Source organism: Wyeomyia smithii, chromosome 3 (assembly GCF_029784165.1).
Source record: "Wyeomyia smithii strain HCP4-BCI-WySm-NY-G18 chromosome 3, ASM2978416v1, whole genome shotgun sequence".
Lineage (NCBI taxonomy): Eukaryota > Metazoa > Arthropoda > Insecta > Diptera > Culicidae > Wyeomyia > Wyeomyia smithii.
Genome location: NC_073696.1, coordinates 5,640,467 through 5,784,645, shown reverse-complemented (window position 1 = coordinate 5,784,645; position 144,179 = coordinate 5,640,467). Strand labels below are relative to the sequence as shown.

The following is a 144,179-nucleotide window of genomic DNA, read 5'->3' as shown; positions in this document are numbered from 1 at the left end:
TTAGATTCCGACGTAGGGATTGGCTTTAGGTATTACCAAATTCAGAACGCGCAGTCCGATGTCCGCAGTGCAATGGCACTACCGCTCGTCCCGGGGCCACGAGTTATTGAAGCTGCGAACGTAGCGTACGAACTTGTTTTCATTTTTTTCAATAGGTGCCGTTTCACGAGTATTGATTTGCTTCGCTACGCTGATAACAGAAATCAGGCGATATTCATAATTGTCTCGATTTGATTGCTGATACCTAGAAATAACTTGAACGGTCTTTCGGTGTGCGTTTCTGTGATATTACACAGTCGTAATTTCTTTGACGTAGCTACAAATTGATAACCGGATTGAGGAATTAAAAATTAATTCAATGTTCTGTAACCTTCTCATTTTTATTTGAAAATTAATGAATCTTCAAAGAATCATTTATTACAAAGACACTCCCAGAAGGTTTTTATCAACCAAAACAAGTGAATTAAAGATAAATTGACGTAGAAGATATATATGGTGTATTTTCAGTTTCACATTTATACATTTACCGACTATCTCACAAAAGCAACATAAACAAGCGAATCCGAAGCAGCAACAAATTGCTCTAGCACGGAGTACATTCATTGCCACAATTACTATTTCTATGCTCAACCAGTCCCTTATTACAGCCGCCTCCGGTGACTACCGACCGCGCCTGCCCCTCCCACCAGCTAGTAGACGATCGCGATTTTTCTATGCCCAACATTCCAACATAATCAGCGGCGTGGTTTTAGAAAGGTTTGCAATTCACCCAACCGAACCGGAGAAAACCAAGGTAGATACCGACATGCTGGCGATGTTGCGAGTTACGACTCGACTTAATGGTTTCAGCTCGAGAGCGTGAAAGACGCTCGGAGGAGGCAAAGGAAGCTGAAAATCGTATGATCATTTTTCATTATTCGTTTCTAAAATAGAAGCCCCTGCTTTGCGTATTGTTTCGCTAAGCTGATGGGGTGCGTTTAGTGCCGCTTGTGAAAAACCGTCTACGAATTTTGTCACTTCCAGTTTCGAAGAACAGATGTTTATGCGACACTGTTGGGACATCAAATTTGATGTTTGACTCGAATTTACGGTTTCAATCACGTTAAATTTTAATGAAGCAGTTTCTAAAACTATTTTCATAGTTTTTTTAGAAATTGAAAGATAATTAAACACTGAAAAAACAAATCAGATTGTGAGACTACTAAGCTCACCACCTGTGCTTCCACTGATCATGATACATGGGGTCAGCAGTCAGCATGTAAAAGTGAAAGAGAAACGGTAGATCGTTGAATAGCCGGGTTTATACACAAAAGAGAGTCTACTTTCACGCTAAATTTTTACAACAGATTGTATCTTAACTGCATGCTAAACTGCACACTCTTAGCCTTTGAATAACCTTTATAAGAACCACCTTTTATTCCATGTTTTCATATTTCACTCTGAAGTCTACTCCAACCAAGGTCATGAACTGTCCTAACGAGCAATATAAATCGAACAAGTTTTTTTTGACATTAACACAAATTTACCTTGAAGTCAACAGCTAACTTTCTTGTGTTTTCAATCGTTTCACTTACTAAAAGCGTCTAGGACTGGAAGTTCGGCACAATCGACGCTCCGCACTACACAGGTTCTCCAGTGACAAACTAAAACAACAACTTGCAAGGGCAATAAATAAGAATGCATCTAAACAAACTACGAAAACCTCGCTACAATAAACCACGCCACACTGAGCGACACAAACAACCGACCGACAGTAGCAAAGGGCTAAGATGAATTTTATCGCACAAACGTTAAATGTGACCGCGAGCAATAACAGCAGAAGCGCAGAGAGAAAGAGCGGCAAAACGTGTCGCGCCACTTGAGCAAAGAATATAGAGGCGCGTTTCTATGGCCGGCAAACGCTGGATTGATCGCTTATGAGAGCAGATGATGGATTTACGCTCAGTGCTTTGAAGTGGAGATCCCCCACTCGATTCGTCATGCGAAATCAGTCAATTAGAACTAAAACATCTAAATCTCCATACATTTCGCTTTATTTTTCCACTGCTTGTAAAATCAGTCAAACAACTTAAATCAAACATAAAAAATCACAGAAATAAAAATCGCTGTCGCCTTCACGAAGAGAGGCACCATTTAATGCAGCGTAGTGTACGATCGCTGCAATTCCGCCGGTGCTGCACCGGAACTATTGGAGGATGAGCTTCTCGCTTGCGACATCATGTGCTCCACCCGGTTGGTAGTTTCACGAACCACACCGGAAATGTCCGGTAAATCCGGTAGGTCCAGCGTTATGTGCGCTGAAAGTCGCTTATACACGGAGCTATTAGAGTCCTTTTTCGGTCGTCGTGACTCGACATACTTCAGCTGCTGCTTTAGAAAAATGGCATTCTTCAGTGATTCCTGGATGTTTTTCAACGACTGGTCCGCTGCTTCAATCTCTTTGATGGCACTAAAAATAATTGATTGTTGATAAGTTCATCCTCGCTAATCACAAACAAACTTTACCTGATGGCGTACTCCATATCGTAACATTTTCCCTGCAGATCCTGCTGCAGCTGGTACACTTCTCCCCGACGGTCAACAATCAGCGGAATCACCTTTCGTACATGCTCCTGTATACGGTAGAATGCCAAACTCGGTTCGTTTGCTATGATATGCATATTCTCCGATATCTTTTCGGATGCTGTAAAATAAACCAGATAACTGTCTAATACAAAAATGGTTTCAAAAAATAAATTAAAACTTACTCTTTTTCACTTTAACTTGCAACTCCGGGTCGTTAACGATTGGCATTTTGTAAAAAATAATTTACTTTCGCACCACATCCAATAAGAAACGAACCAAACGATTTGTTTACAACACGGTGGGTTCAAGAAATTAATGAATACTACAGGAATGCCAAGCAATGTCACTTTATTGTACACTCTGTCTGAAAACATTCCTTTTTCACTATATAAATACTTCAACTGTAATGGAGCTACACCACACTCAAAACAAAAATCGCGAAGATTTCATGTGCAAAAACAAATAGATTTTATCCATAAAGGTTTGCACGCAAACTTCATGTGAACCGCACGTAATTTTTTTTTATTAACTCACGTAATTCTTGCGTGTATTGCATTTGAACGTTAAGTGAAACTCACACACATTTCATCCGCATCTCCCACTGTTTTCATTAGATAATAATGTGATTTTGATATTGAGTAAATATGATTGTTAGAGTCATTCGTAGTAAAATTAAAATGTTTCTCATGTTTGTTTTATATGTTGAAAAGATTGAATTTCGTTATATGGTTTCTTCATATATTGAGGTAAACAATTAAATTTCATTAAAAGTGTAAAAAAAAAAACAATTTATTCACCACTTACTACTATGTAGTTTGCACAACTAAATGTATGATGATTGTTATTGTAGTGAGGAAATTTGGATAGCAGTTTCAAGACTGAATTCTGCTTTTGCAAGAATTGTTTGCGAAAACTGAAGCTTGCTGTCCATAGCTCGATAACAATTGCTCATGGCTCATGGTTGAGTAATAACCATTCGGATGCTGCGTCTCCAACGGCAATTGCAGCGTTATTTCCATCAGCTGGATCGTCTGAAGTGATGCTTATATCTTCTAGAATATCTAGTTTTGATAATATTGAATTAGTCAAATACTGTAAAAAAAAAGCATTGCATCGAATTTTACCTTCCCCTGCTGCTGTTGTTTCCTCTTTTGCTTTCGAGCTTCCTTCCGCTGCTCCGGCTTGCAGAGTTTGTAGAATATCAAACTTCTTAAAAATATTTCCAAAAATTAAAATGTATCAGTATCAAAACATGAAAAGGTACATTGCGTACTCGCCATGCAGCAATCAAGCCAAATAGTCGTAACAGTCGTATTTCCATAGGGTTTCTGTTGGCTCCAAAAGTGCTTTGAGTTGACCTATACCACATTCTGAAATCAAAACTTCTAATTTATTCCATTGAAGCGACGAATTTTGAAAAACAACGCGTGTACTTACGTCCAAAAACCTCGAACAAACTGTCTGGAAATCTCAAATATGCAAGAAGTTCACTCGTTGTGCTGTTTGTCGCCATCTTGATTGTTGTGTATCTTTTTTTTCACACCATTGATTCACGTGACGTTTACGTGATTTTGCACATGATATTTGAAAGTACGTGAAAATGACATACATTGTATATGCAACTCACATAAATGTTACTGTCTTTCCACTTGATAAGATTTATTCCAAAATACTTGTGTGGCACGTAATATTCATGTTCATTATCACGTAAATATAAAATGCTGCGCGAATAGAAGGCATTAAATTTTCATCTGACACACATCTCTGCACATATAAATTGCAAATGCTGCATGTAAGATAGACGTGAATGATTTTTTTAGCATTTACGTGCATTTTCACTTAAAAAGGATGTGGTGTTTAGGTTCAGTGCAGATCTCGATAAATATTACTGACTTGGTCGTGTAACCGTATAAAATCGATTTGTTTCCAACCAAAAAATTAGTTGATAATCGGTTTAGAATATAATTTCGCTTGTGAATTCTATTTCTTTCGTGTTACTTACATTAACAAACTTTATCTAAGTGAAAAAACAAATGAAATAAAACAAAAAATCAGCTTACAACTTAAATAAAAATTCGAGGAAGGTAGAAGTTTTGTGCCCTCCACCAGCTTGTTAGAGAAAGAGTCTATGCTAATTCACTGCATTTTCGTATGAATTTGAAAATCGTGTAGAAATTTGAATCCAAATACGTTAATACACTAACGACATCCGTCCTGGGTGCCTTAGTTGCACTGCATAAATATCGATATTTTATCGAAATTAGTGCTTGGTTTGTCAGTAACGCGAGCGCCACATAGCGAAAGCATTACCACTTACGGTTCAATGACGGTTGCAAGTTTTTACACATCTTTTGAAAATAAGATGAACGTCTGTTCTTTGTGAGATTTCTACTGCAAACCTATACACTAAAATCTATATTTACGCGGGGGATACGTAGGGCGAAAAAAACGCGTAAATTCTGAAAGCCATGTAAACAAAAGTTTATTTGCCAAAGGCTTCCAATTATTTCTGCTAAATACTTTCAAAAAAGACTCAATAGCAATGTTATTTTCATCTACGTAAATAAACGGTTTAAAAAAAACCATTAAAAAAGCACTACTTAAAAAACTATTTTTCTGGGAAATAAAATAGAAGAAAAAACCACGTTAACTCTAAAATTTGCATAAAAAAGCTGCGTAAATTCCGAAATCCGGATAAAAACTTTAATTGATTGGCCGGAATAAATTCAATTTTATTTTTAGGAACATTCGTATATCACGCAATGAGGTCAAAAAGCGAAGGGGGGGGGGGGGTGCCACTATGCAGAATTCCGTTGCGCAGTGGTGTGGCGGTATAGAAAATTGCCAAATTTCGCATTATGCAATATACGAATAGACGAATATTTCCCCATGTCACCCCCTCCCCTTCTGAATTATTAAAGCGTATATGCTCAATTCAGCTACAAACAAGTCCAGTGACAGTGAGAGTGCCGTTTAAAGGTAAGCCACATAGTTAATATTAATGTTAATGCGTTGTTTTTTTAATTGCTTTATTAAATTGGCTTTCAGCCACCGTATGTGTTGTTTTTCAACATTCATTTGCATGCAAGTTATCAACGTCAAAACTTGCATAAACAATTTTATTGAAAATATTCTTTTTATTTCTTCTCGGTGCTAGTTATTTTTCGCATAAAATTAAATTAGTGGGTAACCTTCAGGCTTGTCATTTCGCCTCAGTGAATCACTAGCGTGTGTGAGCATTTCTTTTACTGCGAAAACACACTGGTGGGCAACCCGAAAAAAATGACATCAAAAAACCTTAAAAGTTGCTGTATTTGTACATAGCTTTAGGCCTGTAGTACACTCTTTGTCTAATGGTCAAATATTTGACCTTCTGACATAATGGTCAAATTTTTTTTTTTTTTCTTCACATAACATTTATTTGACACGGCAAAAATACAATTTAATGTTTAACGGCGCCAATTATATCTGATGACTTAAAAACTAAAGCAAATTTTTTATCCTCGCTGCCGACTACGAGCTGAAATTAAGTCTAACTTAAAACTAGCATGGGATTTCCAATCAGTGTTTTGTTGTTCAATGGTCGTCTGATAATCGTCGAATGGCATGTATGGATTCGTTCTGCTGAGCCACGATGTCGTGAGTTGGGACAGAGGCTCGTAGTCCTTGGGTCCTGGTTCTATTGTGCGGGGTCTGGTTGCTGGTTTTGTGCTTAAGGTTCAAACGTGTTCTTGTCGTTTTGTTGGGTGTAGACGGAGGGGAACGGGACTAGACTGGGGCGTGGATGGATTTCAGGAAAACGTATATAAGGGACATGTAGGATAGGTCACGGCTCGCCAAGACATCACGAACAGGAACAGCCGGCTGTCTACCCTCGGCCTGCAGGGAAGCTATTAATTTAGACCTGGCGTCACGGTGTACAGGGCATGACCAAACCACATGCTCTATGTCGTGATAACCTTCACCACAGGCACAGATACCACTTTCCCCGAGCCCAACACGACGGAGGAGCGCGTCAAATCTATAGTGATTGGACATAAGCCGGGACATCACGCAAATGAAATCCCGACCTACATCCAACCCCTTGAACCACGGGTTCGTCGATACTTTGGGGATTATGGAATGTAACCACCTTCCCAATTCCCCTCTGGTCCAAGCATTTTGCCAACTGATGATCGTATTCTGACGTACAAGTGCGAAAAATTCATTAAAGGCAATTGGTCTTTCATAAATATCACCGTTTGTTGCGCCCACCTTAGCCAAAGAGTCCGCTTTCTCATTACCCGGTATCGAGCAGTGAGAAGGGACCCACGCTAAGGTAATCTGAGTAGATTTTTCGGATAAAGCACTCAGATGTTCCCGTATTTTCCCCAGGAAATACGGAGAGTGCTTAACATCTTTCATCGATCGGAGAGCCTCAATGGAACTGAGACTGTCCGTAAAGATGAAATAATGGTCCGTGGGCATTTTTTCGATAATCCCTAGGGTGTACTGAATTGCAGCTAATTCTGCGACGTAAACAGAAGCAGGATTATCGAGCTTATGGGAGACGGGTAAATTGTTATTGAAGATACCGAAGCCAGTGGACCCATCAAGAAGTGATCCGTCAGTGTAGTACATATTGTCGCAGTTGATGTTTCGATATTTATTGGAAAAAATTTTAGGGATCTGCTGCACGCGTAAATGATCCGGGATTCCACGAGTTTCTTCTATCATGGATGTATCGAAAAACACAGTAGAATCAGAAGTATTTGATAAGTCGACACGATTTGGAATATTCGAAGAAGGGTTCATATTTTGGGACATGTGATTGAAATACAATGTCATAAAACGGGTTTGAGAATTAAGTTCGATTAACCTTTCAAAATTTTCAATCACGGGACGGTTCAAGACCTCACATTTGATTAGAATACGAGAAGACAGGCTCCAGAAGCGGTTTTTCAATGGTAGTACTCCAGCTAAAACCTCCAAACTCATCGTATGGGTCGACTGCATGCAACCTAAGGCGATACGCAAACAACGATATTGTATTCGCTCCAGTTTGATCAAATGTGTGTTTGCTGCGGAGCGGAAGCAGAAACACCCGTATTCAATAACAGACAATATCGTTGTTTGGTAAAGCCTTATAAGGTCTCCTGGATGGGCTCCCCACCATTGTCCGGTTATTGTACGAAGAAAATTCACTCTTTGTTGACATTTTTTCATCAGATACCTCACGTGACAACCCCAGGTGCCTTTAGAGTCGAACCAGACACCAAGAAATTTGTGTACCAAAACCTGAGAAATCGTTTTACCCATTAATTGTGTTTGGAGCTGAGCAGGTTCATGCTTCCTAGAAAAAACTACTATCTCAGTCTTCTCCGGAGAGAATTCGATACCTAGCTGTAAAGCCCAAGCAGACAAATTGTCCAAGGTATCTTGCAATGGTCCTTGCAAATCGGCAGCTTTGGCTCCTGTAACAGAGATTACACTGTCGTCTGCAAGTTGTCTTATCGTGCATGAATTTGCCAGACATTCGTCGATGTCATTTACATAAAAGTTGTAAAGAAGGGGGCTTAAACATGAGCCCTGGGGAAGACCCATGTAGCTAATGCGAAAAGTTGCCAAATCGCCATGCGTAAAATGCATGTGCTTTTCGGACAACAAATTGTGCAAAAAATTGTTCAAAATTGGAGAAAATCCTTGTCGGTGAAGTTTACCCGAAAGAATGTCAATAGAAACGGAATCAAAAGCCCCCTAAATGTCCAAGAACGCAGACGCCATTTGTTCTTTACGAGCATACGCCAGCTGAATATCTGTTGAAAGCAACGCAAGACAATCATTCGTCCCTTTGGCACGGCGGAAGCCAAATTGAGTTTCTGATAGTAGACCATTTGATTCGACCCAGTGGTCTAAACGACGGAGTATCATTTTTTCCATCAATTTCCGGATACAGGATAGCATTGCAATCGGCCTATAAGAGTTGTGATTAGAAGCTGGTTTCCCTGGTTTTTGGATGGCGATCACCTTCACTTGCCTCCAATCCTGCGGTACAATGTTTTGCTCCAGGAACTTATTGAACAAGTTCAACAAGCGCCTCTTGGCATTGCCGGGTAGATTCTTCAACAAGTTGAATTTGATTCTATCTAATCGAGGCGCGTTATTGTTACAGGACAGGAGGGCAACTGAAAATTCTGCCATCGTAAAAGGTGATTCTATCGCGTCGTGGCCCGGAGACGCATCGCGAACAATATTTTGCTCAGGAACAGAGTCCGGACATACTTTCCTGGCAAAATCAAATATCCACCTACTTGAAGACTCCTCGCTTTCGTTGACCGTTACGCGATTCCGCATTCTTCGGGCTGTGTTCCAAAGAGTGCTCATCGATGTCTCCCTCGACGTCTCGTTCACGAACCGACGCCAATATCCACGTTTCTTTGCTTTAGCCAAGCTTTTAAGCTTGGTATCAAGCTCCGAATACCGTAAATAGTCGCCAGGTATACCTCCCGTCTGGTAGGCCTTAAACGCGTCGGATCTTTGCGTGTAGACATCGGAGCACTCTTGGTCCCACCACGGAGTGGGAGGCCGTTCTTTGATCGTTACGCCGGGATATTTCTTCGTTTGGGCTTGCAACGCGGCGTCGAGAATCAAGCCCGCGAGGAGGTTGTATTCTTCAAGTGGTGAATGATGTTGAATCGACTCGACCGCTTTTGAAATCATTTCCTCGTATAACTTCCAATCGACATTTCGTGTGAGGTCATACGGAATGTCAATTGGTCGCATGCGAGTTGACCCGTTAGTAATTGAAATAAGAATAGGCAGATGGTCGCTACCGTGAGGATCGAGGATTACCTTCCATGTGCAATCCAACCGTAGCGACGTCGAACATAAGGATAGATCCAAAGCGCTTGGGCGCGCTGGAGGTTTCGGGATACGTGTCATTTCACCGTTGTTTAAAATAGTCATGTCGAAGTCATCGCAAAGGTTATAGATTAAAGAGGAGCGGTTATCATTGTATGGGGAACCCCAAGCCACGCCATGAGAGTTGAAGTCTCCCAAAATCAAACGTGGCGAGGGAAGAAGTTCTATTAAATCAAAGAGCAGCCGTTGCCCAACCTGTGCTCTGGGGGGAATATATATTGAGGCAAAACAAAGCTCTTTACCTTGTATTGTCATTTGACATGCGACAACTTCGATGCCTGGAATCGAGGGGAGGTTAATACGATAGAAAGAATAGCACTTTTTAATCCCTAAAAGTACTCCTCCATATGGGGTGTCTCGATCAAGGCGAATAATATTAAAATCATGGAAGTTGAGATCAATATTTGAAGTAAGCCAAGTTTCACAAAGGGAAAATGCATCGCATTTGTTTTTATTTATCAAAACTTTTAAACGAATCAATTTTTGGCAAAATACTTCTACAATTCCACTGTAAGACAGAGATAGAATCCTTCATATACGCAGTTGAATTAGGCATCGAAGGATACAATCGCTGCAAGGAGAGGCCATTGGGCAGTCAACTGCTTCAAAAATGATCTAACTGTTGGGAGGAATGCTGTAAGAAAAATTTTAATTGGATCGGGTACATTGAAAGTTTCAAAAATCCAGTCCACAATGTCAGAAAATTTCACTAATCCAGAGTTTGTTTCATCAACTGGGAGTGTAAAAGGAGCAACTGGGGTTTTAGATGTTCCTGGCAGTGCTGGGAACTCCTTCTGGGACTTTAAATTTGCAAGCCCAGGAGGGGTTTGCTTCGGTTTTTCCGCTGCACTTTTAGGTTTGTTTGTACCATTCATTTCACTTTGGGAAATCTTAGGACCTTTTCGGGGAAGTTTAGGAGAGGAAATATTTTTCCTCTTTCTAGACTCCCCAGGATTGGCAAAAGATGTTCCCGCTGGTGAATCGTCAGAATCGGTTTCATCAGAGGACAACAGATCAAAGGGGTTCGAAGTAACGGGAGAAGTGGTAACGGTCTTCTTCAGCATGTCAGCGTAGGAACGCTTTGAACGCTCTTTGAGAGACCGTTTTATTTTATCCCTGCGCTGCATGTACACCGCACATGTCGAGAGCTCATGCAGATTTTCTCCGCAGTGAATACACTTTTCAGCGTTAACACTGCAAGAATCTTCCGCATGAGACTCCCCACACTTGCCACAACGTGCCTTATTGCAGCAGTAGGCGGCTGTATGGCCTAACTGCTTGCAATTCAGGCAGTTCATGACGCGGGGCACGTAGAGCCTCACAGGGAGACGAACCCGGTGGATCGAGACGTGGCTTGGTAGTGCAGACCCGGCGAACGTAACTCGAAACGAGTCTGACGGGGTGTATACTGTTTTGCCACCGATGATCGATGCTGACCGCAATTGCTTGCAGTCGAGCACCTTTACATCGGGACAGGTTTTGTTTTTAAAGCACCCTTTGGCACTTGCCAGTCGACGGACAGACTCGAATCGGTTATGACACCGTCGATCTCCACGTCTCGTGCGGGTATGTAAACGCGATACTCGCGTGTGAAGAGCTCAGAGCAAGCTATATCGTTGGCCTCTTTCAGGTTACCGACCACGACACGGAGCTTGTTAGGCCGGACCTTGGAAATTTCGGTCACGCCCTTGTACTCCTTCGTCAGGTCTTTAGAAATCTGCAAGAGGTTCAACTTTTTCGATTTCGGTCCTGCCTTTGGCCGAAAATAAACAGTATAGCTGCCCTGGGCTCCGTCTGGGTAAAGCCTGGGGCGAGGGGGGACTGAAGAATGAACAGGGGAGGGGGTAACAGAAGGGTCAGGGTCAGAGGGGTTCGGGGATGGTGGCGCGGGAGGCGAGGGATCTACATCCATCGCGCTAAGTCTAGCGCACTAGCGCTGACAAGAACACGTACCTTTTTATTTCTCCCTTCCAGTAAGGTTGGTTGTCCGATCGTTGGAAGTAGCAGCCGTTACAGCCAGCAGCACCAATACAGCAGCACCAAACAGCCACCAGCAGCGAGCCAGGTGTGAGATCACTCCACACAGCGATACAACTCGCTGACACTGATGGCTTCTTCTTTTTCCTCGTTTGTGTCTCGTCCACTGCTGTAGCACAATCCAGCCAGCAGCCAAATCGGCTTACGCACCAGCTGGCAGTCACGATGCGAAACAGTTGCACAAAGGCACGACCTTGAACCCGGATTTATATCACTCGACCAGGCAAACAATGCCAACACTTGTTCACACGTCTTTTGTTTTATACTCTATCGGACCGATCACCAAACACGTCCAGTACTGATGCGTGTTCGGCACAGAATGAATGGTCAAATTTATTTGGCATCATGGTTGTTGTTTGCCCGTGTTTGCCCCATGTTAAAATTAGAGTGTGACAAACAATTATTTTTGACCAAATTTTTATCTGTCAAAAAGTGCCAAATATTTGACCCTTGGTCAAAGAGTGTAATACAGGCTTTACCATGATATAACTATGTTTTTTCTTGTAAATACATCAGTTGTACATTAAACATCATTGTTCAGAACAATAAAAACATTGTTATTGCCATTTTTACCATGAAAAAGAGGGGTCATTTTTCATATTTGAAAATCTGCTTTTAATTGATATTTTTTTAATATTTTAATATGAAGTGCGCAGAATTAAGAACCGCGCAGAAATAGGGCTCTTTACGGTAGCTAAGCTACTTAATTATGATTATGGTAGCCGTTAAGAGACAGACCAACCAATCAAATATTGTAAATTTTTTTTAGACTCTTTGGCCTACACACTTAGATAATATCACCGAGTACGGTAAAATGAATTACCGAGATTTCAACAGCTGAGATCTCGGTAAAAATCTCGGTAATACATCAGAATACCGAGATTCTGTAAAATCAACAATTCACAACTTGTCAAACTTTAACGGAATTCTCGGTAATATTTTACCGGGACTCGGAAATTTCAACTGTCGAATTATTACGAAAATTTCGGTAAAATTTACTGAAGTACGCATTTTGCGATTTCTCAGATAAATCCAGGAAATGATGAAAACGATTAATTAACCGTATAATTTTATTAATAATTTTGTCAAATGATTCAACTTATTACAGCATTGGTAGAAACAGGAGAGTTGTGTTGCTTCCTGGAAATAAAACAACATCCATCACTGCAACTTCCATCCTGCGAAGTGAGTCGTTAACCTACAAAATCGAGTAAGGAAGGAATCAATTGTTTTCTTCTAGTATTATATTTGCAATTAACACAAACAAGATTAGAGAAATAATATTGTATACTTACTCAACATTTAAGGTTATTCTGAATATTACAGATTTCTCCGGAATGATGATCAACCGCGAAACCTGTTCCTTTTACATCTAAACCGAAACACGAACAAAATTGATAGTGAAACTTTCGTTATTTTGACAGTTCTATTTTTCGGAATCTCGGTAAGAGCTTTTTTGGTTCAACGAGATCTCGGTTAAATGATGTCAAGCTTCCGAGATTCGGTGTTTTAGTTTACTGAACTCGGAAATTTGCTGTTTTACGGAATTTTTCGGCAAAACAAATTTACGTTATTCGGGTAAACACTTTCGGTTTCCAATTTCTCAGTAATTTTGTTACGGAACAACGGTAAACGAAAATGTTTTCAAGTAGTTCGGTATTTTACTTTACCGAGAAAACATTATGCAGTTAAGTGTGTAGTATATCGAAGATAGGGTTAGCAACGGAAGGCTGAAAAGTATGTATTATATACGAAAGGCTGAATGCACAAAAGGCTGAAACCCTAGAAGACTGAATGTATGGAAGGCTGAAACTTTTGTAACTTAAATCATATCGCTGAAAAATTTGGACACATGAATAGCAAATCTTCATAAGGTGACAGAGTTAATGTTTGAGTATTATTGCTGATTTCATCTGAAACGCGAATCACAGACAACTTGCAAGTAAAATGCAGACAACGTGCACGTCAGATTGATCGTATACCAGTCAGCCAGAGTGAACGCGACAGAATGCCTTTGATTTTTTTTCGATTCTCTAACTCTTGTAAAGTGCGCACCTGAGCTCGCACTGACAAAAAATTTAAAAGAAGTTTCACTTGCTGTCCATTTTTTAACCTATCTATTTACTTATTATTTTGCAAGTGGATACCTTTAGCGTGCACATTATTGATTGGTGCATACCGTTCTGTGTAGTTGTCAAAAAGCATAAACATCACGCGAATTTAATTTTCACTGTCAGAGGCACTCACCGAAGCTTGCGGATTAGGTAAAAATTGTAAAAATATCGGTTTTGTTTGGACGGGAGCGGTAAAAAATAGTGTTATTTTGCATAATTTGATTTTAAATTTTCACTTTTCGAATAAAAAAAACACATCCAAGGCTCGTCACCATGTCCGACATCGACGACGATTTTATGTGTGAAGACGAGGAGGACTACGGTTTAGTAAGTTTTGATTTTTTTCTACTGCTGTATTTTTTTTTCTCGGATTGTATGCCGGGATAGACCGAATTCCATAGGTTTTAGGTTATGCTCGTCTTTGTGATTATTTATATTCGTGATTTTATGCTTTTTATTTTTTTAAAAGGAATATTCCGAGGACAGTAATTCCGAACCGGACGTGGATTTGGAAAATCAGTACTATAATAGTAAGGCGCTGAAAGAGGAAGCCCCGCTGGAAGCACTGAAATCTTTCCAAAAAGTGCTGGATCTGGAAAATGGGGAAAAAGGAGAATGGGGATTCAAGGCTTTGAAGCAAATGATAAAAATTAATTTTAAATTAGTAAGTTGTGTAACATGTTTTAAAGTAAATCATTTAAATGGTATTTAATTTTGTTTGTAGCAAAATTACCAGGAAATGATGACTCGGTATAAACAATTGCTTACTTACATTAAAAGTGCGGTTACCAGGAACCACTCAGAGAAATCTATCAACTCTATTTTAGATTACATTTCAACTTCGAAAAACGTAAGATTAAACAAGATAGTTGCAACCATTAGATTACTCATACTTTCAATTTTAGATGGAGTTACTGCAAAACTTTTATGAAACAACTCTGGAAGCCTTGAAAGACGCAAAAAATGACAGGTTGTGGTTTAAGACCAATACCAAATTGGGCAAACTATACTTCGACCGTAACGACTTTGGTAAGCTTCAAAAGATTCTGAAGCAGCTGCACCAATCCTGCCAGACAGATGATGGCGAAGATGATCTAAAGAAAGGTACTCAACTGCTGGAAATCTACGCCCTTGAGATCCAAATGTACACAGTTCAGAAGAACAACAAGAAACTAAAAGCTCTCTACGAGCAGTCATTGCACATTAAGTCGGCGATTCCACATCCCCTGATAATGGGTGTGATTCGGGAGTGTGGCGGTAAAATGCACCTTCGAGAGGGTGAATTCGAAAAGGCCCATACGGATTTCTTCGAGGCGTTCAAAAATTACGACGAATCGGGTTCGTCGCGACGCACAACCTGCCTGAAGTACTTGGTACTGGCCAACATGCTGATGAAGTCTGGCATTAATCCCTTCGACTCGCAGGAAGCCAAACCGTACAAAAATGACCCGGAGATTCTGGCGATGACGAATCTGGTTGTGAGTTATCAAAACAATGACATCATGGAGTTCGAGTCGATCCTGCGCAACAATCGCAACAACATAATGGCCGATCCGTTCATTCGGGAGCACATCGAAGACTTGCTACGAAACATCCGAACTCAGGTCCTGATCAAGCTGATTCGTCCGTACACCAAAATCACGATCCCGTTCATTTCCAACGAGCTAAACATTGAGCCGGTGGAAGTCGAGAGTTTGCTGGTTTCCTGTATTCTGGACAAGTGAGTGAGAGTTTGTTGTGTTTCTTTTCAATCAATGAAAACCGAATTTTATTTCAGCACTATCCAAGGTCGCATCGATCAGGTGAACCAGGTGCTAGAGCTGAACAAGGAAGCACGCTGTGGAGCTCGTGACAGCGCTATTGAGAAGTGGTCCAACCAGATCAATTCGGTTCAAACGGCCATCATTAACAAGATGGCGTAAGGTAAGTCTGTTGGGTCGCGTCTGTTTGTCTGTGAACGTTCGAAATTGAAACCAACCAGGCGGGGTGACGTTCCTTCTCTATACAGCCACAACTAGAGGCGCAGAAAGCTGACTATCCGCGCAACAAGCATGAATCCCCAGGAAGTACGAGATTTTTTTCGAAGCTTAGCGATAGAAAAATACAGGCAATCGTTCGTTATTATCTATTATATATGTAAATGTAGACTTGTTTGAAAGAATATTCCTTACAGGTTCTTAGTTTACCTTATACTAATTAAAACCTATATTGTGGCATTAGTAACGCACCTTCCTTCGACATATTTCTCCGTTCGTTTCTCCTTCGAACGAGAATGAAAACCAGCATTACCAGTGACAGAATTGATGTGATTACTACCATGCTTATAAATATTATCAATCCCGTTCCTTCATGCGCGTGCAGGCAATCCTCATCGTACTGGGTACAAAATATACTTCCGAAGCCGGCTTGTACCACGTTGTCCTCGCCTGGACTGTTACGCAACCGTTCCATTTTTACAGCTCCACAAAATGCGCCTCTATGGCCAAGGTGTTTTACCAATCGCTGGCCTTTTCGCTCAGGAGGAGTAGCGCAGCGTAAATTATCCAGCAAATATTGCAGGTCCCTCTTCTCGTAGAGCAGCGACAGGAGCTCATCAACCAACCACTGTTGCGAGCAGCTACAATCCAATGGATTTCCTTGTAGATTCACTCCACCGTACAAGCTTTTCCAATCAATCAGCTCTTCAGGAATGGTTGTGAGCTGATTGTTACTCAGATCCAGCTGCGGAGGAAACGAAATTAGCATTTAAAATATGATTATGATTCTCTAGTTTAGTTACCTTGCAAACGGTAGTTCCTTCAAATGCCTTTGGGTCTATGTGACGTAAGTTTAGACACCCAGCGATTCGAATCTCAACACAGTCAAGTTCCTTGGATTCATCCGCGCCAACTGTTGGTTTTGGAATAACGCTTCATGTAAGCGATAAAAAATAACTGATAACATACCTAGTTCCTTGAAAGCCGACGCCTCCAACTCAACCACATTGGGCATTCTGTTCAGTGAAAGTACCTTCAGCACCATAGGATTATCAATGAATATCCGATTTATAGGATTACCGTCCAAAGTTAACATAGTTAGTTGCTGCCCCAAACCACCGGGAATAGCCTCCAGCAAGTTATCCGACAAATCCAGCTCGATGAGGGCAGGAAACGATTCAGAAGAAAACTTCCGTATTTGATTGTGGCTTGCGTTAAGTCTCACAACATTCACCGTCTGATCAGGATTTATTTCCGACAACTCGTTATACTGTATGTCTATCACTCGCAAGTTTTCAGAAAGCTTATGGAAGGGCCACCGTTCCGCACTATTGTTGGCGAAATTGATCATCTCCACAGTGCTGGGAACTATCAAGCTATATGCCAAATTGAAAATATCATTGTGAGACAGATCCAGCCGTACCAACTGTTGTAAATTTTCGAACGCTTGCGGATAGACGATGCGGATGTCATTGTGCGAAAGATACAGTTCTTCCCTGGAAAGAAAGATTCGTTTCAAACTATGATATTTTGTCATCATTAACCTGCACTTACAGCTGCTCTAAATCGTTGAAGGTTTTAGTCGTAATATCGGTGAGGTGATTCCAGCTCAAATCGAGAACCTTCCAGCGTGTGTTGGCGGGACAATCCCAGCTGTAGATGTCACAATTTTCCAAACGAACCCTGCTAGCGTTCTGCAGTACGTACAGCAGCTGCCGCGAAACCGTCCCCAGTTTGTTGCGCGAAAGGTCAATAAATTCCAGCTTTTCGAACCGCGATTGCTCCAGGGCGCTCAGCGACACCAGCGAGTTGTTCGACAGATCCAAGCGCAGCAGATTGTTTTCGATGGCAAAGAAGTCTACCGTGAAGGAAACATATAATAATTAAGGGTCCTATTTCTAGGAGTTCTTTCGCTCAAGTACCGTGCTCTATGGTTTGGAGATTATTGCCGGTTATTGTAAGGATTTCCAAATTTCTGACATTGCGGAAGGGCTCGGTTGGTAGTGTTTCGAGAGACACGCTTTTGAAGCTCAATTCTATCACTTGAGGGCTTGCTGATATGCTAGAAATATAAGCAACTTAATTAATTACAGGATTATATGAACACAACAATATGAAACCAGCCATTTGACATTATAAATTAGATCTTAAGTGTACATGCTCCACAGGGACAGATAAATAATTGAGTGAGGTGCAACACCACATCCAAAATTAAAGTACTGAGACGCAATTCCATGTAAACTGTGTTAAGCGATCAGTCGCGTCGTCCCCCGAGCAGAAGTTTACCCTATGTAAGCAATCAGACTTCATTGATTAATACGGTGCGGGGGAGAGCCGCTCTCCCGGTGCAGCAGTGCGGCGCCCTTACGCGCGTCTTTCGTGTATACCAAAAAATTGCGTCTTGCTTTCCTGGCCGGATTGCGCACACGCGGGGCGCGGAAATGCCTACCTGAGAAGCGGGTAGGAAAGAATTTATCGCTCATTCTGGGCTGCATCTCTTTCTTGTGGAGAGAAGAAACATGTAAACGTAAATATACTGATTCAGGAGAAAAGCCTCGGGTGATCCGGGGTAAAATCAACCTCGCCGCCGCTTGGGTTCCTAGAATGGATTACACTCTGCTCCGGCGAGCATTCCGCCCGACACCAAATCCCTCCTGGAGCTTGTTATAAAGTAAACACGCGCAGAGCGCAGAGGTCCGGTTGTTTATACCCTCTCGTTTCGATACTCAAACAAGTTTCCTCCAGTTGGCAGAGATGGCTTAAGATTTAACGCACACTCTCTCACGGCTTAAGCACCTGCATACATCGCTTAATTCACCAGAAAGAGAAGAACGTGTGTGGTATCGCAATTCATACTAGATATTCGATTGGTGAATTTAGTCTGCCCTAGAGTTTCATTACATTCAGCAATAATCCTCCCAATTACTTATCCGAGTGCTTAATTCCGAACTGTGCAGCCATATTGAATAATTAGTAATCCTGGATCAGAACCAGTGATGAAGTGCACTTGAGGTGGTGCGACGAGATTCGAGTTCAAATCTGGCTTACGTGAAATATACTGTGTAATGCGATGAAGCTTGCAATTTTTGCTACTATCCTACTGTCCAGTGTTTGCTCTACCCTCGGGGGACTGTCGGGAATTTACGTCGACAATGGAGCTGGACAGACCGTCCTGGATACGATGATGACCAACGACGATCAGCACGAAATCGAGCACGAGATCTTGGAACTGTTGGGACTTCCCGAGAGGCCACACAAGCGCCATTTGCATTCTTCGATCAGCAAATCGGCTCCGCAGTTCCTGCTAAACGTGTACGACAAACTGACCCACGAAGGAAGTTTGAGTGCTCACGCTCGACACGCCAGAAGTGCCGATGATGAGGATATACTCTTCACAGAGGCAGACAACAAAGCCATCGATCAGAGTGATTTAATTATGACGTTTTTGAACAAAAATCACCATGTTGCCGAGGTACGGCACGAGAAAGGACGAAGACTTTGGTTCGACGTGAATGAGATGAACGACGATGCTGAGCTAATATTGGCTGAACTAAGACTTCACAAAAGCAGTGACTTTGTGAAGCACAAATACAACGCTGAAAATGTGACTATCGTCGTTTATTCGATAACCAACCTTGACGGCGAAAAAGAACTGTTGAAGATATCGGAAGCAGATGTATCGACGGATTACGATGGTTGGGTCGAGCTGAACGTAACTTCCGTGGTTTCGGAGTGGATCAACAATAGGCAACTGAACAGAGGATTTTACATTGGTGCCTATTCGAAAAATCGCTCCGACAAAGAGATCAAATTGGACGACATTGGATTGGTCAGTGCCAAAGGTGAGGAGAAGTATCAACCGTTTTTGGTCGCGTACTGCCGAGGACCACAAATCGTGAAACCTGTGCTGCATGTCCATCCAAGGAGCAAACGTAACGCGCAGAGGAAGCGAAAAAATAAAACCGAAAACAAAAATCCACTCAGCGATCCGTCGATCGATCATCACAAGAGCTGTCAGATCAAAACTCTCTACGTTAGCTTCAAAGACCTCAACTGGCAGGATTGGATCATTGCGCCAGAAGGTTATGGGGCATTTTTCTGCTATGGGGAGTGCAATTTTCCACTGAATGCCCACATGAACGCAACAAATCATGCGATCGTCCAAACACTGGTTCACCTGATGCACCCCAGCAAGGTGCCAAAGCCATGCTGTGCCCCCACTAAGCTGAGCCCGATCTCGGTTCTGTATCACATAGACGAATCGAATGTGAATCTGAAGAAGTATAAAAATATGGTGGTGAAAAGTTGTGGTTGCCATTGAGCAAGGCGTAACTCCTCAGTGGTGTAGTGTCGGTGTTGAAAAAGAATAACTTAAAATGCAAGTTTTTTATTAAAAAGAGAAAACTTAATAGAACGTGCCCAAATAGTTTCAAAATTGAAGTGGTTGAATTATTTTTTGATAGCATTTGCGTTGCGACTCTTGCCAAACTATTTTTTAAATAAAATGCTGACTTAAATCATCCCTCTAGTACGTGTTGTTTTTTTTCTGCTTTTTATCACAATACTTTCAACACGACATTTTTGTGTGCTTTCTCTTATAAAACAAACAGTGCAAAAAAGTACTTTATGCGTTTTAATTTAAATAATTTAGGTTTACCTTTCGATATAACTGTATCTACGATCTCAATCGGTAAAACTTCTCTAATTCTTTAGAATTATCCTCCGAATCAATCTTCAAACGATTTCTTCACCCAATCAAAATCTCCATCAAACTCGAAGAGATCTTTATTATTCTTCTCTTAAAATATATATTGGTTAAACTACTATTACGAAGTAGGCGTATTGATTCATGCACTATTCTGCACGTTAAAAATTTATTTGTCCTGAATATTGCAGGTGACACGAGTAACGTTGTAGCTACTCTCGTATAATCTGTTACTTGTTGTGTTTCACCGAGTCCTACGCCGCTTTAAAGTCTATGAACAAATTATGGGTCTACAAGTTGTGTTCTCGAAACTTGTCGAGGCTCTGTCTCAAGGTGAATATCTGGTCCGTTTTACATCTTCCCACACGAAAACCGCACTTCACCAACAAAAGCTTCCTGCAACGGCCTCAGTTTATGAGGAGGGCTATACCTCGAAAGTTACTTCAGTCGAGTCTGTGTCCCTTCTTATAGATAGGGCATATTTCGATCGTGTCTTTGCACACAACCCATCTATTTTTTTTTATGTAATAACAATCATTCAATTTATGAGTTCTTCGAACCAGTCCGTAGGTAATTTTTCAGGGAAATCTAGTTAATTGCACTACAGCCGTACGCTCCCGGTTGTATGCAGCCGTTCGCTCCCGATTTTGAAAAGTTCGGTCGGAAGACCGTCCTTCCCAGCGGCTTTGTGGTTCTCTGCGTGATTTCGCTCAATCAAAATTATAAGTTTCGTCCAACATTATCAGACCATAAAGGACAAGCATTGGCTTTCCTTTTTGTGTAATATTTTCAAACTCCCCTAAAATCATTGGATTCTATTTGTTTTATTTTCTACCCACACACTCTTTACATTTTATTTAGATCGTAAATGATCAGATAAAGAATTGAAGTAAATAAATAAATAAATAAACATATTTTGTTTCCGTTTGTTTTCTGCTATACATAAATGTAAATGTCTGCTATACATAAATGTAAAAGAAGCATTCAGACCCGGATTAAAGGGGGGTGGAATGACCCGGGCCTTTCGACACGAGGGGCCTCCCTAGTCTTTAAATGTTGGGAAATTTTGTAATACATTAGTTCTCACTATTATTGCCTGTATCTTTTGAAACAAAACGCGCCGAAATTCTTTTCGTTTCTAAAGAAACAGATAATATTTCATTGATAAGCGGTAGAAATAAATAAAAAAAATCAAGGACAAATTTACGTGAACAATGAACCAATCACATGCGAGCATTCTTAGCACAGACAATACTAATAGACACACACCATTCCCTGTGATATTCTCTGTATCAATATCAAAAAAAAAATGATATAGTCTTCCCGTCCCAATAGGTCAATTTATGTTTGCTTCCATGAACTTAGACTAATTTTATGTCTCGAAGTTAAAGATTTTTCAAAAAGTTTGAAACAACTTTTTTTCTTGAACAAGGTCTAAAGCTGCCGTTAGAGCGTGATAAAAACTGATGTCTTGGAAAAAAACATCAGAAAACATGGAGCAGAGTGCCGCTGGTTTCTCGTCGTCTATTCGGTATAACTACATCGATACATGACTTCTATGCGTGTGCAATCAGGAAAAAACTGCAATCCTGCTGCTGATCAAAAGATTATCTCATGAATATGGTTACCATAAAAAACGTAAACTAAAAGCAAAGCAAAGCCTTGGTGCTACATTCCGATTTGGAACTTGACCTTCTGTTTGTTTTACACAGACTTCGCGCCCATCTGTTTAGTGTACAGGACAATAGCGGGGCTGGAGCTACGATCCTACTGACACTCGGGACTCCCGAGCTGATACTCGAACCTACGACGATTGGCTTGTTAAGTTTCCCTATTAGTGAGTCAAATAATAAATTGTATTAAATCAGAGTTAAATAGGACAAAACCATTGGTTATGTAGTATTGTTGGATTTGAGAGATTTGGTTTTCATAGAAATAGAATTAATTCCTAATTTGGTTGCATTACGAGAAATGATTTCACGAAGAAACGGAAGTTTAAAAATCGATTGATATGTGATCTAGTGATAATGTATATGGAATTTATTTTCCACGAATCTTTTTTTTCTTGAAAAAAATCGATTTCTGGGACTTACAATTTTTTGAGCTGCGGCTAATGGAATATAAGGAAAAAATTGACCTTCGAATTTCGTTTAGCGGTAGGGCTTAGAAGGTAGAAGTTTCCCCTTCTCGAAAAATGTCCTCATAAAAAAATTTCAGCTCAATCGACTTTCCGGAACTTAGAAATATTTGAGCTAGGAATCTCACTAATTTCACTTGTCCTATTCTCATTTTCACTTCACTATCAATCTCACTTCACGGAGGCATGGGTGTAGCCAGAATGTCAAATAAGGGGGGGAGACTCTTCAAAATTTTAGAAGAAAAAAATGGTACACTAAGGTCGCTTTTTACGCAGTTGTTTTTACGTGGGTTTTTTACGCGGCTTTTTTTTACGTAGATTCCGGAATTTACGCGTTCTTTACGCGGATTTCGGAATTTATGCGTTTTTTTACGCGGGGCACGTATCCCCCGCGTAAAAAGCGACTTTAGTGTGTTTTGAAAAATAGAAATAAATACTAGTCTTCAGGGGCCGTTCAATAATTACCTAAGCAAATAGTGGGGGAGGGGGTGTGTGCAATTTTCTTACGCTATCTTACAAAGTAGGGAGGGGGGTGAATTGATTATCTTACGTAAGAAAAACATTGTTAATGCAGCTGTTCAAATAACCATGTTCATGAAAGCGTGGACGGTAAAATTCATGAAAAGGAAATTAGGGAATCATTCGAATAAAGGACAGAAGAGGAAACGTAGTAATGTGCTTGCTTCATAATGATGAAACTAAAATAAAAATCTATATATGCTGGCAGTAACTAGGGGAAAGGGGGGGGGGGGGTATCAAAAAATCTTACGATGTCTTACAAAAGTAGAAAAATATGCTTACGTAATTATTGAACGGCCCCTTAGTGATTGTTACATCAAGGCAACCAGTGAAAAGTTGTCCTTGACATCAGAGTGGAAAATTTGATTATTCTTTGTCGAACCTCGAATATAAATAGATGTTCTTTACTAAAAACTCTTAAGTTCATGTAAACCTTTGGACATATTATTTTGGCGACGAGGATCTCAAGAATCCACGAACATGGCAGAAGATAAAGTTGATCAGCAGCCGCAACCGGGAATTCAAGATATGATTCACAAGATGGCCCAAATTTTACAGCGGATAGCGGTCCAGCAGCAGCAGCGTCAGTATCAAACCCCGGGGCAGATTTTTGAGTCGCTCTCATCGAACATCATCGAGTTTGTCTTCGACGAAGAAAACGGAGTTACGCTCGGACGTTGTTGTTTAACCGCTACCAGGACCTCTTCGAGAACGCTGCAGGCCAGCTGAATGATGCAACTAAGGTACGTTTACTTCTCCGGAAGCTGGACCGACGGAAGCTCACCCGACGTAATGTGCTGAACGAGCGTTCAATTGTGCATGTTTCCATGGTAGAGCAAGTGCAATTTTAACTGCTTTCTCAGTCTCAGAAAAGAAAGAACGGGCTTTAGCTAGCAGGTCTATAAGATCCAACTCTTCCAAGTTCTTACGATCTGCTCTCATACTGCTGCAATGTTAATATAAAACTTCCACCTCTCCAACAAAATTGTCAACTTCATAAAAAATTACGAAATTTTCGGTTTTGCGCTTGAACTCTTCCAACGACATGCGTATTACGTTAACGGGATGCAGCAAGGACAACGCGTAGGCAGGTGCACTATCTTCATCGAACCGTGTTTCCAGTGAGGTTACAAGAGAATCAAGGTAAGGAATCGTCACAGCTCGGTTCCAATACTCCAAGCTAGTTGATGCAGGCGGATTTGCCCAGTACTTTTGCCGTTGCAATATCCTTGGTGGATCAACCGAAAAACCTGTGCAATTCCACGCAACATAGCGCAAGCTTTTCAATCAATTATTTTTGATCTGGCTGTTACTTTACACAGATGTTTCTATTGGCTAAAGATGTCGTTTTGTGCTATTAGAATTATTGAAAACAAAATTCTGCACCAATGTCAACATTAGGGGGGGGGTGCAACGCCCCCCTCTGGCTACGCCTATGCACGGAGGTGATTTTTGTCACCTCACTTGAGGTGGGAATAGGTCTCAAAAAGTGACGTGAGCGTTAAAGTGAAATATATTCCACCGTGAAGTGACTCCCGTAATAAGCACCATTCTTGGTGCTTTTTCAACAACAACGATGCGCTTGTGCCGTGTCAAATAAATAATGTTTGAACAAAAACAAACTACAGACACAATATCGCCAAGTATAAATAAGATTCTTTCGAGTGTTGTTAAACATACTTCAGGGTGGCGAAACTCTGGAAAATCAGGGAATGTGGGAGTTCATTTTTTGATCAGGGATATCATGGAATATCAAGGAAATCCGGAAAAAAAATATCAGGGTCCTAATTCTGCGCGGCTCCTAACTCTGCGCACTTCGTACCAAAATGTTGATGCCGTTTAGTGAGAAAGGAAACATAAGCGGAAAGGAAACATAAGCGGTTTTTTTTAACATTTTAATACGAAGTGCGCAGAATTAAGAACCGCGCAGAGTTAGGGCGCCTAACGGTAATTCTGTCTGCGGACTCTGTAACTATTCTTACTAAAAATCCCTCTATTTTATTTTTTTTTTTTTTAAAGGGGGCGATTTGTTAGTAACTTAAGTATTTCTGATAAATATTAGTAAATAATGAGTATGTGTGTCTAATCACGAATGGTGACCTCTCAACACTGTTAGAAATTTGTAATTTTAATTGTTGGGATTTGCTTGCTTTCGCAATTAGGACTTCTCATTCGTAGGGATTTAAACCTATTTGTCAAGAAAGGAAAGTAAACTTACAACTAACTTAAGTGCTAACTTATTGGCTATAAAGAGAGCTTATCGTAGCAATTGAGGATTGCAACGATTTTTGTCGAAAATTGTTAATAATTTTATTTGACATAGCTTCTAATGGTTCAACACCAGTAAGTCTATGTAATTCAAGTGTACCAAACCAAGGAGGACGCTTCAAAATCATTTTCAGAATTTGATTCTGAATCCGTTGGAGCGTTTTCTTCCTTGTTGAACAGCAACTTGACCAGATCGGTACAGCATAAAGCATTGCTGGTCTAAAAATTTGTTTGTAAATCAGAAGTTTGTTCTTTAAACAAAGTTTAGAATTCCTGCTAATGAGAGGATATAAACATCTCGAATATTTGATGCACTTGGCTTGTATGTTCTCAATGTGCTCTTTGAAAATAAGTTTTTTATCATAAATTAGTCCCAAGTACTTAACCTTGTCAGACCAACTTAAAATAACCCCATTCATCTTGACAACGTGATTATTGTTTGGCTTGAGAAAAGAAGCCCTAGGCTTATGCGGAAAAATTATCATTTGAGTTTTAGGAGCATTGGGAGAGATTTTCCACTTTTGCAAGTAGGAAGAAAAAATATCTAAACTTTTCTGCAATCGACTGCATATGATACGAAGACTTTTTCCTTTTGCGGAAATGCTTGTGTCATCGCATAACAATGACTTTGTGCATCCTGGAGGCAAATCAGGAAGATCTGAAGTAAATATGTTGTACAGGACTGGACCCAAGACTGAACCTTGAGGTACACCTGCTCTGACAGGAAATCTATCAGATTTTGAATTTTGATAGACAACCTGCAGAGTTCGATCAGTAAGATAATTTTTTGAAATTTTGATTAGGAAAATTGGAAAATTAAAAGTTTGCAATTTCGCAATCAAACCTTTATGCCAAACACTGTCGAATGCTTTTTCTATGTCTAAAAGAGCAGCAGTGGAATAACCTTCAGATTTGTTAGCTCGTATCGTATCAGTAACTCTGAGCAATTGACGAGTTGTGGAATGCCCATGGCGAAATCCAAACTGTTCATTTGCAAAAATTGAATTTTCGTTGATGTGTGACATCATTCGGTTAAGAATAATTCTCTCAAACAGTTTACTTATTGAAGAAAGCAAACTGATTGGTCGGTAACTTGAAACTTCAGCTGGATTCTTATCCGGCTTTAAAATTGAGGTAATTTTTGCATTTTTCCATAATTTGGGAAAATATGCAATTTTGAAGCAGCAATTGAAAATTTTCACTAAAAATTCCATTGTGCTCTCAGGGAGATGTTTGATTAGTATATTAAAGATTCCATCGTCACCAGGTGCTTTCATATTTTTGAAATTTTTAATAATTGATTTAATCTCATTCAAGTTAGTTTCAATTATTTCTGCAGGTAAAAAATTCTGGGAAGAAATTAAATCAAATTGACGTGTGAATTGAAAATGAACAATTGGACTCACAAAATTCAAATTTGAGTTATGAACACTCTCAAACTGCTGAGCAAGTCTTTGAGCCTTTTGTTCATTGGATACAAGAAAACGTTCACCATCTTTTAACACTGGAATAGGCTTTGAAGGTTTCTTAAGAATCTTCGACAGCTTCCAAAAAGGTTTTAAATATGGTTTCAATTTTTCAACTTTAGTCTCAAAATTTTGATTTCTCAGAAGAGTAAATCTATGTTTAATCTCTTTCTGTAAATCTTTATAAATAGTTTTAAAAACAGGGTCACGAAAACGTTGATATTGACGTCTGCGGACATTTTTCAAACGAATTAGAAGTTGAAGATTTTCGTCAATTATTGGTGAATCGAATTTCACTTGAGCCTTTGGAACAGAATAATTCCTGGCATCAACAATTGCACACTTTAATGCTTCCAAAGCGGAATCAATATTCACTTCGTTTTGCAAATCAAGCTCATTATTGAAATTTCTCTCAATATGAGTTTTGTAACTTTCCCAATTAGCCTTGTTATAATTAAAAACAGAGCTCATAGGGTGTAAAACTGATTCATGTGATAAAGAAAAAGTGATTGGAAGATGGTCAGAATCAAAGTCAGCATGTGTGATCAAATCACTACATACATGACTTTGATCTGTTAGCACCAAATCAATTGTTGAAGGGTTTCTTACAGAAGAAAAGCATGTAGGACTATTCGGAGACAAAATAGAATAGTATCCTAAAGAACAATCATTGAATAAAATTTTGCCATTGGAATTACTTTGAGAATTATTCCATGAACGATGTTTAGCGTTAAAATCGCCGATTATAAAAAATTTCGAACGATTTCTGGTGAGTTTTTGTAAATCACCTTTCAAATAATTTTTGTGCTTGCGTGTGCATTGAAGTGGTAAATATGCTGCGGCATTAAATAAAATCCCAAGTTCAGTTTGAACTTCAATTCTCAAAGTTTCAATAACTTTCGTCTCAAGATGGGGAAGAGCACGATGTTTGATTCGGCGATGAATAACAATTGCAACTCCACCGCCGGAACCCTGAATCCTATAATATCTATGAACCACGTAATTGGGATCATATTTTAATTTTATGTTAGGTTTCAAAAATGTTTCAGTAATAATTGCAATATGCACATTATTTACTGTTAAAAAATTAAAAAGCTCATTCTCATTGGCCTTCAATGAGCGAGCATTCCAATTTAATATTTTAATTGTTTTATTTAAAATCATTGCTAAATTTTAAATTAGAAACAATTTTAATTGTAAAATTTGTGCCTATTTGAATGGCTTCAAACATTGATTTTGCCTGCAATCGAACATTGCCTGTTGCAAAAAAGAAAGTTTACCTGCCGTAATAGGCCCCAGGCAGTTGACATAAGAAAAAATATTTTCGGCAGCAATATTAGCTGGAGTAATAGGTGTACAATTATTTTCTAGCGTGTTTTGCTTACCCATATTAACGGTCATTTTCGAACTACCAACACTAGGCGGTATAATGTTCGAACTACCTGTAACCTGTGCATAAGTTAAACGGGTATGCAAAGAAGTAGGTAAACTATGCGTCACTGGTACGCTTGGAGAATTTTGTTTTGAAGTTGGTTTAAATTGAGAAATTGAATTTTGTTTACCTTGCCTTGCCTTAACAATTGCTAAACGGACTGGGCATTGATAAAAATTTGACATATGGTTGCCGTTACAATTCGCACAGCGAAAATTTTTACTCTCTTTCACAGGACATGTGTCCTTTTTGTGAGAAGAGTCTCCACAATTAAGACATTTTTGGTCCATGTTACAGAATTTGGAACCATGGCCATAACGTTGGCAAGTATGGCATTGGGTGATATGCTTTTCACTTCCGCCATACTTCCTATAAATTCCCCACTTTACACGCACATTATACAAAGCATGTGCTTTTTCAAAAAAATTTAAGTTGTTAACCTCATTGCGGTTAAAATGAATTAAATAATTAACAAGGGAAATTCCAGTTCTCTGACTGTTATCGCCTCGTGATTTTTGTTTCATTAGAATTACTTGGGTAGGGGCTATGCAAAGTAATTCTGTTAAAGTAGATTTGATCTCATCAACGGTTTGATCGTTGGTGAGACCTTTCAATACGACCTTGAACGGCTTGGCGCTCTTCGTGTCATACGTAAAAAATTTATACATCTTTTCAGTTAAATACTGAATAAGACGATTACGACCCTTTACTGAGTCGGCTAATAAGCGGCATTCACCTCTACGGCCAATCTGATAGGTAACTTTAACGTCAGAAACAAACGTTGAAAGTTCCTTTTTGAATATATTAAATTCAGAAGAAATAGTTACCACAATAGGTGGAACTTTTTCCTTTTTTAAAGAATTGACATTTTGTATAGTTTCATTACTCATAACTTCCATTTCACCAGCTTCTTGCTCAGGCAAAATATCAAAAGGATTGTCACTACAGACACTCGAAGTGTCAGAAAGAGATGCCTCTCTCTTCCTCCCCGCAGCGATGCGAGGTTTCTTTTTCCGTCCAGCCATTTCAGGTGATACGAAAAAAGTTAAAACAAATGTTAAATTCAAAAGTAGGTAGTCTTGAGAAAGACTGATGGGAAATAACTTTCAGGTAGTCTTTAAAAGATACACTGACAAAACACAAACTTTGAAGGCAGTCAAAGACCAGTCCACAAGCAACCGAAAAAACGTCTGATATGCAGGACAGTTCAAGACGCACTGACTAAAAATCCCTCTTATTACAGTGTTTAGCCCTACGTCACCATTCCATACACCCCTGTAGTATTTCAATTGTAGAAGAAGAAAAATTCTCATAAAACAATAAGTATATATTTCGCAAATCGCTGTTTTAGGTACAAACAACTATGTCCAAGTTGGCACAAAAAAGATCCCAGCGACAACGTCATAGGCGTCATTTGCCAGTAGATCCGGGCGGTGATGATGTGATCGATGAAAATTTCACAAAAACTTTCGATGGTCGGGAATTTTTGGTAATGTTCAGATTGGAGAAGGTCGTTTAATGATATTCACGACTCCCTGGCAAAGCTGAATCAACATACAGAAAAGCTTTAAAGTCAACGAAGACTGTCACTGTCAATAACGGCATTGAACTAAGAGCCTTAATTGTGTTAACGGATGTTGAGGCTGCCGAAATAAAAGCCGTCTAGAATTGGTGATGCGTAGGTAAAAAATGTGGACTTTATGCCGTAAGGATAACGTTTCAACAAGCCAAACCGTTAGCCTTCTTGGAACCGCAAGATGTGTCTGAAGACGTTGGCATCGTCCGAGTATCAGCACCAGAATCAATGCCACCGTTTTTCGATTTTATAGCGAAAAACTATGTGTCTGGTAAGAACAGAAGCGGAAAGCTCGGCACACAGCCCAGATTCCCTCCGGAATTCTGGTCTACGAAATCGAATACGTTGAATGATGTACCAAGAACATCCAGTAACATTGAGGGATATCACAACAAATTCAATTCGCTCTTGAGAAGCGTCGGTGATATGAAATTTTACGCTGTGCGTTCAAAGAGGAGAAGCAATCGACATCTGCTGAATATCCACGATATCTGCAAGGAGAAGCCACTATTAGGCGTCGTTGCAAAAAGTTTGTCAGTAGAGAGACCAAATTAAAAGAAATTTTGACAGCAGCAGATGAGCACAATACGCCGTTCACAATTAAAATTTTCAAATAATTTAGAATGTGCACAATATAGTAGCTGAATACAAATATTTGTTTTTTTTTTTTTGACGTTGGACTAACGTCTATATCGAAGTTAGGCACCTGAATTTGAAAATCTAGTAATTCAACCGGGGAAAACCAGGGAAAGTGGTCAGGTTTTGAGCGCTTATATATCAGTCATTTCTTTTCAGAATTTCGAGGTTTTGGCATCAACCGATCAGAAATTGTTTTACGGTTGAATTTATGTAACAAAAATAACCTATTGTTCGAGATACACTATTGAAAAATTGATAAATCACATCGATTGTCTAAATCATACCGAGCAACCAATCACCACCTCTCTTCACAAGCACAGTCGACACTAACGGATACAACCGATCTGACTTTGTAAACAGTCTCACAGCTTTCAACCAATAACGAGCTCGCTTTCGGTAGCTGCAACAGGTGTTTCAACACCGTTTTAAAATGCTTCTTTTATCATTACCACTGAACAGATTCTAAACACCAATGGCTTGATTGATAGGGGAAATATTGCGCAAGATTGTCATATAATAATTTAAAAATGTTTTCGATACTAAACTAGTTAAAAGTTGTGTTAAAATTCGTGCACATTCAACCAATCACAAGCTCGCTTCTTGTTTGCTCGCGGATGGATTTTTGCTTTGGGCTATATAATCGTCTCATAGCAGTCATCAGTTAACAAGTGAAAGGCCACCAGGCCGGTCTTGTATAATCAGCAGCGGTGGCTGATTCCAGCGGCCAAACTGAGCTGCAGCAGAACCAGAGCGGTGGTATCAGGCAGCAGCGGCGGAGGTAGTGGGAAGCTGCATTTCTTCATTCAGTTCGGTGCTCCTTCGATCTGAGTTGGACCCCACCAGCGGTAATCCAATTCAGATATCGTTGGGTGAAAACGTTGGGTGTGTGTGCAGTGTGCACATATAGCGTATGTGCATCTGTATTGCTATGACATTTGCGATGATAGGGATGGTGCTGTTGCGTGTGTATGGCTAGCTATAGCGTGTGTAAGACACTAGCAGCTGTAGCATATTATGGCTATTGCGTGTATATGTTAAGCGTGTGTACGGATAGTTATAGCTTGTGTGTGGATAGCTGCTGCGTGTGTAATGATTAGTTATAGCGTATGTATGGATAGTAATAGCACATGGTTGGATAGCTTATGCGTGTGTATAGATAGTTGTATCGGATGTATGGGAAGGAATAGCGTGTGTATGGATAGCTATAGCTACAGCGTGTGTATGAATAGTTTTGACACGTGTTTAGATAGTTATAGCATGTGTGTGAATAACTATAGCGGGTGTTTATCGAAGATTATTATTGTCATTGAAAATATTAAAACGTCTTAACGAACACAGTTGTGAATTTGATTTTACAGCAGCGATTTTAATTTCTTCAGCCAGTCTTTATTCATCGAGGAAAAATTACTACCTATGAATGATCAACACTTATTTACTAGAAATTTGATTTAGATCAAAACGGGTTCTTTTGAGTATCATAAGTTATTGGTAAAAAGAGTTGCAAGTTTTCTCAATGAGCATTCATTAAATTTTCGTTTTTGTTTCTCGGTGCGCGGTTTTGATTTTGTTTCTCGCACACAGAGAAAGAAACAAACTTGTCGCTATCGTGAAAAATAACAAAACAATTAGAAATGCTCTAAATCACAACTGAAGAAGTTAAGATATTTTCCTGTCACTCGCCCAAACCTTGATAACAACTACCGAAAAACGTGTGATTGAGCTCTTGCTATATTGAGTTATTGAACCAAACGTTTTTTTTTTTTCAAATACATGAAGTTATATGCTGGGCTGGAACTAACCTAGCATGAGTTTTATCGATTAAATGTCAAACAATTTTCAAATTTAAAATTTTCGGTTGAATCGTTCTTGGCTCCAATTTCAGATAGTTTCGTAAAGTTTGCTTTTTGCTTAGATAGGAAAATTTTACCAATTCGCTCAATTAAATGATTGTCTTGGTAGTGCAGCAAACAAAAGGTTGATTCGAATATGTATGAAATGACAGCGATTAAATAAAAAATATCCATTCTTTTAGTATATATTATTATTTATAACGTTTTAACGTCTCAGCATCCAGAAATGCACTGTTAGATAAAATTGCAGCAAATACTAGAGTTGCAATTCTCTCTATTATTTGTTTTAATGGAATATAAGAATACCGTAGTCCAACGTCATGCGGTCGTGTCTTGAATACTACCCTCCTACTTTTTCTAGTTACGGTGATTCTGAGAATAGTTTCCTGAGCACTAGTGCATTCTAGGGAACGGTTTGCTGGTAACTATTACTTTCGGGGGTTTAGAATTCTGGTGACTAGTGAATTCTAATTCTGGGAAAAATCCTTCGGCACTTTATTTTCTGGGAATGGTTTTCTAGGAAAAGTCGCATTTTCACTCCAATACTGAATAACTGGGGTTTCGATACGAGAAAATCATCGTCCTGGTGTCAAAAACAATAGTTGGGATCTGGGAGACATTGAAAGTTGGCCAATCCAAAGATTTTCATAGCGCTCATGATAGAATATGATAATGAAACCCAAAAAGGAAATTTGATAAATTTGTTATTACAATCAAAAACTTTATAATGCTAAAGAACTGAAAATTCCGTCATATTTTTTGCTCTACTCACAACATTACGTCGAATTTTCCTAAACTGTAGTGATTAGGCGTAATCCGAGACATCATGTGAAAGAATCCTAGATTTAGTAGATACCTTGTAGATAATGGAATGTAGCTACCTTCCCAGTTCTTTATTACCCTACAAGAATTACCAGTTGACAAGCATACTCTGAAGTAGATATTTTGAATTAGTCAAAATGAGATTTTTTTCATTCTAATTAATAGTAATAAGAATGAAGGCTTAATCGCAGAGAGCATAACGGGACCGAAATAACTGTTGGAGTAGGCAAAAGCCTAGCTGAGTAAAATCAATAAATATTTGTCCTCAAACAGGCATAAAAACCCTCTCTTCTTTTTATATATAAGAATACAATTATAAATAAATTACAAATCACAAAACTTAAAACTAGAAGATCTTGAGAAAAAAATGAGATTTATTAGAATTTTTAAAACTCTTTTGGTAAAAAAAAAAACAAAACAAAATGGAGACATTCAGGATCAAAGTAATGAAAACCCGAAAGGCTTACCTTTTCTTAATTTGTAATTACGTGTTTAAAATTCAGTTATTGAACAATTCTTAGATTTCCAAAGAACCACATCCCTTCTTCAATAGTAGGTCATCACATTCTCATTCGACTAACTAAACTGAACTTTCTTCTTGACTATTGTTACTTCCGGGATAGGGTAATATTATTCCAATCATCACATCAACGCAATGCATAAAAGTAGGTATCGTTACGTATTGCAGAGGCTTTTTTGGGAAAATCACTTATTGTTTTTTTCAGGACTGATCTACTTAATTGCTGAACGTTTTAAAGCAGTTTTATGTTATTTTATCATGTAAACAACGCACTGATACAAATGTTCGTTACGATAAATCATTAACTTCCTGTCAAATTAAATATTTTTCTCTTCCTTACTGCACAAAATTTTGCAATAATAAGCAATGACACCTCATCACGATTTTATTAAATTCTGCGAATGAATGTGACACATTGTAATTTTCTACGAAGTAAACACACTAGAGCAAATGAAGAAATTGCCTCTCCTGGCTGTGAAGCACTATGACATCAAAACTCGTTATCTTCCCCTCTTTCATTGGCTTACTACACAGGCACATGATAACACTCAATATCAATAATTACCACGGGGTTCGCAGTCATAATACGATATATTATGATAAGGCCTCTGCACTCCACAGATTACACATAGGACACAAATGCGATGCGATTTTATTCGCACGAATTTCGTTAAATTCACTGTTTTACTCACATTGGTAAATCCGGCAAATGAAGATTTCTGAAAAACGCCCGTACTCGTGGCGGTTGGCTGCCCGAAACCTCCGATGCGACAGGCCAAAGAATGTTACGTAGGTCGAACCTTTGCAAAAATCGCTGACGATGGACCCTGCTGCCCTCCCAACAATCAACAGTAATCGACGGTTCCTTGGGATCCTTCAGGCAGTGACAAAGCGAGCAAATTTCCACTGCTTGTGGTGCTTCCGATCGAACCAAGCACGCCATTACAGCAAGCAGAAGGATGCATGTTGTAACCTTGTCGTGGGAGATTGAAATCATCATTCTAACTAACCGATATTTTGAACGTGCTTTTCCACGCTACATCTAAAGTGGACTGGCAAGTCACACAACACAAAATTGGTTGTGCGTTTTCACCTGACTACAATCGATTCATTGTACTAACTTTTACCGTAGGTATCGCATAGATAAGAGGCTTCAATGACACTCGTTATCGTGAAAAAGGGTTTGGGTCAGTTCCAGTGTCGAATCTACGCTGGTTCAGAACGGTTCATAGACCATTTTTATCCAAAGAGTCGTTTTACTATCATATTCCGCGAGAAAAAATGATAGCAAAGCTCTAGACTTTTATCAGTCGCTATCAGAGATAATAATGAAAACAAATGTTATTTAGGCGTGGTTTATTTGCAACCAATAAAAAGATTGTCCCTAGTCTTTCTTCTACTCATAACTAACTTTTTTCAACTCTGTACGATTCTTAATATGCTTGAACTTCATCGCGCCCTTTTTGTCCTTATTCAGTGTTTTGAAGTGCCCAAGTCCTCGATTGCCCGGTCGTCGTTCCGAATTATGAATCTTGAAACTCTTGCCGAAGTCCACATAGGGAGGCTGCGAGAAACCGAAATTTCGCGCCACCTGCAGCAGGTCTAAATTGCCCACATTAAAGACGTCCTTCATGTGGTGCCCTTCGTACGCACGCACGTACGATTTGAAGGCCAATTTGCCCGACTGATTCAAAAAGTAGTTTTTCGAGAGTAGATTTTCCAGCTGCAGTTGAATATCCGCTATTTTGCTCCAGGAAAACTCGAACTCGTTCATCGGAACCTTGGCCTGCTTAAGATACTTCAGAAAACCGACTTCCTCAGGACGCAGAATAAGCAACGCATGCCCGCATAGGTTTTCACCACGTGCCGTACGACCAACCCGATGGATGTACTCCTTGGTGTCATTCGGTGGATCGTACTGCACAATCCAATCGACGGCAGGAATGTCCAAACCACGGGCAGCCACGTCCGTGCACAGCAGTGTACCCGATTCAGCGTTACAGAATTGGAAGAAAACCGATGTGCGTTTAGCTTGCTTTTGTTTTCCCTGAAGAAAAAACCGTTAATTTTGAAAATGAATTACAATTTTTCTCCCTACTCACATGAATCGAATTAACCGGCAGATCAATGTAATTGAAAAGTTCATGGTGGTACTTGACGGACAAGCAGGACGAAAAGAAAACCATAACCTTCTTCTTGCGGTTCTTTTTCAAGAAAGTGAAAAGCACCAGCAGCCGTTTCTCCGAAGGGCACACAATATAACCCTGCTCTAACCCACTGACCGTGGCTTCCTCTTTGTTATCATCCACCCCCACATAAATCGGTTCCGATTTCAGCGCCAGCTTTCCTAACTCGTCCGTTTGAGAAGTTTGTGTAGCCGAAAAGAGCATTGTCTGTCGCTTTTCTGCATAAAAAAGCATAATCAACTCTTTTAAACTTTAAAGCCCATCAATAGTATTACTTACTAGGCAGAATACCGATAATCTGCTTCATGTCCTCTTCAAACCCAATCTCCAGTATCCGATCGCACTCGTCTATCACCAAGCACTGCAAGTTTTTGAACAAAAAGTTCGGTGTTCCCTTCAGGTGATCCAACAAGCGACCCGGAGTTGCAACCACAATATTCACACCCTTGGAGAGCTTTTCGTTCTCCGTATGGCGGCTAGCACCGCCCATCAGTAGTCCATAGGTGTGATGGTGATGTGCCATCAGCTCCTTCAGCACACCGAAGATTTGCATTGCCAATTCTCTCGTGGGCGAAATAATTATCACCCCGGTTCCATTACGTGGTTTAAACTGCAACTTGTAAATCAGCTCTACAGCCGGAATAAGGAATGCCAACGTTTTTCCACTCCCCGTTTTGGCCGAACCAATCAAATCACGACCCTCCAGCAGGGGTGGTATCGCTTTGGCCTGAATTTCCGTCATTTTGGTAAAGCCAATTTCGGTGATCGCCTTCAGTGTGTTATCGGAAACTTTACCCTTGAGCGATTCGAACTCCTGATTTCCAAGCAGTATTTCATACGTGCTACTCTCGGATATTGTGGGCAGTTCATTGGACCCGTTTTCTTCCGCGACGAGTTCGTCAGCTTCATCATCGCTGTATTTCGGTCGCTTTACAACTGCGAAAAAAAAATCGAATAACATGTTTGCTTATTAGATTATTGTAGGTAGTACTTACATGCTCCTGCCTGTGCTTCGTTGTTGACTCTCTTCTTTTTCTTTTTATCGGTTTTTGGCTCATCCGCTTCGAGCTCAAAGTTTTCCTCTAAATCCTCCACCGAGGCTGCGAAAGGCACAGAATTAAGAAACAAAACAAAAACACGTTTCATCATCCATCGGCTTTCGCCAGCATACCTTTTCCGTTTTGAGCAGGCGTTTGCTCGGTTTGCTGCTTGTTTTTCGATTTATTTTTTTTACCCATGACCGTGCTACAAGTAAGCTCAGTTATAAAACACAAATTTGACTTTTTTCCTCAAAATTTTAAGGAAATTTTCGAACGAGATACAAAACACATGTGCGTCGTACTCCGAAATGCTTTTAAAAATGAACTTTTTTTTAACTTTGACAGCTGACAGCACTATTGGAGCCCATGGGGTGTTGATTCTGACGAATGGAGCACATTTTTACACAGAAAAAAAATCGGATCAGTTTTTCATATGCGTAAAACATGGGCCGTCTACAAATGTTTTTTTAAATATAATTTTGGCATACCAGATTTTATCAAGGGGAAAACTACAGTCACTGTTTATTTTTCTAGTCTGGCGGAGTGGATTTTAATTTAAACTGTGATAACGGGAATCAGTCAATGGAGATTTTTTACGACTGGTTCCCGTTATAACAGTTGTAAACGATGATGACTGTAAATATAGAGATTGTAGGGGAAAACTGGACAAATGGGTTCAAAAAACGGGACACATTAGAAGATTAATATTGTAAACTGTTTATAAGCAAACGCATACAAAACATTATTCAGTGTTTTGATAAAGCTGCCTCGTTCTGTACATTATTTATTATATTTTACGTAGTAAAGTGTGATTTTTGCTGATAAGGTTACATACCTGTAGGGAACAAGGATAATACAAAGAGAAAGAGAGAAAGTATAAGAGAGAGCGTAGGAAAAGCAACACAATGAGAGTCAGGGTTGCCAAAGTTCCAGTTTAAACTGGATTCTCCCAGTTTTTTTCAAGTGATCCAGTCAAACAGTTTAATTCCAAAATCTTCCAGTTTTTTCAGATGTTTGCCAGTTTTATCCAGTTTTTCATTTACTCAAGCTCCGATTGGTTTTCGGAAATATTTTTAAAACGTAAATTTTGTAGATTGATAAATTATTTTGACAATTCTTAACAGCATTTTCAATATACAATCTTCTCACACGAAACACGGTCAAATAAAAGACTGCATGACATGATTGAGGTAAAACCAAACAAATAGGCTTTGATAGACCATGATGATGATGATGATGATGATGATGGTCCCACCTCATACCCCTACATCGGTTTGAGCTGGTCGATTTATCTAAAATAAGATATTATATAGAGTCATACAATGTAACCAGTTGGCAAACAAATAACGGACTGGTTATTAATACAGACATAGTAACCCTTCAAAAGAATACCAATAATTTAACAATGAGTATAAAAAAACGATTTTCCAATACCATCATGGATCCAAGGCTCATCCAGAACGTTTCCAACCCGAAAATTATCTGGACTTGGTTAGGAATTGAACCTAACATTTAGGAGTGTTAACTAATCAGAATTGATTCTGGATAACGATCCAAAACTACGAGAGAGATCCTGTGATACTATAGTTCTCGATAACGAGCTTTACAGTCCACAGGCGAACCCAAGCCTTTTCAGTTTTTTCTCCCAACCCTAGTTCAAAATCGTAAAAACAGATAAATATCAAAAATCAGAATAACAGCATATATGCTATTTCATACCAAAAAGCAACTTTCCAACCCGATATGCTTTTTGTTTCAATTTCAGGGGTTTAATCCTGATGTACTCAATATCCAGATTGTCTATGTCAGTCTACGTGCGCGTGGCTCAAACATGTGTAGTCGACTCTTTTTTAAACTCTACTATTAAATATTATACAACTAATTCAAACAAAAATCCATCATCATCAGTGAACATAAAGGCTTAGTTTACCCAATAATTTAAAAAAAATCACAGGAGGGGTGTGTGCATAGCCACGACCGCAAGGTTGAAGTAGAATACTTTTAAGCCTGTATCAGACTAGCCGTTGCAGCGGTTGACCGCTACCGATCCGTTCTTTTTCGACCAACCAGAGCACAGCGGTCGACCGTAGCTTGTTGCTGTTGGAAAAAATAGAATCATTTCTTTTTTTGCCGCCAACCGTTCCCAACGGTTGGCGACTGCTGTCATTGTCATGGCGAAAGCAAACGTGCCTCTTCACACCTACACAAATTCACATTTAGAGACTTGTCGAATAAAAATGTGTGCTTCTCTTTTTGGCACACAAGACAGCCAGTCATAACATTGATAGCACCGGCAACGCTGGTTGGCGATGTCAAATTTCGACCAACGCACACTGGCAAAAATGAACCCAAATTCCCACTAATTAAAGCCGCTGGGCTGGATACCTTAAATATAGCATTTCTTATGTAAAATTGGTCAATAAATTGATAGGTGATATTTTCATTATGTGCAGGGCACGGGAAAGGGTCTATATTTCCAAAAATACGCAAAAATAGGGTGAAAAGAGGCGAAAAAGACCATGAGGCGTGGTGATCAACCACAGGGCAAGTAATTTGTTTGATTTGAAGGCAGCCACATGCGCAACCCGCTGCTATTGTCTGTTACTGCTGAGTGCTGATATCTGCTGCTACTGCTGTCAACGTTGTGGACGGTCCATCCAGCTCACCTTCCGACTAATGAATGTAGCTAGTTTTCCCAGAAACACTTTTATAGCCGAAGGGTGCTACGTAATAGGCCACGCCTTTCAGTTCAGTTTTTCCATTCTCTAATGTTCTTTAGACGAATTATTCCACAATTCGCATATGATTATTGTATTCAGCGAATAAACACCGATGGTGCTCTCACACACGCAACGGTTTTAACCCGTATCTTATTGCGGTTTGTAACATCAAGCGATTTCGTTCGCTCGCTGTTGCGTGTTGCATCATGTTGCAACTTGGCAGCTGGGAGACGACGAATTTCTGTTCATGCTGATTGATTGAATCGACTTCATATTAGTTCTGCATAGTCGAACTAACTGTCTTTGTAAATGCGTTTCAACAGGGCAGTTTGTTATTCAAAGTCGGTTATGCTGAACGCAGCCTTTGCACTGCCCCTACAGTTGGGGGTTTACTAAATAAAGTAAAAATTAGACAACTACAACAGAATTTGATTGCATCCCGCACAGGATGTCTGCTTGTGTTGATGCCAGAAAATTATTAACCTTCAATTATTTGTTTATATGCCTTGAAAAAGGCATTTTGCGGTTCAAAATCGGTTGCTGATCGCAACCTTTGAGCTGCCCTAACAGTGGGGAAATTAAGATACACGGACAACTTGCACTGTGGAAGCTATTTTACATAAAATTAGACATACATACATAAATTAGACGGGTGCGACAGATTTAAATTTCTAGGATCCAACACAGAATTCTTGCTTGCGTTGTCAAAAATTATTAACTTTCAATGACTTGTTTATTTGCCTTGAAAAAAGCATTTTGATTTTCAAAATTGGATTTCCTGATGGCAATCTTCATGCTGCCCAACACGAGGGGAATAATTGCAGTCTGGCGACACACGCTGAGAAAAACCGCGCTGCTTCTGAGATGTGGTGACCCGCCACAGGGCTAGTGCTGCTACTAAGGAAGGACGACTGCTGTTGTCGCTGTCTAGAACTATTATGAGCGGCTTCGGCTGAAACAGGCTCTTATATAGGCCAAACAGTATGTTTCAATTCCAAGGTATATGATTCTGTCGACCGTGCTTGGGAAGCAATCATATAACGACCAATCAGAGGTCGAATTTTTCGTTTTGACAAGGCTTGACTATTTTCAATAGTACAATAATTTGAATAATAAAATTACAATTATTTTCCTTTGGGAAGAATCTTAGAAGATTTTCCAATCTATTGCTGCAAGAACGAAGGAAATCCATCGAATACTAACCGATTTATTAGCATTTGAAATTGGACATATTTTTCACTTTTTTTCGGTTTTAGATTTTCATTTCACATCCCTATGTAGCCGAACTTCCTGAGAGAAGTATTCTACTTCAAAAAATACATAAATTTTACAATCTTCGTCATTAATTTACAAAAAATTCTATATAATCTGTCTACAAAACAGACTTTATGTGTGAAATACAAAGCCTTTTAAACTCCGCCATTGTTGCTGCACGTTTTACCTGTCTTGGCATCGAATTGAAAAAATTTATTCCTTTGTACAACAGAGAGTTCTGTGATCTTCCAAAAAGAAAATTTGGTGTTCTAGCATCATCCGCGTTTCTAGTGTTGTACCTATGAAAATCACTTCCCCTATCAATTCGATTACACAAAAAAGTAGGAGGGTGGTATTCAAGACACGACCGCATGACATTGGACTACGGTATTCTTATATTCCATTAAAACAAATAATAGAGAGAATTGCAACTCTTGTATTTGCTGCAATTTTATCTAACAGTGCATTTCTGGATGCTGAGACGTTAAAACGTTATAAATAATAATATATACTAAAAGAATGGATATCTTTTATTTAATCGCTGTCATTTCATACATATTCGAATCAACCCTTTGTTTGCTGCACTACCAAGACAATCATTTAATTGAGCGAATTGGTAAAATTTTCCTATCTAAGCAAAAAGCAAACTTTACGAAACTATCTGAAATTGGAGCCCAGAACGATTCAACCGAAAATTTTAAATTTGAAAATTGTTTGACATTCAATCGATAAAACTCATGCTAGGTTAGTTCCAGCCCAGCATATAACTTCATGTATTTGAAAAAAAAAAACGTTTGGTTTAATAACTCAATATAGCAAGAGCTCAATCACACGTTTTTCGGTAGTTGTTATCAAGGTTTGGGCGAGTGACAGGAAAATATCTTAACTTCTTCAGTTGTAATTAGAGCATTTCTAATTATTTTGTTATTTTTCACGATAGCGACAAGTTTGTTTCTTTCTCTGTGTGCGAGAAACAAAATCAAAACCGCGCACCGAGAAACAAAAACGAAAATTTAATGAATGCTCATTGAGAAAACTTGCAACTCTTTTTACCAATAACTTATGATACTCAAAAGAACCCGTTTTGATCTAAATCAAATTTCTAGTAAATAAGTGTTGATCATTCATAGGTAGTAATTTTTCCTCGATGAATAAAGACTAGCTGAAGAAGTTAAAATCGCTGCTGTAAATTCAAATTCACAACTGTGTTCGTTAAGACGTTTTAATATTTTAAATGACAATAATAATCTTCGATGAACACCCGCTATAGTTATTCACACACATGCTATAACTATCTAAACACGCGTTAAAACTATTCATACACACGCTGTAGCTATAGCTATCCATACACACGCTATTCCTTTCCATACATCCGATACAACTATCTATACACACGCATAAGCTATCCAACCATGTGCTATTACTATCCATACATACGCTATAACTAATCATTACACACGCAGCAGCTATCCACACACAAGCTATAACTATCCGTACACACGCTGAAGATATACACGCAATAGCCATAATATGCTACACATGCTAGTGTCTTACACACGCTATAGCTAGCCATACACACGCAACAGCGCCATCCCTATCATCGCAAATGTCATAGCAATACAGATGCACATACGCTATATGTGCACACTGCACACACACCCAACGTTTTCACCCAACGATATCTGAATTGGATTACCGCTAGGGGGGTCCAACTCAGATCGAAGGAGCACCGAACTGAATGAAGAAATGCAGCTTCCCACTACCTCCGCCGCTGCTGCCTGATACCACCGCTCTGGTTCTGCTGCAGCTCAGTTTGGCCGCTGGAATCAGCCACCGCTGCTGATTATACAAGACCGGCCTGGTGGCCTTCACTTGTTAACTGATGACTGCTATGAGACGACACAGGCTATTATATAGCCCAAAGCAAAAATCCATCCGCGAGCAAACAAGAAGCGAGCTTGTGATTGGTTGAATGTGCACGACTTTTAACACAACTTTTAACTAGTTTAGTATCGAAAACATATTTAAATTATTATATGACAATCTTGCGCAATATTTCCCCTATCAATCAAGCCATTGGTGTTTAGAATCTGTTCAGTGGTAATGATAAAAGAAGCATTTTAAAACGGTGTTGAAACACCTGTTGCAGCTACCGAAAGCGAGCTCGTTATTGGTTGAAAGCTGTGAGACTGTTTACAAAGTCAGATCGGTTGTATCCGTTAGTGTCGACTGTGCTTGTGAAGAGAGGTGGTGATTGGTTGCTCGGTATGATTTAGACAATCGATGTGATTTATCAATTTTTCAATAGTGTATCCTGAACAATAGGTTATTTTTGTTACATAAATTCAACCGTAAAAGAATTTCTGATCGGTTGATGCCAAAACCTCGAAATTCTGAAAAGAAATGACTGATATATAAGCGCTCAAAACCTGACCACTTTTCCCTGGTTTTCCCCGGTTGAATTACTAGATTTTCAAATTCAGGTGCCTAACTTCGATATAGACGTTAGTCCAACGTCAATATCGAGGCAGCATATTATTAAAAATTTTATATAGAAACACCATTGTCAGAAAATATACTCTTTGCTTCACAGAAAGCCATTGCAATGCGTCCAGCATAAAACTCGAGGAAGTGTATCTATAACATCTTAATATTAATCGCATAACTTTATTTTGTAAGCGCTGCAGTCTCAACATTTGTGTATTGTTTGCAAGAAATATTATGGATGAACAAAAATCTATATGTGGTGAAATGATTGACTTATAAAGACTAATTTTACTACTAACAGTCAATTCATTTTTCAAACGGCACAGAATACCGTATTTTTTTGCAATTTTCTTGATGACATTGTCAATGTGAGACTTAAAAGTTAATTTGTCATCAATAATCACTCCAAGATACTTTATTTCGTTTACGCGATCAATTGTCTCACCATCGATTGCAATATTTACGTCTGGTCTGGAGTTGGAAGAAGAAATGATTAAGTACTTTGTTTTGCTGATATTTAATTTAAGCTGTTTAAATTTCAACCAATTCGCCAGATAATGTAAATCTTGATTTAAAAGTGCCACAACGTCATTAGGATTCTTAGCCGCAATGAACAGAACAGTATCATCAGCAAATAAGTTGATATCGCAAAACCGTAAAACTCGCTTCATGTCAATTATATAAATAATGAACAAAATGGGCCCTAAAACACTTCCTTGCGGTACACCAAGTGTATTAGCAATGGAATCCGATTCAGAATCATTAAAACGAGTCTTCTGAGTTCTAGCACACAAATAGCTCTCAAACCATTTGTATGCTGTCCCTACGATACCAAAGCGCTCCAATGTTGGTAACAATAAGGGCCTAGAAATTGTTTCAAAAGCGCGTTTTAGATTCAAAAACACCGCAAAAATAGTTTCTTTAGCCTCGATTTTTTCTTTCCATTTTGCTAACACCAGATTTAAAGCAGACTCACAAGAGTGACCCTCTCGATAACCTGATTGCTCTGGGATTAGCAAATCATTACTATTTAAATAATCCATCAGCTGGCCTTTCACAACTAGTTCTAAAATTTTCTCTAATGTGTGCAACATATTAATGGGGCGGAACTCTTCGGCTTTATCCGTCCCATTAATCTTGGGGATAGGAACCACAAGTGATTCCTTCCAAACCTGAGGCACGTGCCCTGTTTGCAGTGATTCATTGATAAGGTCCAGCAGATCGTGTCCAATGACATGGAAGCAATCTTGCATTACTTTTGCGTTGACATTGTCGATACCAGCCGATCTCTCAAGAGAAAAACAAATATCTTTCAACTGTGCAAAAGTAATAGGATGAAAACCATAAAAATTACAGTTATTATGGACCGGCTGAATTATTTCGAGTGGTTCGTTGACCAAATCAATACTCTGATTGATCGATTGAACACTATCAACGAAATAACTGTTGAATTTACTTGCAATCACTCGCGTCGAATGTTCTTCTAAGCCATTAAAAGTTATGGTTTGCGGGCAACTATCTCTACTTTTTATTAATGATTTTAAAATTTTCCATAACTCTTTGCTATTATTTTGATGTTGATCAATCTTCCGTTGTATATATTCACATCGTGCCTTTTTCAAGATGCGTGAGTATATATTCCGCGCAGCGGTAACCGCAGCGGTACCATACAAAAATCTATTTATTTTCTGTTGCGTAGCAGTTACAAAAATGTTGGAGGAACTAGATACCAAAAGATAGCGAAGTCAGAAATTATTGAAATTTAAACTTCACTGATGTAACGGAAGGAAATGTTGAAATGTTAATACTTTTGTTAAAGATAAAAGTAAATGGAAAAGCTCTATTTTCTTAATTTAGATAAATTGATTGCGTAATTTTAAATTTTGCCGCTGTTAGAGGAAACTTTTTAGTCCATAATTTTAATAAAATGTAAGCCCAAAACAAAACAGTTTTGATTAAAATGAGTAATTTTTTGCGAAGAGTTATCTCTTTAGATGTTGCATCCAGAACTGACACTGGATTCAATCCCCATAACAGAAAATCTCTCTCACAATCATATTTTTGCTTTTTTAAAATTTATTCGGGATCCAGTTTTCCCCAGTTTTTTCTTCAGCCTTTTTCCAGTTTAATCAAAAATTTTATTGGCAACTCTGATGAGAGTCAGTCGTATGATTAGCTTTGAAAGTGAAAGACGCTTTAGTAAAGTTGCAAAGAATGTGAATCTAAATGTAAAAGAGGATGGCCAGGACACTTTGTAGTGACACTTTGTACCGTTCGAGAAGATCCTTTTTAGTGGCGTAAAATTACCAGGAAGGCACAAAATGTACTCAGTAATATTGACAAATTCCTAGGAACTTATTTCAATTTCATGCAAAGCTTCGTTTCAAATGTTAAGATTGCCTAAATAAATAGAAAACAAACGAGTTAAACAACACAATGATATAAACTATAGTTAATGATATCTAAAATCACGCAACTATCTAACAGGGCTTAAGGCAAATGCCTTCACACTCGCTCTTTTTACGACTAGAATACCTTGTGTGCATAATTAAGCCTTCATATCTATCACTCAAAATATTTCTCACGTTATAGTTACCGGAAAAGTTATGTGAATATTTTCCACTGTCATTTTCACGTAGATTTTACGTGATTGTCATTTGAGTTCATCATGAACTGGTGAGATGATTTATCCTACACTCAAAATATTTTTCACGTTATACTTACCGGAAAAGTTATGTGAATATTTTCCACTGTCATTTTCACGTAGATTTTACGTGATTGTCATTTGAGTTCATCATGAACTGGTGAGATGATTTATCCTACACTCAAAATATTTTTCACGTTATATTTACCGGAAAAGTTATGTGAATATTTTTAACTGTCATTTTCACGTAGATTTTACGTGATTGTCATTTGAGTTCATCATGAGATGTTGAGATTATTTGTCATGTGAATCTTATTCAGTAGACATATGCATTTCATGTGAGTTTCACGTAGAATTCAACTACCGGTAAAGTGAAAAGCATTTGATTGTCTGATAGCTACTACGTTTTATGCAACATAAATTTTTTTATTGTGGTTTCCCAAATTCTTGATAGACTGAAAATAGTTTCAGAAATTACCCAAATATGTTGCATGATAAGTCGCACGGGCATGCAAAATCGCCAATTCGTAAATGAATTTAACGACATGCAAAATGACAAAATGATATTGCGACATTTGCCGGCGATAATTACTGTTAACTGCAACTGTCTATGTTCAGGTAATTCCTCCTCATTTAAACTGAATCTGTGTGGAATCTGTAAGGGATTCTTATGGTTTTCTAAAGCTCACTTATTGGCAAGTCATCGAGAAATTCCTTTTTGTGTTCAGAGACTGAATTACACAACAGCTTCGCCATTTTGATTTCTGTGTATTTTCGCACGGAGAGTTCCCGCGATACTTCATTCTGTTTTGACGTAGATGCTACGTGATAAAACATAGTATGCATATGATTTTCACGTAGATGTCATGTTTGTCACATAAATCATGCAAAATGACAGAAAATGAAGAAGTACAGGAAATTTCACGTAACAATAATGTGAAAAATATTTTGAGTGTATGAATCTTATGCAGTCAGGGATACCAAATGTGCAGATTTGTCTGGCAGATTTTTGTCAGAGTCTTCTTATATTTGCGCAGATTTTCTAAAAATGTGTGCAAATTTTCACAGACTTTTGCCTGCGGGAGCGAAATTTTTTCGGATTACAGATAGATTTTTTTCAGATTTCGAGCACATTTTTCCGGTTTTTCGAGCAGTTGCAGACATTTTTCAAAAACATCTGGCATCTCTGTATGCAGTAGCATATGCATTTCATGTGAGTTTCACGTAGAATTTAACTACCGGTAAAATGAAAAGCATTTGATTGTCTGATAGGTTCTACGTTTCGTACAACGTATAATTTTTAATTTTGGTTTCCCAAATTCTTTAGACTAGGAATAGTTTTCAGAAATTATCCAAATATGTTGCTTGCAAAGTCGCACTCGCATGCAAAATCGCCAATTCGTAAATGAATTGAACGACATACATGATGGCAAAATGATATTGCGACATTCGTTGGCGATCATCACTGTTAGCTGCAACTTTTTATGTTCAGGAAATTCCTCGCAATTTGAACTGAATCTGTGTGAAATCTCGATGCCGGATACTTATGGTTTTTCTAAAGCTCACTAATTGGGAATTCATCGAGGAATACCTTTCATGTTCAAAGACTGAATCAGACAACAACTTCGCCATTTTGATTCCTGTGTATTTTCGCACGAAGAGTTCACGCGATACTTCATTCTGTTTGACGTTGCCAATTTGATGTAGATGCTACGTGATAAAACATAGTATGCATGTGATTTTCACGTAGATGTTATGTTTGTCACATACATCATGCAAAATGACAGAAAATGAATAAGTACATGAAATTTCACGTAACAATAACGTGAAAAATATTTTGAGTGTATATATTATTTTACGACCTCCCTGACAATGTATTGTTAATTTTTGTTAAATTGTCCCTACAATGTATTGTTAATTTTTTTTTTAAGAAATTGCAGAGAGCTAAAAACGGCCAGATATCTTCATGAATAACGTCCATATCCCCATATGTTCCAAATCCAAAACTTTTCGAAACATGTTACATATTATTTCAATCACCCCGAAGGGGTGGGAGACGAAAACAAAACAAAGGCAACTGAAAGTGGCCTGTTATAAAATGTTATCAGTTGATAGCAGAGAGAAGCTACATTATTTGCCTAATTTCCATATCCAGTGCTAGCTCAATTTCCACTAGTCATCTAGCATGATCGATTGACGCCGGTGTCCAGTTTGGATGTTTCAAGGATGTTTCGCAAAATTATTCCTCCAATCGGTAGGTGAATTCAAGTTCAAATTAGTTAAAGCTTCGTGATATAATTCTTGTGATACGCACTTCCAACAGCATCAGCGGCTCGAAATTTTAGCATCTGCGAACTGCCCGCACACCTGCAGGAGCTCCAGAAAACATGCCACAGCTTCGCGGATCGCGAGCTCAAGCCGGTGGCGGCAGAACTGGATCGAGATGCACGCTTCCCCGCGGAACAAATCGCGAAGTTGGCGGATTTGGGACTCATGCGGGTGACCGTTGATCCTGAGTATGCAGGCTCGGGTTTGAACATGCTAGCGCTGTCTCTAGTCGTCGAGGAACTGTCCAGAGGCTGTGGGAGTACCGGCTCAATAGTCTCGATACACAATTGTTTGTTCGCAAATTTACTAAATCGAGTAGGAGCTGAGCAAATGCCTTCACACTCGCTCTTTTTACGACTAGAATACCTTGTGTGCATAATTAAGCCTTCATATCTATCACTCAAAATATTTCTCACGTTATAGTTACCGGAAAAGTTATGTGAATATTTTCCACTGTCATTTTCACGTAGATTTTACGTGATTGTCATTTGAGTTCATCATGAACTGGTGAGATGATTTATCCTACACTCAAAATATTTTTCACGTTATACTTACCGGAAAAGTTATGTGAATATTTTCCACTGTCATTTTCACGTAGATTTTACGTGATTGTCATTTGAGTTCATCATGAACTGGTGAGATGATTTATCCTACACTCAAAATATTTTTCACGTTATATTTACCGGAAAAGTTATGTGAATATTTTCCACTGTCATTTTCACGTAGATTTTACGTGATTGTCATTTGAGTTCATCATGAGATGTTGAGATTATTTGTCATGTGAATCTTATTCAGTAGACATATGCATTTCATGTGAGTTTCACGTAGAATTCAACTACCGGTAAAGTGAAAAGCATTTGATTGTCTGATAGCTACTACGTTTTATGCAACATAAAATTTTTTATTGTGGTTTCCCAAATTCTTGATAGACTGAAAATAGTTTCAGAAATTACCCAAATATGTTGCATGATAAGTCGCACGGGCATGCAAAATCGCCAATTCGTAAATGAATTTAACGACATGCAAAATGACAAAATGATATTGCGACATTTGCCGGCGATAATTACTGTTAACTGCAACTGTCTATGTTCAGGTAATTCCTCCTCATTTAAACTGAATCTGTGTGGAATCTGTAAGGGATTCTTATGGTTTTCTAAAGCTCACTTATTGGCAAGTCATCGAGAAATTCCTTTTTGTGTTCAGAGACTGAATTACACAACAGCTTCGCCATTTTGATTTCTGTGTATTTTCGCACGGAGAGTTCCCGCGATACTTCATTCTGTTTTGACGTAGATGCTACGTGATAAAACATAGTATGCATATGATTTTCACGTAGATGTCATGTTTGTCACATAAATCATGCAAAATGACAGAAAATGAAGAAGTACAGGAAATTTCACGTAACAATAATGTGAAAAATATTTTGAGTGTATGAATCTTATGCAGTCAGGGATACCAAATGTGCAGATTTGTCTGGCAGATTTTTGTCAGAGTCTTCTTATATTTGCGCAGATTTTCTAAAAATGTGTGCAAATTTTCACAGACTTTTGCCTGCGGGAGCGAAATTTTTTCGGATTACAGATAGATTTTTTTCAGATTTCGAGCACATTTTTCCGGTTTTTCGAGCAGTTGCAGACATTTTTCAAAAACATCTGGCATCTCTGTATGCAGTAGCATATGCATTTCATGTGAGTTTCACGTAGAATTTAACTACCGGTAAAATGAAAAGCATTTGATTGTCTGATAGGTTCTACGTTTCGTACAACGTATAATTTTTAATTTTGGTTTCCCAAATTCTTTAGACTAGGAATAGTTTTCAGAAATTATCCAAATATGTTGCTTGCAAAGTCGCACTCGCATGCAAAATCGCCAATTCGTAAATGAATTGAACGACATACATGATGGCAAAATGATATTGCGACATTCGTTGGCGATCATCACTGTTAGCTGCAACTTTTTATGTTCAGGAAATTCCTCGCAATTTGAACTGAATCTGTGTGAAATCTCGATGCCGGATACTTATGGTTTTTCTAAAGCTCACTAATTGGGAATTCATCGAGGAATACCCTTCATGTTCAAAGACTGAATCAGACAACAACTTCGCCATTTTGATTCCTGTGTATTTTCGCACGAAGAGTTCACGCGATACTTCATTCTGTTTGACGTTGCCAATTTGATGTAGATGCTACGTGATAAAACATAGTATGCATGTGATTTTCACGTAGATGTTATGTTTGTCACATACATCATGCAAAATGACAGAAAATGAATAAGTACATGAAATTTCACGTAACAATAACGTGAAAAATATTTTGAGTGTATATATTATTTTACGACCTCCCTGACAATGTATTGTTAATTTTTGTTAAATTGTCCCTACAATGTATTGTTAATTTTTTTTTTAAGAAATTGCAGAGAGCTAAAAACGGCCAGATATCTTCATGAATAACGTCCATATCCCCATATGTTCCAAATCCAAAACTTTTCGAAACATGTTACATATTATTTCAATCACCCCGAAGGGGTGGGAGACGAAAACAAAACAAAGGCAACTGAAAGTGGCCTGTTATAAAATGTTATCAGTTGATAGCAGAGAGAAGCTACATTATTTGCCTAATTTCCATATCCAGTGCTAGCTCAATTTCCACTAGTCATCTAGCATGATCGATTGACGCCGGTGTCCAGTTTGGATGTTTCAAGGATGTTGCGCAAAATTATTCCTCCAATCGGTAGGTGAATTCAAGTTCAAATTAGTTAAAGCTTCGTGATATAATTCTTGTGATACGCACTTCCAACAGCATCAGCGGCTCGAAATTTTAGCATCTGCGAACTGCCCGCACACCTGCAGGAGCTCCAGAAAACATGCCACAGCTTCGCGGATCGCGAGCTCAAGCCGGTGGCGGCAGAACTGGATCGAGATGCACGCTTCCCCGCGGAACAAATCGCGAAGTTGGCGGATTTGGGACTCATGCGGGTGACCGTTGATCCTGAGTATGCAGGCTCGGGTTTGAACATGCTAGCGCTGTCTCTAGTCGTCGAGGAACTGTCCAGAGGCTGTGGGAGTACCGGCTCAATAGTCTCGATACACAATTGTTTGTTCGCAAATTTACTAAATCGAGTAGGAGCTGAGGAACAGAAGCAGCATTTTTTCGGGAAATATTCTAACAACTCGATAGGCGTATTTGCACTAAGTGAATCCGATGCGGGCTCTGATGTAGCCGCACTAAACACAAAAGCCCAGCGAGAGGGCGATTTTTGGATTCTTAACGGAACGAAGGCGTGGGTTACCTCAGCGAAGGAGGCACAGTATGGCGTTATCTTTGCCACCGTTGATACTGATTTAAAGTATAAGGGCATTACAGCTTTTCTACTGGATTTCGATAATGCAACTGGATTAACAGTTGGTCCCAATGAGGATAAGCTTGGAATTCGAGCAACATCAACGTGCAATTTACACCTAGACAATGTGCGTGTTCGTAGTTCGAACGTTCTCGGATCAATAGGCGGCGGTTTCCGCCTGGCAATGGAGCAATTGGATCGAGCTCGCATAGGTATCGCATCGCAAGCGCTTGGAATAGCACAGGCAGCACTGGAGGCTGCTGTCGGCTATGCCGAGCAGAGGATTGCTTTCGGTCAACCACTGCTTAAACTATCATCCGTTCAAACTAGGATTGCTGAAATGGCGCTCCGAATCGAAAGCACCAGACTGTTAGTTAGAAAAGCGGCGGTCGAGATTGATCGGAACGAGCGCTCGACCAAAGCCTGCTCGATGGCCAAATGGTTCGCCGGTGAAACTGCCACTTTTGCTGCGCACAATTGCCTACAAATCATGGGTGGAATGGGATACGTGAAAAACATGCCGGCCGAGCGATTCTACCGGGATGCAAGAATCACGGAAATCTACGGTGGTGTAACGGATGTTCAAAAAACGATTGTTGCAGAACAAGTGATAGAACAACTCAAGGGGCGTTAGAATCTATTTACGTGATCCTAAGAAAATATAATATTTATAATAGTAATAAGTCTAGGAGACTTATTTCTACTATTTTACAGGTGATGGATTAATAAATCTGAAATTCTCTACAAGCACAAGCTTTTTAGTTGTTTGTTTCTATAATGCTGCTGATCTCAAGAACAATCTTTTAACGGTCTATCGAATCTCAAAATTCGTTTTAACTCCCAGACGATGTTTTGAACTTATATTATTATAACTTTTATATTGAGTTCTTCAATGAATATGAAATTATACATTTGTTATTTTAATTTTGGAAGCATGAATACGAAAATTTTTTTTTTCCGATACTGTATAACCAAATTCTCTAAAAGTAATGTCAGCATTAATATTAGCTCGTTTACTACCATCGTCACAAGTCCCATATTGTCTAGTGGTTAGGATATCCGGCTCTCACCCGGAAGGCCCGGGTTCGATTCCCGGTATGGGAAGTTTTTTTTCATTCCCAACAGCAAACAGTTATCTGAGTGTATACTCTTGATTCTCATTTTTGTTCAAAATACTGAATTTCAATTAATATAAAAGACTAAAAATGTAATAGGTTTTGTTTCTCTCTTAAACCTATTGCAAAAGGGATTTCAATAATTCCAAACTACTAAGAGAGAATGAAACGTTTGCAGGATTACTTTGTTTACTGAAAATAATTGAAATAAAATGCAGAGCCAGACAAATGCAATTAAACAGCGATATCTAAGATCATCAATCGTTTTTTTTTCTTTTAATGTGTAGTTACCGTTACTACTAGGCCATTTCACTTGGAGCTCGCCTCTTGTTGTTCAAACTTAGGATATTTGTCTTCAACATCGATCCAGCTGAGCCTACCAGTAGACAAATTCCGCACCACTTCGGCCACCTCAGCTAACTGTGTAAGAAAAATAACATGTTTCTCACTTTATTCTTATGATATCTGAACGAATGAGAATGTTACCCCAATTCGAACTTGCTTCATCGAGTCACGTTCGCGCAGTGTCACACTGTGCGGCTCGTTTAATGTATCGAAATCGATCGTAATACCGTAGGGGATAGCGATTTCATCCGTACGAGCATACCGACGGCCAATCGATCCGCTGGAATCATCCACCTTGTGGGAAACATCAACGCTTGTCAGAGCGGTTGCTAAAAGGAACGTAATATTTTTATTTCATGAGTAAATTAAATAAAAAATTTATCTTACAAATTTGTTTGACGAACGGCACAAATTCGGCATTGTTGCTGAGTGGCAGTACGGAGCATTTCAGTGGAGCGACTACCGGAGGTAGTGAGAAGTAGCTTCGCTGCTCATCACCTTCACGCATTCGGAAGCTGTGCTCTAACAGTGAGTACATAATACGACCAACGCCAAACGATGGTTCAATAACACTGGGAGTGATTTCCTCGACATGAACGGTCTTGGAGCTAGTCTTAACAGCGATCATCTCCGCACTGAGCTCGACATCCGCACCATTTACGGTCAGCGTGTGTTTGCCGGACTCGGCCAAACTTTGCCCAATAACTTCCACATCCGAAAGACTAAGTTTTGCCAACATTTCGGTTATAGATTTTGCTTCTTTCTTAAACGCCTTTCCAATCGCCGCTTTATTGGGAACCACCTCAGTTACTTCTATAGTTTTAGGGGCCGGAAGTTTCTTCTCCGCTACCAGCTTAACTCCAGTTGCGTTGGTATGCTGCGTCAGATCGTAAGCAGACCGATCGGCACAACCGACGCATTCGATCCATCCGTAACTGGTCAAACATTCTGCATCCCAACAGTCACAAGCATAATGCGCCATTTCGTTGCCCATATGTTGCCGGAAGCGTAACCGATCCGGAAGGATACCAATTTTAAGCATGAACTGCTGGATTCGAGCCATAAAGTAACCCAAAGTTTCATTTGCTACCAATCCTCTGCCCACGGCATCACCAATCGTTATCTGCTGGGCACTTTTACCATCCATCTGATTGCAAGCCGAGTACAATGTCATGATAACATCCTTAACGCTTTCAAACTTAGGATGATCCTTCAATTGGGGGTCACAGAAATGTTCGATTTCACACATAGTAAACTCACGAACCCGAATCAAACCAGATCGGGGTGAAATTTCGTTGCGGAACGAATTTCCAATCTGAGCTGCCGCGAACGGAAGCTTACCCTGATTGAACTCCAACAACCGTTTAAAGTTGACAAAAATGCCCTGAGCTGTTTCAGGCCGCAGGAATCCCTTCACCAAACCAGTGGGACCAATCTGGGTTCCAAACATCAGATTGAACTCAATCGGTTCCGTTAACTCGTTTCCAGTGATTGGACTCTTCATACCGAACTTCTTCAAAATTGCTGCCATTTCGTTCTTGTTCATGCCGTCCAACTTGATGACGATGTCCGTACACTCGTCTTTCAGCTCTTGGGTAGCATCCTTCGCTGCCGAAATTTTCTCCAAGTGATTTTTGATTAAATGATCCAACCGAAAGCATTCTCCATTCACTACATCTTTCACCATCAAATCTGCGAACCGGTCGACGTGACCGGATGCTTTCAGTACTGGTTCGGGAGTCAAAATCGAACAGTCTACTTCGAGCATCTGTTCCTCTAGCACGAAGAACTGCCGCCAGGCATTGATCATATTCGATTTTAAAGCGCAACCCATCGGGCCAAAATCGTACTGACCGGTGATTCCACCGTAGATGGCGAAACTCTGGTCGTAAAAGAACCGGCGCTTCAACAAATCTTCCATCCGAGCACGGTCGAAGGTTGCAACCGCCGGAGCAAGGCTAAGTTCCTTATCTTCCAAAATCTTCTTACGAGCCTTTAGTTCATTGACCGCTTTCTTAACATCAATCTCCGGAGCCTTTTCCGTTTTCAACTTCCGCACTAAGTCACCCTGCGGAGGAAATTAATTGAATCACAGCTTCACTCATGAATAACATTCTTACCTGCTCTTTAACGGCCTGCCGCAATGGGGCCAAAACTTCCTCAATTTTCGGATCCATGGTCATGTTTTCCAACAGCTGCTGTTTTAGTTTAAAATCACGGTGTTTCTTATTGGAGCCCCAGATGAAAGGTTTACTGACCGCTGCCTGCTGGCTGTAAGCTGCACTTGCCGGCGAAAGGCAGTATCGATTTACCCGCAAAAGATGATGAAATCTCCGCGCCGAGCTGCAGAAAAACGAGGACTGCTTTAGCGCAAGCCTGCCAACGTTGCACGAGACTACTCTATTTAGGAAGATCGAGAGCGATTGGTGCATTTAATGAAAGATAAACTAAGGTTTTTTATTACAGAACAGTCAGATGATTCACTGAAAAGGTTATTCTAAAATTATTCACGTCAGCACATTCACTTTTTTCCACTTTTCAGAACGAGACTTCGAATGCAGATGCTCGCAAATTGCTGTATCCAGTTTGACAGTTCTGAAACGCGTGTGATGAGTTATTGTTTTGGTCGTTATTCTCTTTAGCTGACTGTTCGCTGCCATGTTCGCCCCGCCTCGCGCCGTTCGCTAACATAGAAATCTTGGTTGACGTGTAGGTGGCGCAGCTCACACAAAAAATTTGCGTTTTTAAAAACGCTAAGCCGATATTCAGCCGAAACGACTGGGTATAAATTTGCATCCACTTTGGGAACCGCTCACTTATTGGCTGAAATTGAAAACTCCGAGTGCGTTCAAATTTATCATCTGGCTTACTATTTTGATTTTGGCAGTTTTGCTGAACAACATGTTTTGATTTATAGTTTTTTTATGATTTTATGATTTTTTTAGTTTTTTATAAGTCGACTGGCGACAATTGATTTTACTCTCATGCCACATATTATAACTTACGTCGCAAATAGTGCGCTGTATAACGCTATGAAAAGACGCCATTTTTATATGACCAAAAAATAACAAGCGAAATATTGGAACCACGGTGGGTTCGAAATGGAAATGGAGCCACAAAAAAGTCACATACAACCCAGTGCAAAAGCAAAGGCGCGTCTAAGGCCTGACTTCTACGTAAGGATATTTAAAGTCGCAGCGAAAAGTCGCGCGCAACGAAAGTCGCGATTTCGATTTAGTGCTGCGACGTTAATATAATCTAAAATATTCTAGTGAACATTCAAAATTAAGTACAAAGCGTTCAAATACGAGCATAGTAAGAGCACAGGCTAACAGTCGTAACACTGGAACCTAGTTCCATTGCCACAAAAAACGATCATTTCAAATTTCCAATCGAATGACAGTCATCGCGCGATAATACCGTCTGGAGCGCTATCTTGCAATCTCACACAGTTTTTGTGGTTCTCAACACGTACACTAATGCTGATGTCGAAAAACATGACGCAGCGCAAACACGGCAACAGATGGTGCTAGTGTTACTAACGTGGGGTACTGGTATCATTCGAACTATGATTGTATTGAAGATTTGTTCAAAGTGTTATGTCTGTTAGTCTGTGGTAAGGGATCTTATTCGGATCTAAGTATGATTAATTTGCAACTAATTTCCGAAAAGTGCACAAGGAATGGATACGGTTTTGCATGAGGCATAAGAACGACATATCGCTGCTTAATGTCGGAAATAAGTTAAGAACATACATGTTGAGGCGCATTGCTAGCGCGAAGAGTACCATTTAGAAGAGTCAATGAATGAGCCATAATCATCGATTGAAAATATACAAGCAAAATGCAACAAATATACGAGATGTTTATATCCTCTTATAAATAGAAATTCCAAACTTTGTTCAAAAAACAAACTTTTGATATACAAGCAAATTTTTAGCATTAGCTGTACCGATCTGGTCAAGTTGCTGTTTAACAAGAAAGAATACGCTTCAAACGATTCAGAATAGAATTCTGAAAATGATTTTGAAGCGTCCTCCTTGGTTTGGTACACTCGAATTACATAGACATACTGGTGTTGAACCATTAGAAGCTATGTCAAATAAAATTATTAACAATTTTCGACAAAACCCGTTGCAATCCTCAATTGCTACGATAGGCTCTCTTTATAGCCAATAAGTTAGCAATTAAGTTAGTTGTAAGTTTACTTCCCTTTCTTGACAAGTAGGTTCAAATCCCTACGAATGATAAGTCCTAATTGCGAAAGCAAACAAATTCTAACAGTTAAAATTACAATTTTTCTAAGAGTGTTGGGAAGTCAGCATTTGTGATTGGACACACATACTCATTATTTACTAATATTTATCATAAATACTCAAACTACTAACAAGCCCCCTTATTTAAAAAAAACAACAGGGATCATCAAGGTGAGTGATGAAGAAGAATAAGAAGCCAGTTGTCGCCCCTCAAGGAAGAAGAAGCTCATCACTGACGTGATATCACATTATGACGTACACTCATTTGATCAGTTTTTCAATACGGCTCAAAAACGAACGGGTTACCTGTCACTTGTTACTTGATACCAAAAGATGGATCTTCGAATAACGAACAAATTTGCATAAAAACCCAATATTCAAGAAAACGGCATTTACGTTACTTTGTTATCCCACGGCAGATCAGTACCTCCACCGATGCGGCGGGAATATTTCGCGTAGCTGAGATTCATTTAAATTGATCGTTATTTCGATCCATGAAATTGATTTTCGGGGTGCGTCTGTTCATCTGTGATGCAAGATTCTTCAAAATAGGCGATTAAAATGACTATTCTACTGACAGCTGGCGCTGCAGTAAAAATGTTGATGATGATTTGCAGGCAGCATTTCACCTATCAAAATTCTTTTTGCAGTCAGTTATCACGAGTTTAGGTAGCGGGAAACTTCAAATATTTAGATTTTTTCACTAGACGGTAGATTTAAACTACGAAAATACAATTCCAACACGCTACGTACCGTCCAACTCCTGTAAAAATATAACCTCAAATTAAAAATTAAGCCGGATTTCATATATACCCTATTTCATATGTGTTTTCTTGACAGTAATCAGTCTACTATAGGCTGCATAAAATTTCTAACCAGCTGCATTGTTATTGACGTCAAGAAAATCCATTTTATCACATGAAAACAGTCTCTTGTATAAATCAGATTTGGATAAAAATAAAATCTATCATCATTTTCCTAGTTCTGAAGTTCAAATCCAGAAGTCGCTCGGTCATTTTTTAGTTTTAGTTAGCGTTAAATCGCCAATAGAGGAGCTTATGCTGAAAAGTTGTACTTGCTCGAACGATTTCTTTTTATTTTTGAATCTAAACCCCATTAAACATTTTTCTTTCTAAATATCGGAGAAAAAAACTGAAAAATGCATATTTTACCCCATCGAGTTGAACACAAACTTAGTACGTTTTACCCTTTGTCCTCTCAAATCTTTACCTGTCAGTAGTGGATTCTTAACCGGTATGCATGGTAGAGTATTAAAGGCTCAGTAGGATTAGTTCAGTTCAAGTCTTTGGCCTTTGCATTTGATTACGGCCCGCAAACACTTTTTAAAATTATCGCAAGCACGCACGACTTCTATCGGCATTTAATCCCAGATCTTTACTAAGCACCCGCAATTCCAATGAATTCGAATTGGGACAAGGTTGAGCCAATGCGCTGGCGCCGAATCCTGTTAAAAGCAAAAAACTTTCTTCTCCAAATAATTTCTTAGCACAAGGCGGCAGTCTTTGATGACGTGTTTTAGTCTACAACTTGTAGATAATACTCTTTGTTGATTTTCACACCCCTGTTGATCAATAGCAGTGGCAACTTTGGATATTGCTCTCCATCACAGCTGAAACATTCTGGAATCGTTCCACTCCTCATTTATCGGGTGGAATATCACGGAGACATTCTCCATACACACGATCATTCAATAAGTAAATAATTTTTCATCTGAAATAATTATGCTGTAAGCAGCGCGAGTCGTCAGTAGCAATCGAGAGCTAGCAACCCTATTTCTGCGAGATAATCCGTGAATCTTTTGTTGCCTGACAGATTCGTATTCAAGGCTATTTTTGATTATTTTATGCATAGTTTGATGGCTCATGTTCATTTCACGAGCCAGCTGACCGGGCTGGATTTCGTCGAATACGATCTTTAAATTTTTTTGAATCGATTCTTTCGCCTTGGAAAACTTGAAAAGATTGTTCATTTTTCGATTTGATTTTTTCGATCTTTTGAAAATTTAATTCTCGCCGAGCATGTGAAAAGGGCCCATGTGCTATATATAAACAAGCCACAAATTCACGTTTTTCAATGAATACAAGCTTAATCTACCCTTACAAATAAGATTGTTTGATTAAGAGTAAATTCTTTTATCAATTAAGCCTATTGGTAAGGGCAGATTTCGCTTGTATTTATCAAAAAACTAGAAAATTTGGCTTGTTTACATGTGGCACATGGGCCCTTTTCACATGTTAGGCGAGAATTTATTTTTCAGCGTGCAGAACTTTTTGACGTAGGACTACGTCTAACCGCACTATACCGAGATACATTCCGCGAAAACTAAAACCAAGATGTAACGACGGAATGAAAGATTTCAAACGGTTATACTGATGAAACCACATGATGGACCACAATAATCGATATGTCGTTGGATTGATAAAATGATGGACAATTTTGTGATTCTTCAATTTTCATTATCACTTCATTGTTAAACAGTGAAAATTGATTAAAAGTTTCAAGGTCGAATTTTCACCAACAATGTACCAATCATATGCGAGCACGCCTAGCACAGACTTCATGAATAGACACCAACTGCCTGCAGTGATATCCTGTATAGCAGTGGCAAAAAAAAAATTGACAGAATCTCCCCGTCCCAATAGGTCAACTAATGTTAGCTTCCATCAGCCTAGACTAAATTGATGTCTTGAAGGTAAAGCTTTTTCGGAAAGTTCGTAACCACCTCCACTACCAGACAGTTTTACGTTCTGCTGTTAACAAATATGTTAATGTTAATAAAACTGATGTCTGATATCTGATGAACTGATGTTAATAAAACTGATGACAGTGGGGCGTGGAACACAATCGCATTGCCGTTTGAATTGTCTTCTTCTTCTTCTTGTTTCGTATAGCAGCAAATATCAGAATTCAATATGATTTTTCGGATGTCGCAAAATAGGCTGCGCCGCCGGGGACAACAAAATGCGTTGTTTATTTTTGAAATCTACACTCTGCCTTTTTTTTTAGATTTATTTAAATAACTAAATATAAGGTATTTAAAAGACAATAAAAAACCAAAATGCTCCGTACAGATCTTTGAATAGGTAGTTAAACGAGCTGTACTGATGATTATATTTTACTAGCTAAATGAATTTAGCCCCATATGACAATACTAGTTGCATCACGCGGTGGCGGTTTAGAGAAAAACCAATTTCATTTCATCTTGATATTAGAGTTCCGACGTTAGTGTTTGTATTTTTCAATTGAATTTTTTTGAATTAGCATTTGCAAGAAAATATTACTTTCCATAACCTTACTTGTAATTGAACAACGCTATGCAAACATTAATTGCTGAAGCTAATGTTGTGCATCACTCTAGCCCAGTTTATTTTCGAAGATAACGGACATATAACTTTCAAATATGGTATCTTCGTTGTTCTTTGGTATCTTGAAACTGATCAAATTTTTTTTTGATTGATTCTGTATACTGAAAAATGTTTAAATTGACCTGAATTGAATGTTATCATGTTCATAAAATTCTATGTCAATTTCAAATTTTCTGTGAATATACATTTTCTACTAAAACTGTAATTCGTTATCGATATTTTCTCCACGAGCTTGTAATTACAGGAAAAAAATTTCTGTGACATCTTTGCCGCTTTGTGATCGGTGAGTGAGCCAACTTCAACAAGACAAATAGATATAGAAGGAAGTTTAATTTCTACTAAATCGTACTCAATTAAATATTTTATAGAAGGTTGCCTTTTCGCGCATTAAAGAAAATTCGCTGTATTAGAATGAAAGGTATTCATCAATGGTCCAGAAACCCAATTAAGGGAAAAATCAAGTATCTAACTTTTTCATTTTTGTAGATAGAAAACCTTGTTTTACAATTTTATAGCTCCAATAATTTTAAGTATCTTTGTAAAATAAAGTTTTTTTTTCTAAAACATTGCTATAGAGCTCTAGACCCAAAGTTTCTCCTAAATTTGGTTTCTGGACCATTGTGAATGTTAAAGAGAATATTTTTTCTTCTAAGATAGAGTGCTGCAAAGAAATAATCAAAATACAGACCCCGTTCGATTTTGGCAACACCTCTGAATTTTTTCTGTTGCCAAAATCGAACCATGCCAATAATGAACGGTTTTTTTAATGACTTTTTTGACTTTTTAAATGGTCAAAGACGACCTTAACCGTAGAAATGGCCACCAATGAACTAGTTTTAGTTCCAAGTCGTTTGAGGTGTCGCTTGATGAATTTGGGCTTACGACCTAGATACTTGATATTACCACCGGAACCAAAACACCTTCCTTTTGGAATATGTTGAGCTTAAATTGGTTAAAATAAATCAAGCAAACTACAAAAGTAAACGAGCTCAAAACAAACATAGCTTCAAAATAAAATTATTAAAATAATTGTAGTCCTACGTCAACTATGCGGTCGTGTCTTGGTTACCACCCTCCTACTATTTTTTAAATACGATTTGAAGTAATTGTCAGGTATCGTGTACCGTTTCCAATGTTATCTTATCGGCTTTTGAATGGTTGCGTGCGATCATGACATCATCATGCCTCCATATAGTACATTCCATTCCTGCCTATAATGCAACTGGTGACGCACTAGCAGATATGATATGATCGGAGTGCAACCAAATCGAACCAAGCTCCAAACACATTATTTCGAGTAATCGGTGTTCAATGTTATAGGGATTTTTTGTTATAGGGACTTATTACAAAAAACGAGGCGAGCGGCGAGTTACTCGCCTGACCAATTTTGATATTGCAGATGGTGAGTCAACTGGATTTTGGACAAGTAGCTCGTCTGCGAAACTGTTCGACTCAGCTGTCACCAGCAAAGTTTCACTCGCATTCTCTAATACAACATTCTGCTCGTCTCATCAGTGACTGGAGGCGTGGCGAGTTGCTCGCCCTGTCTTTTGTAATAGGCCCTATAATATCATTATGAACTATTTGAATGACTTCGATTCTTGATGAATGATAGATTATTCATTCTCACGTACACTGGTGTTAATACCTACTCAATTTAAAAAAAATGGCGCTTGCTTCGGTGAAATTCACAGCGCCTCAAATAAGTGCTATAAGAGATCGATTCAGCATAGATCGATCCTGCAGCTTCAGTTCTTCAGATAAATCGATCCTCATACTGTTGAGCTGCATCGATCCTGCAGATCGATCTTTTTCTGAAGATCGCCCAATCCTATGTATCACAATCAGGGTTGCCAATGTTCCAGTTTAAACTGGATTCCTCCAGTTTTTTCAAGTGATCCAGTCAAACAGTTTATTCCTAAAATCTTCCAGTTTTTTCAGACATTTGCCAGTTTTATCCAGTTTTTTATTCACTCAAGCTCCGATTGGTTTTCGGAAATATTTTAAAAACGGAAATTTTGTAGATTGATAAATTATTATGACAATTCTTAACACAGGGTGGCGAATAAATTTTCAAAATAAAATTCCCTGATTTTCTCTGAAATTTAACATCAATTTCCCTGATATTTTTCAGCATTCGGCACAAAAAAGTACAACGTAGATCAACGCAAATCCGAAATCACAGTGAATAAAGTATAATCGGATATGAAACCCAACAGTAGATGTCCCGAATTAATCTTTTGCGGTGAAAAAAATCAGTTTTTGCACTAGAAGCCGCTCAAAAAAATCGCGTCTTGGTTTGAAAAATTTTCCCTGAATATTTGTCAGTTCTCTGATTTCCCTGATCAAAAAATGAATTCCCTAACATTCTATGATTTTTCAGGTTTTTCCAGGTTTTCGACAATCTGTAACAGCATTTTTAGTATAACATCTTCTCGCACGAAACACGGTCAAATAAAAGACGGCATGACATGGTTGAGATAAAACCAAACAAATAGATTTTACCAGACCATTAAAAAAATCTTCTATTTATTTTCTGTTGCGTAGCAGTGAAAAAAATGTTAGAGGACTTAAATACCAAAAGATAGCGAAGTCAGAAATAATTGAAATTTAAACTTCACTGATGTAACGGAAGGAAATGTTGCGTTAATACTTTTCTTAAATATAAAAGTAAATGGAAAAGCTCTATATCTAAATTTTGAGATAGATTGATTTCGTAATTTCAAATTTTGTTGCTGTTAGAGGGAATTTTTCAGTCCATAATTTCAACAAAATGTAACAAAACAAGACAATTCTGATTAAAATGAGTAATTTTTCTACGAAGAGTTATCTCTTAAGATCCAAAACTGATACTGACTGGGTTCAATCCCCATAACAGAAAAGCTCCTTCACAATCTTTTTTTCCTTTTCTCTAAATTTATTTGGGATCCAGATTTTTCCAGTTTTTTCTTCAGCCTTATTCCAGTTAAATCGAAAATTTTATTGGCAACTCTGATCACAATTCAAACAAACACAGCTGCCTAACAAACTAGGGCAGTGTTTGCACCGGGAGGCACTCAAATTGGTTCATCCACCACGCTGACACCGTAATCCTATTACCCTTATACTTTATTACCTTTATTAGCATTATGACGAACCCCTCGATGCTGAGCCCCAAACAACAATGGCCGCACAGAAAAGACAACTGACGTGCTTTTCACTCGTGTTCAGTGTTACCGTGTTACCTAATCTGCAGATATCGCTGCTCATAGCAGTATGAAGCACAGCAGTGTAACTTTCACGGTGACACCCTGTAGTGTTTTTTAAGACAATAACAAACTTAACTCGAAAAACGACCCGTTTGTGGTGAATTATATTTTGCAGTGCTGCTAGAACACACAATATTCCTGAAATTTAAAAAAAAATTATCACTTGCAATTTGAAATTTTTTAGAAACACTATAGTGAGTTTATTGAGCTTTATCAATCTTTGAACATTGAGGGTATGGTCCGGCGAAAATCCTTTATAGCGTCGTTCTATTTAACTTATGTCCATTTTACTTTTTTTAAACATAATTTTCCATTTTCTGGAATAATTATTGAAGACTAATCTTATTTTGCATGAGACGCTCAAAATAATATAGATAAATGTGACAGAGATATAATATTTCACTTCTCGTTCAAACAGTGCAATTGTGCCTCCATTTATTAAACGTATATGGGTGTAACTAAATAAAAAGTAATATTTATACTACTTAAAAAGCCATCCCAAGTTAATACGAGTTATCAAATAACAGTTCAGGGCGCCAATTATACGATTTATTAACGATTCGAGACCGCTCGCGTCTTGATGGTCGGAAAATTTACTAACTTAGCGTGTTTACGACATTAAACTTTATGAATAGTCAACATTAGCATCGGTGTTTGGTAAACTTTTTTGGCATGTTTATCAATTCATACGCGTTCCACGTACTAACCAAGAAGAAGGGCAAAACAGCTACGAGGAAGCATGGCATTTGTTGACATTTTGTGTCAATCTAATAATTTCTAGTTACGAAAAGGAGCAATCATTCAGCTTCGGCAGAAGCGACAGCTACCAGATCCGAAATATAATCACTCGTGATGTACTTGGTCAGCGGAAAATAGAATGGGTTTTATTACTGAAATAATCAAGCTGCGAAAAACACGTGAGCAGTTTCTGTACGATCGGTGCACCCCACTAAAAAAAATTTCCCATACCGGGAATCGAACCCGGGCCTTCTGGGTGAAAGCCAGATATCCTAGCCACTAGACCATATGGGATATATAAACGTGAGGAATCGTGACATTTTGCCTACCACAGCAGTTATTGTTCTTTGAACAAACTTAACTTGAAAGTTGCTTAGTATTTTGCTTACACGTTGGAAATAACTAAATAATCATCTCTATCTAGAATGCGGTCAAAAATGCAATTAACGAACCCAACAGACAAGAGAGCAATAAATATTATCTTGGTGGTAATTTTGTCACCGCAATCTTACTCATAAATTCAACAGCGGTGCAAGGTTTGTGCAAACCAATCATTCCATATTTAACACTTAATGGTTTCATTGAGTTATGGTAGTGCCCACACTGAATAATTGCAGACAATAAACATTCGTTATGATAGCATACATTTTCCAAATATTTTCCCGTAATTTTAAAACAGTGCTACGGTTTAATTTTTAAACAATAACAAAAAAAAAAAAAAAGATGCAAGCGGTAGAAATCATTACCCTTTTGCGTATAAATTACCAGGATTCCTCGGGGAGAATTTATGTGGAAAATTATATTTATTATTTACGGCATCTTACCGGGCGTTCTCACCAAAACATCATAAATTCCAGCTCTTAGTCTTAGAATTCAACGCTAAAGAGGCACATGAAAATATCTATTTCCAACAGAGGAAAAGAGTTTCTCGTTTCCACAGCTGGCTTGATTTTTTTCAAATAAATCTTTCAGCTTTTCAGTCCTAATAGTTCGTAATTATCAATTTAACTCACTCACAAACGGCACACTGGCGATCGATCGACGTGGCCATCGCGCCCAAGTTATCAGCCGCAGCCAATTCCATCCGGTCAGACGGAGACGCATTGCGCCGCCGCCACCGCCTCGGCAGCGTATCAGCTTTGTTTGTTTGCGATCTTGATGTAGAAGTCCTTACGTAAACATTGACGCTCGTTCGAGCGGGGTGCACGCGAGAAAGTAAACAGCGATCATTTTCCGCAATTAATCCCACGTAATCTGTGGGTTCGATTCGAACCCTTGCCTGCACTTTGTACATGTCTGGCGAAAGTCGCTGAAGGATGTTTGAAAACAATGCTTGATCAACTGCTGGGCGTTGTTAAGGGTTATAGGATATGTCCTTCCATCTACTGTAATTGCAATGAATGGACAGAAAGCCGGTTGACTGGTGCATGATTACTAGAAGCGGATTTGTAATTGAACCCGTAGAGCTGTTTTCAATGCAAATAAATAATATATTAATCTGAATCTTAACAGACACTATCAGCGGTCGGCAATTAATTGCTGCCTGTTATTGTTATCAATTGATAATGATATGATACAGTAACAAAATGTACATTGCTTAGAAGTACGGTTGTACTGTTTGTAGTTTATGTGAAACAATGGAAACATTCATTAGCTAAATTTAGGATTTTCTGCAGTGGTGATTCCTGATGGGAGAATTCCGTTTAATGTTTGAATTATACATAGGAAGTTATTCGATCCTGTCCGTTGTTTTTGGGACAAGAAACTTACCGATCATGGCTTTACAAAATTGGGTTATTAGTAAACCAGGAGAATGCCGACGCGACTATTTTATGCTTTAGCATATCTGATAAATAAATCGCAGCAAGAACCTGAGAATATGCAAAAGTGTATCTAAATTCTATTGTTCGGTAGCCATTTGATGAATTTAATGGTATCCCTTACTAGGAGTTATGACAATGATGGAGAAAACATTATGACGATTTGTGTATCGTATTTATGATTGGATGCCAATCCAAACGCACTCAGAAAGAAGACAAAATATATTATATAAGATGACATTTTAAATAACTGATTTTTTTCCTTGTACAATCAACAAATCCTATCACACTTTACTCTCAAATGATTAGAAATACATCGTCACATCTTCTAGTATTTCGGGTTTTCTCCGATTGGACGTATTTCGCGGATGAAAGCCTCTCTTGGGCAGATAAATTACAAGCATTTATGGAAACACATGTTCCTTCGCATTAAAACCGTCGCTGTTGCCTCCCGCGAATGATTTCGGGACGGCACCAACCGCCCATGCCGTCTGTTGTTGTAACACCGGTCGATATTGTGGGATGCTGCGAGAAAAATCGTTTGCCACTCTCGAGTCGCACTGTTCCATGACCAACGCTGGCAAGGGGAAATCTTATGTTATCGTATGTTGCATATTAGGCAGAGCAGAAGAGTGTTAATATGGATGTATGTTCTTTTCCGCTCAAACACTTTTTGGCCTCATATTTCATCCTTCTATCTGCGAACGACCAAAACGGGGTTTCCCTCTCAGCAGGTTTGACGATTCTGACGCAACTGGGGAAAAACCGTATAATGCGGTATCTCTGTTCCTAGCCGTGACCGTAACGTTTAAAATAAAGAAGCGTACAAATTAACCCAAAACATCGGCGCACATGCAACGGACAACTAACTGCCGAAAATCGGGCCTAATTTGTTTATTTTCCTCCTCCAGAAACAAAAATACTTAACATCTTAAATATTATTAAAATAGTTGTCACAACGCCATCAATCATCGCCCTGCGGATGATGACGATACGCTTGGGATGCATTTTACAAAAAGCCAACCAAGTAACTTCAACTCCTTCAACTCCCTGGAGCGAACATTCCTTCTACTACCGTGCGGAGGAGAAGGAAATTCTACAGAAATTGATATGACGATTATGAGGCGATCATTCTTGCTTTAGACGGTTGCTTGAGTCGGCTCTAGCAGCACCTTCAAATTTGACTAATGTCAGCACATGTTCAACTATTTTAGAGTGCTACGCGCGTTTGCCTCTCGTGAAGCTGACTAATGATAGGATTTAAACTGTTCGCTCGCTCGCTCTCCCAGTGACAAAGGCATAAGTTTTATCACTAACAAATGTGCACTTCCGGTTGAAGTGAAAGCTGACTTCGGTGTTGTGTGTATGGGTGTGTGTGCGGTGGTGGGTGGTAAAAGAAAAGCGTCTAACCTAGTATTTTTTCCACCTGTGCTGCATCGGCTACTAAGCAATCATCCTCACCAAGGCAGCGTGGCCGAGCGGTCTAAGGCGCTGGTTTTAGGCACCAGTCAGAAATGGCGTGGGTTCGAATCCCACCGCTGTCAAGTATTTTTTGTGGACTACTTGCAAGTGTTTTGTTATGCTTGTTTCAACGCCCTTTACAAAAGATAAAGGTTATCAAACTATGTCTATCATCTTGTCAAACAATCATATTATAATATTGGTGGAAACACTTTTAGGCGGTAAGAAACGAGAACGACGTGCAATTTGTACTTGTTCGATTAATGATAAATCAAGTGCGGGATTATGGTATCATCTTTCCTATAGGTAATAGGCATATTCTTCTACTAGAGAAAAGTTTACGAATTCACAGCACTATTGTGTGCACACGAGGAATTGCTGCAAAATCCTCGTTTATCGTGCATGTGTATATTTCTTATATTCGCTCAAATAAGGCGAAACAGTCACAAAGTCGGTTCGGTCCATAACCAAGGTCTTAGGGCAAGACTGGTGGCTCTTGCAGAACACAAATTGGACAAACTGTTAACTGGAAAAAATACTAGTAAGCCAAAAATTTTTATGCGGAATTACTAGCATTTTTAATTTACTATCCCTAGAGTCAAAGTATTTAATTCTTGAGGACTAATAATACGATTCAGAAGCACACTGAAGCCCATAAAATAATTAAATGTCTTTTTATTGAAAATAAATACGTACTACTATACCCTTTTCGATTATGGTAATATCGTAACAATATATTTTTTATGTTATTTTTAGCAATTTTTCAAAATAGAAAGAAAAGTTGTACTAATAATCATGGATGTTTGTTGAAACTCCATCCTTTGTGTTTTAACTAAGTTTTGTTACTTACCCATGACCTTACTAATGACCTATTACTCATGACAAATATGCATTTGATCGATTTTGTATACGTTATACAGTAGGTTAATATTGAGATCAATCCCGGTATTGCAATTCTAACCGTATGAAACAGTGTGAGCAGAAATGCTGGTTAGCCAGACCATGTTTCATCGAACTGAACAAGTAATAATAATGTGGGGAGCCCGGGGCATTTGCCCCCGCTGCACCCCCATCCCTCCCCTTAAATCCGGGCCATATAACCGACGAGTCGATATGATTTTCTTTTTTCGGGTTGCCGTCATTTATCACCCGTCACGATGTAATAAAGAAAACCCTTCCTTTTTTGCCGCTGCAGCAATTTTTCATGGTCGAAAAAAAGACGCTCAGCATCCATTGGTATCGAATCTTAAGAAACCCTAGTTGCTTGTTTACGAATCCTTTTCAAAGCATGCAATCACTTGGAAATAGCTTGGGGGGTAACTTATAATACCGTAGTGAGCTGTTCCTGCGTACTAATCTTCCAATTCAGCATCTTCGAAGGTTTTTGTCCTTCCTCCACGTGGACAGTCGTCAACATCGAAGTTACGTTAAATCAGCTTTTTTGTCTGCAGTTGCTGCATTACGTGATACTCCACAAGACAGCTTCAATTGTGGAGTATTTTGATTCACATAAAAGTAGATTTGGAGCGAAATACGAAAGCTAAAACACTCCACTTATCTAGGACCAGACGGCCACAATGTTCGATGAATGTTAAATTGCACGAAAGGACTGGTGGTGCCTCTTGTCAAGCTGTTTAATCTCTCAAATCAATGCTCTTGCTGATTCATAAAAAAGGGGACAAATGTGACATAGTCAACTATCGAGGAATCACGTCATTATGTGCTTGTTCTACCTACAGTTTTCGAGATAGCAGTCACAACAGTAAAAATTACAATTTTTGTGACCAACATGGATTTTACCCCAAGAGATCCATCGCAACCAATTTGTCGCAGTTCTCTTCTTTGTGTACTCAAAGGATGCGAGGTTGCAAGTGGATGTTGTGTTCACAGACTTCTTGCGTTCGATCATGTAAATCATGATAAACAAAACGCTTGCAGTGTAACCAATATCACTCTAACTTTTGTTATCGTATATCTAACAACGTTTTCCAGTTTTGTTAGATTTTATGTCGAGATAACGCTGAATCTATACCAGAACGATTTTAATATTCAAAGGAAAAAAACAACTCATTTTTAAAGGGTTGAATATTATTTTTCATCATCAATTTATAGTCAATTAAAACAGCCACTGATACAACGATTGTTGATCTAGTTGCACTGCGCATAACAACACAATTGCGCATGCGCTGTTTAGCAGTTGTCATAACAACAGATTTGTGCATTACCGTAGGTAGTACTCGAGATGTACGAGATGATTCAAACTTCGAACAGTCTCAAACTTCGAACACTTCACAATAAAAATCACATTATTATAGCTAGAGTAATCAAAAGTATGATTACTATATAACATTTCGTTCCTCGAAATATCCTTTACCCAGTGATGTATAGCTCTTTACTGTAAGACCACTTTCAGGGAACCAGCAGGCGTTGGAAAAAGTGACAGTCAGTGTTTAGACGGTTTGCCTATCTATCTCTTAGTGATTACATTGGGTCGTCACATTCTGAGCCATTTATTACTTCTTCTGGAGTGCCGCCAGAAAGCAATTTGGGCCCACTTTTGTTTTCTCTCTTCATCAATTAGTCCCAGAAAGTCGATTTTTCTCTATTTTTTAGATAACATCTTTAGATCTTGACGTATTTTGCATTTCTAAGACATTTGGCATCAATTTTTTTTCGGTATCGAAAATTTCATGAAGCATTTTTTTGGTCAAAAAGTTGAAACTTTGACCGCTTCAGGGTACGGATCAAATTCTCATTCGTTTTGTTGCTGAAAATAAATCGAATATTTATCAATAGATCACGAATCAATCAATTTTGAAGACTTCTTCGCATCTTCGTGGAATTATTTCACCGTTCAAAATGGGCGTGAAATAATTCCACGCGAAACGCTTATTCTGTTTCACTTCAGTGATATGACACTTATAAGGAACTAGGGAAGTGAATAAAATTCTATTACTGGACTCACGTAAGTGAGAAAAACGTCGCAAGGTGACATCTGCCGTGAAACCTGGGTTATTATGAGTGTAATATGAGTGAAGTGGAAACGGAAAAAGCGACGTTTCGCATGGAATTATTTCACGATCATTTTGAACGGTGAAATGATTTCACGAAGATAGGGGAAGTTTAAAAGCTTAAATTTTTGAGCTGGGAAACTCGCTCATTTCACTTGTCCTATTCTCTTTTTCACTTCACTGTCAATCTCACTTCACGGAGGTGATTTTTGTCACATCACTTGAGATGGAATCGGGAATAGGTCTCAAAAAAAGAAGTGAGCGTGAAAGAAAATATATTTCACCGTGAAATGACTCCCGTAATATGCAACAATAACCCAGATTTCGCGGCAGATGTCACTTTGCGATGTTCTTCTCACTCACGTGAGTCCCGTAATAGGACTTCATTTACTTTACGCTGATTCCACCGTGGAGTGACTCCCGTAATGAGCATTACTGTTATATTACCGATTTGCGAACGATGTGAAAATTCTTATGACTACAGCCCGCTTTGATGAGTGCCCGTAACTACGAAAGATGCTTGATGCTTTCAGTGTTTGGAGCAACCGAAACCTCCTTACCCTGTGCGTAGATGAATGTAACGTCTTCACCTTCAGCAAAAAGCTACAACCAATCAGCTTTTTAAACAGCCAGTGCGTGTGCCAAGTTAGAGATCATGGTGTAATTTTTGATAGTCAGCTCACATTCTGGACACATTTCGAGGATGCCATCTCAAGATCCAACAGGCAGCTTGAATTAATTCTCTAGTGCCCAAGTTAATTTTTAGACGGACTTCGAAAAATTTACTATGAATCTTTATAAACATTTTTTAAGTATTGATTGAAGCTTTTTAGAGGTGTAACTGAAGACCTTCTAAAGGCGACACGGGGCACTAGAGGGTTATTATTCAGAATTGCCGATAGTTTCCGAGATGCAGTGTGCATGAAATTATTGTACTGCGCCCTGATACGTTCGATGCTTGAATCTGCCGTTGTTTCTTGGTGTCCATTCAACAATATTCGGATTGACCGCAGCTGTCAAAATAAAAATGTCCAAAAAAAATCGCAAACCTGTCTTGCTATGAACACCGCTATATGCTATTGAGACGTTGGAAATGAGGAGATCCAACGCACAAGTCATTTTTGTTACGAAGGTCCTGACTAACAAAATGGATTCGCGTCACGGAATTGAGCGTATAAGCTCCGTAAAGGAATCTGCGAAGATGTCAGCTTCTGAACATAGAGACAAGGTATAGTCGGTACGGCCAGTATGAAGCGATCAGGTTCTTGTCAATGAGGTTCAACGAGACTGCAGATCTGTTTGATTTCAACGTCGTTTTAGCGTCGCCTGAGGATCCGCTGAAGATACCGTGCTGGATCGATATCCGTACACCTAAGCACTTGATAATCTTCGACGGTCAATATAAAATCAAGAAATCACAAATTGCTTTAAGCTGACATGTTTAGTTTTAGGTCCACTTATATTTTATCACTATTTTCAAGCAATTAAAATCACTCCGAAACTCGAAAAAATCATGTTTAAATAGAACATGTTTTGAATCGAAATCCGTACACAGTTTTTTGTCTGAATCAAAACCTGTACACTTTTGAATCTAAATCCGCACACACGCGATATAGACTGGATCAAAGTCCATACAACAATAAATCAAACTCCGTATAGTTATAGAAGTACAAAAATGAACATCTTTTAAAGTTTCACACGGTTTTCTAATTTTTATATCAGCTGAAATAGTGCAACTTTCGTAGCGTTTCGTAGTAACCGGAACGCCGGAACCTCTCGAAGCTTCCCGGTACGACTTTCCCTTGCGCACCTCAGTCACAGCTCGTTCGAAAATGTTTGCCGTATATTTATACTTGTTTTCTTCCATTATATGCTGAAAATAAGAAGAAAGTTCAACTATATATGCATGATACACACGCTGTACGGATTTCGATTCAAGCAAATAACAAGAATCAAAATCCGTACGGCACAGTTTTTGTTGAATAAATACAATTTACACTATTTATCAGACAATATACAACTCGAAAACGACAAAGACTTACCTGTTCCATCAGTTTCAAAAAGATTCACAGAGTAAAACACTTATATCCCACTTGAAAATCGTTTTTATCTGAAGAACACTTCTTAAATAAATTCTCTAACGATACAACGAAATGACAACTGAAACCGATACACGATTGATTTTTCATTTTTAATATTTTTATTTCATAGCCTACTGGCGCATAGTTTAATTTAACAGAAGGTCAACAACTCAACGGATATGTACATGTAACTATCATATGAATTTTCTTTTTCATAATGCTTAAAACTGAAGAAAACACCAAGGTGCACGGATTTCGGTACTGTACGGGTTTCGATCCAGCACGGTAATTGTCTTTTTGTTATTGTGGTTTTAATCATTTTATTTATTCATTCATTTCATTTCATTCATTAAGACGAAACATTGTCTGATGAATTTTAAATATTACTACATAATATATCTCTCAGCTTGGTTCATCACGTTTTAAATATGTCAAATTCAACCAGAATCTTATGACAGAGTTGAGGACTTACAGGGTGTTCAAAAAGTTCGAACAGAACCTTTCAGCTCGCCTTGGATTCGATTTGAACTAGCTTTGGATTGGATTTGAATGGTATTTGAAATGGATTTGAATTGGCTTTAAAGTTGGTTTGGATAGGATTTTTGTTTGATTTGAATTGGATCTTAATTTTAATTCGGATATTCAAATCAGGTTTGAGTTTTGGATTTTGAATTAGATTTGGATTGGACTTGGGATTTGAAGCGGGCTAGGATGGGATTTGGATTCGATTTTGATACAATTTAGATTGAATTGGGATTAACGGGTGACAACCAAAATGTTGGATTTTTGTTGAGGCTCTCTTAATCGACTACAACCAAGCTCAGAGCAAAATGATAGTACGTATAAGCAAGCTTTCTCTCTCTCCTTTTTATGCCAGTATTTTTTGTTTTGATTTTGCATACTCAGTTCAGTTTAAAATGACGTCGAAACAAGAAGCTTTGCACAAGCGCATAGTACAGTTCCAACTAAACTGCCCAACGATTTGGGCAAATAGTTTACGGTAAACCATTTCGAAAGCGAAAAACTTCCGGTTTCGATTTCGAATGTGTATAATTTACTCCAAACCTCAACAACAATTCACCAAGGAGGTAGTGGCAGACCGGTCAAAGTAAAGGACAAAAACACACAACTTCATTATTTTTGTCAAAATCATGGTTCAGGCCCAGTGGTTTGGGTATTTATCACGATAAAGGGTAGAACGACCATAAAATGGTTAACTTCAACGTAGTATTGATCCCATGATAGACATTCTAAAAAAATAGTAACCCCTATTTTTTTGGCACAGGTCTGTAGAATGATAAGCCTACTTTGTTCACGGCGCATGCTCTTCAGTTGTCAAAATTACCTCCACGCAAGAGAAACAACGTTTAAAAATTCTGCAGGCGCACCAAGAATTTCCGCTCTTGTCACACAATCAATTAGCGAAAAGCTCAATCTGTCTCAAACGACGGTATCCAAAGTGATTAGGAAGGAAGTTTACATCAACGAGTGCCTCCAAAAACGACTCCTGCCGTTCCTGCAGCAGCACACGGATTCTGGGCTGTTTTGGCCAGATTTGACCTCATGTCACTACGGAAGAAAGGCCCTGGAGTGTTATGCGGCCAACAACGTCCAATTCGTGCCTAAGGATAATAACCCGCCCAACACCCCAGAGCTTCGCCCGGTTGGACAACACTAAGCCATCCTAAAGCGGAACCTTCGGAAGACAAAAAAAAGTTGCCGGGAGCGAGCAGCAAATCAAGGCGAACTGGCGTGTAGCAGCTGAGAAGGTCGACAAATCGATTGTACAAAATCTGATGCAGCATATGAAAATGTGAAAAAGAAGGCCCGAAGGCATTCGGGTTCGCCGCAGAAAAACTAAACATTTTTTTTTTCTATAATGTAATGTATGAACTTCAAAAAGAAAAAAAAAACTAAGAATAAACATACTCTAAACGTTATTTCTGTCTTAGCACTTTTTGGTCGTTCCACTCTTTATGTACCAGAACGAATGTTAGAAGAAAATGTTATTTCTATTCAAAAACACCACGCCAATGGTGTGTGTTTCGGCCAGATAAAACATCATCACATTACGACAAAAAAAAAACACAAACCCCCCCGTCTCAGTGTCATCCTATCGAAAATCGAAATTGAACGTTTTCCTCAATTTTACCCAGCTTCTCTGAAACCGAGAGTCACCATCTTGGATTTAAAAATGGCATTGAACATCTAAATTTGGTCTTTAGATATAATCCAGAATCCTAAAATGCCCCGATTGCGAGTATAAATCGGTTTTCGCAGATTCGTAGAAACCGAAAGTCATCATATTAAATTTTTAAATGTCGTCGATCACTGGTTTTTGGTTTCTAAGTGTTATCCTGGTTCCGAAAGTATCACTATTCTGGAGGTTTGTGAATGTTTTCAACAGTATCATATAGCTCAGTCGCCATCTTGGATTTATAAATAGCGTTGAATGTGTTCCGAAAATCAACTTCCAGCCTCCAGACATGACCGAATGCTCGGCAATCATCGAATTCATAATGTTTCCATAATGCACGAAAAATCTTTTGACCCTTATTTAGAGAATTTCCCTTCCTCTTTCCAATACGCCTATAGCCGCCTTTTTTGTAAAAAAATTCGAATGCCAATTTTGGAAACCGGTTCAGGAATTTAAGAGTTATGCTGGAATATACATTAGGGTGCGAAAAAGTGATCGATCGTTTTGCCTTTCTCCTAGAAAGGTATAGAAATCACTTGCAAAACCGAAAGTATAAAAGTGCTCCAAAGGGCCGAATGGCATATATCACTCGACTCAACTCGACGAGCTGAGCATTTTCTGTATGTATGTGTGTGTGTGTGTATGTGTGTGTGTATGTGTGTGTGTGTATGTGCAGATTTTTATTCTCACTCACTTTTCTCAGAGATGGCTAGACCAATTCTCATGAAATCAATTGCAAATGAAAGGTCTTTGTGCCCCATAAGACCCTATTAAATTCCATTGTGATCGGATTTTTAGTTTAGAGGTGATGTATCAAAATGTAAAAATCATGAAACAACATTATCTCAAAAACTACACTACCGATTTGAACAAAATTGGTTTCAAATGAACGGGCTACCTAAAAAACCCCTAACTTTTGAATTTTATGAAGATTGAACTTGTGGTTCGAAAGTTATGAAAAGAAACGTGTTTTGAAGACTGTTTAATCTCACTCATGTTTCTCAGAGATGGCTGGACCGATTCTCATAAAATCAGTGTCAAATGAAAGGTCTAGTTGCCTCATAAGACCCTATTGATTTGTTTTGCCATCGGACTATTAATTTGCCTGTTATGTTTAAAAATGTGAAATACAGCTATGAAAAGTAAAATATTCACAAGACTACTTAAATTCACACACTTTTCTCAAAGATGACTGACCCGGTTTTCACATAATTAGTGTAAAATTAAAAGACTAGCTGCCTCATAACACCCTATTGAATTTTACTGTAACTTCGTCTGTAATGTACCGAAATGTGAAAATCACGAAACTTCATTATCTCAGAAACTACACAACCGATTTGATTAATATTATTATCAGATGAGCGGGCTAGTTAAGGGTTAACTGATGAATTATGATTGAACACGTGGTTTCAAATTATGGCTGCCCTATACGTTCCCATTTCATTTGATTATAATCGAACTTAAGCAACCGTTATGTATTAAATTGTTTATAAAACAACAAAAGTCTATTATCTCGAAGATTACATGACTTATTTGAACATAACTAGTGCCATACGAACGAGTAATCTTTCAAACTTACAAATAAAAAAAAACTTCATAACAATTTGATAAGTGGCTCAAAAGTTATGGAAAGAGAAGAAAATCAAAGACTATTGAAAGCTATACCTGCTTTGATCGATATAATATGTGACCTCAACATAATTTAAATGTGGTATCGTACTATTTGAACGTTCCAAGTTCATTGATTCCTTGCGATGTGTTTAAAATCTGCAAATGCACAACGAATCGGCCATAGGATATGATCAAGGTCAAATAACAAATCGTTTAAAATGATTGGTTTTATCGAAATGACAACATCACCGACTTTTGGCTTCTGTACATCGCCTTAATTTTGAATATATTCATATTGGGTGGTATTCGGTTATTTTCAGCAGATTTTCTGGCATCAATCTAACACCGGAAATACCCATATTGGGAGGTATTTAGTTATTTTGATTGTTTTCCAGAAACTAGAAGTGGTTGTCTTTAAATTCAAAAAGGTGTCCAGGATCAATACTTGGTTTCTATGCATCATCTCGATTACGGAAATATCCATATTGAGTATTATTCGGTCATTATCGACTGTTTTCTAGAAGTTGCCATTCAGCAATTCAAAATGGTGCCTGAGGTCAATTGTTAGCTCATTGCATCATTCTGGTTCCAGAGATACTCATATTGAATAGCATTTGTTTATATTAGGCTGTTTTTCATAAACCGGTAGTCGCCATTTTGGATTTCAAAATGGTATTTAAGATGATTTCTGGCCTCTATGCGTCATTCTGGTTGAAGAAACAACAATATTGGGTGTTATTCGATCATTTTTTGCTGTTTTCCAGAAACCAGAAGTTGCCATCCTACAACTCATAATGGTGTCTGAGGTAAATTTTTAGCTTCTTGCAACATTCTGGCTCCACAGATACTCATATTGGGTGGTATTTTGCTCACTTTGGGCTGTTTTTCAGAAACTGAAAGTCGTCATTTTGGACTCTAAAATTGCCTGTGAAATCAATTTCTGTCATCTAAGCGTAATTCTGGTTCCGAAAACATTCATATTGAATGGTATTTGGTCATTTCCGGCTGTTTGCCAGACACCGGAAGTAACCATCTTAAAATTCAAGCTTCTGTCCATCTTTCTTGCTTCCGGAGATACTCATATTTAACGAGAATCGTCCATTTCAGGCTGTTTTCCAGAAACCGGAAGTTCCCGTCTTACATTTCAAAATGTTGTCTGAAGTCGATTAGTGGCTCCAGTGCATCATTACGGTTCCGGAAATACCCATATTGGGTGGTATCATGGTATGGTATCATGGCATTTGAATACAATTTCGACCGATTTTAGCTCCTGTGTATCATTCTAGATCCGGATATTATTATATTGGGTGGATATTCGGCCATTTTTCCAGAAACCGGAAGTTGCCATCTTACAATCCAAAATGTTGCCTGAGGTCGATTATGGAACAAATTTGTTACCACTAAAAATATTCACCTGCCAAATATGGCTCCATTTAGTTGGTTAGCTCTCGAGATGTGCAGAAATTTGTGTATCATTTGTATGGAACCCCTCCCTTCCAGAACAGAACAGGAGGGGTGTCAAAATCATTATGGGAATATTTGTTACCCCTAAAAAAATTCACAAGCTAAATTTGGTTCCATTTACTCGGTTAGTTCTCGAGATGTGCAGAAATTTGTGTTTCATTTGTATGGCACCCCTCCCTTTCAAAAGAAGGAGGGGTGTCAAAATATTGTGGACATATTTTTTACCACTAAAAACATTTACCTGCCAAACTTGGTTCCATTTAGTTGATTATTTCTAGAGATGTGCAGAAATTTGTATTTCATTTGTATGGAACCCCTCCCTTATAGAAGAGGGAGGGGTGTCAAACCATAATGCACATATTTGTTTCCTCTAAAAACATTCACATGCTAAATTTTGTTCCATTTACTCGGTTAGTTCTTAAGTTGTGCAGAAATTTATGTTTCATTTGTATGGGACCCCTTCCTTCCAGAAGAGGGAGGGGTCTCAAACTATCATAGGAACCTTTATCGGCACCAAAAACCCCTACATACAAATTTTCACGTCGATCGGTTCGATAGTTTTCGAACCCATATGGATCAGACAGACAGACAGACAGACAGACCGGCTTGCATTTTCATATGTATAGATTACAACATCAATATTTTAGAACCTAAAGAGTGAATAAACATTTATTGGATTGAAGCGTTAAAGTAAATATATTTTTACAAATAAAAGTTTGAATGAGAAAGGCTGGGTCTGACCGCTAGGTGGATCTCTGTATGCCTGAAGGGCACTGGGTACTGAAATGCCACTGCGACATTCTTGCTGATTGTCTTTTGTGGCGGGCCCCGATTGCTGTGCACAGGTTACGGATTGTTCGTACTCAATGATGGAGTAGAACTGTTTTGTTGTAAACCTGTACCCCAATTAGGTACAACATAGTTGATGAAACTAATGACCTGCTTGGGATTGGAGCTCCATGCTTGGTATGGAGTTAAAAGGTAACTTCCTAAGAAGTTGTACCTAGAGGAAGCAAGAGCTTCGCAAGAGCAAAGCAAATGCTCTGAACTCTCTGGTTCAGATTTGCAGAATCGGCAGGTATCGTTCAACACTACGCCGATTTTCTTTGAATGATAAAAAGCGGGACAGTGTCCGGTGAGGAGTCCCGTGATTATCCGTAGCTCACTACGATTTAGACTAAGTAGCTTTCTGGCGGTTCCAGGGTTCGGATTGATAAACTGTTTGCCTTGTCTACAACCCTGTGCCTGTTGCCATTGGGATACTATTTCTAGCCTTTCCCAAGTTAATAGTTCGCTTTTGATAGCGGACGTACCCAGAAACGGCTCGGGACCAATAAACCGCTGAGCTGATCCCTGTCTTGCTAGGTAGTCAGCGTGTTCATTACCCTCGACTCCGCAGTGTCCGGGCACCCAAAACAGAAAAACTGAATTCTGTCGGGAAAGTTCCATTTGACGGACTTAAGTGCTAGTAGTGCTGCTTGACTGTCCGAGAATATACCGATTTTCGCATGTCTGTAGTTGCGTTGCAGACATATTTTTGCGCAGATATATATGGCATATACCTCTGCTTGAAAAACGGTGGGCCATTTTCCCAGGGAAAACGTTTCCCTGATACCGGGTCCGTATATACCAGATCCCGTTAGGAATCCCATTTTCGAGCCGTCCGTATAAAAATTGACGATGCCAGGTGGAAGATTAGGCCCTCCATTGTTCCACATAGAGCGGTTTGTTTCAATCACTCTATATGGAATATCCATGTTGGACCTAACGTCCATCCAGTCGGAGACTGTGGTTAATAGCGGAGTTAGTTTGAACTCCCTAAGTATGCGAAGGTGGCCGATTTGGTCCCCTTCAAGTATGGTTTTCCTCCTTTGCAACCTTAGAGCGCCAAGCTCTGCTTCCTTTTTCACATGAAGATGTAGAGGTAGTAGGCAAAGCATAGCTTCCATGGCTGCAGTTGGAGTTGTTCGCATAGCGCTGGTAACCGAAAGACATGCAAGTCTTTTAACTTTTTTGAGTTTGGCTTGCGCAGTCACTTCGTTCACCTTAGGCCACCACACTAGGGCAGCATAGGTGATTCTTGTTCGGGCAATGGTCTTGTAAGATCAGAGTGCCAAATCTGGTTTCAGTCCCCAGGTCTTACCGAACAGAGTTCTGCAGGCCCAGATCGCTGAGATCGCTTTCTTAGCGGCATGATCCAGTTGTGCAGACCAGTTCAGTTTCTTGTCCAGAATAATTCCGAGATATTTGACTTCATTGCTGAAGCCCAGTCTAACTCCACTCAGTATTGGAGGAGTGATGGAGATCGTCCTTCGTCTGCCGAATGGAATTAGGACTGTTTTTAAGGGGTTTATGTTTAGACCCTCCTGTAAACACCATGACATGGTGGTATTCAGAGCCGTTTGCATTCGGCTCGACAGAGTTGCGTCATCTTTAACTCTGACGATGAGGACGATGTCATCGGCGTATCCAATGACCTCGTAACCAAGCTGTGAAAGCTTGTTGAGAAGTGCGTCGACAACTAGTGACCATAACAAGGGCGAGAGAACTCCTCCTTGCGGACACCCCTTGATCACTGACATTGTTACAGACGAATCTCCCAAGGTTGCTGTGATCACTCTGCTAGAGAGCATTGCGTGTATCCAGTTCCTTGAAGTTTGGTCGATTCCCTTATGAGAAAGAGCCGTATCGATTGATGCAAAGGACGTGTTATCGAAGACCCCTTCAATATCAAGAAAGGCACATAGCGCCGTCTCCTGATAACTTAGGGACTTTTCAATCAACGTCACTAAGCTGTGAAGAGCAGTTTCTGTTGACTTGCCGCTTTGATAGGCATGTTGGTTCCTGTTCAGCGGGGAGTCTTTAAGAAACTCATCACGGATATATTTATCCATTATTTTCTCCATCAACTTGAGAAGCGATGAAGTCAGACTTATGGGTCTGAAAGTTTTAGGTAGGGTTTTGTCCTTTCTTCCAACTTTGGGGATAAACACTACCTTCACCTTCAGCCAGTTATCCGGAATATGGCCCAGGATAAAGCTGGCTCTGAAGAGGTTGATGAGTTCGGACATGATAACTGCGGCCGATTTTTGTAGAAAGATGGGTAGTATGCCGTCTGGACCAGGAGACTTCATAGGGTCGAATGAGCTTAGAGCCCAACCTATTGAAGCTTCCGTGAACAGTCGACGGGCCAGCAGGATGGACTCCCGAGACGCCATATGTCTCGAATTGTCCTGCCGCGACCCATCACTATTCAGTTCTTCGGTCTCTGTCGATCCAGGAAAGTGGGTGTTTATAAGAACCTCCAGCGTTTCCTTGGTAGTGACAGTGAGGCATCCATCCTCTTTCCTCACCTGTCCTAAACCGTTAGTGTGGTCTTTGGACATCGCCTTTTGGAGCCGCGTAGCTTCCGGCAGAGTTTGGATTCTTTCACAGAAACTAACTCTGGATTTCCGTTTAGCCTTGCGTAGCTCGGCGTTGTGTTTGGTGAGGGACGCCCTGTAGTCGTCCCAGTTAGACGTGACTTTTGCCCTGTTGAACAACCGCCTAGTTTCCCGACGAAGGTCACTAAGTTGATCATTCCACCAGGATACGTCACGGCATACTGACCGCTGTGTTAGTGGACAGTTAGCGTCGAAAGCATCCATGATTCTGTTTTGTAGATCATTTGCTGCCGAATTCAGGTCAACAGAATTTCGAATGTTGCTGTAACTGAAGGTTCGTGAATCGATCAGGCGTTCCTTAAAGGATTCCCAATCTGTATTCTTAGGATTTCTGAACAGCTCTCTTTTCAGAGGGTTAGCCTCTATATTAAAAACGATGTGTCTGTGGTCCGACAAACTAGTTTCATCGGAGACATGCCAATTTTTAATCCTTTCAGAAATAGAGGCGCTACACAGAGTGAGATCAAGGACCTCCTGTCTAATAGCGTTGATAAACGTGGGGTTATTCCCTACATTACATACATTGACATCGTTAGAAGTAAGGTATTCAAGTAGGTACTCACCCCTGGTGTTGGTGTCCGAGCTGCCCCAGATCGTGTGGTGAGCGTTGGCATCGCAGCCGATCAGAAACGGCTTGTTGATGGCCTTGCAGTACCGCACGAGCGCAGCAACTTCGGGTGGCGGTATATCACCTTGGTCGCCCGGGAAGTAGGCCGACGCGACAACCATTTCCTGCTTTCCTCTGGTTGTCGGTACTTCAACCGTGACGGCAACGACGTCGCGTTGGATAAATTCTGTAATAGGTAAAAATTTTAGTTCTCTATTTAGCAGAATTGCAGTCCTTGGTTTGGACTGCGTGTCACAGTAGATTAACCTACCGTTAGGAGCGTTAAGTCCGAGAACTTTGGATTCGTTGATCCACGGCTCCTGGATGAAAGCAGCCGCTAGCTGCTCTTTGGCGAAACTCCTGCAAAGAACACCCGAGGCGCCTTTTGCGTGATGGAGATTCGCTTGCACGCAGCGAAGGCTGCTCACTTTGCAGTGAAGTTGCCGTCTTTGTCCGGATCGGAAGATGATCCTGGTATTGGCTGACGGCTGCCAACAGCGGTTTGGCTGGTTGATGGAAGTTGCTCTTCCTCACTGTTCGGCTTCGGTTGCAGCAGTCGATTGGCAACAGAAGGTCGTCGCGCACACTGTGGCGGTTTTTGACTCCGGGGGGTGCGACTTTTCGGTGGTTGATGCTTCACACTCTTGCGAGTCTTCGGCGGAACCGTCCGAGCAGCCGCGGGGTTGCGTTTTTTGGGTGGTGACAGGGCACTCACGGGGGAGCATCCTGCGCGTACCTTCCCAATCGCAGGGTTGCGTTTGGGTGGTTGTGGGGCACTCCCGGAGGAGTTTCCCACGCAAACCTTTAGCCCAATCGCAGGATCGTTTTGCCTGGGTGGTGGCAGAGTACTCCCGGAGGAGTTACCCGCACGTTCCTTCCCTGACATTGCGACGGAGTCTTTCCCGCCTGTGACGTTCGGCCTTCCGCTTACCTTTTGGATGCGTGCTTTGCCGAAACCGTAGTGCAGTTTATAATTTCTACTCTCAACGAGTTTGGCCGATTCTTCGTCAATATCCAGAACTAGTTCGACCAAGGTCTTTACCAATTTGCGGTTACAGACTCGCCACATTTTGGTAGAGAGATGGTCGTTCTGATTCTGGAGTGAACGAAGAATCTTCTCGTCCGGAGAGTTCGCACTGTCCGCGAAGTAACCGACATACCGTCTGGCCTTCGGCAGATCCTTCATGTGGTATACACGAAGTTGTGCTCCCTCCCATGGTACGAGAGAAGGTACCTCCCTTTCCAACCACTGCACTGTGTCGTTGTCGGCACAGGCAAGTTGCAGGAAGCCATTTTTTAGATGGCAACCGTTAAACTTGGGCTTGGTGGTTGGATTTTCCTGGTCCGCAATGTGATCGAGGATGGAGGTCCGGACAGCCTGAAGCTGGTCCGTTGTGAGTAGGGAGCTGGGGTGGGTAGCAGAAGTAACCGCAAGGCTTATAGCTCCCACCATGTCACTATATGTGGCCTTCGGGAGCGGCTTCGAACCCGATGACCCCAAACCAGTGCCGTTCCGCAGTTTTTTAGGCTGTGGACACTTAGTACTGGTGTTTGGTGACACCAAGTCGTCCGACCGCTGTCGCTTGACGGCAACTTGGTTCGATTGAGCAGGCTGCTCTGTTGGAAGGAGGGCCAGCTTCCTGGCTTCTTCGTACGAGAGACCGGAGCGAAGATTTTTGCTCAGTCGCCGCCTTTGCGCATTTGAAAGTCGCTTGACAAGGGGTGCCGATGATTCGGGTTTCCCTTCGTCATCGGGCCTTGTCTGTGGACCGGGAACTAAGTCCATTTGACTTTCGTCATTCCCTTGTGGAGAAAGTAGGATTAAGGATGAAGCCGAGGGTCCTCCGTCCAGCGATTCGCTGTCGAGGTTGAAATCATCCTCATGCTCCATCTCCTCCGTTCTGCCCGGTGCTTTTGTTTTTATTGGACTACGCTCCGATGAGTCCATGGGTTCCGGCAAAGAAAGGCTGCCGGTGGCCGAATTTTGTGAGGTTTTGTCGTTCATAAAATTCCCACGAGTCGCTGGGTAAAGAAGAGTCCGCTGCATCAGTGACCCGCGTGATGCAGTAAGGGCTAATTACTGTGAAGGGTGCCCTGGTACTCCACAGGCTCCGTTAGAGGCTGGGTATTTCTTAAACCCCCCCCCACCACGTCATCCATCGGCACGGGTCGCATAACACCTTAGCTTAGGGGTTTTAACCATTGTATTTTACGCAACAGCCATGGTTAAGAGCTGTTGCAACCATCCTCCTTTACAGGGGCTTTGGACCCTCTGCTACAGTTCTCAATAATTCAAGTCTATTCGTAAAGGCTAAACTGAACCAAGAGAATCGTAACAGGCGGAGTTGCGGGGTGGATTAATTTATGTTTTTTTGATTCCTTTTAGGGCCCCAAACAACCCTAAACTTACCGGAAGTCGATTGTTTTTGTCTCCGCTTGGCGCATTGCATTTCAAATTTGTATGAAAATTTATATGGGATAACCTACTTTTTTGCATTTACCCTTCTAAAAAGCGCAATAGTGATCTAATAATGCACTACATTATGTAAAGTATAGTATTTGAGATGCTTAACAACTTTGCAGAAGGCACTGAAGAGCTAGGATGTTCCTAAGAAGAGCTATAGCTGTTCAAAGTTGAGTATGTCGATTTAAATGCAGAAAATCTTGTTTTCTGCCAACATTACCAATATTGGCAGTAGGATTCCCATCAGAAATAACCTGTCGTAACGAGTGTATACATTCAGCTGGATCAATCAAACAAAGTCAGGTCAATATTCTAGTCGTAGGTAGAATCCACAACGTGTTTTAGAGGTTACTTCTGATGGAAATCTGACTAACTCCGGTACACTGGCAGTGTTGGCAGAAAAAATGATTTGCAACATAAATTTCGACATACTCAACTTTGAACAGCTCCAGTATTTTTTTATTGGGACACCCTAGCTCTTTGATGTCTTCGGCCAAGTTGTTAGGCATCAAAAAACCTACCATTTAAAGTCATGAAACCTATGGTTTGAGCAACTTTGAGCTCTTTAAAAAAAACGTTGGTTTTATCATACAAATCTCTATTAAATTTGAAATGCAATGCGCCAAGCGGAGACTTAACTAACCGACTTCCGATAAATTTAGGATTGTTTGGGGCTCCAAATAGAACAAAAAAAAAACTTGATTCTGGCTTGCTGCTATCAAGTTTCGTTTTTTTTCATATAACGATTCGCCACCCTAATATACATACAACATAGCTGTTACTGTTTGTAAGATAGTTAAATATGCTTTTTTTATCTTTTATTGCTATTTTTTGCAATGGTATTCGAAAAGGTTCAAACCGAAGCGTGGGTGAGAAAAGTTTTCCAAAAATTTCGTGAAAACAAAATTTGTCAAAATCAAATTTAGCTCACCAGTCCCTATCCCCAGCTAATTTCGAACGTTTTAATAAATAGCTGGTACCTACACTTACCTACAAGAGATTAATGCAACTCAACAAAGCGAAACATTAAAATTTTACTAAGTTAACACTTTTACCGTACCGATGCTGTGACACTTTTGTAAATGACTTGTATCCTTCCGTAAAATCCACTTCGGAAAGCATAACGCAGGAGGAAAAACGAAACAAAAAATACCTACCCTCTTACCTCGTGTAGGTGCACCCGCCAACCTTCGAGAATTGAGACGCAAATCGAAAGTGAGTTGCGCCTGTCGTCACTTATTCCTGACGCTGCAAGTAGCTCGTATATCATCCGTCCGACTTCATCCCGTCGGAAAATTAATTGCTCGTCTAATTGCTGCTCAGTCGTCGTCGTCGTCGACATCGTTGGGGGACAAGGAGCAGCAGCGAGAGCCAACCCACCTGCCCTACCCGCTTCATTCCACGGATCGGCGAGAGCTGATCTGTTGTGTACTTAAAGCGTTTTAGACTCTATTATTACCGTCGCATTAATCAGCTAGTGTTTACCGAGAATTTACGGTCCCAATGCAAACGGACTCGAGTTGCACTCAACGGTTGGTCGTTTCGGAGTAGAAGGATTATCGTAATCAATTGGCATACAGTTTCACAGAACTTTATTTGACACGTCAATTACCTCGAATGGTCGAAGGAAGGTTTGAGACAGATTGTTTGGACGGAAATTTTCTTGTTTTTCACCAGGTTCTCCAACGAATCGATCGCCAAACAATTTGCGCTTGTGGGACTTTGGAGTTGCTACGAATTATTCGTACAACTTTACTAGATTTATTTTGTTAAATAAATAATTTACGTGTTTTTTCTTCTTCTTAGTCCATTCTATGAAAATCGTTGGTTTGATCTTAACACTAGAGATCCCGATCTTTTTTATAATAAACATCTTGTTTGCATTTTATTCTAGGTATATACAGCATCCGTTGTCTACCTGCCGGTGTTTTGTTTGTACATTAAATTTTGGTTGAGGATAGTAATTTCGCTAAGCTAGGCCCTCCCAAACATCGTTGCAGATTTTATGGTTTCCAAGGTTTATCCAGCTTTGGTATATCGAAAGGTGGTCTAACGATCGAAATGCTTGCAGGGCTTGCTAGCCATTTTGCAGTCCGCGGCGGTTCGCGGAGTTTGCTGAGTCCAGCTGCCTGATAGTTGGGTTTCGGTTTGGACCGCGGCTGGAATTTTAGTACTGCTACCACCGGTTGCCGCCGTTAGGGTTGCGGAAGATAGCTTTTCTGGTAGTTCTGCTGGGTGGACGTCACACTCATCTGGCCGGGATTCTCGTCCTTTACCATTGGGAGAACTGTGCGCAGGGTAGAATGGTTTGGCACAAAATTCAAATAGTTTAAAATTCTTTCACTACTCACTTGCAGTGTCCCAGTGCGAATAGTAGGGCTCAAACCGTCGTGGACAGGGAGGAGGGGTTCCGCCTGAAACTGATAGAGAAAATTATAGACCCATTGTTTTAGTAATGAACTTCGAAGCGTTTTACCTAAATTGTTCGATAGAGACCCGTAGGTGTTGATGGTCACAGGTTGCACCGGTTGCTGAAGCTGGAAAATATTTTTATTCATACTTTAGACTTTAAGCAACTCACTTATAAGTTGTAATCGACATTGAAGTTCAATTCAACTCGAATAGTAAACTGATCATGATGAAGACCATAACTTACCGGTGTTGAGTATGAGTAGTTAGACCTCGTAGAGCACGAAGTGTACGAACCGAGCTGAGGAGCTGGCATCCAGGTGGCCCTATAACGAAAAAAAAATACATCATCAAACAGCCCAATATTTTTCGCACCAAATCCGGCAGTTCTTACCCTGCATCGTACCGTGGGTACGTCTGGTAGGGACTTTGAGTAAACACAGGCCGATGGCTGAACCCGCCGGCATTCGCCATGTACGAATCGCCGTACATTTTCGAGTAATGTCCGGTGCGGTACGGTCGCTTCATTCGCCTCCTGCGCTTGAAGTTGCCATTCTCGAACATGTCCTCGTACTGGGGGTCCAGCGTCCAGTAATTGCCCTTCCGCTCGCCTCCGCCCTCCCGCGGAATCTTGACGAAACACTCGTTGAGACTAAGATTGTGACGAATGGAGTTCTGCCACCCTTTTTTCTTTTCTTTCTCGTAGTACGGAAAACGAGTCGTAATGTAGGCGTAGATCTCGCTCAGCGTCGCTCGCTTCATTTGGGAATGCTGGAAAAGAAAATAAAATGGTCACGGTTTGTGACAAAAAACGGTGGGTTTGAATAAGATCCAACATAAGGATGACACGCGGGGCCATTTGGGTTCACAAATGCCCGCGGATAATTACGTAAATTATTTTTTCAGACTGAAAATTTCCGAGCTCAGCTCGCGACGGCCAGCAAAAAAGTGTCGAAATCGTAGATAATTACTATTATAAATTAGATGTTTTTATAATCTTTACGCGTTGTTTTTTTTTTACTTTGTCAAATTTCACTTCTCGCGACGATCGCAGGAACATCGACGTAGGTTGGTTGGATTAAAATGCGATTAATAAATTTCCGTGCTAATGAATGTGTGTAATTTATAAGACTCATTTTCCGTCAGTAGGCCACGCTGGGTTTCGAAGTCAGCGGCAGCGTTGGAACGGAATTCGGGATGCTCGAGTTTCTCTACAGTGTCTAGTGACGGGAATACCAACCTGAATTGCCATGGCTATCAGTGCCACATAGCTGTACGGTGGTTTTACGAGCGCTTCGCGGTTCGTCCCCGTCGGGTTGCCGGAACTGTAAACAAATGAGACCGTATAGTTAGAACAAAAATCTTTCTTGGAAGGAAAATGATAATCAGCACGTGTCAAAGCACATTGCTCCGATTCGGGATTCCTTGTCGTATCGAGTCATGAGGTAATCGCAACACGATATACTGACTGATAAACAAAGCAGCCCGGTGTTTTCATTTTTTTTGCGACGCGTCAAATGACACGTATGGAAGAATTAGCTTACCTGGTGGTTGTGGTTTTGTCGTCACCGACCAGGCCGTTGTTGGTAATGTCATCCGTTTTAATCGTCGTCGTCGCCGTGGCGGTAATGATTGCGTCCGCACTTTCCGGTTCCTCGTGTACGTGTTCTATCACGGTAGGCAGCTGGGGTGTTCCGGGGGTTTTGACCTGCTCGTACGCCGGTAACGTTACTGCGAAGAAATGTAAAACGAATAAAATAGTGACCAAGAAAAAAGTAGTGATACACATTCTATGCAATCGAACGAGAAGCACACGAGAGGGACGAGAGAGCATTGCCACAAGTGCACGCGATACGTGTCAGTGACGGCTGATAGCACAGTTAGTGAGGCTTGTTCTTGTACGCACTGTGCACTGCCGGAGGCCGGTGCTTTTAGAACGGATTATATGTTTCAATGGCAATCGCTACTAGTGCGTGAAAAATCCGTTGCTCAGAATCTGAAACGCATACCGGCTGTATTGATTGGGAGGATGTGACCCATATTTGTGGAGATAGAACTACAGTGTTGTGAACCTAGTTCCCGTCTAATTTATTTGACTAGAAGGCATATGACGAATAAACAATTACAAAATGTATTTTAATGTTTGAAGCAATTCAATTGAAAAAAATGTGCTAAGCGAGTAAGGTTGAATAAACTTTTTTCACAAACTGTGTTCACATACTGGCGCAAAACCCAGTTAACAAAACAAATGTTACTCTTATAGATGAATTATTCCAACCAAAGCGTATTTTCATCTGTTTTGAAATATAACTTCGATCGTATTGAAAAATATAACAGTCTAAGGTTTGATTCATCTAGAATTCGTATTCACTGTTTATTTTGGACAGCAAGTTACAACCGAAACAAATGAAGATTTTGTTTGACCCCACACGTGGTCCTCAGCCTCTTATCCAGCCCGACCTATCCCGACCAAGAAAAAATCGGGTAACTAACCCCAGTGGGAACTTGGTCGTATACTGACAGGGAAGGAGGGCTCTTTGGAGTTTCGAGATGGGCCAAAGACTTATCGACTTTGCCGCATACACGACCTTGGCCGTGCGTAGTCCTGCTTTCAGCACAACCTCCTACACCTAAAGGTCACCAAATCAGACATAAACACAGATCGACCACGTTCTGATTGATTGTCGGCACTTCTCAGACATCATCGACGTCAGATCCTATAGGAGCGCTAACGTCGATTCGGACCACTACCTGGTGATGGTTGAGATGCGCTCAAAACTCTCCGTTGTTAACGACATTCGGTACCGACGCCCGCATCGGTGAAGTAGCCCAACGCTGACGGAAACATTCGCTCGAAGCTCCGCTGCCGGAAGAGGACCAGCTAAAGGAAGCTTCTCTCGAGGACTGTTAGAACCCCATCAAAACAGCCATCAACAACGTAGCGGAGAACGTCATCGGCCATGTGGGACGGACCCGACGAAACGAGTGGTTCGACGCAATTGTAGGAGGGCATTGGATGAGGAGAACCCTTGGCGGGTGGCTAAGATGCGCAGTACCGCTCGTCGCAATGTGGAGAGACGCAGACGGAAAAAGATACAGCGAACCCAAATCTTCTGAGAGAAAAAGCGCCGCCTAGAACGGAGCTGGAACAGCTTCATCATTCTCAGGAAACGCGAAAGTTCCACCAAAACTTCAACGCATCCCGCAGAGGCTGGAATGTGCCGCGATGAAGATGGTAGTGTTCTGACGAACGATCGCGAGGTGTCCGAAAGATGGAAGCAGCACTTTGACGAATACCTGAATGGCTCCCATGTAGAGGACCATGGCGACGGAGAAAGCGAGCCCGTTGGTGCTACAAACGTAGAAGACGCGCATGCCCCAACGATAGGCGAAGTTAAAGATGCCATCAAGCAGCTGAAAAACTGATGGCCTCAAGAAGCTGAAATAAGGATGGGCCCGGAAAAGCAGGCCACCTGTTTGCACCGGCTAATTGCAAGAATTTGGGATACAGAACAGCTACTGCAGGAGTGGGAGGGTGGCGTTATCTGCCCTATATCTAGAAAGGCGACAAATTGGACGGTGGAAACTATCGTGTGATCACCGTCTTGTATGCCGCCTACAAAGTGCTTTCCCAAATCATGTTCCGCCGACTCTCAGCGCTAGCCAACAGATTTGTGGCCGGCTTCGTGGAAGGACGGTCTACGAGGAACCAAACCATACGGCAGATCCTCTAAAAATGCTGTGACTACAGAACCCCCACACACCACCTATTCATCGCTTTAAAGTCGCATATGACACTATCGACCAAAAAAGCTATGGAAGGTCATGGACGAAATCGGCTTTCCGGAGAAGCTGATTAGACTGATTACGATCGACGGCGATAAGTTCGAGGTAGTCGACGAGTTTGTCTATCTTGGCTCACTGGTAACTGAGGACAATACCAGCCGTAAGATCCGTAAGACGTATTATCAGAGAAAGTCGTGCTTGCTCTGGGCTCTACAAGTAATTGCGGTAGAACAGACCAAGCCCCCTTACGAAGTGTAACCCGAAGTGATACGCTGGACAGATCATGTTGCAAGAATGGAGTACACGTTGTCCCAGAGGTTGGGCCATTGACCGATTGAATTGGAGAAACTTCGTTAATCAGGCCATGTCATTATGACGGAATGCCAAATGAATAATAATTTTCAAGACAATTCATGATTCACCACATGTTCAACTATAGATTGGAACTGCCTTGACTTCCTTTAGTGTATAACCCGTCAAATTTTCTCTCAATAGAGGTTTAGACTACCTAGGATGGACCACGTCCTTCAGTCATAACTCAATTTATGCGAAAACGCGAAGAATTACCAAAAAACTTCCCTCGAGAAATACCTAATTTATCCTGCTAATCAGAATCACAAGAAACATTAGTAAATTCTATTTTATATCAAGAGAATAAACAGTTTTTCGTCAGGGTGGTCCACTGAATGAAGTGGTCCATCCAAAGTAATTCTACCTTAGATCATAATTTATAAATGTTTCTCGTGATTGTGGTGCAGATTAGCTGGACAAGATGTTTCCCGAAGGAAGTTTCCCTAAAATCCCTCGAGTTCTCGAATAAATTGAGTTAATCAGACAGGTGGTCCATCCAAGACAGTTCTACCCAATGTTTTGTAAGCAGCGATACCCATTTCGGCAACCTGATTCTAATTATAAGTAAGTATTTTATTCGAATCTTGATAGGGTAGAACTGCCTTTAATGGACCACTCGTCAAATAAATTCAAATTCTCCTAGCATAAATCGAAATTTGAAAATGTTTTTTGCAATTCTGGTGCAAATTGGCTGGATAAAATGTTTCCCGATGGAAGTTTTCTAAAAATCGCTCGCGTTCTCGCATAAATTGAGTCAATCTGACGGTTATTCCACCAAAGGAAGTAATCCAACCTATTATGATTTCATAGTTACAAGGCTGGAAAGTCCACTTTATAAGTTCGTAGTCGTAGGTTCGAATTTTGAACGAATCAATCCATTTGTCCAGTAGCTTACGCATGTTTACTCTCCGGTTACCCATAAATCCTTTCTTTATCATAATTTCTACAATACTCGAATGAATTTCGTTCTTCTTTTCGATTTTGTACCTGTTGTAATTTTTGAATGAGCACCAAGAAATTCACCCAATGCATTAGAGAAAGAATTATTTCAATTTCAACAAAAACTAGAAGCTCAAACAATCTTGAATCCACTAGGATGAAAGATGTGGTCTTATATTTATCTGATCAAGAGAAAAATCTAATTAAAAATAAGAGACAAGAATTTCTTTTTCATTTTAACGAATGCTTTAAATTTTAATATTCTCTTAGATCTATTAGATTAGATTCAAACTTTTTAGTAGAGCAAATTAACCTATAGTGGACCCCTTTTTCTATATTAACCTATAGTGGACAACCCATCTTAACACAAAGAGGATTTTTTATGTCTGTGATGCAGATTGGCTGGATAAGATATTTCTCGATGGAACTTTTCTAAAAATCCCTCCAGTTTTCGCATAAATTGAGTTATTCTGGCGGGTGGTCCACTATAGGAAAAGGGTCCACTATAGGTTAAATTGCCCTAATTTAGCAACGTTTGAAGTTTGAAGTATCTGAGTTGCACAGAGAACCACATCATGATGAATGTGGGTTTAAAATTTTCAATTACACATTTTAAACATTTTCAATGAAACACAATTTAGTGGGTTCCGCTTCGTATGTGCCAGGTATAATTGGTTGATTGTTCGATAAAATTCGACCATAATTTGATCAATCCAATGACATATTGATTATTGTAATTGATCAAGTGATTACACAAGTATTACGGTATGAAATACTACATCATAGTACGATAAGACGTAGTCCTACGCCAAAAAAAATAAATAAACCTGGCAGCTATCATCACATGTTTTACTCCGTTTGCGTTCGACGAACAAACTAAACACGTGCACCAGATCAGTTGGAGATGGAAGAAACTTGAACCATAAGCAAAATATACGACAATATGTGTTGTAACTTAACTCTAGATCAATCATATTGCTTTTAGGTAACAAATTTGTTACAAAAAGGAGAAATAACAAAATAACATAAAATAATAAAAGTAAATATAGTAAATATTTGTAAATACTCTTTTTGACCATAAAGAGATGCAGTCGAAGCCATCATAATAATCCACGTCAGATGATGAATCGGTTGGTTGGTGAACGGCTGGGCGTACCTGCAGTACAACCCGTACTAGTTGGCATAAAATAGCCCCATTGTGGTCCAGAGCATGCTGCCCAGCAACTCCTATCCCTTCCTCCCCGTGGTACCAGCCGGGATACGATTAACCAAGTGAAGATCATGGTAACCACCCCTGGGTGGGACCTCGGTCGTATGCTGACAAGGAAGAGGAAGATGGGTTGACCTCCTCGGAGGAAAGCCCAACCCTTCTGAGCGTCTGTTTCCCAGGCCAGGGACGGCTCATAACAGCGTCAAAGCGGGCGGCTGAATAAAGAAACGTGCTGTCTCGAACGCTATACCCAAAATGGCAGCCCCATCACGAGACTCGGTAACTTGGCCCTAGTAAGGCAACCTACCTAAACAATCACACTACGAACAATCAAGAAAATATACATTTAGCATGGACCTGGGCAACGGAAAACAGACCACGAATCGTTCTACAGAAATGTACGAAGGAATCGTTCTACACGCAGCTGGAGGCAATATACGACGGCTGCTCGTCATGGGACATCAAGATCGTCATCGGGGATATGATGAACGCCCAGGTTGGTAGGGAAGCGATGTACAGACCGCTGATAGGGCTTCACAGCCTACACACCGACACGAACGACAACGGCCGACGATGCATCAACTTCGCAGCTTCCCGAGGCCTAGTAATTAGAAGCACCTACATTCCACGCAAAAACATCCACAAAGCCACCTGACCCCCGAACAACAAATCAAATTGGCTACGTTCTCATTGATGGACGATTTTTCTAAACATTACAAACATACGCTCCATCCGGGGTGCGGATATCGACTCAGACCACCACCCAGTAGCAGTACCGGCAGTTGACCAACCCGCAGGCTGCCGAGAACTACGTGCGCCTACCCGATGAGGTCCTACCTTCCACGGAAGAATTATATGCTTCGACTCTCAGGTGGGGGAAGCTACGCTCGGCCATTGGAGAGGCCGCCACCGCGGCATTAGGTGTGGCAACGTCGAGCTTGGAAAAATCTATCTAAGCATCACCACAAGAGAGAACGCGGCTAACGCGGTTGACCACGTTTCTGAGGAGGAAGAAGCGCCAGCAGGAGGACAGGGATCTGTTTCCGGCTAACGATACGCGCAAGTTTTTTGAGAAGGTGAACCAATCCCGCAAAGGCTACACACCGAGTCCAGATATGTGTAGGGAGGTGGAAGGAAGCCAGATCACAAGCGAGCGCGAGGTGGTTGACAGGTGGCAGCAGTTCTTCGATGAGTACCTCAGGGAAGGGAAGTTATTCTTGGAGTGCCTACAAACGATAGTAGTGTCCCAGTTCCCGATCAAACGGGAAATTGGGTCACTCAAAAACAACAGAGCCGTCGAAAAGAACAGGCTACCGGCAGAGCTCTATAAACATGGAAAAAGGCACTAGCAATGGCACTCCACTGGGTAATCTCTAGAATTTGGGAGGAAGAGAGACTACCTGAGGAATGGATGGAAGGTGTTCTATGCCCCATCTACACAGCTCTCTCCCAGATTCTACCAAGCGGGCTTAACACAAGCACGCGCTACTACGGATCAAATTTTCACTCTCCGGTAGATCTTCTAGAAATGCCGGGAGTACAACGTATCCATACATCATGTTTTCGTGGACTTCAAGACAGTATTTGATACAGTCAATCGAGACCAGCTATGGCAAATAATGCACGACTACGGTTTTCCGGATAAACTGACACGACTTAGCAAAGCTACCTTAGAGGACACTCAAGACAAGGAGATGGATTATCCTGCATTGAGGTCCAACGACGTATTCAAGCGTGAAATCGAGCCTACTTTACCCTTCGCAGGACGCTTCAATCCAGGAGCATATGCCGCCGCACGAAACTGGCGAAGTACAAAACGCTAATTAGACCCGTAGTTCTCTATGAACTCGAAACCGCGACGCTGCTCACGGAGGACATACACGCACTGGCCGTATTTGAACGGAAGGTGTTGTGGACAGAGGAGAGTGGCGTAGGCGTATGTACCACGAGCTGCAGGCACTACTTGGAGAGATTCCCTTTGTGCACCTGACGAAGGTCGGGAGGCTACAATGGGCCAGGCATGTCGCGAGGATGCCGGACGACAGTGCTGTAAAATCGATTCTCTTCAAGGACTCCACCGGCACCAGGGATAGAGGGGTCCAACGTGTTAGATGGCTTGACCAGGTTGAAGCGGATCTGCGAGTATAGAGACGTCTAGGAAATTAGCGACAAGTAGCCCAGGAACGAGTAGAATGGAGGAAAATTCTTGATACGGCACGAGCCACTACGGCTCCAGGCTGCTAAAGTAAGTAAGTATGACGAATCGGCCAGAATTGCATTAGATGATGTTGATTGGAATCAAACTTAAATGCACTGGACTGGTTGTATTCATCAACTGGAATGGCCAGATCAGCGAATAGCTATAAATATTTATTCGTTCAATGACATCCAATGACTCTTCAAAAATAAGTTAGTTCGTTGAACCTTAAATGAAAAATAAAAAACTGCTTGAAATGCCTTGTGTCAGTTCGCCCATGTACGGTATATGGGTGAACTGTCATTCAAGACATTTCCAGCAGTATTTTATTCTTCTTTTAAAAATCCGAGGACTATGATAAAAAATTTTTAAAACGTGATTTTGCTCAGAAACGGCATCTATTTCAGATGATATATAAAATCAGAGAACTGTGCTAAACTTTAGGACCCAACTGTCAAGCGAAAATTGAAAAATAGTGCCAAAGTGATACGGGATGTTGCAGCCATGACGAGATCGTGGATGACCAAGAAAGAGTCTAAACTTTGATGGAGAGTATCCGAAGAAAGGTACAAGTACACTTCAAAACTTTATGTAAAAGATTTTTTTTTCTTGTAGAGTAAAATAAATTATCAACTGGTGTTGTAATTCAGGGTTCTAAATGATTTAATCTTGAGTATTAATTGAGAATTATTCCGAATCTTAGAATTAGTTGTTCGTTCTTTTTTGAAGAGTAATCTACAATAGTCCCAATGCAAATTACATTTTACTGGCTTCAACAAATCATTGTTTTCGTTTTCCACTTTTTATAAATTGTTTCACTTGACCTACATTTCTATGCTACAATTCGCGTACAGTAGACTTACCCAAATGACTCAGTCCATTGAAATTTTCCTGTTTGATTTTCGGCAGGTTTATTAAATTCTGAAATGAGAATAAGCAGAGAGAGAGAGAGAAAAAAAACAGAGAATGAGAACATTGAAACATGACTTATAGATGTATACGACGACAATGACTGGCTTGGTGATAATGTTCTGTTACTACAGTGTGTGACATTCTTTTACGTCCCGCTAGCACTTTTGCGCACCGCGTCTCGTACGTCGCAGCCACTTTCACACGCGCGCGCGCACGCCTCACCGCCGGTTGTTGAGTTGAGATCGGGCTGTATTTTTAAACCGTGGGTGTATTATGGATTGAACGCATCGTGAATAAACCAAACGTTTTTCTTGTTGCTTAATTGAAATATAAGGAACAGCTGTAGTGTAGTGAGAAAGTATCGGGCGCTGAAACAACGGCTATCACACGGTTCGTGATCAAGCGCTGCCGGGTCTCACGTTCTTTCACGGCGAACCAAGTTCCGAATAAATGGAAGTATAGTGTTACTCCGTCGCAGACGGACAGATATGTGAGTTTCCACCAACCCGACGGCAGTGACAGACGGAGAACATACGAGAAAACTATTCGCTCAATTGAGTAGCAAACCATGCGCGCACGTCTGAAGTCCACCCGGTTGACGATGTGATAAATTGAAACTGCTGCAGATTAATATCAATCACCGTCTTCTGCTCGATCCAACGACGAGGACGATGACGGTAGCTTTTCCCGCGAATACAACTAATGGCCGCTTGCCAGACCATTTACACCATGACACCGTCGTCACGTCGTTTTGAATAGAGCAATACAGACGGATTTTTCTGTTTCGTAAAATTTCATTTAATGGCAGTTAACGCAATCAATCAGCCTCCAAATTGGCTGCTTCGGCATTCTAACCCGATGTTGATGAAACCAGCCGACAGGCCATCAAAAAGCACCTTTCTACTAATTTCGATTGGCCCCCGATCGCTATTCTTAGGAGTGCAAAAATACTACACTTGTTTGTAGGGTTACGCGTGCTGCCAAATCTACCGCAATGTTTCTTGTTATCAATCTAAATAATTTGACTTGGCAGAATAAATATTTTTGTTTTCCATACCCCGTACTAAAAACAAATCGTTTCATGTATCGGACAGTTATTCAAAATATTTCCTCGCAGCTTCGGGGGGTGGATTAGCCTGTACCGCATCGTTAAATCTTCTCGACCTAATATTCTGCGGTGAAATGTCGAATCTGCATCCTATCTCAGAACACAACAGACGACGGCTAAGCCGAAGACCAGCCAGCAAGTCGTCTAGCTTTCTAGTTTGCTTGTTCGATTGGAAAATATTAGCGGGGAACATGTCAACTACAAAGCCGTTCGTTAAGCCGAACATCCGTTATGTTTTGAGACGGAATCTTGCAGGTGGATCAACCGAGCGCTCAGGTTTTTGTGGCGGCTTGAAACACGGATTTAGAGTCTGTCTGAATTAGGCGGCGACGGTGATGCGTGACATGACACGCACAGGTTATGTACTGAGATTATAATTTTCAACGAAAATACATATATCGTCATTTTACTCTATTCTTGCTATGAATTTCCTTATTATCTTAGGAAAGAAAAGAATGCTGGATTTAAAAGTTTTTTTCATTCTAGTTTACTTCAACATTCCAAGACACGTGTCAGAACATCAGACCCTCACGTCTTTTATTTTTGCATACAAATTTTAAATCCAAAATTCCTTGAAAAGTTTTGGGTTAAGAATTTCCGAATTTTGGTATCATAGATCTCTTTTTAGTTTTGATTCTTAGTTTTGTAGATATCGGTATTTCAGCTATTTTGATTTCTGAATTTTCGATTTTTCGGATTTCAGAATCCAAATTTCATGATTTCATTATATTATAATTCGAATTTTTTGGTTTCGAATTTGGTATTGTTCAAAAAGAGAAGTTTCTTCTTTAATTTTTATCATGATTTCGCCGTTTGTTTCTTTTTAGTTTATTTATTTTAGAATTACTTTTGAATTTCTTGAACTACATGAACATCAAGATATAATTAAATAAAAAATTTTTATCAACATCGAGTTAACTACTCTTTACGAAAACGAATTATGTTCAATGGAAACGATGAAAAGAAACAGTATATCAGTTGAAACGATATTACTCTCATAATGATTGATAAATTAATTAATATAAATTTTTCGAAGCAATTCATTCTACTCCATTAATCAACTCAGTCGCAGATCATTGCATTTGTGCATGAAAATGATGAATCTTCCTGCGATCGCAGCCCCTGTTAGGACTGGCAGTCAGCGGACAAAAGGTTCCTTAAACATCTATAATTAAAAGCGATATCACATCCACCCTATAAATTACGTCAATCCACTTGCAGACTGGCCCTCGCAGCCGTTTTGGTGCTGCCTGCATAGAGGAAAATAATATACGATCGAACGTAAATTTTCAACAAATTAAACTGGTACTAAATTTTTACGGCCACTTTGCTTGCACTGCATTTGCGTAACAAACCTCGGGAAAATTTGAAAATCGGCATCGGTTTACCCTGTGGCGTCGAGGAAAGGTAGTAAAATGATCATCGCACAATATTCCGGCCGTAAGTCATTCTAGGGTGCCGGCGGCAACGGCGCTGTCCTCAACAGAGAAAATTAATTTAATGCGCTGTTTTCGTAGGTGGTTCTACAATAGGTACCTTATTTGTTTGATTATCATTAAGTGTGAACAAGTTTAAACGATTTGCTACGAGGGGAACATCCGTGTAATATGATGGGTCATAAACGATTCAATTTAACTTGTTGAGCGTGAACGGACAGCCTCATTCGACAATTTACAACCTGTCCAAAATGGTGTGGGTAGCGGATTTCTCATCCCAATCCAGCGAATATATTACTCGGAGCGATGACAATTGTTTGTTATTTTTAGGGTTTTCCATTCACTGAATCATAATTTAAAATCGCATCGCGCCACCATGCCTCGTAAATTGTGACACCTCCTCGTACGATAGCACGGTGCACGGTACTGGCCAAGACCGTGAGACGACGATGGTTTCTTCCTTGCTTGGTGGTGCACTCCTCCGGCGTGGTCGAAGATTGAAATCAGTCAGGCCAAAGCTGTTGACACGCTAGGATTAGTCGGCCCGGGCGCGTACGCAAAAGAAGTCGGGAAAATTTATTACCCAGCAGGGTCTATATGGGATTCTCTTGTTTCCATCCCGCAGGGGCACCGACAGACAGCAGCAGCAGCCGCAGTCGCAGCACCGAACGACAACAACTATTCGCCAACTGGCAGCTGCTCTAGGCATTGGCACAGCCGCATAAGAAGGTTTCTGCTTTCCATTCATGCTCTCTGACAGCGCGGTCTCAAGAGCATTGAGTGCCTGGCTTTCGGAAAGCCGGGAAAGAACTGTCGCATGACCTGGGTATCGTGTTCTAACTATAGCGCAGCATTGTTTCAAAATTGTCACGGACATTAACACACTTTCCGTGGATGAAAGTGCAGGCAGATTGCTGGACGGGCATTTTGGTGCACTTTCCTGGGACTAGGTGCAGTATTCAAGTGGTTTCCGATGTTTATTGTACGTAAAAATTTTAATCTGCCCAATTTTGGCTTATGTTTTTTTTTTCTTCATCTATAATTTATTTGACACGGCACAAATACAATTTAATGTTCAACGGCGCCAATTATATCTGGTAGCTTACTTTCTAAAGTATCTTAATAACTAAAATCAAATTTTTTTATCCTCGCTGCCGACTACGAGCTGAAACTAAATCTAACTTAAAGCTAGAATGTTTTGCATTAAAAGCACTGATTTGTTGTTTGATGGTTTTCCATCGCCATAGGTAAGCAGCATATTGAATATGTTCCGCTGCTGGGCCAAGATATTACGGACTGGCATATTGGGTTGTCTCCCTCGGGACCTGAGAGTATCATGCGGGTCTAGTTGCTGTTTCCGGATCCGGGGTCTTAACGTGTTCTTGTCGTTTGGTTGGATGTAGGCGGAAGGGAGTAGGATTAAACTGGGGCGTGGATGGATTTCAGGAAAACGTATATAAGGGACATGTAGAATAGGTCACGGCTCGCCAAGACATCACGAACAGGAACAGCCGGCTGCCTACTTTCGGCCTGCAGGGAAGCTATTAATTTAGACCTGGCGTCACGGGGTACAGGGCATGACCAAACCACATGCTCTATGTCGTGATAACCCTCACCACAGGCACAGATACCACTTTCCCCGAGCCCAACACGACGGAGATGCGCGTCAAATCTATAGTGATTGGACATAAGCCGGGACATCACGCAAATGAAATCCGGACCTACATCCAACCCCTTGAACCACGGGTTCGTCGATACTTTGGGGATTATGGAATGTAACCACCTTCCCAATTCCCCTTTGGCTTATGTTAATATGTATGTGTTAAGTAAAACCAATTGGGATTTGTTTGCTTTTAGTTTTACTGAAGAACAAGTGAGTTATATTACTTTGTACCTGTTATTGGTTACCACTCGTCATTGCCGTGAACACGGGAGGGGTTTTAAGGATTCACACCCACAGAGAGAGAGCAACATTTTGAAATATATGAGTGTGATTCTTGAAAATTTATGAAATAAAATTCTGCTTCATTGGGATTGGCACCATCTACATACAGGCAAGTCCCTTATTTCTGAAAACTAAAATCAACAAACCAGTCAAATTGAGCTTCCCATCTCTTATTACATTAATCGTGAGTTGACTATCAAAAAACGGAGTACTATTTACTGCTAGGAACTGCTAGGCATCATCATCCGTAATTGGTTCGCAGTAATTTAACAAAACGAATAACGAATGAACTGTTGCAAAATTGGCATATCGTCGTCACAGTTTTTAAAAGAACGGGTTTGAAAATTCAATATAAGAAAATATAAGAACTTTTGAAAATACATACAATACAGGTAAATTATACAATAAGTAGATTAAAATCAAATTTGAATATACGCGACAAAATTTCGAGAAATTGAATGTCGAAATCCAGTGGACTCGGTATACATCGAATTCTCTAAAGCGTTCGATACCGTTCCGCACGCCTTCGCAATTAAGAAGCTGAGGCATATGGACTTTTCGATTGGATATCCGACAGGTTAATGTAGTACTTGACCGGTAGAAACGCAATTGCGCAGGTGAACTCTGCACGCTCTAGAAAGTTCGACATCCCGTCTGGAGTTCCACAGGGAAGTGTATTGGGAGCGCTTTTCATCAACGACTTGTGCCAACGTATTTCTTCTTGAAAGCTGCTTTTCGTCGATGACCAAAAAATCTTCCGAATAATTAAGTCCATGTTGGATTGTATTTGCTTACAAAATGACATCGATATCCTTTTACGTTGGTGCAAAGAGAACGGCATGCGTGTGAACATCAACAAATGCAAAGTGATCACTTTCAGTCGCTGTCATAATTTGATTAATCATCAGTCCAACATCGGCACTACTCCACTGGACCGTGCGCAGTCTATCTTTTCAAAGTTTTTTCAATCATAGTTACTGTCATACCTGTCAGAATAAATTGGCATTCTGGTAAACCGAGCTTACTATTTTTAAAATAGTTGGCATCTCGTAAATGTCAAACAGTAAGGATTTCTTACGCTAAAACATCTTGCTTTTAGAAGTTTGGGAGACACAACAAAAACACTAGCAGTCGGTTTTGTATATCTAAAACGTGATGAACCATGCTGAGACATATGGTAAATAAAAAAGTTTTATCACGTTAGTGGTTGTTATATGGCATCATATACTGTTAGTTGTGTAAGAAAACGTCTAATTTTGTGCCAAATAATCGCTATTTGTGTGACTTGTTTTTTCAAAGAAAATGGTGGCTGAAGTGCATCGAGAGTTAAAAAAAGTTTACAGGCGTGCTGCTATAGGTAAAACGATTGGTTCCGTCGCATTGGAGACGGTAATTTCGACATTGACGACCGCGAAAAGGAAGGTCGAAAATTTTCCAAGAATCGGAGGTATTCCTTGATGAGGAACCTAGCCAAGCGCAGAAAAATTTTGCTCAGGTATTAAAAGTTACTCGCCAAGCCATTTCCAAGCGATTCCAAAACAAGGAACATGGTTTTTATAATTTGAAAGAGTGAAGGAACATTGAGCTTTGTTTTTTCGCCTGAAAACAGCTACTCCAATGGCAAAAAAGGAAGCAATTTATTCATCGCATCGTGACAGGTGATGAAAAGTGGATTCATTACAGCAACCGAAAAAAGAAAGCCATGGGGACTACCAGGTCATGCGTCTACGTCATCGCCTCTATTACACATGCTGCACAGGTTATGCTGTTTATTTGGTCCCAGGTAACGCAATGACACCGTATTTATTGTAAGCTGTTAACACCAAACGAAAACATTACTGGGCAACGGTATCGACGTGACTGCGTGAAAAACAGCCACAATACGAGCAGAGACACGAAAAAGTGATTATGCTGCATGACAACGCTCGGCCGCACATTGCCTAAGTCGTTAAAAGATAGACACGCTCAAAATCGTTTGAAATGATTGGTTTCATGGGAATGTAAACATTCTCGCTTTTTGGCTTCTGTACATCACTCCGATTCCTTTTTTTTTGTTCACAACAATCACTCCGATTCTGATAATACTCATATTGGGTGGTATTCAATTATTTTTAGCTTTTTACCGGAGACAGGAAGTTGTCATCTTGGATTTTAAAATGGCATCAGATTCTGGGCTCTGAGTATCAATCTGACTCCGGAAATAATCATATTGGGTGATATTCAGTCGTGTTTGGGTACACGCAAAAGTTGGACTGTGCGTAACCACATCAATATTGCGTCTTTTCAAAGCATCTTGTATACTGTTTCGGAACCTGTACAACGAATGTAAGTTGTTTATAACGCAATTGGTGCTCTAGCGAATATTCAATGTATTGGACGGCTCAAATCACAACACTTTTGAAGTATTAACCGGTGCTAGTATTGCCATGATGATTTGTACTGGTATTGGTAATATTTTTCAGAATGCTGCTATCGTTTAAACAGTGCTAGCAGTAATCAAAACTGATGATCTTGGTAGTGGCTAGGATAATGCAAATATGAACTGATCGATTCACTATCAAAAGCAAAGCAAAGCCAGAGCATTAAATGTGCGTTTTCAGAGGACACATCGGTTGATGTAAGCTTGAACTTTTGCGTGTGCTTTCCAGAAACCGGAAGTCACCATCTTAGAAATCAAAATAGTCTCCAGGGCAGGCTTAGGAAAAAGACTGTAGAGTGACACCATACTGACGACTTTTCTCTCTTTTCACTCTAACAGCCTCATGAATAAGTTATTCACGAGAGCTCACATACAGCTACAGTTTACACAAGGCAACGAAACTGCTCATTATTGCGCATGTATTTTGTTCGTTCATGACATGACAGCCTAGTTTGCCCATTTTGAAGATGTCCTGTTGGCTTGGCTTGCGCTATTGACAGCCTGCTGATCGGCTGCGGCTGTCGTCGACTCGCACTTTTTCGTTTCTCCTTTTTCTTAGGCCGGTGGCATATTGAATACAAAGCATCCCGGATGTCAAAGATTATAGGCTGTCATTAGCGACCGCTTAGAACCAACCAGACCGCTTAGAATCAACAGACATAAGGAGATGAAAAATAACAGCCCGTCGTCAGTTACTGTCGGGTTATGTACCAAATGTACGGGGAGCAGGAAGAGCTGTGCAATGCAATGACAACCGAATTAGTTGCAAACTTTCTGTCATGGATATGCAGTCTTTTTCAGAAGCTTGCTACAGGGTCGATTCTAGGCCTCTATGCATCGCCCAGATCACAGAAATACCCATTTCGGGTGGTATTCGGTCACTCTCGGCTGTTTTTTAGACAACAGAAGTCGCCATCTTGGATTTTAAAATGGCAGGTGAAGTCAATTTCTGGCCTCTGAGTATCATTCTGGTTCCGGAAACACTCATATTGGGTGGTATTTGATCATGTTTGGCTGTTTTTCAGACACCAGAAGTCCATCGCCATCTTGGATTCGAAATAACCATGTGGAGTCAATTTCTGGCTCCTGGGCGGTATCATGGTTCCGATATTAGATGGAATTCGGTCAATTTTGGCTTTTCAGAAGCTTAAAGCTTTCATCTTTGATTTAAAAATGGCGTCTTTAGTTGATTTTTGGCTGCTGTGCATCATTCCCTTAATTATAGACTGTTTTGCGGAAAATTTGGTTGAAACATCTGTTTTATTTGTACGGGAGCCTCCCCCCTCCCCCTTTCTATACTATGAAGGGGTGCTCTCAAAAACTCTAAACTAGGGTAGGGTTGGGTAATTTCGGCGTACCGGTGTTTTCGGCTCATTCAGTTACATTCACATGCACAAATAATTGACAGTTAAAAAACCAATGCAAAAGCATTTCCCCACCACCTTCCAGAAGAGGGGAAGTCTGCTCGATTTACCGTTCGACACACTTTGTCGAACCTGTTTGTATGGCGGTGTTCACACTGCTTGCACAAGTTGAAAGGAAGAACTGTCAAATGAATTTTAAAAACGAAGCATTGCCATGATTGCATGGAAAATCAGATAACTTACCTTATTGCTGGATACAGTTCCAGTCTGGTCCTTTCTCTTCTCCATTTCAATATTTGCCAACACACAAAATACGAAAATGATGTTTGTTACGGAAAGCCAAAACAAAAAACTGAAAAAAATCAAAGGTTGCTATGTTCTTGGAGTCGAACGAAAAATAGAAAAATTCCTATTCCATTCGACATATCGAACGGCATGTCGAATCACAATATCGAAGGTGTAAACGTAAACCAACATTGCATTCGATATATTTTCGAGGAATCAGCTCGAATCAGATGAAAAAACCAGATAGTCTAAACATACCTTAAGAAGTTCACACAGATTGTTGAGTGCTTATCAAAATGACTAGCAAGAAGGAAGTGCTTCAACAAAAGGTTATAGACGCCATCGTGAAAAAATCAGACCCGTACCACAGGTGGATCGCGGAGGACCAGTGCCACAGTTGGGAATCGACCTTTCGACCATACCCCGTAAAATCGTGCGAGGAGACTCAGACGGCCCAGCGACTGGTAGCGGAAAGCGAAGATGACCTTCCCCGTGAATGCAAGAATGGTGAGGGATGACTTCAAGCGCAATCCGAACCTTTTGATTCGAACGTGAACAAGAATATTAATTCTTCCGTCTGCTTCGTCCAGCAGACAATGAAGCAGACCGCACGTATTCAAGGTATGGAAGTTCAGTTAGGAACTGATAAACAGATTACGGGGGCCAAACCTTGCCCCGGGAAGCTGTACTGCTAGTGGTTGATGCAGCAAAAGTGCATCGTAATGGACGACGAGACTTCAGAGCGGACGCCAAACAGATCCCCGGCCTGAAATTTTTCGTCAGCAAGTTCCGCCTGAATGTTCTGGGAAAAGGAGGCCGAAAAATGTTGCCAAAATGTAGTTGGTGTGGCAGGCGTTCTGTGGGTGCGGCAAATTCAACAGACCGTACATAACAACCGTTACCATTAACGGTAAAAAATGTAGAGAATAATGTCTCCAAAAGCGCCTGATGTCCTTCCTACAGTCCCACAGAGGTGCGCCATTGCCATTGAATTTTTGGGGATCATTTTTGTCCGTTACATGTTTTTAGAGTGCAGTCTTTAACACATACTCAATAAAAAAGGGAAAACGGCATTATATAGGCGTTGGATGCTTATTATTATTCTTTTCGCATATCATTATTAAAAGGACGTGTACAAAACAATTATATCGCCTCTTCTATTTCGATTTACTCCAAAAAGTGAATTTTCAAAATTGCAAATGCCTGCGATTGTGTTTGTGATCTGTGTCTTGTCGGAGTGCAACTACGACCAGTTTACCTAAGCTAAGCTCAATGTGAATGAGTATTAGTAGTACAATCCATGAAAATTGAATCGTTTTTTTTTCCTACAGGAAACTGAGCCCCTGCGACTATTATTTGATTGATTGCGGTATCCCCAACTTAATCTAAGTCCAAACTTCCAAATTTTAAATGAATTTTTGTACATTCGTAGCCGAATACGAAACCTTAAATCCTGCTTAAAAACCCTTCCAAACCCGGAATCCCGCGCACGGCTATTCCTCCAGTAAGGCAATCCGCAACAATAGTTACGAAATCGAAACCGGAACCAATTTTTCAGTTAAGCACTGGGCTAAGTAGCTGCAAGAAAATAAAAATGTCCGGGCAATGAAACGGGGTTGGTTAGTTTTACTGCCGTGTTAAACACCAAATACGATAAGCACTCCTCCCGTACCACATCTTCTTGGCACATTTGACACTGCGGTTAAGCTGGGAGTGTTAAAAAATAATAAAACCTGTGTTTTATTGCCCGTAACGTGAGGCAACTCTCATTCCTGTTTGGTGTTGATTTAATGGTTCGCGACTACCTACCTAATTATTATGTTTTTTGTGATGCAGTTTTTTTTTGCTACACTTGGAATAATTACGGCCTGGATTTAATGGATTATATTTGATTATTTCCCCATTGTAAATATTCTAGGATTCATTCATGAAAAACAACAACAATACGACCTGTCAGGATAGGATATCCCTGAAGCCCTGATCCCGATGCAGGTCAAGAACAACCGGAATCACAACATACGCTGCTGCTGCTGTAGGGACAAGTAACCTGTCATCAACTAGAGTAGAGAGAGCGAAAATGCAACGTATTCATAAACAGGTAATAAATCTCCCGAAGCGTCACTTTTGCTGTTTGCATCTTGTACAAACAGCCAATGGCCGATGGTGGGGTGGCCCATTTTTGTGCTAGCCGGTCACTTCGTTGCAGTTCGCAACGTTAGCCAATTTCTAGCCGGTTGATTTGCGAAAATGCGGCGTGAATGACCTGAGCGGCACTCACACTCAGTCGGTTGGGTACGCGGGACTGAGGGCAAATTGCAAGGAAATGTACATTTTTCCTCGATAAATCGACAGCGATAAACAGTGCAACAAACTGCTGACAAATAGGTGCGAACATCTCTCGGGAAATCTGCCGCGGCCGTACGTAGAGCCCTCGCTGCTTAATCATTGAAACTGAAACGGAACTTTCGCGAGTTTCGCCGTCACATTTTTTTTTCAGCTATTTTAATTTGGCGATCAAGCGCGAAGAAAAGAGTAATTATTTTGCAATTAAAAATTAGCACACTTATTTTTGTTTCGGTTCGAAGCTGCCCGGTTAGTGTGGCGGTTGCGATAGCCACACAAAAGGTGACAGGAAGCGCAATAGTGAAGAGAATACTAAGGAGAATGGGGAAAATAAATTACAATTTTTCAGGTCAATTTACTGTGAAAAGTATAATACGGCATACATGGAAAATTATTTCCCCATTTCTGCAATATCAGTCTCTAGCGCTTGCTCAGAAATAATAAAAATACTGAATTCAGTCGAATTTCGAAAACTAGAAGCTAAAAACTTTTGAAAATCGAGCAAATCCGACAATTTTAAATTCGAAAAACTTGGTTATCCAGGAAAACCTTGGCAAAACTAGTAATTCAGCAATCCAATTTATTAAAAGACATAAAAGATTTGCGAACATACCGATTAGAAATCAGAAAATGGCGGCTTCCAGACTGAAAATTTTATTACCCCTCTGCCAGTGACGATTCGTTAAGTAAAAGATATCTACGCTTTATGCGCTTCGTAGCATCACTCCATCCACTTTCCAAAATAACCCACACGCACACACGTACTTGCCATGCTGCGAAAATAAAAATAGAGTTAAACCTGAACGCATTCGCGAGAGAAATAATACGTAACAGCATACGCGCTCACAGTTTTGCTCTCTTTGGAGCGTTTGCTCCATGTACTGTTACATTCATATTAGGTATTTTTCGATCATCCTCCAGCTATTCCTCGATAGTATAGTGGTCAGTATCCCCGCCTGTCACGCGGGAGACCGGGGTTCGATTCCCCGTCGGGGAGAAATCGTTTTTTGCTCCGTGTGGCTTCTCTTTTTTTTCTTTGGTTAAAATGCATTTCGAAAAGAATATCAAAACAAGCTATTAGAAATGACAGTAGAAAAACAATTTTAGGCAAAAAACCGAGCAGGTGGTACGATAGCTCAGGTCTCCTCCTACAACTGTATCATCGGTTGATTTATTCGCGATTGTTTTGCTCCCTGAAAATTCCATGGCTTTTTTCCTCTGCATTTAGGAGAATGAAACAGCCATTAGCAAGTTTTTGTGCGCTGCCGCGAGGTTAAAGAATTAGTGTCTCTGTGGTTTCAGAGGCAAGTCAGGCAGCAGTCCGGCTGCTATTTTGACTAATGATCATCCTTCGGGGTAGAAAAGCGGCCGGCAGCACAGAGAGAGCCCACGGAGCGGGGTGACGAACAATCGCGTCCGTCCACTGGGGCCGCACCCGGATCGGATGGTGATTAGCTGCTTTTTCGTATAAACATTTTGATTTTATAGTCTGCTTTGTTGTTGTTTAGTTTTATGGTTGTTTTATTTTCGAATTAATTTTCGTGCTCTCTCGAGTACAGTGCTTGCCTGCCATACCAGGAGCGATTGTACGAGTGTGTGATTGGGCCATCATCGCGTCCCGGTCGCAGTTTAGTGAGTGTGACCCCTGCGTGCCAGAGGCACGCAGCCGGGTTCATAAATCATTTCGGAAATTTTATTTATTTTAAATAACTGAACCGTACCATGAATGAAATGTTTCAATTTTGCTGCTACGATTCACGGCTTTACAGTTTATTGGATTTTTTTATGTTTCGATTGTCACCCCGTAACGAATTTTGGTGGAGCCTGGATGAAGTTCGTAAATTTTACTTGTTGTACAATCTAAACTACTTATTTGTTTTTCTTGTACTGGGGAAAGCGAGTCCGAGCGAAAGAGCGATGTGGGTCCGAATATGTTGAACCGCGTGGCCGCGATATTTACGACGTTGTCCCAGGGAACAGTTGCTGATTTTCTAGAAGTCAATAGTAAAATGAAGAATTTTCTGTTCAATTGTGTGAATGAATGGGCGTACATTTTATTCGCGAACGATGGGAAAGTTCACGAATGTCATGGGTGAAACAGGATTATATTTATTAGACCCATTACCCGAGAGTTTGTTTTTAGGTGAACGCATGTTTACCAAAACATTTTTAAAACGTTTTGAGTCACGATCAGTAGGTGGTAGAATCGCGCTAATCTTATCATTTCGAATAAACGTTGAGTTGGTTGAACAAAATCCCGTTTCTTTCTTGGTTAATGTTAAAAACGATGCGGTTGAAGCATCGCTGTACGCAGGATTTTCTCTTGGGGGGCTACCAAAATGATTTTTCATGCTTTCTGACTATCACACAGACAGACATATTTGTAATTAATTCATCATTTAGGACCCACAAAAAATATCGAATAGTAATATTCAAAGTTAGTGGAAGTTCTTTCTTAAAGATACGTTCAGTCACCTTTGATTCGAAAAGATGTGATGAATCATATTTTTAAAACATTACATGCTTTTGTGGAAAATGCTCGTTCAAACGTATCCTAAGATTTCGTTTAATTTGTTCAATGTAAACGATTAACATCACAGTGGCAGCATGCAAGAAACTCCTGCTTTGTTTACTACATCAATAGAGATCATAGTGGACCCCAATACTATTTAGAGTTAACATCATTTTCTACAGCTATTCTCTCCTGGTTTTCTGTTGCGTAGTGAGTGTTGTGAAAAATACATTTTGTCTGTTTTTGTTTATCCAAAATGGTTTGTTACTTTCGTTATAACCATTCAGCCTGGAGTTTCGAAAATATAATCTAATCATTTTCACTTGGCTTCTTAACCGAGAACATAGGTTTTCATACGATTAATCATACGGTGAAAAACAGCCATTTTGTACTGAAAGGAATGATTAGAATTATTGCGTAGGTACTGGTTTTATTTTCATGGGTTTCCCATAAATCTCAAATGCTTAGGCCACGTGGTCATATTTTCATCACTTTTTATACCCGCCGAACCCCCCCCCCCCCCGTCCCCCCGTGGTCTTTCATGGTCTTTTGGCCAACCCCCCCCCTTGCCACTTTAACCACTTTGCCACTTTGGCCACTTTGGTCTTTTCATATGTCAAGTGCCAAAAATTCGCTCAAATTCTTTACATTTTTATTATTAAACTTACAGTACATTCTACCTATATTTCTAAAATGCAGAAGCTTCATTCTTGACTGGGTGGCAACTATAAAATATAAGTCAGGAAAACAGACCACGTGGTCATTTCGTTAACCCCCCCACCCCCGTGCGTGGTCTTTTGACAAACCCTCCCGTCCCCCGTCTTTATGACCACGTGGTTTAGGAGCGGCCCCCTAATTGTTACATTTTCAGCGTTACGTCATTTGTGTACGACACCTTACAAGTCATCCTAAAATGAGCAAAAGTGACATATAATGACAACTTTGGAGTGCTGAACTTATTGCTGATATCAGAAAATGTTATTTACCTCAAGTACCGTTCGACCTTTCTTATTACCAAACTTCGTTTTGACAGATCATGCTTAAAACTTGTTGCTTATCGAAAAACCGTTTTTTTTTTTTGTTGGGTTAGGGTTGTCTAAAAATCGACAATCTTTTCTTCGAAAATTTATAACTTTCAGGCCGTTTGACCAATTTAAAATTGGCAAATTGAAGAAAACTGACAGACCTTTCAAAAAAAAAAACTAAAAATCGTATGTCGTACGTTCGTTATATTTTTGCTTTTTTACAGAATTTGAATTTTCTATTATTTAGCCTTTGAAGCAACGATGTGCAAACCGGTACCCAAAAATTCGAAAAGTACTGTTAATTTCCTATAGACTGCTGAATATCAGATCATTCCGATTTGTTTCACAAGAGTGTACGATACGCATATGCTCTGATACATGTTTTTGTTCTTCCGACAACATAGTTAGTGCTTGATTTAAAAACAGGTTGTATTTTTGGCGAACGTTCAAAATCAACAAAAAAAACTACATTTTCCCTTCACAGTTAAACTTGCTGGTCCAAAATCGAATCAATATTGAGGGAGTGACAGGTCTTTGAAGCCGCAGATTTAAGCTTAAAACAGTGATTTTCGTACATGAAAATCATAGAAATTGTCTGACACATCAACATTTAAAGTGCTGCCAAAATCAGTATCTCATCCGACTTCCATGAATCTTTGGGGATAGGTTGTTCAGAGTGTAAAAAAAAACTCCGAAAAATATGAAACATCAATACAATATTAACACGAAAACTCTAGGTTTTTCCGGCCTCCGGCCACTATACATGCCATGATCGATTCCGCCGCTTTAAAGACGGAATTTCGATGCTGGCGACTAGCTGCGTGAAGGAAGATCAAAATTCTTCGAAAACGTTGAATCGGAGGATTGACTATATGATGATCCATGCCAAACGCAGGAATAGCTTGCTTTGGTATAAGAAACTACACGTCAAGCCGAAACGCAAGCGATTGCATGCTTCGGAAATGATTCAAATGTGTTTCTTATGATTTGAACCAAGGGTCGTTAAGCATCGTTTTTTTCGCCTGTGAACAACTGTTCGGTGTTTTTAATTATAAGCTATTGAAACTGAACAAAAAAGCATCAATGGGGAATGGTATCGACTTCAATACGAGCAGAGGCACGAAAAAGTGATTCTACTGCATGATAACGCACGGCCTCAGACTGTCAAAGTCCTTAAAACTTGCGCAGAAATGCTCTAATGGAAAAACGTACCTCACCTGACCTACAATATTCCCCAGATTTTGCGCCATCCGATCATTGCTTGTTCCGTTCTTATCAGCCGTAAAATGACACGAAAAGAAGAGAGAGCAGCAAGCTTTGCATAATACACGCTAACATCAATACTTTTGCAGGCAAGCAGCAAGGCTTATGACTAGAGACAGTGGTAATTCGCGGCAAAAAAGTTGAAAATTCGCGGGTGGTAAAGGAGAAAATATATAGAATTCGCGGTAATTTCGCGGCAAACTTTTCTTTGGAAAACGCCAAATGAAGTGCTTTTTTGGGTAAAAACAATAAAAAAAACTGTTTTAGTCAATTTAATATACGATAATTTAACCGTACGATTTATGATTTCTTTGCAGAACGGACTACTGCCAAATTGTCTTCAATCATAATTTAGTGTCGGCAGGCACGTATTATTCATGTTATTCTGATTCACGCTGCATTCCGCATCTACCGAGTTTCCGTTAATCTATAGATATTTATTAACGAACCGGAAAACCTTCAGAAACCGTCCGCGTTTCGAAAAATTACCAAAATTATTTTTTTTTTTATTTTTTTTTTTATTTTTTTTTATTTTTTTTTTTTTTTTAAGGGGGGATTTGTTAGTAGCTTAAGTATTTATGATAAATATTAGTAAATAATGAGTATGTGTGTCCAATCACAAATGGTGACTTCTCAACACTGTTAGAAATTTGTAATTTTAATTGTTAGGATTTGTTCGCTTTCGCAATAAGGACTTATCATTCGTAGGGATTTAAACTTACTTGTCAGGAAAGGGGAAGTAAACTTACAACTAACTTAATTGATAACTTATTGGCTATAAAGAGAGCTTATCGTAGCAATTGAGGATTGCAACGATTTTTGTCGAAAATTGTTAATAATTTTATTTGACATAGCTTCTAATGGTTTAACACCAGTAAGTCTATGTAATTCGAGTGTACCAAACCAAGGAGGACGCTTCAAAATCATTTTTAGAATTTTATTCTGAATCCTTTGGAGCGTTTTCTTCCTTGTTGAACAGCAACTTGACCAGATCGGTACAGCATAAAGCATTGCTGGTCTAAAAATTTGTTTGTAAATCAAAAGTTTGTTCTTTAAACAAAGTTTAGAATTCCTGTTAATGAGAGGATATAAACATCTCGTATATTTGATGCACTTGGCTTGTATACTCTCAATGTGCTCTTTGAAAATAAGTTTTTTATCATAAATTAGTCCCAAGTACTTAACCTTGTCGGACCAACTTAAAATAACCCCATTCATCTTGACAACGTGATTATTGTTTGGCTTGAGGAAAGAAGCCCTAGGCTTATGAGGAAAAATTATCATTTGAGTTTTAGAAGCATTGGGAGAGATTTTCCACTTTTGCAAGTAGGAAGAAAAAATATCTAAACTTTTCTGCAATCGACTGCATATGACACGAAGGCTTTTTCCTTTTACGGAAATGCTTGTGTCATCGCAGAACAATGATTTTGTGCATCCTGGAGGCAAATCAGGAAGATCTGAAGTGAATATGTTGTACAGGACTGGACCCAAGACTGAACCTTGAGGTACACCTGCTCTGACAGGAAATCTATCAGATTTTGAATTCTGATAGACATCCTGCAGAGTTCGATCAGTAAGATAATTTTTTAAAATTTTGATTAGGAAAATTGGAAAATTAAAAGTTTGCAATTTCGCAATCAAACCTTTATGCCAAACACTGTCGAATGCTTTTTCTATATCTAAAAGAGCAGCTCCAGTGGAATAACCTTCAGATTTGTTAGCTCGTATCATATTAGTAACTCTGAGCAATTGATGAGTTGTGGAATGCCCATGGCGAAATCCAAACTGTTCATTTGCAAAAATTGAATTTTCGTTGATGTGTGACATCATTCTGTTAAGAATAATTCTCTCAAACAGTTTACTTATTGAAGAAAGCAAACTGATTGGTCGATAACTTGAAACTTCAGCTGGGTTCTTATCCGGTTTTAAAATGGGAGTAGTTTTTGCATTTTTCCATAATTTGGGAAAATATGCAATTTTGAAGCAGCAATTGAAAATTTTCACTAAAAATTCCATTGTGCTCTCAGGGAGATGTTTGGTTGGTATATTAAAGATTCCATCGTCACCAGGTGCTTTCATATTTTTGAAATTTTTAATAATTGATTTAATCTCATTCAAGTTAGTTTCAATTATTTCTGCAGGTAAAAAATTCTGGGAAGAAATTAAATCAAATTGACGTGTGACTTCATTTTCAATTGGACTCACAAAATTCAAATTTGAGTTATGAATACTCTCAAACTGCTGAGCAAGTCTTTGAGCCTTTTGTTCATCGGATACAAGAAAACGTTCACCATCTTTTAAAACTGGAATAGGCTTTGAAGGTTTCTTAAGAATCTTCGACAGCTTCCAAAATGGTTTTGAATATGGTTTCAATTTTTCAACTTTAGTCTCAAAATTTTGATTTCTCAGAAGAGTAAATCTATGTTTAATCTCTTTCTGTAAATCTTTATAAATAGTTTTAAAAACAGGGTCACGAGAACGTTGATATTGACGTCTGCGGACATTTTTCAAACGAATTAGAATTTGAAGATTTTCGTCAATTATTGATGAATCAAATTTCACTTGAGCCTTTGGAACAGAATAATTCCTGGCATCAACAATTGCACATTTTAATGCTTCCAAAGCGGAATCAATATTCATTTCGTTTTGCAAATCAAGCTCATTGTTGAAATTTCTCTCAATATGAGTTTTGTATCTTTCCCAATTAGCCTTGTTATAATTAAAAACAGAGCTCATAGGGTTTAAAACTGATTCATGTGATAAAGAAAAAGTTATTGGAAGATGGTCAGAATCAAAGTCAGCATGTGTGATCAAATCACTACATACATGACTTTGATCTGTTAGCACCAAATCAATTGTTGAAGGGTTTCTTACAGAAGAAAAGCATGTAGGACTATTCGGAGACAAAATAGAATAGTATCCTGAAGAACAATCATTGAATAAAATTTTGCCATTGGAATTACTTTGAGAATTATTCCATGAACGATGTTTAGCGTTAAAATCGCCGATTATGAAAAATTTCGAACGATTTCTGGTGAGTTTTTGTAAATCACCTTTAAAATAATTTTTGTGCTCGCGTGTGCATTGAAATGGTAAATATGCTGCGGCAATAAATAAAATCCCAAGTTCAGTTTGAACTTCAATTCCCAAAGTTTCAATAACTTTCGTCTCAAGATGGGGAAGAGCACGATGTTTGATTCGGCGATGAATAACAATTGCAACTCCACCACCGGAACCCTGAATCCTATCTTATCTATGAACCACGTAATTGGGATCATATTTTAATTTAGTGTTAGGTTTCAAAAATGTTTCAGTAATAATTGCAATATGCACATTACTTACCGTTAAAAAATTAAAAAGCTCATTCTCATTGGCCTTCAATGAGCGAGCATTCCAATTTAATATTTTAATTGTTTTATTTAAAATCATTGCTAAATTTTAAATTAGAAACAATTTAAATAGTAAAATTTGTGCCTATTTGAATGGCTTCAAACATTGATTTTGCCTGCAACATGGCGTTCATAAGATCGAACATTGCCTGTTGCAAAAAAGAAAGTTTACCTGCCGTAATAGGCCCCAGGCAGTTGGCATTAGAAAAAATATTTTCGGTAGCAATATTAGCTGGAGTGATAGGTGTACAATTATTTTCTAGCGTGTTTTGCTTACCCATATTGACGGTCATTTTCGAACTACCAACACTAGGCGGCATAATCGAACTACCTGTAACCTGTGCATAAGTTAAACGGGTATGCAAAGGAGTAGGTAAACTATGCGTCACCGGTACGCTTGGAGAATTTTGTTTTGAAGTTGGTTTTAATTGAGAAATTGAATTTTGTTTACCTTGCCTTGCCTTAACAATTGCTAACCGGACTGGGCATTGATAAAAATTTGACATATGGTTGCCGTTACAATTCGCACAGCGAAAATTTTTACTCTCTTTCACAGGACATGTGTCCTTTTTGTGAGAAGAGTCTCCACAATTAAGACATTTTTGGTCCATGTTACAGAATTTGGAACCATGGCCATAACGTTGGCAAGTACGGCATTGGGTGATATGCTTTTCACCTCCGCCATACTTCCTATAAATTTCCCACTTTACACGCACATTATACAAAGCATGTGCTTTTTCAAAAAAATTTAAGTTGTTAACCTCATTGCGGTTAAAATGAATTAAATAATTAACAATGGAAATTCCAGTTCTCTGACTGTTTTCGCCTCGTGATTTTTGTTTCATTAGAATTTCTTGGGTAGGGGCTATGCCAAGTAATTCTGTTAAAGTAAGTTTGATCTCATCAACGGTTTGATCGTTGGTGAGACCTTTCAAGACAACCTTGAACGGCTTGGCGTTCTTGGTGTCATATGTAAAAAATTTGTACATCTTGTCAGTTAAATACTGAACAAGACGATCACGACCCTTTACTGAGTCGGCTAATAAGCGGCATTCACCTCTACGGCCAATTTGATAGGTAACTTTAACGTCAGAAACAAACGTTGAAAGTTCCTTTTTGAATATATTAAATTCAGAAGAAATAGTTACCACAATAGGTGGAACTTTCTCCTTTTTTAAAGATTTTATATTTTGTATAGTTTCATTATTGGTAACTTCCATTTCACCAGCTTCTTGCTCAGGCAAAATATCAAAAGGATTGTCACTACAGACACTCGATGTGTCAGAAAGAGATGCCTCTCTTTTCCTCCCCGCAGCGATGCGAGGTTTCTTTTTCCGTCCAGCCATTTCAGGTGATACGAAAAAAGTTAAAACAAATGTTGAATTCAATAGTAGGTAGTCTTGAGAAAGACTGATGGGAAATAACTTTCAGGTAGTCTTTAAAAGACACACTGACAAAACACAAACTTTGAAGCTATAGGCAGTCAAAGACCAGTCCACAAGCAACCGAAAAAACGTCTGATCTGTAGGACAGTTCAAGACGCACTGAATTACCAAAATTATAATATCAATCTCACTGTTGCGTATTTTTAAATATGCAAAAATGTTTGCTACTTGAACTAAGTAGGTACATCTTTCAACTTCTATTTTACACACTCTGGAACTCTATCATGCTGGTCTCTTATCACCAAAATCTTGCCCTAAGAGGATTTGGTAACCAAACCATTCGAAAACAATTCAACCCAGGCTGACAAAATCTCGTTGTGCGAGAGCAGTAGTACTATTCCATCTTATTGGTTGCGTAGGAAAAGGCCTTTCGTTGCCATCGACGTGCCCATTAATCTTTAGATTTGTCAGTTTTGCTGGTTTTCGCGGATTTTTGGTAATTTCGCGGAATTCGCGGGTTCCGCGAAATCGCGATTTACCACTGTCCCTACTTATGACATACTGAAGCGTAAGATGAAGCGATGCATTGCGCGTATGAGAAGCGGAATAAACAGAAGCATTGGATGTACTATTATATACTGGAGCACCGCAAACGCGTCGTTTCTACTTCTTTCGTATTACCGGCATCGGGATGATACTCAGAAGCCGGAAAACTACTTCAGGCGTCATTCTGAAGTCCGAAATGGAGACTTTTATTTGCTATTAAACAGCTCAAAATTGTCAAATATATGCAGTATATTTAGGCTGACCAGACGTATTGTTTTGAACAGGACAGTGCCGTTTTTTCGACTGTTTTCAACCGTCCCGTCTTTGTGCCATTTTGTACCGTTTTCGGATACTCCTTGAAAAAATCTTAAATAGAGCTTTGCATTGAAATTTTCATAAATGGAAAATAATTTTCCAGGCAGTCAGGATTTTCTAATATTACTGAGTATGTTTTGTGCCTTCCTGACAGTACCGCACCACTGGAAGGACATCTCCTATCGTGAATTGATGAAAAAGTCGCGATCATCGTGTGACAAATTTCAGGAACTCATTGCAAAAAATCACACTTTTCAGGATCGGACAAGTTCATCAAGGTAATGAATAATTGTTTGTATGCTTTGGTTGGTAGAAATTTTTAAAAATCAATTTTATAATGTGTCCCGTTTTTTGAACCCATTTGTCCCGTTTTTATCCCGCGAAAATCTGGTCAGCCTAAGTATATTTGGTGGGGCCAAATCGGTGTTATTCATTATGAGCAGTTGAAGCCAAATGAAACCATAACTGGGCATTTAATTAATGCGATTAAGCCGAGAACTACGCGAAAAACGGCCATAACACGAGCGGAGACACGAAAAAGTAATTCTATTGCATGACAACACTCCGCATCATGCTGCTAAAGTAGGTAAAACTTACATAATTACTTGTTCCGTTCAATTGCACATGGTCTGGCTGATTAGCAGTTCTGCTCATAAGACATCCAAAAAAATGCGCTTTTTGCTTTCCAGAAACTGAAAGTCTTGGGATTCAAAATACCGTCGGACACCAATTTTCTGTTTCAAGGATCTTCTAAGGAACTTCTAAGGTGACACCGATTTTCAGTTTCTGGGCAAAATCCCGGATTCGAAAATATCAATAATGGAGAATGTTTTGACATTTTTTTTTCCTTTTTTTTCTAGATGTCTTTTTGGTTTATAAGTGCACCTGAACGTGACATCTTGATCTGATTTTGACAGGTTACGCCAAATCGCTCAGTTTGCCATTCATCGTTATTATATCGAACGATTGATAAAAGAACCTACATTTTCTACATTGTGGAGAGTTGTTCATGTTTCCTGTCCGCAAAAAGGAGACAAACATAATGTGGTCATATACCGCGGAATTGCATCGCTTTATGCAGGTTCCAAACTACTTGAGATTTAGGTAAAACATATCACATTTTCGTGAATTTTGCCGGATCAACACGAATTCTTTCCCGGGCGATCTATTGTCACAATCTTGTTCAATTTACGTCATATTACCTGAAGAATATTGAAAATGGTGATCCAAACGACACAGTTCAGTATATCGACCGTGTTAACCATCGAACACTGATTGCAAAACTGGACCGTTTAGAAGCCGCTTAATTTTTCACACGTTGGTTAGAGTCATACCAGATTAATCGTCGCCTTTGCGTTAAGCTTACTGCGGTGAAATCTGGTGATTTTACATACAGCTCTAGCATTCCCCAAGGCAGCAACATTGGTCCACTATTATTCTTGATATTTTTTAACGACATATCGTGCTTACTTTCATATGGAGTAAGATTAGTGTATGCTGACGATTTGAAAATATATTATACCGTACGTAACATTGAAGACTGCTAGGGATTTCAGCGGATGATCAATCGCTTTCAAAGTTGGTGCCTGTGAAACCACAAGACTATCAGTGCACAAAATTGCTGTATTATATCATTTACCCGTAAAACCCCACCAATTATATGGAATTACCAAATCTGTGGCACTCAACTGATTCTACATTCGATGAAGGAGCTGGAGGTCATCCTGGACACAAGCTTCACTTTTCGCAATCGTTACTCTAACGTAATTGTAAAAGCAAATCGCAATCTGGGATTCATCATGCGGACTACGAAAGATTTCATCAACCCACACAGCTAGCGAATACTTTACTATTTGCATTATAGGAAGTATGGCGGAGGTGAAAAGCATATCACCCAATGCCGTACTTGCCAACGTTATGGCCATGGTTCCAAATTCTGTAACATGGACCAAAAATGTCTTAATTGTGGAGACTCTTCTCACAAAAAGGACACATGTCCTGTGAAAGAGAGTAAAAATTTTCGCTGTGCGAATTGTAACGGCAACCATATGTCAAATTTTTATCAATGCCCAGTCCGTTTAGCAATTGTTAAGGCAAGGCAAGGTAAACAAAATTCAATTTCTCAATTAAAACCAACTTCAAAACAAAATTCTCCAAGCGTACCAGTGACGCATAGTTTACCTACTCCTTTGCATACCCGTTTAACTTATGCACAGGTTACAGGTAGTTCGAACATTATACCGCCTTGTGTTGGTAGTTCGAAAATGACCGTTAATATGGATAAGCAAAACACGCTAGAAAATAATTGTACACCTATTACTCCAGCTAATATTGCTACCGAAAAAATTTTTTCTAATGTCAACTGCCTTGGGCCTATTACGGCAGGTAAACTTTCTTTTTTGCAACAGGCAATGTTCGATCTTATGAACGCCATGTTGCAGGCAAAATCAATGTTTGAAGCCATTCAAATAGGCACAAATTTTACTATTAAAATTGTTTCTAATTTAAAATTTAGCAATGATTTTAAATAAAACAATTAAAATATTAAACTGGAATGCTCGCTCATTGAAGGCCAATGAGAATGAGCTTTTTAATTTTTTAACAGTAAATAATGTGCATATTGCAATTATTACTGAAACATTTTTGAAACCTAACATAAAATTAAAATATGATCCCAATTACGTGGTTCATAGATATGATAGGATTCAGGGTTCCGGCGGTGGAGTTGCAATTGTTATTCATCGCCGAATCAAACATCGTGCTCTTCCCCATCTTGAGACGAAAGCTATTGAAACTTTGGGAATTGAAGTTCAAACTGAACTTGGGATTTTATTTATTGCCGCAGAATATTTACCATTCCAATGCACACGCGAGCTCAAACATTATTTTAAAGGTGATTTACAAAAACTCACCAGAAATCGTTCGAAATTTTTCATAATCGGCGATTTTAACGCTAAACATCGTTCATGGAATAATTCTCAAAGTAATTCCAATGGCAAAATTTTATTCAATGATTGTTCTTCAGGATACTATTCTATTTTGTCTCCGAATAGTCCTACATGCTTTTCTTCTGTAAGAAACCCTTCAACAATTGATTTGGTGCTAACAGATCAAAGTCATGTATGTAGTGATTTGATCACACATGCTGACTTTGATTCTGACCATCTTCCAATAACTTTTTCTTTATCACATAAATCAGTTTTAAACCCTATGAGCTCTGTTTTTAATTATAACAAGGCTAATTGGGAAAGATACAAAACTCATATTGAGAGAAATTTCAATAATGAGCTTGATTTGCAAAACGAAGTGAATATTGATTCCGCTTTGGAAGCATTAAAATGTGCAATTGTTGATGCCAGGAATTATTCTGTTCCAAAGGCTCAAGTGAAATTTGATTCATCAATAATTGACGAAAATCTTCAACTTCTAATTCGTTTGAAAAATGTCCGCAGACGTCAATATCAACGTTCTCGTGACCCTGTTTTTAAAACTATTTATAAAGATTTACAGAAAGAGATTAAGCATAGATTTACTCTTCTGAGAAATCAAAATTTTGAGACTAAAGTTGAAAAATTGAAACCATATTCAAAACCTTTTTGGAAGCTGTCGAAGATTCCTAAGAAACCTTCAAAGCCTATTCCAGTTTTAAAAGATGGTGAACGTTTTCTTGTATCCAATGAACAAAAGGCTCAAAGACTTGCTCAGCAGTTTGAGAGTGTTCATAACTCAAATTTGAATTTTGTGATTCCAATGGAAAATGAAGTCACACGTCAATTTGATTTAATTTATTCCCAGAATTTTTTACCTGCAGAAATAATTGAAACTAACTTGAATGAGATTAAATCAATTATTAAAAATTTCAAAAATATGAAAGCACCTGGTGACGATGGAATCTTTAATATACTAATCAAACATCTCCCTGAGAGCACAATGGAATTTTTAGTGAAAATTTTCAATTGCTGCTTCAAAATTGCATATTTTCCCAAATTATGGCAAAATGCAAAAATTACTCCCATTTTAAAACCGGATAAGAACCCAGCTGAAGTTTCAAGTTACCGACCAATCAGTTTGCTTTCTTCAATAAGTAAACTGTTTGAGAGAATTATTCTTAACCGAATGATGTCACACACCAACGAAAATTCAATTTTTGCAAATGAACAGTTTGGATTTCGCCATGGGCATTCCACAACTCATCAATTGCTCAGAGTTACTAATATGATACGAGCCAACAAATCTGAAGGTTATTCCACTGGAGCTGCTCTTTTAGACATAGAAAAAGCATTCGACAGTGTTTGGCATAAAGGTTTGATTGCGAAATTGGAAACTTTTAATTTTCCAATTTTCCTAATCAAAATTTTGAAAAATTATCTTACTGATCGAACTCTGCAGGTTGTCTATCAGAATTCAAAATCTGATAGATTTCCTGTCAGAGCAGGTGTGCCTCAAGGTTCAGTCTTGGGTCCAGTCCTGTACAACATATTCACTTCAGATCTTCCTGATTTGCCTCCAGGATGCACAAAGTCATTGTTCTGCGATGACACAAGCATTTCCGTAAAAGGAAAAAGTCTTCGTGTCATATGCAGTCGATTGCAGAAAAGTTTAGATATTTTTTCTTCCTACTTGCAAAAGTGGAAAATCTCTCCCAATGCTTCTAAAACTCAAATGATAATTTTTCCGCATAAGCCTAGGACTTCTTTCCTCAAGCCAAACAATAATCACGTTGTCAAGATGAATGGGGTTATTTTAAGTTGGTCCGACAAGGTTAAGTACTTAGGACTAATTTATGATAAAAAACTTATTTTCAAAGAGCACATTGAGAGTATACAAGCGAAGTGTATCAAATATACGAGATGTTTATATCCTCTCATTAACAGGAATTGTAAACTTTGTTTAAAGAACAAACTTTTGATTTACAAACAAATTTTTAGACCAGCAATGCTTTATGCTGTACCGATCTGGTCAAGTTGCTGTTCAACAAGGAAGAAAACGCTCCAAAGGATTCAGAATAAAATTCTGAAAATGATTTTAAAGCGTCCTCCTTGGAGTGTACCTAATTACATAGACTTACTGGTGTTGAACCATTAGAAGCTATGTCAAATAAAATTATTAACAATTTTCGACAAAAATCGTTGCAATCCTCAATTGCTACGATAAGCTCTCTTTATAGCCAATAAGTTAGCAATTAAGTTAGTTATAAGTTTACTTCCCCTTTTCTGACAAGTAGGTTTAAATCCCTACGAATGATAAGTCCTAATTGCGAAAGCAAACAAATCCTAACAATTAAAATTACAAATTTCTAACAGTGTTGAGAAGTCACCATTTGTGATTGGACACACATACTCATTATTTACTAATATTTATCATAAATACTTAAGCTACTAAAAAATCCCCCCTTAAAAAAAAAAAACAATATCTTGATAAGTTATCTGATTGGTGTCACCGTAATTTGTTGACAATCAGTGTTTCCCAATGCTCCGTAATTCCTTTCATACGAAAAATTACCTTGGAACTATATTAAATGTGGAAAAACCCTTGAGAAAGTGTCTGTAATTAAAGATCTGGGTGTACTCACAACTGTCCTTTAAGCAATACTAATCTCATAGCATTGCACAAGCAAACAGAAACCTCGGCTTCAGGATGATAATCGCCAAAGAGTTTACCGATCCCTTTTTGTCTGCTATCGTTATACGTCTCACTAGTTTGCTTTCTTTGGGAAACATCTTTCATAACATGGAGCCCTTACACTTACATCCACTGACCAACCGGATTGAATCGGTACAGGTCAGGTTTCTGCGTTACGCTCTGAGATCACTTCCATGGCGTGATCCTTCCCAATACCACATTATGCTAATCGATGCCGTCTACTTGGCATGGACACACTAGCAAAAAAAGAGACGCGTCCAGGACTATATTCGAGGGAAATTAACTGGCGAAACTGACTTGAAGACTTGAGTCTGAAATCAACGTGAATGTACCCTATCGAAATTTAAGATTGCGAATTCCATCGTACAGAATATGGCCAAAACGAACTCATTAGAGCGATATGTGATGTCTTCAATAATATATTTTACTTATTTGACTTCAACGTATCAATTGTTACTTTTGAAAATAGATTCAAGCGAAAGGTTCTAAAAATACTCAACTGTGGAGTATTCGACTATTTTTTTCTATTTTTTACAACTTCTCAGATAACAAAAGTCGCCATCTTGATTTTGTAAATGGCGCTCAAATTTTGGTTTCTTATCGTCATCCTGGCCCCGGAAATATCAATATTGTTGTTTTAACGTTTTCTGCAGATCCTCTCTAGAAATCGAAAGTCGCTCTTCGAATATAATTATGGCATCGAACATCATTCTCCCATCTCTGGACATCAACTTCAGGGCTTCATACATGACCGAGGACCTTAAAATACCCCTTCGATTTCATTAACACAGTTCTCATGATCTTGATTTCCTTATAAATTAACCCTTTTAAAGGGTTGCGCCTCTCACCTTCAAAAACGTCTATGATCATCAGCTTTGAATGAGAAACACACATGCCAATTTTGGCGGAAATCGGCTCGGGTAATTCAGAGTTAGGGTGAAACATATATTCAAACACATCATGACTATTTTTAGTTCGCTTTTTTTTAATTTTGAATGTTCACGTTTATGTTGAATTTTCAATAATTTCCTACGTTTGTCATTCAGGTAAATTTTCTGATTGTGAGCGCTTTAATTATATACAAAAAAAAATTCCCAAAAACTCTCCAGCATCACTATGGAATGGAATAACTGTTTTTACGAGACGCAGCTGACTTATCCCTCTGGAAAACCAAACCAGATAGAGAAGATACATAGTTGTTGACACCCGCCAGGGACGATGTGACGCAATCGAGCAGGTATCGGCTCTGAAAAACACACACAATTCTAATCCGGGAAATCGCGCTGCTCTACCAGCACCACACGCGCCGCGCCGCCTTTGACGTCGTCGTCGTCGGTTAACCATGACTTGTCACGAGAAGTTCCAGATTTACGGAGCTGCAGTGGAATGTTGTCGTTTGGGGATTAGAAACGTAATTTAGATGACTGTTTCTTTTTTCTTATTTTTATATCTAGGTACTGCTTCGTCCCCTTCCGTCGTCTACGGATGAGAAAAGCTTTTAAATCGTCGTTTCGCAACCTCGAACGAAGCGTTTTCTCCGGCTCAACCTAATTAACCTTCTTATTTTTGGGTGCTCGAGGCCACTCGCACCCCAGCATCCTTGGAACGCGGGCAGTAATTACCCCGTCAGCTGGTGGGTGTCGTGTTTCGAAATCGAACCTGTTTTCAAGTTATAGTCCTTTTTTATACCTGGGAGCGTTCAGGTGAATAACACCCGCCCTTTTCGGAAGGATTTGATTTCACCCACGATTTGAGCATAATATGATCAATTAGTCAGTTAACGATTGCATAACATTAGCGCTATTAAAAGTATGAAAACGAAATTTAATCCATTCCACGGTACATATTTTTTGTCCCGATCGGTCACAGCATAGCCAGAGATGATGGAGGAGAGCGAAAAAATCACGTAAATAACAATATTTACACCGGTATGAGCCACTCTGGCACTGCCACCGACTGTTGGTAATTTTTGTTTGTTTGTTTTGAGTTCAAATGTGAACACAAATTAAAGTAAATAAACAAACAAAATTTTGTTTCAATAGAAACCTGTCTAAGATATGACGGTCCGGGGAGAGCACCGGGAACAGCAACAGTCCAACGACCGCAGCAACCGGGTGTGAATGAGGTGAACAGCAAAAAAAAGTTATAGCCATCGGAAGAAAAACACAGGGACAGGAAGCGAAAAATTTAGCGCCTGATGCCCGCGCACCTCGCAATAGGTAATTAATTCTGACCGCGGTTTTCGGTTGGCGGCACTGGCGGGTATTGTTTGACTTGCGTGATTATAAACTATGATCTTTGACACTCCCAGTGGACCGACGCGGCGCACTGAATTTATGATTCGGGACTGGCCTGAGACGGATTGATTTGGGCGGTCCTTGCATGGAGTATGCGCTGCGCGCGTGGGATGACGGAATTTACGACTGACTCGGGGTACTTACCATCGTGGACCATTTCGGCTCGTACTGCATGGGACCATCCGGGGGCGCCATGTCACTGTTGGCGGCTGTTGTCGCCAACACTGCAAAGATAAAAAAAAAATATTATTTTTTCTCAGAGTTTTAAGAAAAATAAGTTCTTTTATATTAAGCTAAGCACGAGTTGCCTTTCAGATGTCCTTTCTCCGATGCAGTTCAAATTCCCCCACTGGGAAAAGATCCTACGCGGCTCGTAATCAACTGCGCGCTTGATCTCGGCTTGATTACTGATAACCTTATTAATTATCATCGATCTGTTGCACAGTGCACAGTATGATAAGCAACACATTCTACGAACTAAACTTTCGAATCCGGGCCCCGAGCAGTGAGCGGAAAGATGATACTTTCCTACACCCTGCTGGTCGCCAATGATACGCAAGGCTCGGTAATGACGGGCACGTGCAGGAGTCACCTCTGCGCTGGTCTCCATGCCGTCGCCGCCTCAGCCGCCGCCGGAGCAAAAGGGATACGGATGAGCAAGCGGGTAACGACATCGTCGCAGTAGTATTATTTTTCAGCATCAACAAGCCTCCGATAGCTTGCGGCCATAACTTTGGCCGACCCTGATTAATTTCATGAGCATATTATCAAATCGTTGAAAAATGGACGAATTATTATCTCTTCGAATGAATTGTTGTGCTAGCAAAAAAAAACTAGAAATGATTTCATTCATTTCATCAGTGTGGAACCATTCTCGCAGCATCAATCAGAACACTTATGGCCTGGACCGCAACATATAATAATTTATGTGATGAAAAGGCACACACAAACTTCATTATCAACGGCTGATGTCCGCATGAGGGGCTGCCGATGGGCAGCCGAAAGGTCGATCGCACTTCAACTTGGCTTGAAGTTATCAGTACTTTTCCAAAAAAAATCCGAAGATAGACTCCCGGTTTGAAAGTTTGTGAAAGCAGTAATGTCATGACACGTTAATTAATACTTGATTACTGGAATGAAAAACAAACACCAGGATTCGGTTTGGAGTCACACAATACTGTTGCCGTGATGGGTGGGTTTTGCGGGATAAATGGCCATACTATTTCATGTTATCAAATGACATTCCATGATTTTTTTATAGTTGAAAAACGATGCTAACTTGAGCCAATCTACGAGCTGATGGAAATTCCCTATAGTTAGAATTCGTTGGAATTTAGCGGGATGATGAAGTCAGAATTGTTGAATGTATGCAATAGAGAGTTTTTAGGACGCTTTTTGGATAGATAAAGCAATTTCTGATTGTTGATTATTGGCCATCTGTTGTCTATTTACTGGCCATCAGCACTCAGTACCTATATAAATTTAATACTGTTTTAGTTTAGTTCCTTGTATATAATAAATAGACGGTTCTGTTTATTCGATTGCAAAAAAATTTGGAAAAAAGCTTCCAAAATATAAGCAAGGTTCAACTCGAAATTAGCCCTGGAATATTCAGTAACCAGAAATTATAACACGATTCGGGAAAAAAAATTGGTAACACGACGGTCAAAATATTTTTTTTTAAAATCACACATTATTTTAAATTTTTTATAATCACACATTATTATGAAATTTCCGGATAACCTTTTCTGCTTTCAAGTAATGTGAGGAAAACTGATAACAATTCGTGCTTCTTCGTGTGATAGTATGTAAAATTGCTACTTCTCTGTATGCTATGTACACGAAAATTCAAGAAAAATGTTAGTGAAACCGCTAAATAAAGTCTTGGAAGTCAAAATTTATTAGAAATATCAAATCTGGGAACGCACTCCGAACGCATTTAATGTATTATAGCTCAGGTGTTAGGGTAGGGTATTAATAACACTCTGCAAAAAATACACACTGGAAAATAAATTGTTGAACACAAAACTTACAATTTTGGAAAAAAAACTTTGATTAATGCATTCAATCTTTTTGCTACCAACGAGCGAATTGTGCAATACTGATTATTTATTTCTATGAATCTATTTTTGCGGTTGCAGAGTCAAAAACAACTCACAAAAAGGCATATTTTTTTTAAAAATAAATCAAATTTTCTATTTTAATTTCAGCATAAATCAAAAACGACAAACGCTTTTTGATTGGAAAAAAAATAGCAACTCTTTTTTAGAACTAAACTTCTTTTATCAAGTGTACTTTTGCAGAATATATCAACTTGTTCACAGACATTTATTTTTCGATTTCTTGTATCCATGCATTATTATTGTAGGTTTTATTCGAATTTGTGCGAATTGTGGCTTTATTTTCAGCATTACTTGAGACGGAAAAAGTACATTTTAAAAATTTTACCAAAACAATTGATGTATCAACAGAGATAATAAATGTTTGATCCGAAATCAAGCTCAGAAATCCTACGAAAGACCAGAACAGGACAAAATAAAAAGGGATCCCAAATAAAACTCAAAATAGCCGAAATGCGTCTCTAAAGGCCAACAAAGTCAAAATAGAAAATGATCCCAGATTGAGCTCAGAAACCCTTCAAAATGCTAGAAAAGGCCAAAATAGGAAATGGTCTCAATTAAAGCTGAGAATCGCCGAAAAATCCTTCTAAAGGTCACAATAAAAAATGATCCCAAATTCTACTCAGAATCCGCGAGAGTGCTTCTAAAGGCCAAAAAGGCAACAATAAAAAATGATCTCAAATTAAGCTCAGAATCGCCGAACAGTGCTTCTAAAAGCAAAAATAGAAAATGCTCCCAAAATAAGCTCAGAAACTCTTTCAGAAAAGACCAAAATAGAAAATTATCTCAAATGAAGCTCAGAATCGCCGAAAAGTGCTTCTAAAAGCCAGAAAATCTAAAATAGAAAATGTTTTTCGATTGACCCAGAATCACCAAAAAGTGTTTCTAAAGGTCAAGAAAGTCAAAATAGAAAATGATCCCAAATTGAACTCAGAATCTCCGAAGAGTGCTTCTAGAGGCAAAAAAATACCAAAGTAGTAAATGATTCCCGATTAGGCAAACTGGTCAACGAATGTGAAAACAAAAAATGGTAATGTACACATTATATTAGCTTTGGTTTGAGGATATAGGGTTTATGTATTATTAATTTTTGAAGCACACATAACCAAGCATGGATCGTTTTATGCTTCCTGAACTAAAGAAACTCTACTGGTGCGAAAATATCACATAGTTCCGAGACTCAGTGGTTTAAACGGTTTTTCATTTTTAGAGCCCAAATGACTAAAATAAATGTAAACAAATTTCGACCAAACTCATAACCTTTTTTAAATTTTCTTAGCGCGCTGATACTTTTTTGAAATTTTAAAGCATTAATTTGTATCTGTATTTCATTTGAATAATCAATGATTCATTTTAGGATTTTTTTTGATCAATGACGCTGTAAGGAATTTTCTACTTTTCTCTCTGTGAACGTTTTGTTGAACACAAATAAACCTTACTTCCAGCGTCTTGATTTTTTTCTCATTAACTTTATTAAAGTTAACCTGAGTTAATTTTGAGCGTTTTCATGTCAAAATGACCTTCGGTCGGATATCTACTTCGTACACGTATTCTGCCATTCTACGCATATTTGTCCCATGTTCCAAATAATTCAAACGAGAAAATCGATGTTAAAGTTTTACAATACTTTTACGTATTGCGTCAATGTGACAAATGCAATTATGGGCTTCTAACCTGTTTTACCTTGCAATAGACTGTTTTCAATAAATCTATTTGAATGTTTTGCGATTTAACACTCTTTTCCATCAAAATACCCACTGAGACAATAATGCCGAGAAATTTGCCTTCAAATAGGCAATTTCTACGCATATCAGTCCCACCACGTGCATTCGTTGTTTCACAATATGTACAAAGTTCGTACAGGGGATAGAAGGCTGTTTAATTTTTCACGAAAACGATCTCGCCAACCGTGTTGTCTCTATACGCAAGTGATGATAGTCGAGATGGAAATCCAGTTACTTGAATAAGTATCAGATGACTTACAATTACAAAGGGGAATTGTGATTTTTAAATTTCCCATAGCAATCATATTTGAACGTTACTAGTTTTTCACCATTTTGGCTACACACAAAAGAAGTTCCTACAACTTTCAATCAGCATGAAGCTCATACGTTTATCTTCTTATACTCGAAAAGGAAGGCATTCAGATTACAAACTAGCTCACAAAGTTTAGGTACTCCTAAAAAAGATATGAAAATGCGGTACATTTAAATAATCAAGCAAAGTGATTTTCGGTACCGAATTCCTGGAACCCGTAATGTAGACAAACGTTGTAAGAAGAAGTTTTTAGTGCTCTCTAGCACCTCCCAAGTTGTAAATATGGGAACTAGTGGTTAGTGGGAATAGAAAAAATCTAGTGGGATAAATATGTGTAGATAATCATCGATGGGACAAACAGACTTGGTATGGTTTTTCAAGATTTTCGGAACAAACAATGTTATTTTTAAAAGTTTAAAAAAAATACATATTAAAATAGACTCATTGGTGATAAAAAACGAAAATCGACCTTAAGTAACATGGGACAACTATGCGCAGAACGGCAGTATTTGTCTTAGCAAACTAACAATATTCCGTAGCGGTAGTATTTTTCACACTCAAGAACACTCCTAGAAGAGCATTTTGGGATAGATTTTGTTCCAAACGTTGTAGAATGTTTTAATGAATGATTTGAAATTATTAATAGAATCATTTTGCATCACTGGAATTTGGTTTTCCTAAAAATGTTAAAACTGGAAAAAAATTGAAGATTAACTTTTAAGTAAAAATGTGTCTAACCCTCATCAAGAACTTTTTATGAAGAGTTTGAAAATAATTTCAATTTTTAATAAAAAAATAATTTAGGAGAAAATTTAATTCTTTTTTAATTTAATGAATAATTTAATGTTTCGAAATAACTTCAGAACGGATGCAACGAAGTTATTTATTATAATCTTTTTCATTTGAAATGTCTATTCAAATGATTTTAGTATTACCAATAATTCGAAGAATGTCGTAATAAAATACTTTTCAAAACCTTAACTTTCTACAAAAAAAAAAGTAATTTCTCCATCCTGGTCTGTTTATCAAAAGTTGCGTTAGAGCTTCAACATCAAGAAATCAACTCTTTTTTTTTTGTATATCAAAATTAAGTGTGCATTAAAAATTTGTTTTGACGAAAAAAAAAAATTTTTTCTATTTGTATATTTTTTGGTGAAACACTCTTATTTCCTACAATTCGTTTTGAGACAGTTTCTATGTACAACTAAATTCTGAACTACAATACTTTAAACAAAGGGTATGCGAGAATGATATATGTCTTGAGTTCCTTTTTTCGGGTAAGTACTGAAATTCCTCCATCTTTGAAAAATACTAAGTTTGCCTAGCTAAACACGTGGACAAAGTTTCGTTCAAATAAAAAATGGTCGATAAAATTTTTACAAACGCTCTGTTACAAATCAGTTTCATTTTTACCTTGCCTCCACAGTGGGAGAACATGGCACTCTATCAACACACACTGAAAAATACCGCGCTGCTGCTGTGATAAATCGGCCAGTAATTTGTTTAAGCCGAAAGCAAAATCGGAAAGCCAACTGATACTGGCACAATCTGCTTTACCAAAAAAAATGAAATTTGTTTGACGAGAAGCAGGCTCTTTTATAGCCCAAAATAATACTATTCTATCGACCTTTTTAGAGAAAGCCAGCAAGCGACTAATCAGAGGACGTAATTTTCGTTTCAATAGTACCTACTTGATAATTTTCAATAGTACAATACTTCGTATAATCAAACAACATTTTCTGCATTTTGGGCGGATGATTGTATGGTTGTCCAACCGACTGGAACAAGATTAAAGTAAATTGTTGAAAAAACTACACCGACTTATAGGCATTTAAAAAGGAACAAATTTCGTCCCGCTTCCGTTCGTAGATTTTCAATTTACACCCCAATGTTGTAGGCTAAAGAAAAACGTAGTCCTACGTCAAAAAACAAAACTCTTCTAGATGATGTATAAAAACTTAGCTATCTAAACAACTCAATTATGAATAAGAATGCTGTAAAACCACTGATCCTAGACAAAATGCTCATCAATTCATAGTGTGGATTTTTTACGACGGTGGTACCTAAAATTAAATATTAAAACTCTATCCGACCGGGCCCATATAGTTGCGTAGGTAGAAGGTGACTCAAACAAAACCTTCTTTCTCGCTTTTTGAACGTCCTATTGGTTGTTTTATTGTTCACAACGCTAGTGTCAACATCGCGCCTACTCCGAAAAATAAAAAAACCGGAGCAAGCAAGTGTTTTTATATAGGAAATGTTCCGATTTAGGTTCTGTTATCAGTCATTTTTCACCTACACAATTGTGTGGGCTCGGTCGGAAAGGGATAACTAAAGTAAACAGAGTGCCAGTTCTAAATCAGTACTACGTATGTATCGAGACATTGAACTACATAATATTTCTTGTTGCTAAAAGTGCGGGATAACAACTTTGAGGACTGTAATAATTAAAAAATACTAAGCAAAGAGCCATCAAGTTGCAAACCAAAGTACTCAAAAAAAATTGTCAGAAAAAATTTAAGTGGTAATTTTTACTAATCAACGGTGAAAACACATCCAACATAAAACAGTTTTTTTGCAGCTTTTTCCTCGGATCAACGATTTCGATGTCTCTCCAAAAGCAATTTCCCTAATTCGCAGTATGGAAAAATTTTGTTTTAGATATAACAGAACAAATCAGACTTCACTGAATAAAGTTTGAGGAAAGACATAAAAACTATTTGGTGTCATGTGAAAAGATATAGTTTGACATATTTAAAAAAAAGTAGGAGGGTGGTATTCAAGACACGACCGCATGACGTTGGACTACGGTATTTTTATATTCCATTAAAACAAATAATAGAGAGAATTGCAGCTCTAGTATTTGCTGCAATTTTATCTTACAGTGCATTTCTGGATGCTGAGACGTTAAAACGTTATAAATAATAATATATACTAAAAGAATGGATATCTTTTATTTAATCGCTGTCATTTCATACATATTCGAATCAACCCTTTGTTTGCTGCACTACCAAGACAATCATTTAATTGAGCGAATTGGTAAAATTTTCCTATCTAAGCAAAAAGCAAACTTTACGAAACTATCTGAAATTGGAGCCCAGAACGATTCAACCGAAAATTTTAAATTTAAAAATTGTTTGACATTTAATCGATAAAACTCATGCTAGGTTAGTTCCAGCCCAGCATATAACTTCATGTATTTGACAAAAAAAAACGTTTGGTTCAATAACTCAATATAGCAAGAGCTCAATCACACGTTTTTCGGTAGTTGTTATCAAGGTTTGGGCGAGTGACAGGAAAATATCTTAACTTCTTCAGTTGTGATTTAGAGCATTTCTAATTGTTTTGTTATTTTTCACGATAGCGACAAGTTTGTTTCTTTCTCTGTGTGCGAGAAACAAAATCAAAACCGCACACCGAGAAACAAAAACGAAAATTTAATGAATGCTCATTGAGAAAACTAGCAACTCTTTTTACCAATAACTTTTGATACTCAAAAGAACCCGTTTTGATCTAAATCAAATTTCTAGTAAATAAGTGTTGATCATTCATAGGTAGTAATTTTTCCTCGATGAATAAAGACTGGCTGAAGAAGTTAAAATCGCTGCTGTAAAATCAAATTCACAACTGTGTTCGTTAAGACGTTTTAATATTTTCAATGACAATAATAATCTTCGATAAACACCCGCTATAGTTATTCACACACATGCTATAACTATCTAAACACGCGTTAAAACTATTCATACACACGCTGTAGCTATAGCTATCCATACACACGCTATTCCTTACCATACATCCGATACAACTATCTATACACACGCATAAGCTATCCAACCATGTGCTATTACTATCCATACATACGCTATAACTAATCATTACACACGCAGCAGCTATCCACACACAAGCTATAACTATCCGTACACACGCTGAAGATATACACGCAATAGCCATAATATGCTACACATGCTAGTTTCTTACACACGCTATAGCTAGCCATACACACGCAACAGCGCCATCCCTATCATCGCAAATGTCATAGCAATACAGATGCACATACGCTATATGTGCACACTGCACACACACCCAACGTTTTCACCCAACGATATCTGAATTGGATTACCGCTGGTGGGGTCCAACTCAGATCGAAGGAGCACCGAACTGAATGAAGAAATGCAGCTTCCCACTACCTCCGCCGCTGCTGCCTGATACCACCGCTCTGGTTCTGCTGCAGCTCAGTTTGGCCGCTGGAATCAGCCACCGCTGCTGATTATACAAGACCGGCCTGGTGGCCTTTCACTTGTTAACTGATATAGCAGTCACGACACAGGCTATTATATAGCCCAAAGCAAAAATCCATCCGCGAGCAAACAAGAAGCGAGCTTGTGATTGGTTGAATGTGCACGACTTTTAACACAACTTTTAACTAGTTTAGTATCGAAAACATATTTAAATTATTATATGACAATCTTGCGCAATATTTCCCATATCAATCAAGCCATTGGTGTTTAGAATCTGTTCAGTGGTAATGATAAAAGAAGCATTTTAAAACGGTGTTGAAACACCTGTTGCAGCTACCGAAAGCGAGCTCGTTATTGGTTGAAAGCTGTGAGACTGTTTACAAAGTCAGATCGGTTGTATCCGTTAGTGTCGACTGTGCTTGTGAAGAGAGGTGGTGATTGGTTGCTCGGTATGATTTAGACAATCGATGTGATTTATCAATTTTTCAATAGTGTATCTCGAACAATAGGTTATTTTTGTTACATAAGTTCAACCGTAAAAGAATTTCTGATCGGTTGATGCCAAAACCTCGAAATTCTGAAAAGAAATGACTGATATATAAGCGCTCAAAACCTGACCACTTTTCCCTGGTTTTCCCCGGTTGAATCACTAGATTTTCAAATTCAGGTGCCTAACTTCGATATAGACGTTAGTCCAACGTCAAAATATGTTTTCAAAGAGCAAAGTCAATAATAGAATCTGTTCAAACTTGGTCAATAAAAAATCAATTAGATTCAACTAGTAATTTATCCGAGATACGCTTTTAGTGAACAAATTTTACAGTAATTTTGTTTTTTTTTTTAGAGAAGCTCAATATTAGAAAGCTCCAGAATACTAATTTTAGCTTGTTTGCAAGCAAAACAGGTATTATCATGATATTTTCCACTGCTGAATTGGTGAATTTTCAATATTAAAAATTAATGTTACCGGCATTTCCGTATAATTTGTCGAAATTTTATTCTTGTAATATTGGTAACTTTCTTGGGTTAAATCAATAAGTGCGACGACTATTAAGTTAACTATACTTTTAGGTGACTAATATTTGTCTATCAATATGGATGTTGTACGCTTCCAATATGTCTCAAATATTAACGAAATACAGTGCTTTTTTGACTTTATCAACAGTCGTTTTTATCATTACTCGCCAAATTCTCACGCTTTTTTTCGTTTCTATCACACTGTTTCAAAAAAAAATCTAAATCAAGAATAATATATGGACTTCCAGTTGTAGAAAGTGTATTTGAAACATCATTTTCACCAACCAAGTATCATATATGAAACGATTTATTTGTGTCATAATTTGGAGAAAAATGTACAGTACAGTATACAGAAACACATATTTCATTTACTTTTGAGCAAAAATTACGTTTTATTCGAGCAGTTGAAAAAGAAGATTTGTTAACAGCTCTACAATTTGATGCTCATAGAACGTGGATTTAAAAATTACAAAGCCTAGCGGTTCCACAATTCCACATAAACAAGCATTAGATTCTCCTAAGTATACTAAAGAATGGGCAATACAAATAATATTGATATTGCATGTATGATTGCCGTAAGAAAGTTTGCGAAAATGCTATGGAGCAAAATATTATAAACTAACTTTTTCTTCATTTGTTCAATTGTATCTTGAGCTTATATTCCATCGAGCTATAAAAGTGCATCATTTTACTCAAATAATCATAAATTTCATTTGAATTCAACACAAAAAATCCAATTTGTATGATTTCGCTCAACTCACGGTTTCGACAAAATCACGGTGAAATTTTTTTTCTAAAAAGCACTGTATTGTAAATTGACATCGTATACAAATCCTGTTAAAGTTTGCGCAAAAATATTAGAGCAATTTGTTATCTTTCCAATGGCGTGACTAATTATATTAACGTTTAGTGACAACTTTTTAACTTGTCACAACATTTTTTGTGCATTCTCAAAAACGGGAATCTGAAAACGAAAGATTTTTTTTTCATTTGGTTGTTATTTGTACATGGAATTAAAAAAATGATAACCAAAGCTGTGAAATTTAAATACTTTCAGAACAACCTTTTCAACCTAGTTAAAAACTACTTTCCTAAGATGCAAAAACTTACCAATAATAATATCATCATGCCAAGAAATTATTTTGATTTTCCGACACTACCAATCATTTTGCATTTCATGAAACCACATTTTCGTGCACCATTTTAAATTGCAATCTATAAAAGTCGTGTCGCTTGTCGAAGTCGAGATTTCCAGCTGAGATAATTTTTACAATCTCAGGTTACCAGTATAGTTTCGCTCCATGAATGAATAAGAATAATTTTTACTACCTAGAAAAACTTTTTGATCCTCATTGCCTGTCACTCAGACAAAACCGTGCCCCAAATTTAATGAAAGCAAATTATATTGTTCTCTGACTGTCCCTAAAATGCAATTACACTCGAATTTAATCGAGTTTAAAAAGCCGTTTGTCATAACCCGTCGGGAATTCACTGAACTAGATTTACTGATCAAATATTCGTTGTCCAGTTTTCTTGCGAGGTGGCTAAACAATTTCCAAAATAAAATTCACTGACTTTCCCTGAAATATAACATCCCTGGTATTTTTCAACTTTCAGCACAAAAAAGTGCAACATAAATGAACGTAATTCTGAACCCCCAGTGAAAAAAGAATTCGATCGGATCTAAAACCAAACAGTAGAGGTTCAACATTTGTCTTTCATGCAGAAAAAAATCCGTTTTAACCATTAAAAAAAATCCCTGATTTCCCTGATCGAAAAATGAATTTTCTGACATTCCCTGATTTTCCAAGCTTACGCCACCCTGTCTTATTGCAAAAATAAACCTCAATAAGCAGATCATAACGTAAAACAATTTCAAAATACTTTTTTCTATCCCGGACATCAAATAAAACCTTGAAGACAAATTTGATGATATAACCGTAAATAAGATAAGAATTTTAACTAATTTACCTTCTCAAAACTTAAATAAGTGACTTTCGTCATTTTTGAACTGCAATAGAAAAAATGACGAAATCACTTATTGCTGCATTTAAAAAATGTAGTTTTGACTGAAGTGATTGGGATTCGTTGTTTTTATTACTAAAATAACGCTCTCATTTCATGTACCTTAATGATTAACGTCAACTCAAATATCTATCCGGAATTCAATTATGTTCCATTTCAACCTTTTTAGCTAACATTTTAATATTATAGTAGAATTTGGACCAAATTTACTCACTGTAATCAATCTCGCTTCCGATGAGAATTTTCGAAACTTTTCCCGCAAACGGTCAACGAATAATCCTAATGTGCCGCGGGATGGTTTTGCTGCCCGAAACTGCAACACTTTTTTTTCGTTTCACAATAGCAGTATTATTTTCTGTTTTCTTAAAATCACAATTTTTTTCCCGGTAAACTGTTCCACTACAACTATTGCGATAAAAATCAATAAATTTGTTTTACCGTTGTTGTTTAGTCGCACACTAGCAGCAAATAACAGCACATACTTTTCCTCAGCACGGATATTTTCCAAACAATTCCATCGGAGCGCACCGCGCGCGTAATCCACCTGTATGTGCCCAGGATGTGTAGTAAATATCGGCGACTAGTAAATATTATCAACCCAGTGGTTCAATATTTACGAAATCTCTGAGCAGAAGCCGCCTGGTGATGCAGCTGCCAAAGTGTATCTCAGCAGCGCAAATCACATCAACACACAGAAGTTTGCCTTTTCCTCTGCCCGGCTGTTGTGCCTTAGCTTAACATTCGAAGCAAAACTTGAGACCCGTTGTTTACTAAACGAAAATTGGTAGCGTACTAACGCGATGAGGAGTTTACTTTTTCGCTTTTACTCCGCGCGCGACGGGTCGGAATGAACCGCGCGTAACACTCGAGCGGCGATCCTCCTCACATTCTCGAACCACGGTGGTGATCCACACTCACTCATACACACGCCCGCATGCAGAGAGGATCCTCTGGCAAGAAGTACACAGTAGCAATAGCAGGCTATGCGCGCGCACAGCGGAAAAGTCAACACGTTGCAAAGAGTAGCTAGCATATTGGTGGCGATTCCTGATTGCCCAGAAGAGAGTGCGACGTTTACCCACCCACCATTGGGTTGGTGGAACGTATGTGTGTGTATGTGGGGGAGGTAAATACATTTATGCGCCTGCAATGCAATGATTGCAAAAATGGTTTTTATGCTTCTATACGGTGTTCCGTGGCAACAGAAATGGGTATTTGAATGGTGAATTGTGTTTGCTTTCATTTTCTTTGTTAGTTTTATCAGAGAAGAAATAATAAGCTATTTTGCCAGTAGCATATCAATTAACTTACCAGGTTTCGGTCCAATACTACATTTTGGTAACACTCGATGATCTGATAAAATCCCACGGTGCTTTTCCTAAACCCTCATTTACTCTAATTTTGACTTTCCAAATTTAGCGGGTTGTAAGATTATTCTCAAACTAACTCCTAGTTTTTAATCAAATCAGAATCACGAATAAGCGTTTTGAAATGTTGGGCTATGATCAACTAGGCTTTAACATCCTTTTTAAAACATTAAAAAGCCAATTTTTGTAGGAAAATAAAAACAGACTATTAGAGTAAAATAATGAAACAGTAATAGAGATAATAATGTAATCGCATTTACCGAATATTCCTCTGACAATCAACAAAAATTCGACATGAATTGTATGGTGTTCATTTTATTACTAAATGAGGAAAACCCACTGAAAAATGCTTTCGGTGGCCGAAGTGGAAAAACCAAATCGATTAAGAAAACTACTCTAAAACCAGATACAATAACTTTAAAACCAGCCTAAAAGTGACAGCAGATGCTTTAAATATTTTGCTCATGCACGTTTTTTAACGCCGCCAAAAGGTTTGAATTGATGAAATAAAAACACATTAGGCAAAAAATCTCACAGAAACACCGTTTTTAAAAACCAATGAAAAAGCAGAATCTGCTTTAGAATGGCTGAAAATGACATTAAAGTGAAAAATTTATTAGGAAACCCTCTCTAAAGCTGAAGGCTTTGTAATGTAGGCATAACACCATGTATGAACTCACAGAAATGCCTTCAAGTCATCGAAAACCATTTCTAAAACTCATATTCCCTGAAAACAATAGGGCTTAAAAAGCAACACACGAAGAAATTATAATAGAAAACAGATTCAACCAGCAAATAATCACATTTAGCATATAATCGACATCTTTTCGAAACTAGCTATTAATCTTAGATTTGTCGAGAATAGTCGAGACTAGAAAATAGTAACCCTTTAAATTAACACCGTCGAAACGACTACAAAGGCAGAAAGTTGCCGAGAAACGCTTCCTGAATGCGAAATTTGGGAGTTACCCAAAAAACCTCTTACAACTATCATATGTCTAAACTTTCATTGAATCGTAAACTTCCCAATAATGACGTATTAATAACGTTTTTCAAGGCTTTCTGATTTAACAAACAAAGTTGAGAGCTGAATCTTTGTCAATACCGATCAATCTGACAACAAATTCGATATCCGAAACCAGCTCGGCATTCCCATAGTGTTCTGCCTCTTAAAACTATTCGAGTCACTATTAACAAGATGTTTGTAGTCGAACAAGAAATGCTTAAAGGACGTTTTTCTATCTAGAACTATCGCGTGTTTCGGCCATAATCAAATTCAAAGACGAAAGATTTGAATTGAAATGATTCAACTGTAACTTCACTACTCTACCATGATGATAAAAAAACAGATTTAATTTCAGCACATAAATAAAGTGTATCACTTTAACGGTGACACCCTGTAGTTTCAAATAGAAACTGTGTTTTAATTTTTCTGCACCAGGAAATTTACCTTTTGAAAAAGTAGCGCTTCAAATCAATGGTATTCTTGCTAAAAACACAACAATTTTTTCAAGCAGCTGTATCTCACGATAACCACACCACACATAATTGGAAAACGTCACAATGATGTTGAATCGATGTTGAATCAAATCTTTTGGAATTCATAACTTTCACTTTGACTGTAATGGACAACGGCAACCACGTAGAAGCTCTTCATACGGACTTTAGCAAGGCATTTGACAGAATCGACAAACCTTTATTGCTCTTCAAGATCGAAACATACGGAATGGAAACAAAGTTTTTGGAATGGCTGCAGTCATACTTAACAAAACGAACACAAATAGTCCGCTTTCAAAATTCCTTTTCAAACCCAATAGAAGCAACTTCTGGGGTTCCTCAAGGGGCCCACCTGGGCCCTCTTCTTTTTATATTATACGTAAATGACATTTCCTATCTTCTTAAGTCAATACATGTGCTTGTATATGCTGACGACATGACCCAACAAACAAATTAGTTCATATAACTCGCGTTCAACTCTGTTAAGTGAACCCTTATTTGGTAAAAAATGACCATATAAGATGCATGAAACGCGCCTATATGTACAAATCTGGAGGCCATATACATACATTGTTAAAAAAAATTGGTTACGATTTTGTATAACTTCGCAGGCTATCTTAAATTGCCTCATTTGAAACTTTAAATTGCATTTTGTACGACTTAGAGGAATGACGCATTTTACAATTTTATATGACACGTTTAATTACCTCATATATAACCTTATATTGCATTTTATGGGATTTAAACTTTAAACGATATAAACAAATTTAGTGCTGCATTTTATGTAATTTCAAATTTGACATGCACATTTGAGCGACTTAGAATTAACATCCCTATACGACTTCTGGTTTGCTGGGGAAGCTCTTTATAGAAATAACCAATGCAGAAGACTTCAAAATATTCCAGAATGAAATTAATATATTCTACACTTGGTGCAACAAAAGTCTATTACAACTCAACATCAAAAAATGTAATTCAATAGCCTTTAGCAGAAAAACAGTAACACCACCCACAAAAATTTTCTTAGGAAACCAACCAGTAGAAAAATGCAAAATCGTAAGGGACCTAGGCGTAGTTTTAGACTTCAAACTTACATTCATAGAACATTATAACACAATAATCAACAAAGCAAATAGTATGCTGGTCTTTATAAAACGCTTCGGCCATAATTTTCAAAACCCATATACAATCAAACTATTATATATTACATACGTCCGACCAATTCTGGAATATTGTAGCATTGTATGGAATCCCTATATTGTCACACATAAAGAACGCATTGAATCTGTCCAAAAACAATTTATTTTGTACGCGCTTCGTAAGCTAAATTGGACAGCATTTCCCTTACCATCATATGAAGCACGCTGCATGCTTATAGACATACAAGCACTTAAGGAACGCCGCGAACTTTCAATGCTTCATTTTATAAATGACATTATTTCTCAACGCGTGCAATCTTCTAAATTATTATCGCAACTAAATTTTTATGCACCCAGTCGTCAATTAAGAAATCGTAAAATATTTTCGGAAAACTCTCACAGAACTAACTATCCAAAAAATTGCCCAATAAATCGCATGATGCGCACTATAATCAGCACTGCGAAAATATCGACATCACTAGGGCAGAAATCAAATCAAAAAACGACTAACTACTGGAAATAATGTATAGAATATAAGAAAACACTGTATTATTATAACTGTAGTCTACATTTGCTTGACGAAATAAATAAATAAATAAATAATCGAACAAATAGCATAGAGGATGAACCACGCGTCTGCAAAGCTGCCGAATTAAACGCATTTCCTATGCGATTAATCTTTTTACAAGAAGGATTCCGTACCTAAGATCAAGCTTTCCTTGTTTAATTCCAGAAGATCAGGAGCAAGTTAGCTTTTATAACTTGCATGAATATTATTGAAATTTGTCGATTCTAGTTCTCTTTAGAACAGCAACGGAACAGAGGGGTAAAAGAGGGTAGAAGAGTTTGCAGATACCATTCAAAGTTTGTTTCTCCAACACCTGGATTTTTATTTTCTTCGACTGGTGTCATTAGTATGGATTTACTTTTCTGCTGAATCAATCAAGAATCAAAATGCTTGCATTCAACACCGAGTAAGGGACCATTCATTAATTATGTCACGCGTTTAGGGGGGGGGGAGGGGGTTTCAATTGTTGTGACATTTTGTGACATAGGGGGAAGGGGGGTTAGCTTGAGTTTGACATCACATTTCAACCAAAAAAAATAAATAAAAAAGTCACATACCTAACCACAGAGATCAACTCAGAACTATTTATAATATTTGCATCATTCATTTATAGTTCTACGATTTTTTTTTTGCTTAAGATTTGCTTTAGATAAAATAAATGACAATTTTTTTCTCCCTAAAAAAGCATAATGTTCTTTAATTCCGTTTCACCGTGCATGTTCATTTAAGAATGAAAGCGCAATTTCATTAATTTTTAGTGTCTCTCAATCGAATCAATACAAAAATTGTGACAAAACGTAAATAAAAATGCTTGGTTATTGTAACATGTGGAGAATATTTGGAATTGATTGGAGAAGAGGAACTAAATATTGATGGTTTTTCAAAAATCAGTAATGATGCTGCAGTTAATGTCTCGTAATCAGCAGCATCCTTGGACTAAGAACTAAACGCCTTTTCTATTTATCTTCTATCATCTTCTTTTCCTTTCAGTTTCAGTTTTTCTTTCAGTAAAATCGTTTTTATTAAGAAAAAATACATTCCTAACAAATTTCTCGATTTCAATCAATTATCACCAAAGAAGGGGGAGGGGGATATGAAAACGTGACGTAATTAAGAGGGGGGGGGTCAAGGAAGTTGTGACAACTTGTGACAAGGAGGAGGGGGAGTTAATTTATTCCAAATTTTGCGTGACATCATTAATGGATCATCCCTAACCGAAATTTAATAAAATCAAATCACTGAAACGCAGTTCATTTGAACATTTATAATGAATATTTTGTTTTATAATGTTAATTAGGAAGAAGAATAAATTTTACCTTCCTGTTGTTTAATTTTTAGTCCGATTTAGGCATCGCAATTAGGAGCAATTTTTGCCGCAATCTCAATGTGTTAAATTGTTTCTTACTTTGAGTAATCTGTATTTTTTAATCTGCTAAAATTCCATTACATAGTTTAGGTAGTGAATGACGGCTTTGAAATAAATAGTTCTAGCAAGTTTCACAGCTATCGACAAAGTCTGAGAAAAATAACCACAAAAAATCCTGGAGGTAAATTTAGCGCAATAATAATAAAAGTGATTATAAATCATACCGAATAAAAATATTACGTCAAAATAAACCAATAACTTATGAATAAAACTAAATCAAAATGGTTTGTGGGGACGCGTTATGAAAATATAAATGAATAAGTGATATTTTTGTTTCTAATTTTGATCCTCCCATCAAGTAAACGAAGTCCCAACACTGAGAGCATTGGCTAAGGTATCAGACAGACCTAACTAGTGAAAACGAAAGAATAACGAATAAAGAAAGCTAACATCATCATCCTTATAAAAAGATTCGCTGAGGGGGCACCCGGGTTTGAACCGGGGACCTCTCGATCTGCAGTCGAATGCTCTACCACTGAGCTATACCCCCTCCACATTGTAAGTGGGGCCACCCAAAGAACAAACCATGTGACCATTTCGTTGGACGCATGTAACACCGAATGTAATCTAAGCAATCAGCAGCAAGTCTTATTTTGCACTGCGGGAGATAAGAGACTCGGGGAAATGGTAGTAGTCAAAATTATCAACTTCCAAGAACATAAACGAAGATGGGTTACACTACAAATAAACTAGCAAACGTGTCATATTCGAGCCTTTTAGGCAGTGTGAAAATGCGCTGAAATGGACTGATTCGGTTAACTGTCAGCATATGTTGGTTCAGGGTGCGACTTTTTGTTTCGCAACTTTACCACACTTTAAAATTGAAAGGCCAAATGTACCGTGTTCAAGTACTGTCACCGAATTTCTCGCAAGTAACAGTACCGTAGTAACGTTTC

The 144,179-nt window shown here is 39.0% G+C and overlaps 9 protein-coding genes and 5 non-coding genes across 18 annotated transcripts in view; 6 read left to right on the top strand and 8 right to left on the bottom strand.

The window, feature by feature from the left end:
* The window catches only part of LOC129726485 (very long-chain-fatty-acid--CoA ligase bubblegum), a 53,775-nt gene extending 52,028 nt beyond the window's left edge, over positions 1 to 1,747 (bottom strand). The window contains exon 1 of the mRNA XM_055683240.1: positions 1,527 to 1,747. The gene's annotated coding sequence lies outside the window, so the exon portion shown is untranslated. The remainder of the gene's footprint in view (positions 1 to 1,526) is intronic.
* Positions 1,748 to 2,011: 264 nt separating this feature from the next.
* On the bottom strand, positions 2,012 to 2,874 carry LOC129726487 (BLOC-1-related complex subunit 8 homolog). Its single transcript, XM_055683244.1, has 3 exons — positions 2,748 to 2,874; positions 2,506 to 2,683; positions 2,012 to 2,449 (listed from the first exon to the last, which is right to left on the bottom strand). The coding sequence occupies exons 1-3, from the start codon at positions 2,791 to 2,793 to the stop codon at positions 2,134 to 2,136; spliced, it is 540 nt and encodes a 179-aa protein (XP_055539219.1). The 5' UTR covers positions 2,794 to 2,874; the 3' UTR covers positions 2,012 to 2,133.
* Positions 2,875 to 13,679: 10,805 nt separating this feature from the next.
* Positions 13,680 to 15,749, top strand: LOC129727756 (COP9 signalosome complex subunit 2). Of its 2 annotated transcripts, none has more exons than XM_055685898.1 (6): positions 13,680 to 13,766; positions 13,880 to 13,943; positions 14,086 to 14,280; positions 14,341 to 14,466; positions 14,522 to 15,336; positions 15,394 to 15,749. In XM_055685898.1, the coding sequence occupies exons 2-6, from the start codon at positions 13,890 to 13,892 to the stop codon at positions 15,536 to 15,538; spliced, it is 1,335 nt and encodes a 444-aa protein (XP_055541873.1). In that variant the 5' UTR covers positions 13,680 to 13,766; positions 13,880 to 13,889; the 3' UTR covers positions 15,539 to 15,749. The 2 variants fall into 2 exon arrangements, with proteins under 2 accessions (XP_055541873.1, XP_055541874.1); XM_055685899.1 differs by having other exon boundaries at positions 13,711 to 13,943; positions 15,394 to 15,539; positions 15,625 to 15,749.
* Positions 15,728 to 34,561, bottom strand: LOC129727755 (leucine-rich repeats and immunoglobulin-like domains protein 3). 2 transcript variants are annotated; one of them, XM_055685896.1, is made up of 6 exons: positions 34,219 to 34,561; positions 17,515 to 17,654; positions 17,147 to 17,450; positions 16,562 to 17,088; positions 16,396 to 16,505; positions 15,728 to 16,337 (listed from the first exon to the last, which is right to left on the bottom strand). In XM_055685896.1, the coding sequence occupies exons 1-6, from the start codon at positions 34,524 to 34,526 to the stop codon at positions 15,813 to 15,815; spliced, it is 1,914 nt and encodes a 637-aa protein (XP_055541871.1). In that variant the 5' UTR covers positions 34,527 to 34,561; the 3' UTR covers positions 15,728 to 15,812. The 2 variants fall into 2 exon arrangements, with proteins under 2 accessions (XP_055541871.1, XP_055541872.1); XM_055685897.1 differs by lacking the exon at positions 34,219 to 34,561 and adding an exon at positions 33,867 to 33,919.
* On the top strand, positions 18,339 to 20,120 carry LOC129727757 (protein 60A-like). Its single transcript, XM_055685900.1, has one exon. The coding sequence runs from the start codon at positions 18,663 to 18,665 to the stop codon at positions 19,911 to 19,913; it is 1,251 nt and encodes a 416-aa protein (XP_055541875.1). The 5' UTR covers positions 18,339 to 18,662; the 3' UTR covers positions 19,914 to 20,120.
* Positions 34,562 to 34,865: 304 nt separating the features above from the next.
* Positions 34,866 to 37,089, bottom strand: LOC129727728 (probable ATP-dependent RNA helicase pitchoune). Its single transcript, XM_055685831.1, has 5 exons — positions 36,884 to 37,089; positions 36,708 to 36,812; positions 35,992 to 36,648; positions 35,629 to 35,930; positions 34,866 to 35,573 (listed from the first exon to the last, which is right to left on the bottom strand). The coding sequence occupies exons 1-5, from the start codon at positions 36,948 to 36,950 to the stop codon at positions 34,923 to 34,925; spliced, it is 1,782 nt and encodes a 593-aa protein (XP_055541806.1). The 5' UTR covers positions 36,951 to 37,089; the 3' UTR covers positions 34,866 to 34,922.
* Positions 37,090 to 47,498: 10,409 nt separating this feature from the next.
* Positions 47,499 to 52,277, top strand: LOC129731870 (short-chain specific acyl-CoA dehydrogenase, mitochondrial-like). The gene is made up of 4 exons (XM_055692230.1): positions 47,499 to 48,111; positions 48,181 to 48,474; positions 50,592 to 50,914; positions 50,984 to 52,277. Exons 3-4 carry the CDS (start codon positions 50,887 to 50,889, stop codon positions 52,156 to 52,158), a joined length of 1,203 nt encoding a protein of 400 aa, XP_055548205.1. The 5' UTR covers positions 47,499 to 48,111; positions 48,181 to 48,474; positions 50,592 to 50,886; the 3' UTR covers positions 52,159 to 52,277.
* Positions 52,278 to 52,556: 279 nt separating this feature from the next.
* Positions 52,557 to 52,628, top strand: Trnae-cuc (transfer RNA glutamic acid (anticodon CUC)). The gene has a single exon. It is a non-coding gene; the product is annotated as a tRNA-Glu (tRNA).
* Positions 52,629 to 52,810: 182 nt separating this feature from the next.
* LOC129731702 (glycine--tRNA ligase) lies at positions 52,811 to 55,583 on the bottom strand. 3 transcript variants are annotated; one of them, XM_055691905.1, is made up of 5 exons: positions 55,449 to 55,583; positions 55,105 to 55,384; positions 53,372 to 55,052; positions 53,126 to 53,313; positions 52,811 to 53,059 (listed from the first exon to the last, which is right to left on the bottom strand). In XM_055691905.1, the coding sequence occupies exons 2-5, from the start codon at positions 55,165 to 55,167 to the stop codon at positions 52,949 to 52,951; spliced, it is 2,043 nt and encodes a 680-aa protein (XP_055547880.1). In that variant the 5' UTR covers positions 55,168 to 55,384; positions 55,449 to 55,583; the 3' UTR covers positions 52,811 to 52,948. The 3 variants fall into 3 exon arrangements, with proteins under 3 accessions (XP_055547880.1, XP_055547881.1, XP_055547879.1); XM_055691906.1 differs by having other exon boundaries at positions 55,105 to 55,327; positions 55,449 to 55,580; XM_055691904.1 differs by having other exon boundaries at positions 55,105 to 55,574.
* A 9,250-nt stretch (positions 55,584 to 64,833) lies between these two features.
* Trnae-uuc (transfer RNA glutamic acid (anticodon UUC)) lies at positions 64,834 to 64,905 on the bottom strand. Its single transcript has one exon. It is a non-coding gene; the product is annotated as a tRNA-Glu (tRNA).
* A 2,990-nt stretch (positions 64,906 to 67,895) lies between these two features.
* Positions 67,896 to 67,975, top strand: Trnal-uag (transfer RNA leucine (anticodon UAG)). The gene has a single exon. It is a non-coding gene; the product is annotated as a tRNA-Leu (tRNA).
* Positions 67,976 to 86,339: 18,364 nt separating this feature from the next.
* On the bottom strand, positions 86,340 to 138,101 carry LOC129730756 (forkhead box protein L2-like). The gene is made up of 10 exons (XM_055690312.1): positions 137,501 to 138,101; positions 125,994 to 126,073; positions 96,526 to 96,583; positions 88,724 to 88,910; positions 88,420 to 88,504; positions 87,574 to 87,950; positions 87,427 to 87,505; positions 87,247 to 87,307; positions 87,122 to 87,190; positions 86,340 to 87,057 (listed from the first exon to the last, which is right to left on the bottom strand). Coding segments are annotated over exons 1-10 (1,089 nt in total). The 5' UTR covers positions 137,502 to 138,101; the 3' UTR covers positions 86,340 to 86,965.
* On the top strand, positions 108,400 to 108,471 carry Trnad-guc (transfer RNA aspartic acid (anticodon GUC)). Its single transcript has one exon. It is a non-coding gene; the product is annotated as a tRNA-Asp (tRNA).
* Positions 138,102 to 143,701: 5,600 nt separating the features above from the next.
* Trnac-gca (transfer RNA cysteine (anticodon GCA)) lies at positions 143,702 to 143,773 on the bottom strand. The gene has a single exon. It is a non-coding gene; the product is annotated as a tRNA-Cys (tRNA).
* Positions 143,774 to 144,179: the final 406 nt, after the last annotated feature.

Excerpts from the sequence above, each read along its gene's own strand:
- LOC129731870 (XM_055692230.1), top strand. The coding sequence starts at position 50,887 with ATGTTGCGCAAAATTATTCCTCCAATCG. Across the intron at positions 50,915-50,983 it reads CAAAATTATTCCTCCAATCG|CATCAGCGGCTCGAAATTTT; the intron begins GTAGGTGAATTC and ends CACTTCCAACAG.
- LOC129726487 (XM_055683244.1), bottom strand. The coding sequence starts at position 2,793 with ATGCCAATCGTTAACGACCCGGAGTTGCAAGTTAAAGTGAAAAAGA. Across the intron at positions 2,684-2,747 it reads GCAAGTTAAAGTGAAAAAGA|CATCCGAAAAGATATCGGAG; the intron begins GTAAGTTTTAAT and ends TTTATTTTACAG. Across the intron at positions 2,450-2,505 it reads GATATGGAGTACGCCATCAG|TGCCATCAAAGAGATTGAAG; the intron begins GTAAAGTTTGTT and ends AATTATTTTTAG.
- LOC129727757 (XM_055685900.1), top strand. The coding sequence starts at position 18,663 with ATGAAGCTTGCAATTTTTGCTACTATCCTACTGTCCAGTGTTTGCTCT.
- LOC129731702 (XM_055691904.1), bottom strand. The coding sequence starts at position 55,416 with ATGCACCAATCGCTCTCGATCTTCCTAAATAGAGTAGTCTCGTGCAAC. Across the intron at positions 55,053-55,104 it reads GGCAGGCCGTTAAAGAGCAG|GGTGACTTAGTGCGGAAGTT; the intron begins GTAAGAATGTTA and ends TTTCCTCCGCAG. Across the intron at positions 53,060-53,125 it reads TGAAGCAAGTTCGAATTGGG|TTAGCTGAGGTGGCCGAAGT; the intron begins GTAACATTCTCA and ends TTTCTTACACAG.
- LOC129727756 (XM_055685898.1), top strand. The coding sequence starts at position 13,890 with ATGTCCGACATCGACGACGATTTTATGTGTGAAGACGAGGAGGACTAC. Across the intron at positions 14,467-14,521 it reads ACATTTCAACTTCGAAAAAC|ATGGAGTTACTGCAAAACTT; the intron begins GTAAGATTAAAC and ends TTTCAATTTTAG. Across the intron at positions 15,337-15,393 it reads GTTTCCTGTATTCTGGACAA|CACTATCCAAGGTCGCATCG; the intron begins GTGAGTGAGAGT and ends ATTTTATTTCAG.
- LOC129727728 (XM_055685831.1), bottom strand. The coding sequence starts at position 36,950 with ATGGGTAAAAAAAATAAATCGAAAAACAAGCAGCAAACCGAGCAAACG. Across the intron at positions 36,649-36,707 it reads CGAAGCACAGGCAGGAGCAT|TTGTAAAGCGACCGAAATAC; the intron begins GTAAGTACTACC and ends TTTTTTTCGCAG. Across the intron at positions 35,574-35,628 it reads TGCCGGTTAATTCGATTCAT|GGAAAACAAAAGCAAGCTAA; the intron begins GTGAGTAGGGAG and ends TTTTTTCTTCAG.
- LOC129730756 (XM_055690312.1), bottom strand. Across the intron at positions 88,505-88,723 it reads GACAAAACCACAACCACCAG|TTCCGGCAACCCGACGGGGA; the intron begins GTAAGCTAATTC and ends ATTTGTTTACAG. Across the intron at positions 87,951-88,419 it reads TGATAGCCATGGCAATTCAG|CATTCCCAAATGAAGCGAGC; the intron begins GTTGGTATTCCC and ends TTTCTTTTCCAG.
- LOC129727755 (XM_055685896.1), bottom strand. The coding sequence starts at position 34,526 with ATGATGATTTCAATCTCCCACGACAAGGTTACAACATGCATCCTTCTG. Across the intron at positions 17,451-17,514 it reads TCTCCAAACCATAGAGCACG|ACTTCTTTGCCATCGAAAAC; the intron begins GTACTTGAGCGA and ends CCTTCACGGTAG. Across the intron at positions 16,506-16,561 it reads GTCGGCTTTCAAGGAACTAG|TTGGCGCGGATGAATCCAAG; the intron begins GTATGTTATCAG and ends CAAAACCAACAG.